Source organism: Pan troglodytes, chromosome 10 (assembly GCF_028858775.2).
Source record: "Pan troglodytes isolate AG18354 chromosome 10, NHGRI_mPanTro3-v2.0_pri, whole genome shotgun sequence".
NCBI lineage: Eukaryota > Metazoa > Chordata > Mammalia > Primates > Hominidae > Pan > Pan troglodytes.
This window is the reverse complement of record NC_072408.2, coordinates 127924169-128029730: the sequence shown is the minus strand read 5'-3', so window position 1 is coordinate 128029730 and position 105562 is coordinate 127924169. Positions and strand designations below refer to the sequence as shown.

The following is a 105562-nucleotide window of genomic DNA, read 5'->3' as shown; positions in this document are numbered from 1 at the left end:
CAAAGTAGGAAATTGAGTGGGAAGTGGGGGACAAAGTACAGTCAATTTCTTTGGGTCAGTGGAGGATAAAAGTTGCTTCTTTCCTGCCCTAAGAAATATCCAGAATGCTTATCTCTTGCCTTTAGTCATTTTACCCTAACCCAATTAGGGTTAGCATTAGGGCTAAGGTTAGGGTTAGCGTTAGGGTCAGCCTTAGCCTTCCATTTGGACAAAATCTGCCATTTGGCCGGGCGCAGTGGCTCATGCCGGTAGTCCCAGCACTTTGGGAGGCTGAGGAGGGCAGATTTCTTGAGGCCAGGAGTTCGAGAACAGACTGGCCAACATGGCGAAACCCCATCTCTACGAAAATACAAAAATTATCTGCGTGTGGTGGTGCACACCTGTAATCCCAGTTACTTGGGAGGCTGAGGCAGGAGAATCACTTGAACCTGGGAGGCGGAGTTTGCAGTGAGCCAAGATCACGCCACTGTACTCCAGTCTGCACGACAGAGTGAGACTACAGCTCAAATAATAATAATAATGATAATAATAATAATAATAATAAAAAAATAGTGTGAACCCGGGAGGTGGAGCTTGCAGTCAGCCAAGATCGCGCCACTGCACTCCAGCCTGGGCAACAGAGCGAGACTCCGTCTCAAAAATAAATCAATAAAATAAAAATAAAAATAATAATAATATAAATATAAAAAATAAAGTTCTGCTTTAGCTGTGTGCCACCGATTTTGACATATATTACATTCATTATCCAGTTCTATTGAGTCATTTAGCAATATTTCTTACAATATTTCAATCAGCTTCCAAATATTTTAAAAATCTACCTTTTAAAAATTAATTTCTGGCTGGCGTGGTGGCTCACGCTTGTAATTCCAACACTTTGGAAAGCTGAGGCAGGCAGATCACCTAAGGTCAAGAGTTCGAGTCCAGCCTGGCCAACATGGCGAAACCCTGTGTCTACTAAAAATACAAAAATTAGCCGGGCATGGTGGCAGGCGTCTGTAATCCCAGCTACTCGGGAGGCTGAGATAGGGAGAATTGCTTGAACCCGGGAGGTGGAGGTTTCAGCAAGCCGAGATTGCACCACTGCACTCCAGCCCAGGCGACAGAGCGAGACTCTGTCTCAAATGAAAAAAAAAAAAAGAAAAAAAAGAAAATGAATTTCTAATTTCCTTGAAATGTGGTTAGAGAACCTGGTCTGTATCATATTGCTGTTGGGAATGTATTGAGGAAAATACATGATCTAATGCATATCTGTTGTTATAACCCTTCCTTGTGCATCCTAAAAAAGAATGTATGGGCCAGGCACGGTGGCTCATGCCTGTAATCCCAGCACTTTGGGAGGCCAAGGCGGGCAGATCACCTGAGGTCAGGAGTTCGAGACCAGCCTGGCCAACATGGTGAAACCCCGTCTCTACTAAAAATACAAAAATTAGCCGGACACAGTGGCGGGCGCCTGTAATCCCAGCTATTTGGGAGGCTGAGGCAGGAGAATTGCTTAAACCCGGGAGGCAGAGGTTGCAGTAAGCCGAGATCGTGCCACTGCACTCCAGCCTGGGTGAAAGAGTGAGACTCCATCTCAAAAAAAAATGTACCTTCTATATCTGATAGCTTGAGTGAGGCCCTTTCTGAGGAAGTCCATCTGAGCTGAGATCTGGATGTCAGGAAGGAGCCAGCTCTCTGAATACTTTTCCTAGGAGAAAGTATTCTAGGCAAAGGGAATAGCAGGTGCAGAGTCCCTGAGGTAGGAATGAGCTTGATATGTTCCAGGAACAGAAGGAAAGTCAATATGAATGGAGTATAGTGGGCAAGGAGGAGAGTGATGTGAGCTAACCCCTTGAGAGACAGTCAGAGGCCAGATCGAGTAGGGCCTTCGAGGCCAGAGTATGGACTTCAGCCTTAGCTAATGCAGTACATTCACTGACACCTACGGGTGGTTTGCCAAGCACTTGTCAGGTACAAATTGGTCTCATCTTATACAATGGAGAGAGCATTTTGAGATTATTATCATTATTACTTTTTTTTTTTTTTGAGACAGTCTCGCTCTGTCACCTAGGCTGGCGTGATCTTGGTTCACTGCAACCTCAGCCTCCCGGGTTCAGGCAATTCTTCTTGCCTCAGCCTCCAGAGATGCTGGGATTACAGGCGCCCGCCTCCACGCCCGGCTCATTTTTGTATTTTTAGTAGAAATGGGGTTTCACCATGTTGGTCAGGCTGGTCTTTAACTCCTGACTTCGTGATCCGCCCAGCTCGGCCTCCCAAGGTGCTGGGATTACAAGTGTGAGCCACCGTGCCCGTCCCATCCTCACATTTTGAGATTAAAAGTACCTTACAGGCTGGGTGTGGTGGCTCATGCCTGTAATCCCAGCACTTTGGGAGGCCAAGTCAGGAGGATTATTTGAGCCTGGGAGTTTGAGACCAGCCTGTGCAACATGGTGAGACCTCATCTCTACAAAACATAAAAAATTAGCCAGGCATGGTGGCATGTGCCTGTAGTCCCAGCTACTTGGGAGGCTGAGGCAGGAGGATCAGTCGAGCCCAGAAGATTGAGGCTACAGTGAACTGTGTTCATGCCACTGCACTCCAGCCTGGGTGACAGAGTGAGACCTTGTCTCCAAAAAAATCAAATAAATAAAAAAATAAAAAATTTAAAAGTACCTTAGAGAGCATGCTTAGCCTAATCCTTTTCTTTTGCAAATAAGGAAACGAAGAAGAGTTCTAAAGTGTTCTCACAGCCAGGGTCTGCGCATCCCTCTGCCTCTTCCATAGACAAGCTCCTGAAAAGGAAGACTCAGTTCTTACAATTTCATTCAGACGTTCTTGAAGGAATCTTATCTTCTTATGAACTCCTTTGTAAAGAAAAATTACTCTCGCCCCTCCCATTTACTTTTTTTGTAAATGTAGATTTTTATCAATCGGATTTTCTTTCTTTTTTTTTTTGAGATGGAGTCCTGCTGTGTCGCCCAGGCTGGTGTGCAGTGAGTGGCATGATCTCGGCTCACTGCAACCTCTGCCTCCCGACTTCAAGTGATTCTCCTCCCTCAGCCTCCTGAGCAGCTGGGACTACAGGCGCGTACCACCACACCCAGCTGGTTTTTGTATTTTTAGTAGAGACGGGCTTTCACCACATGGCCAGGCTGGTTTCGAACTCCTGACCTCGTGATCCACCCGCCTCGGCCTCCCAAAGTACTGGGATTACAGGCGTGAGCCACCGTGCCTGGCCCATTAACTATCTTGCTATGGCATCATTTAAAATAGCTGCATACCCTTCTGTTATATGACTGTGCCATAATTTACTTAACCAATCTCCTCCTGTTGGACTCAGAGGAATTTTTAAAAATTCATTTAACCAGGCTGGGGGTGGTGGCTCACACCTATAATCCCAGAGCTTTGAGAGGCCCAGGCGGGAGGATTGCTTGAGGCCAGGAGTTTAAGGCCAGCCTGGGCAACATAGGGAGACTGTATCTCTACAGAACAAAAACAAAAACAACAACCACCAAAAAAAAAAAAAACAACAAAACCCCCCATATATATATATGTATTATATATATATGTGTATTATATATATGTATAATATATATGTATATATGTATTATATATATATTATATATATGTATATATATGTATTATATATATATCTTCCTTTTCTTTCTATCACCACCACCAATTCAGTAGCACGGGTGGCTTACTGAGTCACTCCTATATAATCCCAGCTGACTTCTAAATGATGTCACTTCCCCAGGCTTCCCCTCCCATCCCATGTCCTCATGTCGGTCTGAGGGATTTCTTTTTTTTAATTTTTGAGAAGGAGTCTCGCTCTGTCACCCAGGCTGGAGTGCAGTGGAGCGATCTTGGCTCACTGCAACCTCTGCCTCCCAGGTTCAAGCGATTCTCCTGCCTCAGCCTCCCGAGTAGCTGGGACTATAGGTGCATGCCACCACTCCTGGCTAATTTTTTGTATTTTTAGTAGAGACGGGGTTTCACCGTGTAAGCCAGGATGGTCTCCATTTGCTGATCTCATGAACCGCCCGCCTCGGCCTCCCAAAGTGCTGAGATTACAGGCGTGAGCCACTGCACCCGGCTGGGATGTTCTTAAGTCACTGCTTTTCTCATGTCCTCTGTCAGCCCCAAGAACGGCTCCATCTTAACTTTGCAACTGGTTCAAACATCTCAGCCTTTTTTTCTTTTTGAAGGTTTCCCCAAATCAGTCCCATTTAATCTCCCTCCACTATGATAGTCACTTGTTTCTGGGCCTGGCTTGTGCCGCTGGTCCTGTTGGGAATGCCTCCTCTCATCCCGCTGTTTTCAGCCCCTTCCTCCAGTGAGGGCCCGCTTACATCTCACCAGCTTCATAACCCTCCCAAGGCTGTGCTTGCCTGTGTGAATTTCGCCTTTCTTTGAGCGTCTGTTTCAGTGAGATGGAACCACCCAGTTTAGGAGGCAGTAAGAAAACAAGCAAGACTGTGTCTCTCACCGCATAGTTGCACTGGCCATCTGACAGGTCCTGGAGCACACTCATTTCTTTTCTTTTCTTTCTTTTTTTTTCTTTTTGAGATAGATTATTACTATGTTACCCAGGCTGGCCTCAAACTCCTGGGCTTAAGGGATGATCTCTCGTCGCTGGGACTACATGTGTGTGCTCCTGCACCAGGCTCTGGAACACTCTTATTTCTCTCTCACCCCTCAGCTTTATGTTTTCCATCCCTCTTCCTGGAATGCTCTTCTTTCAACTCATTACAGCTGGCTCCTTCTCGATATTCAGATCTAGTGTAAATGTCACTTCCTTGGAGACACTATCCCTGCCCCTTGTCAGAAGTAACTCCCTTGCTCCTATCACAGCATCCTGCTTGTTTCTTTCAAACTCTGTATCCCAAGCTGTCCTCACTGCATTTCTTTTCACCGTGATTGCCTGTCTGCCCCACTGCACCTACCCTCCCAAAGAGCCTGTCTTATTCACCTGTTCATCCCTAGCTCCTGTACAGTGCTGGGGTGCTCAGTAAGTGTTTGCTGAATGAACAGATGAGATTGGACAGAATGGGGAAGGAGAAGGGAGACATCAAGCTATCCTTTGAATTTCTGGCTTGGGAAGTTGAACTGATGGCAGGTGGTGCTACTGGCTGATCTTGGGAGCTCTGGAAGTCACATGTGGGTGGGGTGAACTGAGATCATGATTTGTCTTTTGTAGCTGTTTGAATTGCCTCTAAACCATTTAAGTATAGAATATCTGGAGGTGGTTAAATATATGGGCCTGGAGCTCAAGAGCAATGCTTGGGCACCATCCAAATCATAAGAATAGCTACCATGGCTAGACATGAGGAGCTGCCCAAAGCCATGTATTAGTCTGTTCTCACGCTGCTAATAAAGACATACCAAAGACTGGATAATTTATATAGGAAAGGTTTAATTGACTCACAGTTCCAAAGTGTCGCCTGGGGAGGGCTGGGGAGGCCTCACAATCATGACAAAGGCAAGGAGGAGCAAAGCCACATCTTACATGGTGGCAGGCAAAACAAGAAAGAGCCAAGCAAGAGGAGAAACCCCTTATAAAACCCTCAGATCTCGTGAGACAGATTCACTACCACGAGAACAATATGGGGGAAACCGCCCCCATGATTCAATTCTCTCCCACCAGGTCCCTCCCACAACACATGGGAATTATGGGAGCTAACAATTCAAGATGAGATTTGGGTGGGGACACAGCCAAACCATATCAGGCCACTTGGCCAATAAGTGACCAAGCCAGGATTTGAACCAGGTGGTTTGTTTCCAGTGCCCATCATACCACTGGGCTGAGATAGGTGTGTAAGGGACAAAAACCAAGATGAGTTCCTTGCCTCTGAGGGTCTTATTGTTTTTTGGGGGAAATAAAACGTAAATACTCATAACTTACCAGACTGGAAGGGCTTGCATAAGAGCCCTGTTAGTTTTAGTTGACCCTTATCCAAGCTTAAGTGCGGTGATTGTTTGGTTAAAATGGTAAGTCAGTGTCAGCCACTTCCTCCGATTCCTGAAGCCTTAGGATCATGTGACCATGATAATTCATTAAAGTTAGCTAAGGATGTTGGAAATGCAAAATCCTCTCCATAGATCATCCTTTATTTTGGAAATATGATTCATAGCCCTCAGGAATGGAAAACAGGAAGCTGAAAAGTCACAGTAAAAGTGAAAGAAGATAGGAATTTCTAATCTATTCAAAAAAGAGAAGTTGAGTCAAGGGATCCTCAGGGATTCCTGAATGACGACTGCATGGGATTAGAACATGGGTTGAGAAACATACAAGCAGCAGAGGGTGAAACCCCACTCGGTGCATTCCAGTGGGTAATTTGAATAAATGGGGGTGGTGGTCATGGTTCCTTATTGCCTCTAGTAGGCAGGGCTTTGTGTAGACCATGACTTTTGGTAGAAGCCAAACGAAGATTAATTTTTTAGGGCTGCTGGTTGGCCTGGAATTAGGGTGTTTTTTTTTTTTGAGACGGAGTTTCGCTCTTGTTGCCCAGGCTGGAGTGCAATGGTGTGATCGTGGCTCACTGCAACCTCTGCCTCCCGGGTTCAAGCAATTCTCCTGCTTCAGCCTCCCAAGTAGCTGGGATTACAGGCGCCCGCCACCACGCCCGGCTTATTTTTTGTATTTTTAGTAGAAACAGGGTTTCACCATGTTGGCCAGGCTGGTCTCGAACTCCTGACCTCAGGTGATCCACCCACCTCAGCCTCCCAAAGGGCTGGGATTACAGGCGTGAGTCACCGCACCCAGCTGAATTAGGGATGTTTTAATAACCTCTTTACCTCAGTGGTGAGGGAGGGATTCCCAGTTCCCACCCCAGGGTTATGGCGGTAGCTGAACACATGACACCCAACACTGGGCAAATGAGATTGGCAGCAGTTTTTGGTCACACACACTCACAGCTCGGGGAGGAAGACCCCACATGCCGTGCAGGGCCACACAGAAACAGAGTGAACAACCAGGGCCAGTGCGGGGCAGGCTTTGTAGCACCAAGAGGGTGAGGAGGCCCTGGTTCCCCGGAGGATGTGACTGGCTCATTTGGACAACTCCATGGGTTGGCAGGAGACTCACACCTGCCGCTCAGGGATTAGCAGGAACTGCATCTGGTCTTTTTGATAAGGAAGGCTGTTTCACTGGGCGCCCTTTGCCAAGGGAGGACTGGGAGAGAAACTTGGGGTGAGGCACTCCTGATTTCACCTGATGTCAAGGCAGCACCTCATATTAGAGCTTAATTTTAGGCCTTACACCGCAGGGTGGGTACCCAGTGGGTCCTGCTGACTGCCCTTCGTCTCCTGATTTGGTGCACTCCTTCCTGTGATCTGAAGCTCAACACACAGCCTCATCCCTGCCAGCTTGGGACAGGGGCCATTCCAAAATTCAAGGCCACCACGGCTTTTCGTCCTTTTCTCTTGCTGCTGATTTGTTTTCTTTTTTTCTTTTCTTTTCTTTTTTTTTTTGGTGACTTCCCAAGAGGAAGAGGAGGGGAGAAAAGAGAAACATTCCATTTGGCCGCATATATAGCGCAAATGTTTTATGGAGTAGGGAAAGACTGAAACAAAAACAAAAACTGTATCCACCACCACTCCCAGCTCATTTTCCACACAGCGATCACGGTGATCTTTAAAAATTAATTTGGTGGCTGGGCGCTGTGGCGTACTCCTGTAATCCCAGCACTTTGGGAGGCCGAGGCTGGTGAATCACTTGAGGTCAGGCATTCGGCACCAGTCTGACCAACATGGAGAAACTCCGTCTCTACTAAAAATACAAAAATTAGCCAGGAGTGATGGTGGCACACATGTAATCCTGGCTACTCAGGAGGCTGAGGCAGGAGAATTGATTGAACCCAGGAGGTAGAGGTTGCAGTGAGCTGAGATAGTGGCATTGCACTCCAGCCTAGGCAACAAGAGTGAAACTCTGTCTCAAAATAAATAAAATAAAATAAAATAAATTAATATGGCTAGGTGTGGTGGCTTACACTTGTAATTCCAGCACTGTGGGAGGCTGAGGCCGGTGGATCACTTGAGGTCAGGCATTCCAGACCAGCTTAGCCAACATGGAGAAACCCTGTCTCTACTAAAAATACAAAAATTAGCCGGGTGTGGTGGCAGGCGCCTGTAATCCCAGATACTTGGGAGGCTGAGACAGGAGAATCGCTTGAACCCAGGAGGCAGAGGTTGCAGTGAGCTGAGGTTGAGCCACTGCACTCCAGCCTGGGCAACAAAGCAAGACTCCATCTCAAAAATAAAAATAAAAATAAAAAAATTAAAATTAAATGTGATCTTACCAGTTTCCTGCTTAGAACCCTTATGTGGCTTAGGTCTTAGGATACAGACAAACTCTACTGTGACCCACAGGCTCCAGGCAGCCTAGCCCCTGCCTGCTTGTCCAACTGTGACTCATGCCTTACTTCCCTGTACTGTTTATGGCACAGTCATACAGTTCTCCTTTAAGTTCTATAAACCTGCTGTGCTTTTCCTGCCCCAGGACCTTTGCACATACTGTTCTCTGCCTAGAATGCTCTTTCCTCCCACATTCACTAGTTAAGTAATACTCATCCTTCAGATTTTAGCTAAAATATTCCTTCCTCAGGTAGGCTGATCTCCCCAAATGGCCAAATTTCCCTACTATAAGTTCTCATGCCATCATTTGCCTTTTCACCATTATACTCAGCACAAGTTGCAAGATGCCATTTGCTTGAATTATTTGATTAATTTCCATCTCCTCATATCTCTATGAGACTGGCTACCTTATTTATCCTTGGTCTCTAGAGAGTGCCTCATTGAATAGTTGTTGAATGAATGCGTCAATGAATGAGTTAACTGTGATTTGGGGACCTTCTGAAAAGAAAGGAAATGAAGATTTAAATAAATTATATACCTTTTTTTAATTATCAAAACAGTCACATTAAGGACACTTACATTGCCAGGCTAAAATCAGGAAGGGTTTAAAAAGTTACTCCCCTTTAGAAAGAGAAATGCACGTCTATTACCAATGCTATGTGAAATCAGCCAAAGGAAAGCAGATCCCTTCTCTTCTGACACAGAAAGGAAGCCATGAATACTGGCAATTACCGTAGCAGAAGTCTGTCTTTAAGTATAAGAAAACAGATCCTACAAAATGTGACTCTCATCACCTTTGGCGGTGACATTATTTTCTACAGTAAACTAAAAATAATACAAATATGACGCCTGTTATTGTAGGACGTGTCTGACATATTACACACAGTTGAAGTGACACATCACTCTCTCGCCCAGAGCATCAGTGGGGAAGGTGATGGAAAACAGTAGATGGATCCAGTGATTATTTGTAATTTCACATTCTGACTCCATCTGCGGCCTCATTAAGGTGATAGAAACATACTAGGAATAAGGCACCAAAAACAAAGGTACAAAGGCCCAGAAGCCATCAGAATGGAAACTTGTAACAGTGACATAGAATTCGTGAAGTAAAGAAATGTAAGCTCCAAAGAAATCATATATAGTAATCCACTTTTTAAAATATCTTTGAAAAGGTAGTAAAAATCAAAGTTCGATCTGGCATAATTAACTTGGTTCCTGAGTTTAAAGCCAAATAAAACCCTGTATCAAAAAACAGTTTTATTCATGCTGTTTTACATGAATATAGTAGAAAGCTGCTGGTTTTTAAAAGGTATCAAAATGGTAACTCTTAGAACATGTATAAAAAAATTCACAGATCCTTCATCAGTCACAATATTTAATAGTGGTCTCTAAACTATTCGTTAAAATAGCTATTGTTTAGAAACAGATAAATAGCCAACTCTAGTGACCAAACCAGGAAAAGGAAATCCTGAAGCAGGATCCTAAAACCTGTCACTGTGCATTTTCATATTCTCAGCAGTTGATGTATGGAAATGGTAAAAGTGTGGTGTGGGTTGCTTTTGAAGCAGCTAGCACCCAGACTGCGTCAGTTCTGATTGGCTGCAAAGTACAGAGTGTTAATGGCATAAAGCCAGCTTTTTAGTCACTTTCAGTCATATAATTGTTTTGTTGTTGTTGTTGTTGTTTTTTGAGACAGAGTCTTGCTCTGTTATCTAGGCTGGAGTGCAGTGGCACTATCTCGGCTTATTGCAACCTCCACCTTCCAGGTTCAAGAGATTCTCCTGCCTCAGCCTCCCAAGTAGCTGGGATTACAGGCGCCCACCACCACACCCACCTAATTTTTGTATTCTTAGTAGAGACAGGGTCTCACCATGTTGGCCAGGCTGGTCTCGAACTCCTGACCTCGGGTGATCCACCCGCCTCAGCCTCCCAAAGTGCTGGGATTACAGGCGTGAGCCACCGCGCCCGGCCTTCAGTCAAAGAATTGTGATGAGGATTGGAATGCATTGGGTAGCTCAGCAGTTAGATTCGATAGATTCCAAGGCTGGTCTGGTGAGTTACCTGATTTGGTCTATAGCCCTTCTAGAACTGTCCAGTGGAAACCTAAGTTCCTGAGGCTCCCAGGGTTGGTCCGGGCTCCCTGAGAACATTAGAACCAGGGAAGGTATGGGCTGAGTCTGTGTGCCCATTCGTCAGGCTTGCCCTCTGTTCCGGTTACCTGTTGCTGTGGAACAAATAAGCCCAAAACTTAGGGACTTAAGATAGCAATGTGGTTTTCTGGATTTATGGGGCAGTTCTCACTTGGGATGTATCATGCGGTATCAGTCATATGTTAGTGGAGTCCAGAATCACCTGAAGGCTTCTTCTCTCTCATGTTTGGTGACTGGGCTTGGATGGCTTGAAAGCTGGGGCTGGTCAGGCACTGTCCACGTGACTGCTTGGGCTTCCTCACAGCAGGGCAGTCTCAGGATAGGCAGACATTTTTTTTTCCTTTTTTTTTTTTCAGATGGAGTCTCGCTCTGTCACCCAGCCTGGAGTGCAGTGGCACGATCTCAGCTCAATGCAACCTCCACTTTCCAGCTTCAAGTGTTTCTCCTGTCTCAGCCTCTTGATAGCTAGGACTACAGGTGCCCGCACCATGCCCAGCTAATTTTTGTATTTTTATTAGAGATACGGTTTCACCATGTTGGCGAGTCTGGTCTTGGACTCCTGACTTTAAGTGATCCGCCCGCCTTGGTCTCCCAAAGTGCTGGGATTACAGGTGTGAGCCACCACACCTGGCCAGGATAGGCAGACTTTTAAATGGCGTCTGGCTTCCCCGATAGCAAGAGTTCCAAGGGACAGCAAGTAGAAGCTGTCAGCCTCTTAAGATCAGGATCTGAAACTGACACAATGTCACTTCCACTTTTGGATAAAGCAATCAGAGCCACCCATATTCAAGGGGAGGAGATAAAACCCTTAGGTCTTGGGGGACTTGAGTGTCAAAGAATTTGTGGCCACCTTTAGTTCTCCACATTCTCCAGCCAGGATGAAAAGGGTTTGTTTTTAGTTGGACATTATCCTAGTCTGACCTCATAATGAAATGTTTTGCATTCATGTAGATCTTTACACATTAAAAGACAGTTCATGTGCACTGTCTCAATTTGTCCTCACAATATCTCTGAGATAGTAGTTGGGCAATGAGGAGACAGAGGCACAGAGGTGAGAGGCCTAGGGTCACACAACTTCCTGGGGACAGAGTTGAGACTTACATCTCAATTTCTTTGCTCTCAGTCCATGCAGAGGGATTCTGGTTTGTTTAACCAGGTCACTTTGCTCTCAGACACAGAGAGCTATAGAAGATGAAAGCATATGTCCCTTTGGCTGAAAATGTGGCCACAGAGTTTTGCAGGTGAAGTTCAAGTTGCTGGTAAATGTCATGTTAACATGGCTACTGCGGCCCCTGCTATCGGTAAGGACTTTTTTTTTTTTTTTTTTTGAGACAGTTTGCTGTGCCTCCCAGGCTGGAGTGCGGTGGCACAATCTGGGCTCACTACAACCTCCGCCTCCCGGGTTCAAGTGATTCTTGTGCCTCAACCTCCCGAGTAGCTGGGATTGCAGGTGCATGCCACCATGTCTGGCTGATTTTTGTATTTTTAGTACAGACAGGATTTCGCCTTGTTAGCCAGGCGGGTCTCCAACTCCCGACCTCAGGTGATCTGCCTGCCTCGGCCTCCCAAAGCGCTGGGATTACAGACGTGAGCCACGGTGCCTGGCTTCAGTAAGGACTCTTGAAGCCACTGTACTGCCCTTCACTCTTGGGAAACTCTTTCCGGATCCTCCAGCGGCAGCAGCTGGGCAGGATGGCAAAGTCAGCCATGTCCTGGGAGCCGAAGCGCCAGGTGGCGTAGCACCTGTAGGCACAGTGCCGCAGCCGGCTGTTGGTGGAATCCACATCCAGCGCCAGCAAGGGCTCCTGGTAGAGCAGGAGGAACTGCAGGACGTGTCTGGACAGGACCAGCTTCCTGAACAGCTCTGAGGTGGTGATGCAGGCCCCCGGCTTTTTCCGGCAGCACAGCTCCTCCAGGCACCTGTGGCTCTCAGGGAGTTGGGATGGGAGGCAGCTTCCACATTGGCACCAGACGGGGCTATCCCTGGATCTAGGAGTCGCCTCCTTTCTAAGCAGCTGTATCTCCTCTGGTTGTCCAGGAATCGGGGGTGTGTCATGGAGGGCCAGGGGCAGCCTGGACAAATCTGTGAAGTCCATCGCAGGTCTCTGAAAAAGCAAGTTTCCAAACCTATTAGCCATGACAAGCCCTCAGGTTCTAGGTTCTTTAATTTTATTAACTCATAAAGTTACATTTAATATTACATGATTTATAGTAGCCGTCATTTATTAGGTGTAGATATCAGGACCATGCATGTGTTCTGTAAGCATTGCCTCATTCAGGCCTTTGAAGACGCTTGTGAGATAATGTATCCTTGTCTTTATTTTACAGATTTTTTTTTTTTTTTTTTTTTTTTTTAGAGAGGGTCTCACTCTGTCGCATAGGCTGGAGCACAGTGGTGTGATCTCGGCTCACTGCAACTTCCACCTCCCAGGTTCAGACAATTTTCATGCCTTAGCCTCCTAAGTAGCTGGGATTACAGGTGCACGCCACCATGCCCAGCTAATTCTTTCGTATTTCTAGTAGAAACAGGATTTCAACATGTTGGCCAGGCTGGTTTGGAACTCCTGACCTCAGGTGATCCACCTGCCTCAGCCTCTCAAAGTGCTGGGATTACAGGCATGAGCCACTGCACCTGGCCTATTTTACAGATTTTGGAAAATGAAATTCAGAAAAGCCAGGCCTCTGTTGAGATGTCACCTCTTGTCCTGACCACCCTATCTAGCAGCTTTTCTCCCACATGATTCCCTTATCACACTATGGTATTCCACATTCTTCACAGGACTTAGCACTATCGGAAATGGTTTTTGTGTGTGTGTGTGTACTTTTTGTTGTTTTTTTTCTTGAGATGGAGTCTTGCTCTGTCTCCCAGGCTGGAGTGCAGTGGCATGATCTTGGCTTACTGCAACCTCCGCCTCCTGGGTTCAAGCGATTCTTCTGCCTCAGCCTCCTGAGTAGCTGGGACTACAGGCGCGCACCACCACGCCCGGCTAATTTTTATATTTTTAGTAGAGACAGAGTTTCACCATATTGGCCAGGCTGGTGTTGAACTCCTGACCTCGAGTGATCCACCCACCTCAGCCTCCCAAAGTACTAAGATTACAAGCGTGAGCCACTGCACCCGGCCATGACTTAGTTTTTAACAAAAATATTTAAAAAGTAAAAATAAAAATAAAAAATGTTAAAAATAGAAAAAAGTATATAGAATAAGGATATAGAGAAAGAATTTTTTTTTTTTTTGAGATGGAGTCTTGCTCTGTCACCCAGGCTGGAGTGCAGTGGTGTGATCTTGGCTCACTGCAAGCTCTGCCTCCTGGGTTCACGCAATTCTCCTGCCTCAGCCTCCCGAGTAGCTGGGACTACAGGCGCTTGCCACCATGCCTGGCTATTTTTTTGTATTTTTAGTAGAGACGGGGTTTCATGTTGGCCAGGATGGTCTCAATCTCCTGACCTTGTGATCCGCCTGCCTCGGCCTCCCAAAGTGACGGGATTACAGGCATGAGCCACCAATCCCGGTGAGAAAGAAAATATTTTTATACCACTGTACAGAGTTTAAAAAATTTAAAAATTTATAAAGTAAAACAGTCACAGTAAGCTAAGATTAATTTATTATTGAAGAAAGATAAATATTTTGAAGTAAATTTAGTGTAGCCTAAGTGTACAGTGTTTATGAAGTCTACTGTAGTGCACGCTAACAACCTAGGCTTTCACATTCACTCACCACTCACTCACTGACTCACCCAGAGCAACTTTCAGTCCTACAAGCTCCATTCATGGTAAGTGCCCTATGCAGATGTACCATTTTTAAGCTTTTATATCATATTTTCACTGTACCTTTTCTATATTTAGATATATAAATCTTACCATTCTGTTACAGTTGCTTACAGTATTCAATACAGTAACATGCTGTACAGGTTTGCAGCCTAGGAGCAATAGACTACACCATATAACCTAGGTATAATAGGCTATTCTATTTAGGTTTGTGTAAATAGAGTCTATGATATTCAGACAACCACAGAATCAGCTACTGATGCGTTTTTCAGAACATATCCCCATCATTAAGTGACACATGACTGTAGTTCACTTCATACACAAATCCAGCAAGAACATTACAAGAATGGAAACACTTTGGTCAGTCTTTCTCAAGAAGAGATGTAAAAATCCTAAATATTAGTGAATGGAATTCAGCAATAAATACAAAGAATAGTACAACACATTCAAATTGAGTTTACTTCAGGAATGCAAGGTTGGCTTAATATTTGAAAATCAATCAGTACAATTCACCTAACAGAAAAAAAGAAGAAAACTCATTGATATTTCAAAAGGAGCAGAAAAAACTTTTTTTTTTTTTTTAGATGGAGCTTGTTCTGTTGCCCAGGCTAGAGTGCAGAGGCGTGATCTCAGCTAACCGCAGCCTCTGCCTCCCAGGTTCAAGCAATTCTCCCACCTCAGCGTCCCAAGTAGCTGGGATTACAGGTGTGCACCATCACGCCTGGCTAATTTTTGTATTTTTAATAGAGACAGGGTTTCACCATGTTGGCCAGGCTGTTCCTGAACTCCTGACCTCAGGTGATCCACCCACCTTGGCCTCTCAAAATGGTGCAATCTTGGCTCACTGCAAGCTCTGCCTCCCAGGTTCATGCCATTCTCCTGCCTCAGCCTTCTGAGTGGCTGGGACTACAGGTGCCCGCCACCACGCCTGGCTATTTTTTTGTATTTTTAGTAGAGATGGGGTTTCTCCATGTTGGTCAGGCTGGTCTCAAACTCCTGACCTCAGGTGATCCGCCTGCCTCAGCCTCCCAAAGTGCTGAGATTACAGGCATGAGCCACCATGCCTGGCCATTTCTGTCGTTTTAAGTCACTTAGTTTGTGGTAATTCAGCCCTAGGAAATTGAAGATGCCCAGCAACCAGAACTGCTGGGGAGAGTGAGAATGTGAACAACCATTTTTCAGCACTGTTTGTTAGTATCTCCTAAAACCGAACATATGTCTGCCTTATGACTCAGCAATTCCACTCTTAGGTAACTGCCCAGTAGAGTGCCATATGTTGAGCATAGCAGCGTTATTGGCATTAGCCCCAAACTGGACACTACCCAAATGTCCATCAACAGTAGGATGGCTGAATAAGTTAGATATTTATAAAACAGAATTATACAATGAGAATGAACTATACATGGCGTCATGAACAACTCTCACAAAAATAATGTTGAGTAAAGGAAGCCAGACACTCAACCGAGTATATACCGCTTACATACTACATGATTCAGTTTTTAGAAAATTCTAGCCGAAGTAAAATTAATCTTTGGAAACAGGATAATGACTACTTTTAAGAGAGGGCAGTTGGTGGGCTTGGTACAGCTGAGGTGAGAGGACTGCTTGAGATCAGCCTGGATAACATAGTGAGACCTCGTTTGTAATTTAAAAATATACATTTTTTTTCTTTTTTTTTTTTTGAGACGGAGTCTTGCTCTGTCACCCAGGCTGGAGTGCAATGGCACAATCTCGGCTCACTGCAACCTCCACCTCCTGGGTTCAAGCAATTCTCCTGCCTCAGCCTTCTGAGTAGCTGGGATTACATGTGTGCCACCAAACCACCCGGCTAATTTTTGTATTTTTAGTAGAGACGGGGTTTCACCATGTTGGCCAGGTTGGTCTCGAACTCCTGACCTCAAGTGATCCACCCACCTTGGCCTCCCAAAGTGCTGGGATTGCAGGTGTGAGCCACCGTGCCCAGCCAAATTTTAAAAATTAAAAAAGGAGAAAGAGAGGGTAGTGATTGGAGGGGGACATAAAAGGGACTCCTGCTAGTAATTTTCAATTGTTTAATCTGAGTGCCGGTTACATGAGTATGTTTACTTTGTTAAAATCCATCAGTTTTAATTTGTACAAGTTTCTAGATGTGTTTATATTTAATAGTAAATTTTCTTAAAAAAAAAAAAAAGACAAAATGATTTAACTTACTGGGACTTCTTGGCCCTTGACATCTTGCAGACTTCTCCCTAGTAGCTGCTGGTTCACCATCCTAATGTGGGATTCATCCACAAAGGACACATACTTTAATGTCTAGGAAAAGATGGTTTAAAAGTTTACCCATTTTTGTACAGAATTATCAAGAATTGCCTATCTAAAGGCAACTGTAATTCCTATTTGCCAAATGATAGACTATTGAACAAGCTGGCTTGAAACTCTCATTAACCAAGAATTAATGATTTCTGAGTCTAAAGGTAAATCAGAAATGGAACCCCATGCTTTTTTTTTTTTTTTTTTTGAGTTGAAGTTCACTCTTGTTGCCAGGCTGGAGTGCAATGGCATGATCTTGGCTCACTGCAACCTCCGCCTCCCAGGTTCAAATGATTCTCCTGCCTCAGCCTCCTGAGTAGCTGGGATTACAGGCATGCACCATCATGCCCAGCTAATTTTGTATTTTTAGTAGAGACGGGGTTTCTCCATGTTGGTCAGGCTGGTCTTGAACTCCTGACCTCAGTTGATCCGCCCGCCTTGGCCTACCAAAGTGCTGGGATTACAGGAGTGAGCCACCATGCCAGGTGGAACCCCATGCATCTTAACTTGTAAATTCAACACAGCCACAGCTTACTGCTTAATGTTTTTACACTGGACCCCCCAATTGCTGCATAAAATTTCTTTGTTGTATTCTGTCAATTTCAGTAACTCTAGATTCAGTATCTCCAGAAATTTGTACTATTGCAACTTAAATTATTTACATGTTTGTTAAATTTCATCTCATCTTGGGCCATGAAGTGGTGATACTTTTAGCTGCAAAGATGAACTTTTATTTCAAATTGTGAATGCATATACAATAGACAGTGAATTGTGCATCAGCTGCTGGAACAGGACAATCATGTTCTTGGATGAGGGAAAGACAAAGAAATCGTCTTTGTTTTTTTTTTTTTTTTTTGAGACGGAGTTTCGCTCTTGTTGCCCAGGCTGGAGTGCAATGGCGCAATCCTGGCTCACCGCAACCTCCACCTCCTGGGTTCAAGCAATTCTCCTGCCTCAGCCTCTAGAGAAGCTGGGATTACAGGCATGCGCCACCATGCCTGGCTAATTTTTTGTATTTTTAGTAGAGACGGGGTTTCTCCATGTTGGCCAGGCTGGTTTTGAACTCGTGACCTCAGGTGATCCACCCTCCTTGGCCTCCCAAAGTGCTGGGACTACAGGCGTGAGCCACCACGTCTAGCCAATCGTCTTTGTTTTTAGGTACCAGAGATTTATCTTTGGGGAAAATCATGGAGTTGAATGCAGAGGACCTGCTTGATAAAGTCTGAATTAATCAAATCAAAACAATACAGATGACGCTAAAATCTCTTTGACTACTCCTACTCCCCAACCCTAAGCTCCTTTCCAGAAGCAGCCACTGGTACAATTTTGTGTACATATATACACCCACACATATGTATATGTATGTGTGTGTGTGTACACTTTTGTATATATAGAATATACATGCAGAAAATATATAGATTAGCTTCTGTGTCTAGTGATTTTTTTTTAACCTATATATCATATAACATATATTGTTCTACAGTTTGCTTTTTTTCTTTTAACAAAATGTCTTGGAGATCTGCTCTTGTCAAGTCCTATAATTTTTTTTTTTTTTGAGACAGAGTTTCCCTCTGTCACTCAGGCTGGAGTGCAATGGCATGATCTCAGCTCACTGCAACCTCTGCCTACCAGGTTCAAGCAATTCTCCTGCCTCAGCCTCCCAAGTAGCTGGGACTTCAGGCGTGCACCACCACACCTGGCTAATTTTTGTATTTTTAGTAGAGATGGGGTTTCACCATGTTGGCCAGGCTGGTCTCGAACTCTTGACCTCAAGTGATCTGCCTGCCTCAGCCTCCCAAAGTGTTGGGATTATAGGCGTGAGCCGCTGTGCCCAGCCTTGGGCCAATTATTTAACCTTTCTGTGGCTCAATTTCCTCATATATAGAAAGAGATAATAGTAGCATCTGTCTACATCAGGTTGTTGTGAAGATTGAGTGAGTTAATAGATGAAGCATTTAGAAGTGCTGTGTAAATGTTTGCCATTATTATTATCTATCTCATTTTTTTAAGCTGGTGCCTGGTATTCCTTTCTATGGATTTACCATAGTTTCACCATTCACCTGTTGGATATTTGGTTAGATGCTATTTCTTCACTGTTAATAATCATATATTACTGATAATTTAATAAACAATCCTGCTTTGAACATCTTGTACTCATGTACTGCGGGTACTCATGTGAGTGTTTCTCCAGGGCAGTTATGGAGAACTGAAAATGCCAGGCTGTAAAGTATGTCCCATTTAAACATTAGTCACTGCCAAATTGTTCTCCAAAGTTGTTATTTTTCTTTTCTTTTTTCTTTTTTGGCTATACCAATTTAATAAATGACAAAACAGGCTGGGCTCAGTGGCTCACACTTATAATCCCAGCACTGTGGGAGGCCGAGTGGGTGGATCATTTGAAGTCAGGAGTTTGAGACCAGCCTGGCCAACATAGCTAAACACCATCTCTACTAAAAATACAAAAATTATCCAGGTGTGGTGGTGTGCCCCTGTAGTCCCAGCTACTTGGGAGGTTGAGGCAGGAGAATCACTTAAACCTGGGAGGCAGGGGCTGCAGTGAGCTGAGATCATGCCACTGCACTCCAGCCTGGGTGATAGAGCAAGATTCCATCTGAAAATAAATAAATAAATAAATAAATAAATAAATAAATGACAAAATTGGCAAGTCCTAGACATAAAAATTTGCCTTCCCTCTATCTTGCCCCTCCATTTTTGTTTCTATTCTTCTCTAAGACCAAAAAATTTATCTGAGAGTTGGTTGATCGGGGTAGAGCCCAGCGACATATCCACTACAGGATGAAGCCTGTGATTTGGGCCTAATTTTTGTGCATTTCTGAGTGATTTCATGGAATTTCTCCGTGTCTTGGTGTCCTGTGAACACAGCGGCCTCACCGGCTTTGGCTCCACAATGGACTCGCACTTCTTCCTGTAGTAGTATTCGTTGACCACACAGGGCTGACAGCACTTGCACCAGGGATAAATATGGGAGCGACAGCAGTTACTGGAGTAAGTGTCGATGAGGAAGTCGATGAACACAGTGGCCTGGGGAAAATGCAGACAAGCGCTGCGTTAGTCACTTCCTTCTCCAAACCATTTTCCTAAAGCATGGAAAAGAGAATCTCTTACCAGACCGAAGTAGGAGAGGGTTGAGCCGATGTACACAACCAGCTGGATAATGTCAAATTTTCCTCCCTAAAAACAGAGTGGGAGAGTTTACTCAGGTGAAATTCAGAGCAACGCTCTTTTGCTTCAACGTGCAATTGTTGGTTCTATCAGGGAGCGGAGCCTCATGCTGTGACTTGGATAGATGCGTTCAAGTGCTGGCTGAGGCAGAGACTACGCAGACTGAAACTGACTCTCAGGCATCCTGCTTCAGCCGTGCAGGGTGTGCTTGGACCCATAAAGGTTTTACATGAGCAAGCACTGGGGCCCACACATTAAGGGGAGACCCACTGAAGGGCTATCATTTCTCCATACAAGGTGAGGGTTTCAGACAAGCTTCTCCTCCAAAAGGTTTGACATTACTTCAGAAGCAGAGGGAAGGAATGTCTGGGTGGCCTTGTGGGTTTTTTTTTTTTTTTTTTTTTGAGACAGAGTCTCGCACTCTTGCCCAGGCTGGAGTGCAGTGGCGCAATCTCGGCTCACTGCAAGCTCCGCCTCCTGGGTTCAAGAGATACTCCTGCCTCAGCCTCCCAAGTAGCTGGGATTACAAGTACCCACCGCCACGCCCAGCTAATTTTTTGCATTTTTAGTAGAGACAGGGTTTCACCATGTTGGCCAGGCTGGTCTCGAGCTCCTGACCTCGTGATCCACCCGCCTCAGCCTCCCAAAGAGCTGGGATTACAGGCATGAGCCACCGTGCCCGGCCCAGCCTTGTGGTTTTTATTCCCAGTGGTCTTTGCATTCTCTCAGCTATATCTTATTGCTTCTAGTCCTGCTTATCACCGTCTTACATAGATAACATGCTCTTGGACAGGATGTCGTGGGATATGTTGATTTTTGCATAGCTGGCATCTTTTCCTCCCATCTTCAGAAGGCAACACTCCAATTTTCTTTTCAGTCCATGTAGTGTGTGTGTGTGTGTGTGTGTGTGTGTGTTGAAGGGGCTGGGGTGTTGGCCTCTCTGCTGGCCCCTGGGCTAGGTTAGGGCTGGTTCGACACTAACCACTGGGAGTATGGCATGACCCTGGTCACAGTGATTAGTTCAGCAGTGGGCATGTCATCCATAGTGGGCCAATCAGAGCCAATGACATTTGTCTGAGACCTTTGCTGCACCTTCTGGCAAAGAGGTGTTTTCTTTTCACTGAGGTTGCTAAACTGGTCAGATCGAAGGTGCTGCCTGATACCTTCATAGAGAGATGGCTGCCAAGACCAAGGAGGACTTATATAAGACATGGAGGGTGGCAAGTTCTTGATGATGATGTTGTTGTTTGAACACCTGGATCCAACCATGCTTGTAGCTTAAAAATAACCCCTGGATTTTTTCAGTTACGTGAACCCAAAAAAGCCCACTCAAAACTTTTTTTTTCCCCTTAAGCCAATTTGAATTGGATTCTGTTACTTACAAACTATTTTGCAGAGAGATTTCTTTCTCTCTCTTGTTAAGTATCAGAGTATTTTTAAAGCCGAATGTTAGAATTGCTTTCCAGGCCCACTCCTGTACTCGTCAGATGACTCATTCAGGGACAGCAGCCCGAGAACATCTTCCTCTTTTATCCCATGTGCGAAATGCCCAGTGCTAGCTGAAGGCTGAGACCAAAACCCTTCCCTCCATGGAGGCCCCACAGCAGTAATTAGGACACAGTCATAGGATGCCGGTGCCCGGAGCTGGGAAAGGAGACTTACGGTGCCAAAAACCAGGATGTCAAAACGGATCCCGAAGACTTTTATCAGAGTCCGTTTCTCAACATTGTTTTCCTTGTAGTACTTGGCGTATCTGTAGGAAGAAAAGGATCTGTGTTTATAAGATCTCTTTGAAAGTGCTGGGTTTTTGGGTTTTGTTTTTTTATTTTTTGAGACAGGGTCTCACTCTGTCACCCAGGCTGGAGTGCAGTAGCAGGATTACCACTCACTGCAGCCTTGACTTCCTAGGCTCAGGTGATTCTCCCACCTCAGTCTCCCAGGTAGCTGGGACTACAGGCATGCACCACCGTGCTCGGCTAATTTTTTGTATTTTTTGTAGAGACGGGCTTTTGCCATGTTGCCCAGGCTGGTCTCGAACTCCTGAGCTCAAGTGATTTGCCTGCCTCAGGCTCCCAAAGTTCTGGGGTTACAGGCATGAGCCACTGCATCTGGCAAAAAATGCTGGTATTTTATGGAAGGAAAAGCCAAAACAGTGGCCCGTCTAGTCCTCCTGGTCTGTCCCCTGGCTCTGTGACAGGTGGCAAGGGAAGGAACACAATCCAAAGCCCTGGGTCTCTCTCCAACCACCTGGAACCAAAGAGCAGTCCCCCCTCCCCGTGTCACCACCTGTACCTGCATCATCTCAGAGTGACGGAAAATCAGCTTGTCGCTTAAGATTAAAATGCACATTTTAAACCAACACAGGATTAACAACAAGCAGAGAAATTAAAAAAAAAAAACTTCAAGCAATATGACTATTCCTTAAGGGGGAAGAAGAGGTTTGGCATCTAGAACAAAGTGGGAGTGGGCGGTGGTAAATCTTACATACTAATTACCGGACTGGAGACAGGCACACCTCAGCAAACTGTATTTTCTTAGATTCTGTGTATGTCTATTTGGCAATCTTTAATCACAGGGCCAAACTAAAGGCTGAAGTTGTGTTTTTTGTTTTGTTTTGTTTTGAGGTGGGGTCTTGTTCTGTCACCCAGGTTGGAGAGCACTGGCATGATCAGAGCTCACTGCAGCCTCCACCTCCTGGGCCCAAGTGATACTCCCACCTCAGCCTCCCGAGTAGCTGGGTGGGACTACAAGCGTGTACCACCGCAGGTGGCTAATTTTTATTTTTAAATTTTTTGGCCGGGCACCGTGGCTCACACCTGTAATCCCAGCACTTTGGGAGGCCGAGGCGGGTGGATCACTTGAGGTCAGGAGTTCAAGACCAGCCCGGACAACATGGTGAAACCCCATCTCTACTAAAAATACAAAAATTAGCTGTGCATGGTGGCAGGCACCTGTAATCCCAGCTACTCAGGACGCTGAGGCACGAGAATCACTTGAACCCAGGAGATGGAGGTCGCAGTGAGCCGAGATCGTATCACTGCACTCCAGCCTGGGTGACAGAACAAGATTGTCTCAAAAAAAAAAAAAAAGAAAAGAAAAAATAAAAAAGTTTTTTTCAAAAATGTTTTGTAGAATCAGGATCTCATTCCTTCAACCAGGCTGGAGTGCAGTGGTGTAATCATAGCTTGCTGCAGCCTTGAACTCCTGGCTTCAAGCCATCCTTTCATCTTGGCCTCCCAAGGCTGAAGTTGTTTACATCTCCTCTGCAATCCAGCTTTTGTGAGGGTGTGAAAATCATATTACAGACCCTCCAACCAATCCCTCAACCACCTCCTTTTCTAACTCTCCAGTATTTCTCCTTAGGGACAGGTAGGGTGAAGGCCAGACATTTAGAGACCATTCCTGTAACTCAGAACCTACTGGAATTATTCAAAGTAGTTAACCCTAAGCTGTTTCCCTAATCCTGCCTTGCCCTTCCACTGGGTAACACAATAAAGCTCTGGACCATTCTTTACCCTTTATTCTGCCTCTTGAGCGGATCTGGTACTTCCTCCTGTGGCCCTGTCTAGCGTGGCATGGCCTGGTGTGGCCTGGCATGGTGTGGCGTGGCCCCATCTCTTGGGAAAAGTATGTAATAAATTCTTCTTGGCCAGGCGCAATGGCTCACGCCTGTAATCCCAGCACTTTGGGAGGCCAAGGTAGGCAGATCACCTCAGGTCAGGAGTTTGAGACCAGCCTGGCCAACATGATGAAACCCCATCTCTACTAAAAATACAAAAATTAGCTGGATGTGGTGGCAGACGCCTGTAATCCCAGCTACTCAGGAAGCTGAGGCAGGAGAATCACTTGAACCCAGGAGGCAGAGGTTGCAGTGAGCCGAGATCACACCACTGCACTCCGGCCTGAGTGAGAGAGTAAGACTGCCTCTCAGACAAACAAACAAACAAAATATTCTTTGAGTGGCATTGACCTCTCTCTGTCATCACTCAGTACTAACTTTAAAAATTAAGCGCCAGGCACAAATCATCACAGTCACCTGTGATATGCAACCCTCACCAGTGCTGCAGTCAGGAAAAGTGGTGTGTTTTGTTTTTCAAGAATAATTAAGGAGGCTTAAAATGAACGCTTCATAAAACTTTTAAATCTGCCCCTTCTTCTCACCACACTTTGATGATTCTTTTCAGATAAGGTTACATATACATGTTTATTTTTTCTGAGTTATTAATTCACCATCTAGTTACAAGATGTAGGGAGAGAAGAAAGCAGATGGCAGATGTTCTGCCAAAAAATAGTAAGAAACATCTGAAACTGTTTTTAAAAAACCTCTCAAAACCTGACATTGAAATCGATCAGATATTCTCAGGCACTTTAGTGGCTCTTTCTGACTGGAGGGAATTCAATTTCTTTGCATGTGAGTATTTCAAGAGATCTTTTTCTCCTGCTGCTGTATTGAGTGATTTATCTTTGTTGTTGTTGTTTGTTTTTTTGAGACAGGATCTGGCTCTGTCACCCAGGCTGGAGTGCAGTGGCTTGAACACAGCTCACTGCAGCCTCCGCCTCCCGGGCTCAAGTCATCCTCCCACCTCAGCCTCCCGGCAGCTGGGACTACAGGTGCAAACCATTACACCCGACTAATTTTTAAAATTTTTTTATAGAGATGATGGTCTCACTGTGTTGCCCAGGCTGGCTTGAACTCCTGAGCTCAAGTGATGCACCCACCTCAGCCTCCCAAATTGTTGGGATTATAGGCATGAGCCAACGTGCCCAGCCAGTGATTTGTTTTTTAATACGCAAGCAAGCATGCATCGCCACTGCCTGCCCTGGGATTGGCATTATCTCCCTATGTGAGTTGGTTTGCCTGGGAAGGTTAACATTGTGTAGTAAGCATGTGAATTTCTGCTTCCAGAGTCTTGTTACGGTGGCTCTTAAACTGAAGGCAAGAATCACTTGGGGTGATGGCCGGGCGCGGTGGCTCACGCCTGTAATCCCAGCACTTTGGGAGGCCGAGGCAGGCAGATCACGAGGTCAGGAGATCGAGACCATCCTGGCTAACATGGTGAAACCCCGTCTGTACTAAAAATGCAAAAAATTAGCCGGGTGTGGTGGCAGGCACCTGTAGTCCCAGCTACTCGGGAGGCTGAGGCAGGAGAATGGTGTGAACCCGGGAGGCGGAGCTTGCAGTGAGCCGAGATAACGCCACTGCACTCCAGCTTGGGGCACAGAGCAAGACTCCATCTCAAAAAAAAAAAAAAAAGAAAGAATCACTTGGGGTGAGTGTGTTCAGAGGCAGACTCCTGAGCCCCTCACCCAAAGAGTGGTTGCAGAAGCTCTGAGATGTTTCTAGGAGTCTGTATTTCCAGTACAGGTACCAAGTGATTATTCTGATGCAGGTAGTCAGTGGGCCATGCCCTGAGAAACATCGGGCCTTGAACACGAGTGTTTTTCGTACACTGGAATGGGTTGAGCCCCCAAATAAGATATGTTCAAGTATCTAATCCCTAGTGGCTGTGATATGACCTTATTTGGAAATACAGTGTTTGCAGATATAATTAAGTTAAACATCTCAAGATGAGATTATCCTGGATTTAGGGTAAGCCCCAAATCCAATGACTAGTATCTTTATAAGATAAAGGAGAGATCAAATCGCTTGAGCCCGGGAGGCAGAGTTTGCAGTGAGCCGAAATTATGCCATTGCACTTCAGTCTAGGAGACTGGAGTGAAACCCTGCCTCAAAAAAAAAAAAAAAAAAAAAGAGATTGAAGACATAGAGACACAGTGGAGAAGGCCATGTGAGGATGGAGGCAGAGATTTGTGTGATGCTGCTATAAAGTTATGGAATGCCTGGAGCCACCAGACGCTGGAAGAGGCAAGAGAGGACCCTCCCGTAGAGCATCAGAGCGAGTGTGGCCCTGCTGACATCTTGATTCCAAACTTCTGGCTTCCAGAACTATAAGAAGATTAATTTCTGTTGTTTTAAGCCACCACATTTGTGGAAATTAGTCATAACAGCCACAGGAAATTAACACAGACACATACTCCTGCTGGGCCTGAGAAGCGCGTCGTGGATTCTGGGTGGCCTGATCCACTTCACACAGGTCGTGCATAAGCGGAATCACCTATTCACTGAATAAGGACATTTCGCCACAGGTCATTTTCTAAACGACAGAATTCTGTAATGTGATCAACTTCTTCAACTTCCTATGTTTTAGAAAGTTATATTTTCTGAAATACCTCCTATAACCTGTAATTTCCATCTCTTTTGTGTGTCTGCTGGAAAATAACTTGTCCACTTACTCATCAGACCTCAACAATTTATTTATTTATTTAAGTTTTTTTTTGAGACAGAGCTTTGCTCTGTCGCCCAGGCTGGAGCGAAGTGGCATGACCCCGGCTCACTGCAGCCTCCACCTTCCGGGTTCAAGCAATTCTCCCTGCCTCAGCCTCCCAGTAGCTGTATTACAGGCACCTGTCACCACGTCCAGCTAATTTTTGTATTTTTAGGAGAGACAGGGTTTCACCATGTTGGCCAGGGTGGTCTCGAACTCCTGACCTCAGGTGATCCTCCTGCTTCGGCCTCCCAAAGTGTTGGGATTACAGGCATAAGCCACTGCTCCCGGCCCTCAACAATTTATTTTTGGCCAAAGATTTCTTCTGGTGCTCATTCCAGACAACAAATGCTCTACCACTTTGTTCTAAAAGAATATTAACATCATAACTGGCTGAGGCCTTCAGAGGGCTCAGGTCTCTCCAGGAGCTGATCTTCTTGTGCTCAACTCAGTCACTGGAAGGACATTTGCTGACACCTGATTGGTACACTGCCCCGCATGCTTCTGCTGACAGCTCAAAAAACACCCTGGAAGGGCAGTCAGTCAGGGGACCATTCATCCTGTCCTCTCTTCTTAATGGCCATAAGCCTATTCAGCACAGCGGCAGGGGATGATCAAAAAGTTATCACAATTAGGAGCTGGTTCCATTGCCTTGGATGAAATTCCATTGATCCAGAGGAAGCAAAAAGCATCAGCCCGCCTTTGAGTCAAGGGTTTCAAACTCAAATGTCTACAGGGGCTAGGCAGATGACAGAAATGAGTGATGCGGGCCAGGTATAAGCACTAAGGAGTGGCGGGGACAGTGTTGAACCAGAAAGCCCAGCCCCTTTCTAAATAGGACCACTGATACTCAGCTCCAGCCAGTGGCCACCATGTAAGGGTCTCACTCTGTCACCCAGGCTGGAGTGCAGTGGCACAACCACAGTTCACTGCAGCCTCAACCTCCCAGGTTCAAGCAATCCTCCTGCCTCAGCCTCCTGAGTAGCTGGGACTAGAGGTGCATGCCCCCACACCTGGCTGATGTTTTAAAAATTATTATTTGTAGAGATGGGGTCTCCCTATGTTGCCCAGGCTAGCCTCAAACCCCCGGATTCAAGTGATCCTCCCACCTTGGCCTCCCAAAGTGCTGGGATTACAGGCATGAGCCACCGCACCTGGCCTGTCTCAAGTTTTAAAACATCATGCAGGCCAAAAAACAAAAAAACAGAAACAGAAACACATTTAAGGGGCTGCCTGCCAGTTTATGAAGCTGCTTTGAGTAATATATAAGGAATACTCCATAACACACAGCACATGCAGAACTTTGCATAAGAGCTTTTCTACTGAAGACAGTATTTCAAAGCCCACGAGGAGAACTCCCACCCAAGTTACTTCAGATAATAGGTCGGTATGAAAGGAATGATACAGTAGAATGGACAGAAGGAGTAGGATCCTTAAGGTAAGAATGGGACTCACTGGAACAATAATAGATGACTTTGAAAAAGCACCAAATAAAAATCCTAGAAACGAAAATTATAGGCCAGGTGCAGTGGCTCACACCTGCAATCCTAACGCTTTAGGACGCCAAGGCAGGCGGATTGCTTGAGCCAGGAGTTTGAGACCAGCCTGGGCAATATAGTGAGACCCTGACTCTACAAAAAAATTTTAAAAATTAGCTGGGCATGGTGGCGTGCACCTGTAGTCCTAGCTACTCAGGAAGCTGAGGTGGGAGGATCACTTGGGCCTGGGAGGCAGAGGTTGCAGTGAGCTATAATTGCACCCGGTCCACTCCAACCTGGGTGACAGAGTGAGACTCTGTCTCAGAAAAAAAAATGAAACATTATAACCATAGATATTTTTAAAAATAAAAAGCATATGATAAAATGTTCACAACCTTTGATTCAGTAAGTCTAGAAATTTATCCTAAGGAAGTAACCTGGAATTCAAAGAGAAGTTTATGTGCAAAGATGCACACTGTGGTTACTTGTAATAGAAAAACTGGAAGCAACTCAAATATTCAATCATGGAGGCGTGGGTGAGAAAATCATGAGATGGGAAGGAAGGGATGGAGTGTGAGTGTGGGGTCAGAGTGACGTGGGTTAGAATTATGCAACATGTACTATCAGCTGTGGGTCTTGGGCAAATCATCTTCCAGAAACAATATCTTCCTTCCAGGGTTGTTGGGAGATTTAGGGATGGCGACGGGGAGTGCTTGGTATATGGAAAACCCTCCTTGGGCCAGGCACAGTGGCTCATGCCTGTAATCCTAGCACTTTGGGAAGCCAAGGCGGGAAGATCACTTGAGGTCAAGAGTTCGAGACCAGACTGGCCAACACAGTGAAACCCCATCTCTACTGAATATACAAAAATTAGCTGGGTGTGGTGGCACATGCCTGTGGTCCCAGAAACTTGGGAGGTGGGAGGATCGCTTGGACCTAGGAGGCAGAGGTTGCAGTGAGCTGAGATCGTGCCACTGCACTCCAGCCTGGGCAAGCAGAGTGTGACTCCATCTAAAGAAAAGAAAAGAAAAGAAAAGAAAAGAAAAGAAAAGAAAAGAAAAGAAAACACTCCCTGAATTGTAGCAGTTGTTATTTGTTCACCTACAAAATGGGATGTTATGATCATTAATGTGATGGTTACAAAGAATTCTGAGTGACTGTGGTATGAAAAACCCCGCAGAATACCACAAGATATATATATATATATATGCTATGATCTCATAGGAGCTGTATGAAATAATTGGTACAGATGAGGAAAATTCCCCCGAGGGTTGTTATTGATTATTTCAGGGTAGGGGAATTATGGGTGATTTTGATCCCCCTCTATGCTTTTCTGTTTCCCAATAGTTTTGTTTTATAAACAGTGTGCATCCGCCTGTAATCTCAGCTACTTGGGAGGCTGAGGCAGGAGAGTCGCTTGAACCTGGGAGGCGGAAGTTTGCAGTGACTGAGATGGCGCCACTGCACTTCAGCCTGGGTGACAGAGCGAGACTCCATTTCAAAAAAAAAAATAAGTAAAAAATAAAGAGTGTGCATCTTATTTTGAGATTTTTAAAAAATTATGGAAAAAATTCAGTTATCACCTAGTTCTTAGAGAAAGTCTTTTTTCATTCAGCTTGTCGCCTTGGAAACCAAAATTAGTCTCACCAGTTCCTGGGAATGCGATTCAGCCACTGGGTGAGTTTGACCTGGGCCTTGGAGTTACCTGAAGTTGTAGCCAGGGTACAAGGACACGTTGGTGGTCTTGTCGTCAAGGCGACGGAAACTGTATTTGGGACGGCAGTGATGGAACCAACGGTCTAGGTTGCAGTCCCAGTAGATCTCAATGCCCATTATTCCGCCCTGAAGGATCAACAAGGGACAGTCTCTATGGCTGCTGGGTGTGAGTTACGCAACCGCCAGACATCTCCCTGCATAGCCACGATTGCTTAAGGTTTTTAGAAGAAAAATGCTGATTGAAGAACCATATGTACAGCCCCACCTAACTCGCACAAGTGTTATTGTGGCAGCCACAATCGCATCTCCTCAGTCTCCCTACCCCCGTCTGGGACACATCACCGTTAAACTCATTGTCCTAAAATACAACTTTCAACAGACCACTCCTGTACCCAAACACCTTTAATGCCCCCCACGCCCCCATTAAGGATCAAGTCCAAACTTATTAGACTGGAATTCAGGGCACTCTATCAAATATCTTTTCTGCTTTACCTCCTAGTACTCCCCTAGGGAAAGCTCTTTGCAGATGCGAATACATGAAGGATTTTTTTTTTTTTTTTTTGAGATGGATTTTCGCTCTTGTCACCTAGGCTGGAGTGCAGTGGTGCGATCTCGGCTCACTGCAACCTCTGCCTCCCAGGTTCAAGCGATTCTCCTGTCTCAGCCTCCCGAGTAGCTGGGATTACAGGAGCCTGCAATCATGCCCGGCTATTTCTTTTTTTTTTTTTTTTTGTATTTTTAGTAAAGATGGGCTTTCACCATGTTGGCCAGGCTGGTGTTGAACTCCTGACCTCAGGTGATCCACCCACCTCAGCCTCCCAAAGTGCTGGGATTACAGGCATGAGCCACTGTGCCCAGCCTAAATGAAGGATCTTGAGATGGGAGATTATCCTGGATTATCCAGTTGGTCCTTAAATGCCCCTCTTGTAAATGCTCTCTCTCTTTGTAAGACAGAGGCAAAGGGAGATTGGACACAGGATAGGGAGTGAAAGTGGCCACTGAGGCAAGATATTATGCTGCTGGCTTTGAAGAAATGCAAGGAATGCAGCTCCAGAAGGTGGAAAAGCTGAGGAACTGGATTCTCCCTTAAAATCCCAGAGGGAGCACCGCCCTGGCTCAGGGAAAATCATCTCCAACTTCTGATCTCTGGCAACATAAGCAAATATGTGTTGTTTGAAGCCACTAAGCTTTGGTAACTTGCTACGGCAGCCACAGGAAAGGAATACACCAAGTAGCTCTCACTCATAAGGATTGTTTTGGGATTTGACGAGGTAGCGTAGGTAAAGTCCTTAGCACAGCGGGTGGATTTACTAAATGCTCAGTAAATGTGAGCCACATTATGAAGACCCAGTGGCCCGGCCTCTTGGCTGTTTGACATCCTCCATCCCTAGACACACAGCCCCACATCCCAGTGTACAAAGCACCACCAACCTGAATTGCCACATCTGAAAAATTATCGCCTGTTTCTCGGAAGATGTCTCCTAGTCGGAAAATGGGACACTGTGGATTCTGAGTCTTGTGGAAGGTACAAGTGATGTTTAAACCTGGCAGGATGTTTCTCCTGTGCATAATTAAAAGCAAACAAACAAACATCTCGATTGAAAACAGATCTGTCTCTTTCCCAGGAGTGAGCCAGTGTGGTAGAGAGGTTCCATGAAAGCCCCAAATGATCCCTGCCTCCTGGGACCCCTGGGCAGTGGCCTCTCACACTGGACCAGGGTTGATCTGTGTGACCAATGGCATATGGCAGAAGTGTTGGGGTCTCCCCCCAAAGACTGTGGCTTCCATCTTGGTTGTACTCTTGGTTGCTTGCTCTGTCTCTCTTGGGTCACTTGCTCTGGGAGAAGCCAGCCACCATATACCAAGGATACTCAAGTGGTCTAGGGCGAGGTTCACGTGGTGAGGAACTGAGCTCTCCCACGAGCAACTGTGTGAGAGCTTGGAAAAGGGTTCTCTAGCCCCAGTCAAGCCTAGAAATGACTGCAGCCCTGGTTGACAGCTTGGCTACAACCTGACAGACTTTGAGCCAGAACCACGCAGCAAAGTCATTCCCAGATTCCTGACCCACAGAAACCGTGGGAGACAATAGGCGTTTGTTGTTTCAGGCTTCTGAGGTTTGGGATAATTTATTACTCAGCAGTAGATAACTAAGACAGCCAGGCAGCCTGGGCACTTACGTGGTGTAGTTGTGGCCGGGGAAGTCGATATTGTTCTTGATGAGCACAGTGAAGTTTTCGGCACTGTTCAAGAGAGCAGGCCTGGGAGAGAGACATGCAAAATGGCCATTAGTGACGGTGGGGACCGAGGGAGCCCGTGGGCCAGTGGGACCAGAGGCTTCTGGTTTCTTGGCTTGGTCTTTGGGATGCATGAAGAGAAATGGATACAGCAAACCTAGTGGGCAAAGCATTCTGAAACTCTCCACAAAGCCCCTCCAGCTCCTCCAAGAAGAATTTCTCCCTTCTTGAGATCTGATATGGTTTGGCTCTGTGTCCCCACCCAAATCTCATCTTGAATTGTAATCCCCATGTGCCAGAGGAGGGGCCTGGTGGGAGGTGACTGAATCATGGGGGCGGACTTCCTCCTTGCTGTTCTCGTGATGTGAGTGAATTCTCACGAGATCTGATCATTTAAAAGTGTGCGGCACATCCCCCGAAACCCGCCTCCTGCTCCATCATGGTAAGATGTGTTTGCTTCCCCTTCGCCTTCTGCCATGATTGTAAGTCTCCTGAGGCTTCCTGTTAAGCCTGTGGAGCTGTGAGTCAATTAAACCTCTTTTTTTCCATAAAGTATTTGGTCTCAGGTAGTTCTTTATTTTATTTTATTTTTTTTTCTGAGATGGAGTCTCACTCTGTCACCCAGGCTGGAGTGCAGTGGTGCGATCTCGGGTCACTGCAACCTCCACCTCCCGGGTTCAAGCGACTCTCCTGCCTCAGCCTCCCGAGTAGCCGGGATTACAGGCGTGTGCCACCACACCTGGCTAATTTATGCATTTTTTAGTAGAGATGGGGTTTCACCATGTTTGCCAGGCTGGTATCGAACTCCTGACCTCAAGTGATCCGCCTGCCTCAGCCTGCCAAAGTGTTGGGATTACAGGCGTGAGCCACCGCACCTGGCTAGGTAGTTCTTTGTGTGAGAATGGACTAACACAAGACCCAGTGGCATTTACTGTGGCACCTCTCACACTGATGTAATTACACATTCAGGTATGTACAGTGGTTGAGACTTGCTCCGTATCTGGGACTTGTATTTTACCTAAAACTTAGCAAAGTCTCTTATGCGTAGTTACGTATGAAATAAATATCTAACACCTACTACGTGGTGATGGATGTGTTGAATGAATGATTAAACGAACCATCTTAGCTAATTCATATAATATATGAGAAACTGAAGTTCAGGGAGTTGCTTGCCCAGGTCACGTCAAAATCCAGCCCAGAGGCAGGCACACTGGAGATGCAGTTTATTTAATGAGTGAGTTGATGGCAGAGCTGGAACTGAAACTGCAGTCAGTCAAGGGCCGCTTGTCTTGAACAAGGACTACCTGAGTGGAGGCTGCTGTATCTCCCAGAGCTGGGTGATTCCTTCTGTGACAAAGAAATGCCCCTGACCGAGAAATGAACCTGAGTGGAGCTATTAGCGATTGAGAATCATAAGGGGTGATGCTGCTGAGTGCACCCCCCATCCCGGCATTGGGAAACCTTCGCCTGAGCCTTCTACAGGCCAGCTTGGGGCAGTTTTCTCTTTGCCCCACGATGCTGAGGGAATGATCCTGAATCACATCGGTCTAGAACTGCGCTGTCCAATATGGTAGCCACTAGACATGTGTGGCTATTTAAATTTAAATTAAATTAAAAATTCAGGCTGGGAGCGATGGCTCACACCTGTAATCCCAGCACTTTGGGAGGCCAAGGCAGGAGGATCGCTTGGGCCCAGGAGTTCAAAACCAGCTTGGGCAACATAGCAAGACTCTATCTATCTATCTATCTATCTATCTATCTATCTATCTATCTACCTGTCTATCTATCTATTATCTATCTATCTATCTATCTATCATCTATCATCTCTTTCAAAAATTCAGTAGTCGCATTTCATGTACTCAATAGCCACATGTACCTAGTAGCTGCCCTATTGGACGGCACAGATACAGAAATTTCCATCACTGCATCAAGTTCAATTGGACAGTGCTGGTCTAGAACCACCACACTTCTAGGGGTAGATTGTGTGTGTGTGTGTGTGTGTGTGTAAGCCAGGCATGCATGGGGCTTACCTTACAATAACTGTACAAGTATCATCTCATTTAATCCTTACAACAGCCCTATGAAGTTGGTGAAATTATTATTCTGCTTTTACAGGTGAGGACACTGAAACTCAGAGAGGTTAAGCCATTTTCCCAAGGACACACAGCAAAATGGTGTTAGAGCTAGGAATTGAATCCAGGTCTTTCTAACTATTCTCTGCTGAAATACATCAGCCCTTGTGGCTTCTGAGATTTAACATTGTGACTTTGTGTATTGAAGCGAAGCATCAATACAAGGGACCACCAAATCTGTATGTCATTGTAAGCATTTAATTTGAGAAAACTTCCTTTCCCTCCCCTCTTTTACCCTCACCCCTTTTCCTTTTTCCTCCCCTTCCCCTTCTCTTTCCTTGCTTCGTCCTTCCCTTCCATCTCCCTCCTTCCTTCCTATCCTTAATCACTCAGTATGGACACTGACAAGTCAGAAGGGATCCTGCTGTGGCACTACAGGAGGGGGTCTGGGGGTACCCTGGAAGATCTGGGGGAAGGAAGGGGGCCAGGGACACCCAAGGATGCTCAGGGTAGTAGCTATTTACCAGTTGGTACAGGATTGTTACAACAGTTTACCAACCACCATGGCCCTCCCAGAGATACTAGTTTGTGCCAAGCAGTGCATCCAGAGCGCAGGGGTCCCCAAGCCGGTAGGACCCAGGACTTTGCAGGGCTGTGCTGAGAGGGGAAGGCCCAAGCAGCCTCGGCAAGGCCTCATCTGGTCGCCGCTGAGGGCCACTGTGTCTGTCTCCCCATGCGACTCACCGGGGGGCCTCTTCCACTGCCTCGATGGGGCACCAGGCAGAGACTTCACAGGTCTTCTGGTTCCCTTCATACACTACACACCTTCCGGTCTGAATTCCTATAGGGGTCAAAGCATCGTAGAACCACAGATGTGAAAGAACTGCGGAGAGGACGCTCTCCAGGAGGGACATCATGAACTCAACCCGGGCGAGAGACTAGGCTGCGACCAGGCTTTCCAACCCACGCAGCTTCCGCTTCCATCAAGCCCATCCTAACCACAACGAACACAAGGCAAGGCAAACAAGCAAGACATAATAAAGATCAGAGAGAACACAGAAAGACTGTGGATTCTGCTGGCTCTTTTGTTTCTTTATAAGAAAAGGTGCCCATGAGGGGAGCGGAACAGGTGTATGCTCTCACTTAGTATAAATGGACTAGAACATGGCATCTCAAAGGGGCACAAGTCCCTCAAGGGGTACACAGCCTGCCCAGGATGTGCAAAGCCATGAAATCAGCATGGCACATCTTCCTGGAGTGCCAGGATGATTAATCAGTTTCCAAGGGAGAATTAATTAAATAGTGAGCAATGTTAAAATAACTTTTATACCAACTCAAATACACATACAGTATGGATTAGAATGCAGTAAGGGGCATATGCCTTTTTGTGTGTGTTTGCATTATAACCACTGATTTTTTTTTTTTTTTTTACTATTTGCAGTATTTTTAAAATTGCCCTGTGCCTTTTTTTTTTTTTTTTTTTAAAGGGGTCTCGCTCTGTCACCCATGCTGGAGTGCAGTGGCATGATCTTGGCTCACTGCAACCTCTGCCTTCCAGGTTCAAGTGATTCTCACGTCTCAGCCTCCTAAGTAGCTGGGATTATAAGCGTGTGCCACCATGTCTGGCTGATTTTTGTATTTTTAGTAGAGACGGGGTTTCACCATGTTTTACAGGCTGTTCTCGAACCCCTGACCTCAAGCATCCATCTGCCTCACCCTCCCAAAGTGCTGGGATTACAGGCAGGAGCCTCTGCACTTGGTGCCCTGTGCCTTTTTAAGTTAAAATGTGAGATAAAGAAATTCTGCAGGTATCGCAATAGCACTGCTCTTAGATATAAATAAAATCAAAATCAAAATCAAAATAAAACAGTGCAAAAAATGTTTAAAAAATAAAATAAAATAAAAAACAAAAAAAATTCTGCAGGTTAATATGGGTATTGCTGCCAGGTTCCCTGGGGGTAAAAGTTCATGGTCCTCAACCTTTGAGGAAATTCAGGGGGAAAGTTTAGAATACTCAGATGATGCTATAGGCCATGTGAATTTTCTACCGATTAGAATCCTGAACCTGCTAGGTTTTTAGGAGCTTCTTCTCTCGCTGGAAAACTGGAGTCATGTTTACAGTCAGCAGCTGGTCTGCTGGGGACAGAGCCGAAGCATGGGCAGACTCGCCTATGGCTTGGTGATGGTGGAAGAGGGCAGCTGAGAGCAGAGGCTGAAGATCTGACCTGGGCATCACAAATGTCACCAAGATGCCAGACCATCCACCCCTAGGGTCTCGGGAAAAGAAACAGAAGGTACCTTTGCTCTGCGGGTCCATCCATCCCTTTTTACAACCTCGGTCAGAGGAACAGAGCGTCCTGCGGGTGGGATACTGCAGATAGAAGGATGAGAGAGTGGGGAGTAAGTGACGTGTGTTACTAAGACGTGGAGAAGTGATTCGATATCCACCAGAATGTGCACACGAATGCTTATAGCAGCACTACTCAGAATCGCCAAAAAAGTGGAAACCACGCAAGTGGCCACTGACGGATGAATGGACAAATAAAATGTGGTACATTCATACACAGCATCTTATTTAGCCATAAGAAGGATGAAGCAATGACACAGGCTACAACATGGATGGACCTCGAGAACATGATGCTGAGTGAAAGAAGACAGACACAAAAGGCCACACCATATACGATTCTATTTATAGGAAATGTCCAGAATAGGCATCTATAGAGACAGAAAGTAGACTGTGGCCAGGGACAGGGGAAGGGGAGAATGGGGAGTGACTGCTACTGGATTTGGGGTTTCCTTTGTAGGTGATGAAAATGTTCTGGGGGCTGGGCGCTGTGGCTCATCACGCCTGTAATCCCAGCACTTTGGGAGGCCAAGGCGGGCAGATCACCTGAGGTCAGGAGTCTGAGACCAGCCTGCTCAACATGGTGAAACCCCGTCTCTACTAAAAATACAAAAATTATCAGATGTGGTGGTGTGCGCCTGTAATCCCAGCTACTAGGGAGGCTGAGGCAGGAGAATCACTTGAACCTGGGAGGTGGAGGTTGCAGTGAGCTGAGATTGCGTCACTGCACTCCAGCCTGGGTGACAAGAGCAAAACTCCACCTAAAAAAAGAAAGAAAGGAAGGAAGGAAGAAAGAAAGAAAGAAAAAGAAAGAAAGAAAGGAAAAAGAAAGAAAGAAGGAAGAAAATATTCTGGAATTAGATGGTGGTGATGGTTGCACAACTCTGAATATACTAAAAACCACTGAACCGTATGTACACTTTAAAATGGTGGGGTTTATGGTATGTGAATTATATCCCAATACAAATAAATAAAAATGGGAAAAGCAGAGGTCTGGGAAGCTAGGGATCACTTTCAGGGATGCTGGCTGGGATGGAGGACAGGTGGCTTGGTCCAAGTGGCCCTGTGGCTGAAAGGACTGAGCAGGGCAAACAGGTGCGGAGACTCAGCAGGACACATGGAACTGAGAGACATTGGCCAGGACACTCGCCTGGCCCAAGAAAATGAGACCAGCTGGGTCTCAGGGCTGAAGGACAGAACACGGAAGAGAGAAATGAGCTGCCCTGGTTTATGCATATTTCTCTTCCTGTTTTCTAGGGAGCAGGCTTCATGGCCAGTCTTGGGGAAGCCAGAACATGACATAGGTGTGAAAATAGCCTCTGCTCTTTGTCATCTGTGCAATTTGTGGCTTCTACAGTGATTCAGGTCAAGGACCTAGGTCTTGGACCCAGGTATATCTGGTTCAGCAGTAGCTGCACCATTTTCTAGCTGAGAGACCTTGGCCAGCTCACTCACTTCTCTGAGCCTCAGTTTCATCATCTGTTCATCTGTAAAAGCAGGGTGAACAGATTTGTCTTTTTTTTTTTTTTTTTTTTTTTTTTTTGGAGACAGAGTCTTGCTCTGTCGACCAGGCTAGAGTGCAATGGTGTGATCTTGGCTCACTGTAACCTCCACCTCCTGAGTTCAGGCAATTCTCCTGCCTCAGCCTCCTGAGTAGCTGGGATTACAGGCACGCACCACCACGCCTGGCTAATTTTTGTATTTTTAGTAGAGACGGTGCTTCCCTATCTTGGCCAGGCTGGTCTTGAACTCCTGACCTCATGATCTGCCTGCCTCGACCTCCCAAAGTGCTGGGATTATAGGCGTGAGCCATCATGCCTAGCCAACAAATTGTCTTGCCTGGTTGTTGTGAAGATTAAATGAGTTATGAAAAGAAAGGGTTTAGCACATAGTACATGCTCAATGAATGTTTCTTGTAGTTTTCAAACTCTCTCATGATCTCTTTATTTCCCAGGCTGCCTTGTCACATGGCATGCCGTTGGTCTCCTCCCCTTGTGACTCCCCAGATTAGATTATGAACCCTTTGAATACAGAGCCAAGGTCATATCTTTGCAGCCCAAGTGCCTGGCAAATAGTAGGTCTTGATAGTCATGGAAGGAATGAATGTGTGATCATTCACTGTGGCTCATGGAAAGTTACATTTTCATTATCAACTGGAGATGAATCTCAGGAAAGAAGAGAAATCGGTTTTATTTTGCTCTCCAAAAGGAATTCTAATTTTTTTTTTTAAAAAAACGGCATTAGTTTTGTTTTAATCTCTTTTGTGATTGTTGCATGGATTACAGATGGCCACAAATTCTTGGTCACTTTCTCCATTGAGAGGTGGGGTGTTTCCCCTACTTTCTGAAGCTGAGCCTGTGCTGTGACTGCAAAACCAATAGAAGCAGCAGAAGGAATGCTGTTGCCAGTTCCAGGCCTAAGCCTTAAGAAGGCCTGGAAGCTTCTATTTTTTTGTTTTGTTTTGAGGAACCTGAGCCACTATTAGAAAGTTTGACTACCCTGCTGGAGAGACAATGCGGACAGACCTTGAAGAGAGGGTAACTCTTAGGGGTTTCCAGAGAGGAAGAGATGTCTAGCTATCCCTGGGTGCCAATTGAGGCTCCAAGGGATGCCAACCCCAGCTGCCATCTGACTGCAGCTCCTTGAGAGATCCCTAGTGAGACCAGCAGAAGAACCACCCAGCTGAACTCAGTCAACCACTGAACTGTGAGAGTTAATAAAATGCTTGTGTTAAGCCCACCATGATCAGGGTAGTTTGTTTTGCAGCCACAGATAACTGGAGCAAATATCTATTCATGTTGGTGTGTAACTGGAACTTGGTCATATTTACCGAGACAACCCGAGATAGAGGGGTGTTGATGGGCAGAGAGGAGGCAAATGCCCAATTAGACCAGCCCAAACCAGCCTGGAGCATAAGTTAAAATCCCAAAGAGTCACATATGCTCTCTGGGCTGGAAGTGCTTCCATGGAACCTGTTGGGTTCCAGTCACTCTGAGTGACATCCTATCTGAGGAGTAACATGTCATTTGAATCATAACAACTGACATTCATTGAGTGCTTGTAATGTACCATGCCTTGTTTTAAGTGTGTCACAGGTATTCACTCATTTGTTTCAATGATCCGAACAGCTAGGTTTTGTTCTCAGCCCCATTTTACAGATGCACACAACTTGGCACAGAGAGGTGAAGAGTCACCTGCCTGAGGTCACAGAGTTAAGAAGTTTAAGTTTTGAACCTTTAGCGGTCTAGCTTCTGAGCCCAGGCTCTTAATCTCTGGGCTATTCTAACTCTTTTTCTTCCAAGTCTCAATAAGTCCAAAAGTGTCTTTATGTGTACATGGAGGTAGAGTGTGGTGTAGAGATGACCAAAGGATGGGACAAAAGGGAAACAGGCCCCCAAACTGGATTGGAGACGGAACACTGCTGGGAAGGGAGACAGAAGGGAGGGCTTGGCTGGCCTGGCTGTCAGAGATTTCATCTGAGCAGCAGGGACAGTTAAGAGGTGATGAGGACAAAACAAATGTAGAAAGCTCTCCTTTTAGAGGGAGTATTATCAAGGTAGACACCAAGGGAATGTTATCTTGGTTCTGAATTTGGGTACAAATGATGGCAAAGACTGTACTTAAAGACAGCACTTTTGCCCAGAGGTCCTGGACACTCAGGAAGCTAGACCTTGTTGCCAGAGTGGGCCCATGAGCAAAACTCCACCGGCAGGGCTGGTCCTGCTCATCAGTGGAGGATGTGGCTGGGTATCACCAGCGCTGCTGCAACGGTCAGTGTTGGAAATGGTCCCTGGTACAGCACAGTTATGTTACCTGAGAGGGGAGGCTGGGAGGTTGGGAGTTACAGGTAATGCCTAGCAGTAACACGCTGGTATAGATAAACTTAGAAGAAAAGCTGGTTTAAGAGCAGAGAGCGGGATGGTGAGGTAAAGAATAGGACAAATACAGTTTTTGTTTTGTTTTGTTTTTAGAGACGAGGTCTCACTATGTTGTCCAGGCTGGTCTTGAACTCCTGGGCTCCAGTGATCCTCCTGCCTTGGCCTCCCAAAGTGCTGAGATTATAGGTGTGAGCCACCGTGCCTAGCCCAGAATAAAACAAATATGATTTGATAGGGAAGAAGCTCTTCCAGAAAGAGGCGGCTCTTTGGAGAGGGCAAAGCCAAGTTGGGAAAGATTGTCTGGGGTGGTGGCAGGGAGTCATGGGGGCACATGCACGTGATGGAGAGGCTGAGACTCTAAGAAGTGGATGAATGAGCAAGAGAGCTGTGTGCCAGGGTTTTCCAAGACCAGCCCTGCAGACAGTTCACTGTGAACCATGGTAGGAGAAGCTGTGAGTGAGGACACTCAGGTCCTAACCCTGGCTCTGCCTGCAGCAAGCTGTGTGACCCTGGGGGATGTCACAACATCTCTGAATCTGTGTTCTGGTTTGTAAAATGCCATTTTTCTCCTAAAGTCATTGTGAGCCTCAAGTCAAATGTGAAATGTTGTGCAAATGCCAAGAATCACCATTGTCATAAGCTGCGAAGAGAGCCAGAGATAGAAAGAGCAGGGTTGCCGTCTGCACAGGTCCCTAGTGCTAGAACCAGAGACCGAGGCAGGCAGACAAAGATCTGGTGGCCATGGAGAGACACTGCCATGTGTTCTCTCCCTTCCTCCACTCAGCCCAGCCCTACCCCACAAAAGAGGCAGGTGCTCAGTAGATATTTGTGGGCTCAAATACACCCCAGGGTCCTCATTTCTGCTTCTTCCGACTTGCACCTCCCCCAGGAACTCTTACGACCTGACCCACCACTCCAGGTCCCCTCCTTACCTCGGGACACAACCGCTGCTCTTGGCCTTCTGTTTTGAGAAAGTTTGTCATCACGAAGAAAGAGTTCCCCTGTGGAGAAGGAGAGGCTAAGAAAATGCAAGGCCTTTGAAAAGAGAACTACTTAATTATAATAATCCAGCTTGCTGGGCGACCCTCTCCACTTTTCTAAGCTTCTAGAAATCAGGATCTGTGGGCAACTTGGAATATGCCAAGGGCTTAATATCAAAGCTGGATGAGCAGCCCTGCTGAGCTGAGGGAGAGTGAAGGAGCATTTGAATGGGTTGAAGAGTCATTTACCAATGCAGTCTCAAAAGCAGCCTTTTCATGTTTTTGTTTTTGTTTTACACAGTAAAATCTCATTAAATTGAAACTCAGGAGACCTGGGGAGGCAAGGGTAGGGGAGCAGCCTTCATCACAACACTGTTCAGATTTTCCCGGACTTTAATGAAAGGGCACTAGGGCATCCCACCACCTGAGCAATCACAGGATTTTAATGACCCACTGTTAGAAACAAACAGCAGCTTGGGCTTCATGGGTCTTTGCAAAGCATTTTAGCTCCCCAAGCCGCAAACGTGCCCCTTTGTCCCTCTCGCCCCCTTATCTGTTTTTTGGACTCCTCAACCCTACTTTAATTTCTCTTTTTTGGCAATTCTGCTTTCATTTTCCCTGCTTGCAAATCTAGAAGTCACACGCCTTCTCTCAGTGACCGATGCCTTTCTTCTTTTTGTCATTTACATCCTTTCTTTGTGGAAAAATGTACCCAAGAATGGTCTCCTGGAGTCGTTTTTGTTGATGAAATGCTACACAATCTAGAAGGGCTGGTACTCTTTGGTAGAAAGTTCTCTGTCCTTCTGAATCTCGGCAGACCTTGCTGGCTTGGTGGCTGTGCGTCTAAAAAGAATGCGGGTAAATCAAGCGCGAGTGAATCAAATCCTGTTTTCAATGCACCAGGACACGAGGCTATTTTGAGAAACCCTGTAGGACTTGATAAAGCAAAGAATCATCTCCTGGATCTCACCCAGTTTTGCAATTTTTAGGTTTTCTCAGTTGGGATGTTCACAGAGCTTTTAAAATAGGACCAGCGTTTTTTCTGGAGTGAGGCTGTAGATCCTAGGGGAAGGGAGCTAGGCCCTGGCGACAGTGACCAGCGACAAGCCTGGGAGAATGCTACGAGGTGCTCACCTGCAAAGGGAAGGTGTAGTCTGCGGTGTCAAAGACACTGTGCACCAACTTCTTCACTCCGTTCTCCACGATCTCCTCTTTCACCTCTGCTATCCCCTTCACCTTGGTGTGCACAGAACTGATGACAGGCTCTTTCCGCTGGTACAGCTTGTCACTCACCAGAGCAAAGCTAAATGGCAGACATGGGAAAGCATCAACGGGAGGCATAGCACAGCGGGTTGGGATGCAGGCATTGGAGGATGCAGGCACTTCTGTTCCAATCCTAGCTCTGCTGCGTGACTTGCTTCCGTGTGACTTGTTTTCCCTCTCTGGATAATGGGAAGAATAGTCATACCTGCCTCATGGATTGTGAGGATGAAATGAGAGATGTCTGCAGACTCCTTTGCCCAGTATCTGGCACATAGCTAGCACTTGCTACAGGAAAGCTACTGCCCCCAATCCTATTCTTTAATATTCCCTAACATGGACCCTCATAGATAGGACAGCTTCTCAAGTCATAAAGTCTCGCCCCGGTGGGTTCACCAGCTTTGTCTGGAGGCTCAGTAACACATCAGCACCTTCCAGTCTAAGGCTGTATCTGGTGCATTTTCAGAAACACCCACCTGCTTTATCAATAACATTGAAAATGGCAGCTACTCTCTCTCTCTCTTTTTTTTTTTTTTGAAACAGAGTTTTGCTCTTGTTGCCCAGACTGGAGTGCAATGGTGCGATCTTGGCTCACTGCAACTTCCACCTCCCAGGTTCAAGTGATTCTCCTGCCTCAGCCTCCCAAGTAGCTGGGATTACAGGTGTGAGCCACTGCGCCCAGCCTCTCTTTTTTTTTTATTCCAGAGAAAGGGCCTTGCTCTGTTGCCCAGGCTGGAGGGCAGTGGCGTGATCGTAGCTCACTGCAGCCTCCAACTCCTGAGCTCAAGTTGATCCTCCCACCTCAGCCTCCTGAGTAGCTGGAACTACAGGCATGTATCACCATGCTCAGCTAGTTTTTATTATTTTTTATAGAGACGGGGGTCTCTTTATGTTGCCCAGGCTGGTCTCAAGCCCTTGGCCTCAAGCAATCCTCCTGCCAACATGTTGAGCCTCCCAACATATTGTGGTTACAGGTGTGGGCCACCACACCAGGCTGCAGGAGTTACTCTTTATTGAGCACTTCATATGTGCCAAGTACTCTGCATGCACCATCTCCTTTAATCGTCACAACAGCAGGAGATAGTTACCAGGATTATCGGCATGCGCCACCGCACCCAGCTGAAAGAGTTTGTTTTATTATGTTTTTTTGAGATGGAGTCTTGCTCTTTAGCCCGGGCTGGAGTGCAGTGACTCCATCTCAGCTCACTGCAACTTCTGCCTGCCGGGTTCAAGTGATTCTCCTGTCTCAGCCTTCCGAGTAGCTGGGATTACAGGTGCGTACCACCACACTTTGCTAATTTTTGTATTTTTAGTAGAGACAAGGTTTCGCCATGTTGGTCAGGCTGGTCTTGAATGCCCAACCTCAAGGGATCCACCCACCTTGGCCTCCCAAAGTGCTGGGATTACAGGTGTGAGCCACCACACCCAGCCCTAAAGGGTTTGTTTTAAATGCTTTATTTACTCATTCAGACTTTATTTATTTAGTCCCGTCTATCTGCTCAGCTGCTGAGTGATATTAGCAAGTCTAAGATGATGGCTGCCCTCTATGAGCTGACCTTGGGAAGCTGAGACAGAGTGGGCCAAGACTCAGTCCCAGCTGTTCTCCACCTTGGCTGTGTAATCACCCAGGGAGCTTTCAAGTCCCCAGTCCCATCCCTGGAGACTAGGATTCCACGGGTCGGGGGAGTTATCCAGATACCCACATATTTTTTTAAAGTTCCCAAGTGATTCTAATGCATAGCCAGGGCTGAGAACCAGTAGTAGGCTCCTGAAAAGATAGCTCAGATTTGACAATAGCAAGTACATTTGAAGAAGAGCATTCCCCATGGCCCAGCAATAAAACTCTTACATTTGTGCCCTAGAGAAGCTCTTGTACATGTGCCGGAGTTGCTATGGACAAGAATGTTTCTGCAGCATTGCTTGTAAGAGGGAAAGCAGGAAATAACCTACATGTACTCAAACAACGAATGGATAAATAAATTGTTGGATTCATACAATGAGATGCTTTGAGCCAGGCACAGTGGCTCACGCCTGTAATCCCAGAACTTTGGGAGGCCAAGGCGGATGGATCACCTGAGGTCAGGAGTTTGAGGCCATCCTGGCCAATATGGTGAAACCTCATCTCTACTAAAAATAAAAATTAACTGGGTATGGTGGCGTGAGCCTGTAATCCCACCTACTCGGGAGGCTGAGGCAGGAGAATCGCTTGAACCTGGGAGACGGAGGTTGTGGTGAGCTGAGATCGCTCCACTGCACTCCAGCCTGGGCAACAAGAGCAAAGCTCCATCTCAAAAAACAAAACAAAACAAAACAAAAAACAAAGAACAAAAATTAGCTGTGTGTGGTGGCACTTGCCTGTAGTCCCAGCTACTCTGGAGGCCACAGTGGGAGGATTGCTTGGGCCCAGGAGGTCAAGGCTATAGTAAGCTGTGATTGCACCCCTGTACTCCAGCCTGGGCAACAGAGTGAGACCCTGTCTCAAAAAAATAATAATAAAATAATTTTTTTAAATGAGATGCTTTGCAGCAGTGAAAATGAATTGACTAGGCCTGATATAGTGTCTCACACCTGTAATCTCAGCATTTTGGGAAGCCAAGGCGGGTGGATCACTTGAGGTTAGGAGTTCAGGACCAGCATGACCAACATGGTGAAACCCTCTCTCTACTAAAAATACAAAAAATTAGCCGGGTGTGGTGGTGTGCGCCTGTAATCCCAACTACTCGGGAGGGTGAGGCAGGAGAATCCTTTGAACCGAGGAGGTGGAGGTTGCAGGGGACCAAGGAGTGCACATTACTGCACTCCAGCCTGGGCGAGTAACATTGATGAACCTTGAAAACAATATAATTTATGGCTGGAGTTCAAGTGATTCTCCTGCCTCAGCCTCCCAAGTAGGTGGGTAGCTCGTGCCACCACACCCAGCTAAGTCAAAGAGACCAGTCACAAAAGGCCACATATTGTATGATTCCATTTATATGAAATATCCAGAATAGGTGAATCCACAGAGACAGAGAGTAGATTGGTCGTTGCAGGGGACAGAGTGGGAAGAAATGGGGAGTGACTCCTGGGGGGCATGGGGTGTCCTTTTGGGGTGATGAAAATGTTCTGGAGCTAGATAGAGGTGGTGGTTGCACAGTACTGTGAATGTCCTAAATGCCACTGAATTGTTCATGTTTACAGTGGTTAATTTTATGTTATGTGAATTTCACCCCAATAAAAAATTATATTTTTTACATATGTAGACATATATGTGCTGTAGAAATATTAAAACAAACAAGGGAATTAAAAATGTCAAATTCAGGATTTCTTTTAGGCTGGGCATGGTGGCTCATGCCTGTAATCTTTGGGAGGCCGAGGCAGGTGGATCATCTGAGGTCCTGGGTTTGAAACCAACCTGGCCAAACCCCGTCTCTACTAAAAATACAAAAATTAGCCAGTTGTGGTGGCGTGTGCCTGTAGTCCCAGCTACTCCGGAGGCTGAGGCAGGAACCCTGGAGACGGAGGTTGCAGTGAGCCGAGATGGCGCCACTGCACTCCAGCCTGGGTGATAGAGTGAGACTCTGTCTCAAAAAGAAAAAAAAAAAAAGGATTTCATTTAGAGATGGAGTCTTGCTATGTTGCCCATGCTGGAACACAGTGGCTATTTCACAGGTGCAATCAGCACACGACAGCCACAAACTCCTGGGCTCAAGTGATCCTCCCATCTCAGCCTCCCGAGTAGCTCAGGCTGCAGGATGTTTATAAAGCGAAAGGAAAGAGAATGGGATGAAGGATGAGTTTGCAGGGAGCAAAACTGGATTAGTAATGCTTTATTTCTTAAGTTGGATGGTGGTACGTGAGTGTTATATTATGCACAATACATTTTAGTATTTCTATAACATTTATTTATTACTTATTTGAGACGGAGTCTCACTCTGTTGCCAAGGCTGGAGTGCAATGGTGCGATCTCAGCTTACTGCAACCTCTGCCTCCCAGGTTCAAGTGATTCTCCTGCCTCAGCCTCCCAAGTAGCTGGGATTACAGGCATCCACCATCAGGCCCAGCTAATTTTTGTATTTTTAGTAGAGATGGGGTTTCTCCATGTTGGTCAGGCTGGTCTTGAACTCCTGACCTCAGGTGATCCACCCGCTTTGGCCTCCCAAAGTGTTGGGATTACAGGCATAAGCCAGTGCACACGGCCAACATTTATTTAAAAAGAAGGATTTTCAAGAAAGATGTTGGGGTAAGATACCCAGATTTGAGACCCAATCAGCACATACGAGACATAGCTATTAAATAGAATTCCATAGACAAATATGATAACACTTGCTCATTAATACATTTCAGCCCAGCATCCCAACACATACACGGTGCATGCAGCGCTTTCTCATGCTGGATGTTGCAACGTTCTCCTGGAACAACACTGGGTCATGTGACCCACCATTTGGGAAGCTCAATTCTGATCTCTCATATTTATCCCAGGATGTGCAACATATGATCGATCAGCCTTAATGGAATCAGGCCCTCTCCTAAACAGAAAACCTGTCTCTGTGTCATCATGAACATGTAAATTTTAAGAATTAAAATGCTTCAGAGCTGCGTCAAAGACAAAAAGGGAATGAAAGCGAGTTTGCACACTTTACCTGTCGGGGGGATCCTGTGATCATGAAAGTGAGTTTGTAGTATCCTCCCTTTGGAAAGAAAGTGCTAATGACCATCCCAGAAATACTCTCCCAACCTTGCTTGGTGACTAAGGTGAGCCATGTCACCCCTCCAGGTGGTAGGTTTAATCCCTGAATGAAGAGAGAACTCCCAGCCTCCCCCATCCCCATGACCTTTTTGCTCTAAGAGGCTATAATGTTATGCATTCTGTAGAAGGCAAAGCCGCTGGTACCTGGAGCTAACGAGAGTGTGAAGGACCTAGGGATTTCACTGGGCCGGGGAGGATGGGTAAGTTGTGGGGGTGTGGTGGTGTGCACCTATATTCATAGCTACTTGTTAGACCGAGGTAGGAGGATCCCTTGAGCCCAGGAGTTCAAGACAAGCCTGGGCAACACAGTGAGACTCCAGTCTCTAAAAAAGAACAAAGCTGGAAAGATTTTGGGAAGTAGAACAGAGCTAATGGGAGAGAAGCCAGGGCCACTGATATGGTTTGGCTGTGTCCCCATCCAAATTTCATCTTGAATTATAGCTCCCATAATTTCCATGTGTTGTGGGAGGGACTTGGTGGGAGATAATTGAATCATGGGGGCAGTTTCCCCCATACTGTTCTCGTGGTAGTGAATAAGTCTCATAGGATCTGATGGTTTTATAAGAGGTTTCTTCTTTTGCTTGGTTGTCATTCACTTTTTGCCTGCCACCATGTAAGACATGCCTTTCGCCCTCTGCCATGATTGTGAGGCCTTCCCAGCCATGTGGAACTGTGGGCCCATTAAACCTCTTTCCTTTATAAATTACCCGGTCTTGGGTATGTCTTTATTAGCAGCATGAGAACAGACTAATACAGCCATCAAGGGGCACTCACAGGCAAGTCTGGCTGAGGAGGAGCCCTGGAGTGGCAGGGAAATAAGGATGGAGGGTGAGGTTGGGCCCATGGGACCCTGAGGCTGCTTGCTCTGGACCTGCCAGATGGAGATGAAGGTGCCCACCATAAAGTCGTTGTTCAGAGTCTCAATCCACATGCTCTGAATATGAGTGACTGTCACAGACTTACACTGGCATCGCAGGTGGGATGGGCCCCATGCCAGCATGGTTAGATTGCTCTTCAAGCTCTGCAGGGAGGACCTCCCTTTCAGCAAAGTTCCTCTCCGTCTTACAGCCCCTGGGCTTCCAGCGCAAAGATAACATCAAAGGCTGAGCCCCCAAAGTGTATCCCTTGCATCTCTTAGCTCACACCTAAGCCAGGCCAACAAACATCTTCAGGGACCCCTAAAGAACAGTAGCGCCAGGACTGTGCCTGCAGTGCGGCACAGAGAAGCTTGGCGTGCAGCCTGTGCATCTCTTATTTAAAATCCCAAGAGGAGAATCTGATCAGGTCCATCGCTGGTCCACCCGGCCATGGTGGGGGCTCAGCAAGGGGCGAGGACCCAAGAGATGCTCTGAGAAGAAAGTGGGGGAGAGCCAGCACCCCCAGGGCAAGTTAAATCCCAATTGTATTAGTTTCTGGTTGTTGCTCTAACAAATTACCACAAACTTAGTGGCTTTCAACAACACTAATTTACTCTTTTGCAGTTTTGGGGGTCAGACTCCTAAAGTCAGTCAAACAGGGTAAAAATCAAGGGTTAAAAAGAAAAAATATAAATTAAGATCACAGCTGGGTGCGGTGACCCATGCCTGTAATTCCAGCACTTTGGGAGGCTGAGGCAGGTGGATAATTTGAGATCAAGAGTTTGAGACCAGCCTGGGCAACATGGCGAAACCCCATTTCTACTAAAAGGGCAAAAATTAGCTAGGTGCGGTGGTGGGTGCCTATAATTCCAGCTACTTGGGAGGCTGAGGTGGGAGAATCATTTGAACCTGGGAGGCGGAGGTTGCAGTGAGCCGAGATTATGCCATTGTGCTCCAGCCTGGGTGACAGAGCGAGACTCTGTCTCAAAATAAATAAATAAATAAATAAATAAATAAATAAATAAATAAATAAAAAAGATCCCAGCCCAAGTCATTCCCATAGGCAATGGGAGTGTCTTCTAGATATCTCTTTATGTCCACACCTAGACACAAAAATAGATATACTGATGTTACAAACGTGGCTGCAAGCTGTTTTGTAACTTGTTATTTTTGTTCAATAATATGTTATTAGTTCTTTCTATGACATTAAAGATATATCTGTGATAAAGATAGATCTATGATACACAGTCATTTTCAGTGGCTAAAGAGTATCTTAGTGTTTAGATTGAACATATGAAACGGCCCATTTTGGCTGGGCTCGGTGGCTCACGCATGTAATCCCAGAACTCTGGGAGGCCGAGGCAGGCAGCTTAATTGAGGCCAGGAGTTCAAGACCCGCCTGGCCAACATGGTGGAAACCCTATCTCTACTAAAAATACAAAAATTAGCTGGGCGTGGTGGTGCACACCTGTAATCCCAGCTACTTGGGAGGCTGAGGCAGGAGAATCGCTTGAACCCGGGAGGCAGAGGTTGCAGTGAGCCAAGATCGTGCCACTGCACTTCAGCCTGGTGACAGACTGAGACTGTCTCAAGACAAACAAACAAACAAACAACAACAAAAAAAAACCTGCCCATTTTGCATTTCGTAGGCCATAGCTATAGAATATAGGCAGTTCCATATGGTTCAAGCTAAAAGGTACATTGTGATAATTTGTCAACCAGCCTCTGGGATGGATATTTACTGGAACCTTTGTTCAATTTTCCTAATTATAAACATTTTTTGGTAACCCTAATATAGTCCTTACCATGTGCCAACCACTCTTCTAAGTCCATTTTGCTAACATATATTAACTCTTGCAATCCTTACTCTCCCCCACCAAAAACAAAAACAAAAACAAAAAACCAACTCTATAAGGAAGGTACTATTATTACCCCCACCTAATAGCTGAATAAACGGTGTCATGAATGAAGTGAGAAGCTTGTCCAAGGTCACATGGTAAATAGCAGCACCAGCTCCAAACACAGCCATGTAGCTTCACAGCCTCAGCTTTCTTAAATGCTACAGTGAATGGAATACTTTTTCGAATTTCCTTTTCAGATGTTCATTGCTGGTGTAAAAAAAACCCACACAACTAATTTTTGTGTGTTGATCTTGTTCCTTGCAACTTGACTGAATTAGTTTATTTGCTCTAACAGTTTTCTTGTGAATTCTTTGGGATTCTCCCTATATGGGATTGTGCCACCTGTGACTAAAGATAGTTTTACTTCATCCTTTACAATCTGGATGCCTTTTATTGCTTTTTCTTGCCTAATTGCTCTGGCTAGAACTTCCAGTACAATGTCGAACAGCAGCGGTGAAAGCGGGCATCCTTGTCCTGCTCCTGATCTCAGGGAGATGCACTCAGGCTGTGCTCCTCAACACTGTGCTCACTGTCTGTCCACCCCACATTCATGTTGCCAGGAATCCCTGCACAAGCTTCTTCTCACACCTAAGACATTAAGTCCATAGGACAACTTCTGGGTCAAACGGTGTGCACATTTTATAGCTGAGTTCATTATCCCAAATCACAAAAACTTGAACCATTTCATGCTTCTATCAGCAAAGCAAGAGTGTGCACATTGCCTCTTCAGAGGGGCTTGGCCCGGCTCAGTGGCTCACGCCTGTAATCCCAGCACTTTGGGAAGCTGAGGTGGGTGGATCACTGGAGGTCAGGAGTTCAAGACCAGCCTGGCCAACATGGTGAAACCCCGTCTCTACTAAAAATACAAAAATTAACCAGGCATGGCGATGTATGCCTGTAATCCCAGCATTCAGGAGGCTGAGGCAGGAGAATCACTTGAAACCAGGAGGCAGAGGTTGTGGTGAGTGGAGATCACACCATCGCACTCCAGCCTGGGCGACAGAGGAAGACTGCATCTCAAAAAAAAAAAAAAAAGAAAGAAAGAAGAAAGAAAGGGTGAGTCATCACATCCACTTCCACATCTCGATTCACTCACTCCTCTACCTACTCTAGTCTGGCTCCCATCCCCATCCCTTCTCTAAAGCCTCTCTTGCCAAGTAAACAACAACGTCGTTGTCACTAAATCCAATAGATACACCACGGACCTGACCTTCCTGGAACTCTCAGCAGCAGTTGACACTGACTGTGACCATGCCCCACTTCCCTCGCCTCCTTCCCTTAGCTTGCAGGGATCCACTTGTGCCTGACTTTCACTGGATCGCCGTGGCTACTTCTCAGAATCTTTTGGGGACTTCCGTGCTCCCACCCCTTAAAGGTTAGCACTCACTGGGGGCGTGTTCTAGGCCCTTTTGCTTTCTCATCTACATCTTCTCTTGCTGGTCGGTTGCAGCTTCTTCCAGGGTTCTGGTTGCCGTCTATATGCTGGTGATATAGAAACCTACATCTCAGCTGCAGATTCATATATCCAACCATCCATTCAACATCTCCATTTGTACATTCCATAGACACCTCAAACTCAATGCCTTCAGTCCTGACCTCATCTTCCACCCCAAATTGGCTGTTTCTCCTGCATTTCCTATCCCAGCAAGTTATTCCAGTACCCATCAGTTGCCCAAGCCAGAAGCATGGTGCACTCTTTGACTCATCCTCTCCTTCTTGTCCACTCACCCGTTCAGTTGCCAAATCCTACTGTTTCACTTCCTAATATGCTCAAATTCATCTACTTCTCTCCTCTGCCTCTATCACCTCCCCAGTCCAGGTCACCAACAGCTCTCAGATCTGGACATCCCAATAGTCTTCTAAATGCCCTCCCTTCCTCCAGTCTCACCCTGTCCCCTCTACTCTCTACACTGCAATACTTTAGTGAGAGCATAGACTTTGGAGTGAGGTTCAGTCTCAGCTCTATTGCTTACTGACTACACGACCTTGGGTAAGTGACTTAATCTTTCTGAGTCATTGTTTCTTCTTTTGTAATAAGAGGATATTAGGGCTGGGTGCAGTGGCTCATGCCTGTAATCCCAGAACTTTGGGAGGCCAAGGCGGGTGGCTCATTTGAAGTCAGGAGTTCAAGACCAGCTTGGCCAACATGGTGAGACCCCATCTCTACTAAAAGTACAAAAATTAGCCAGGTGTGTTGGTGCACGTCTGTAATCCCAGATACTCAGGAAGCTGAGGTAGGAGAATCGCTTGAATCCGGAAGGTAGAGGTCGAAGTGAGGCAAGATCGTACCACTGCACTCCAGCCTGGGCGACAGAGCGAGACTCTAACTCCCTTGCAAAACAAGAGGATATTAGTATTCTATTGGGCAGGGTTTCTAGTTCTAAACAACAGAACTCACTCTGCTGAGTTTAAGAAGAAAGATTGTCCAGAAAAGACAAATCTCCAGAGGCAGAGAATAGATTCATGGTTACCTGGGTTGAGCAACCACCAGGAGGAAGTGGGAGTAGGGAGTGACTGTTAATGGGTGTGAGGGCTCTTACTGGGCTGATGAAATGTTCTGAAACTGGATTGTGATGATGGTTGCACAACTTGGGAAATTTACTAAAAGTCATTGAAATGTATATTTAAAACCGGTGATTTTCTGATATGTAAGTTATACCTCAAAAAAGTTGTAAAAAGAGACTTTCTTTTTTTTGAGACAGAGTCTCACTCTGCCACCAGGCTGGAGTGCAATGCCATGACCTCGGCTCACTGCAACCTCTGCCTCCTGAGTTCAAGCGATTCTCCTGCCTCAGCCTCCCGAGTAGCTGGGTTTATATAGGTGCCTGCCACCATGCCCAGCTAATTTTTGTATTTTTAGTAGAGACGGGGTTTCACCCTGTTGGTCAGGCTGGTCTTGAACTCCTGACCTCAGGTGATCCACCCACCTCAGTCTCCCAGAGTTCTGGGATTACAGATGTGAGCCACCCCGCCTGGCCGATTTTTTTTTTTTTTTTTTTGAGATAGGGTCTCACTCTGTCGCCCAGGCTGGAGTGCAGTGGCACAAACACAGCTCACTGCAGCCTCAACCTCCCAGGATCAAGCAATCCTCCCACCTCAGCCTTCCCAGTAGCTGGGACTACAGGCACGCAGCACCATGCCTGGTTAATTTGTTTTTCTGAGATGGAGTTTAGCTCTGTCGTCCAGGCTGGAGTGCAGCAGAGTGATCTCAGCTCACTGCACCCTCTGCCTCCCAGGTTTAAGTGATTCTCCTGCCTCGGCCTGCCAAGTAGCTGGGATTACAGGCACCTGCCACCACATCTGGGTAATTTTTGTATTTTTTTTTTTTTTTTTTTTTTTAGTAGAGAGAGACTTTCACCATGTTGGCCAGGCTGGTCTCGAATGAACTCCTGAACCCAGGTGATCTGCCCACCTGGGCCTCCCAAATGCTGGGATTACAGATGTGAGCCACCGTGCCCAGTCATCTTTTTTTTTTTTTTTTTGAGATGAAGTCTCACTCTGTCCCCCAGGCTGGAGTGCAGTGGCATAATCTTTGCTCACTGTAGTCTCTGCCTCCCAGGTTCTAGCGATTCTTTTGCCTCAGTCTCCTGAGTAGCTGGGACTACAGGTGCGCGCCCAGCTAACTTGTATTTTTAGTAGAGACAGGGTTTCACCATGCTGGCCAGGCTGGTCTTGAACTCCTGACCTCAAGTGATCCACCTGTCTCAGCCTCCCAAAGTGCTGAGATTACAGGCATGAGCCACTGCACCTGGCCAAAGTTAACGATTTTGAGATGGCGAGATGACCCTGTGTCATCCAGGTGGGCCCTGAGTGCTATTACACGCGTCCTTATAAGAGAGGCAGAAGGAGATTTGACACACACACAAAGAGGAGAAGACCATGTGAAAACAGGGCAGAGAGGTCTGAAGATGCTGGCCTTGGCTGGGCACAGCAGTTCCCGCCTGTAATCCCAGCACTTTGGGAGGCCAACGCAGGAGGATCACTTGAGCCCAGGTGTTCAAGACTCACCTGGGCAAGACGGTGAGACTCCATGATATGATAGAGTTGACCTGACCCAATCACACGAGCCCCTTAAAAGAAGAGAGTATTCTTCTTCTGGTCCCGGGAGAGAAGTCAGAGATTTGAAGCATGAGAACAATGCGTTGTGTCATAGCAGGCTTGGAGATGGAGAGGACCACGTGGCAGGGAATGTGGGAGGACTTCAGAATCTGAGAGTGGCCCCAGGCTGACAGCCAGTGAGGAGCAGAGCCCAGTCCTGCAGCCTCAAGGGACTGAATTTTGCCAACAACAAAAATGAGTTTGGAAGTGAATTTTCCCCAGAGTCTCCAGGCAGGAACTCAGCCTGCTGACGCCTTGATTTAGGCCTGTGGGACTGTGTTAGTTTCCACTGCTGTGTAACAAATAGAAACTAATACAGCCTCAGACACCCCTCATTCCATAGGGCAGCTCACAGTCTGCAGAGGGACAGAGTGGGGCCCTCTAAGCCATGGGGTCCAAGGAAGGGGATCCCCTATTGTATGGGTCAAAGGGCAGTACTTCCCTCCATTCCTGAATTTGAATTCTGTGCACACCTGGCATCCAGTGTTATTCCTTGTGTATCAAAGTGTTGCCTGGGGCATATGTTTGGAAAGCTTGGGTCTCCTGTTGTGTCCTAGCTGCAAGGGAAGCTGGGACATTCAGCTGTGACATGGATTGTGTGGTGGAACTCATAACACAGAACGTTCCCTAAACATGGTTAGGCTGTTCAGGTCGTGATCACCCACTCCCACAACCAATCTTCCAGGATTATGTAGGAGAATCAAATAGGCCAATACATGTCACATGCTAAGAACAGAACGTGGCACATGCTAAGTCCTCAGCAGTACTCAGTAGGTGTTATATTTCAAGCAGAATGATCTCTCTAAAATGAAAATATGTGCATAAAACCCTTCATGTTTTCTGTTATGTTTCAATATTTTCTAATAAGATGCTGGGGGCTGGGGGACAGCTCTCCATGCTTTCTCAGTACCTGTGGGATGCAGCTCAAGGCACTCCATGATCAGGCCCCTGCTGGCTTCCCCAGCCCCACCTCGGCCTCACCTTCTCTGCCACTGTACCGGCCAGCTGTGGGCCTGTGAAAAAGCCAGACAAACTGCTCCTTCCTCTTCCTAACACTGTGCTACCCATGCAGTGGGGCTTGGAGGCTCCAGCCCAGGGTGGGAGGCTGGACTGGGGCAGCATCCCCAGAGGCCTGCGGGTGCAGGAGAGAAACCTCCATCATTACCCCTTGAAACAAGAAAATCAGACGCGGAGGCAGCTTTTCATAAGTCCACAGCCATTCATTTGAAAGAATCATGCTTATCTTTTGACATGATGTGTTTCCAGCTATTTTGGTGTTTTGGTGTTAGACATGAAAAAAAGGATGCGGATAGATGGTAGTAGGCAGGTGTTTTAATTGCTTGCCTGATATCCTTTATTTATGTATTTATTTATTTATTTGTTTATTTATTTATGGGGTCTCACTCTGTTGCCCAGGCTGGAGTGCAGTGGTGTGATTTAGGCTCACTGCAACCTCTGCCTCCCAGGTTCAAGTGATTCTCCTGCCTCAGCCTCCCAAGTAGCTGGGATTACAGGCATGTGCCACCATGTCTGGCTAATTTTTGTATTTTTAGTAGAGATGGGATTTCGCCATGTTGCCCAGGCTGGTCTTGAAATTCTGACCTCAGGTGATCCACCTGCTTCAGCCTCCCAGTGTTGGGATTACAGGTGTTGAGCCACCACGCCTGGCCCTTTATTTATTATTTTTTATTACATATATATTTTAAGACAGGGTCTCAGTCTGTCACCCAGGCGAGGGTGCAGTGGCGTGATCACAGCTCACGGCAGTCTCCACCTTTGCCTGGCCTCCTTCACAGTTCCGTGTTAGTCCTCAAGCCTCTCCTTGGTCTTCTTCAGGTTGGTAAAAGGCATCATCGTTCCTCAGGAATCTAGAGCCATCTTTCACCTCCTAGCAAATCTATCATTTCTGCCTCCAAAACACATCTCAGCTTTGTCCACCTCTCTCCAGCTCCGCCAGCCCATTCTAGCCCCAGCCTCTATCTCCTCGCATCTGGTGACTCCAGGAACCTTCTCACTGGTTCCTCACCGTCATTCTTGTCCCACCACACTCTATGCTCTCCACAGTGGCCCATAAGGCTTCTAGAAACATGAGTGAGATGGTTTTACTTCTCTGCATAAAACTTTTCAGTGGCTTCCCATGGCACTGAAAATCAAATAGCAACTCTTCCCCTGACCTGCCCTCAGCTCCGGCTGCTCCCTCCTCTCTCCCCAGGTTCTGGGACATGCTGTCCTTGCTGTTCCTCTTGTGTTTCCAGGTCTTTGCATTTACTGTTCTCTTCGTACCGTGTGTCACGTGGCTGGATTCTTCTCCTCCTACGGGGTCACTTCCCGAACTGGGTTACCTCTGACCTTCCCCTCAAGCTCTAGCACATCACCCAGCTGTCAAGGGTGGGATGAGAATATGGCAGACCTCCTGCTTCTACTTTTCTGAAGACAGTCGGGGGCAGGCTGGGTGCAGTGGCTCACACCTGTAATCTCAGCATTTTGGGAAGCCAAGACGGACGGATCGCTTGAGGCCAGGAGTTCGAGACCAGCCTAGCCAACATAGCAGAACGCCATCTCTACTAAAATACAGAATTATCTCCCTATCTACTAGGGAGGCTGAGGCAGGAGAATCGCATGAACCCAGGAGGTGGGGGTTGCAATGAGCCAAGATCGTGCCACTGCACTCCAGTCTGGGTGACAGAGGGAGACTCTGTCTCAAAAAAAAAAAAAAAAAAAAAGATGGTCAGGGTCAGAGGGGCCATGCTTGGGTTGGATTTGGATTTGCTCCTCCTGGCATCTGGGGCCTCCCCGGCCTCTGTGCTGGGCTCACTTCTACTCAGCTGGAGGAGGCCCAGACTCACAGGTTTGTGGCCACCCACTGGGAAACAGGTGTCCAGCCAGGAGCTCCATTTTAACAGCCACAAACTAGCACAGCAGCACCATCTCCACAGCGACAGCCAGCCTGGGCCCAGGAATGACAGCATAGGCTCATGTTGGCGCCAGTGGAGGCTGACTGGGCAGTGGCGAAGCAGCAGCTCTGAGTGGAATTGTTTCCTGTGCCTCTCTCAATCTTCCTTAGTCTTCTGTGGCCATTGGAAAAGCTTCTGTGAGGACTGGTCTCCAGGGAAGAGGGAAATCCTCCAAAGAGAATGCAACCAACTTTTATTCCTTTGCTTACAATCTTCCCATGGCTTCTCAACCCACTTGGAATAAAATCTAAAGAATTATCCAGCCGGGTGCGGTGGCTCACGTCTGTAATTTCAGCACTTTGAGAGGCCGAGGCGGGCAGATCACCTGAGGTCAGGAGTTCGAGACCAGCCTGGCCAACATGGCAAAACCCCGTCTCTACTAAAAATACAAAAATTAGCTGGGTGTAGTGGCGTGCACCAATAGTCCCAGCTACTGGGGAGGCTGAAGTGGGAAAATCACCTGAACCCGGGAGGTCGAGGCTGCAGTGAGCCAAGATCATACCACTGCACTCCAGTCTCGGTAACCAGAGTGAGAACCTATCTCAAAAAATAAAAAAAGAATTCTCCAAAGTGGTGCCACCATAGGCGGCTTGGTTTAAGCAACAGCTCGGTGGTCACAGAAACCAAATAGTAGTAAAGTACCAAGGTGAGCTGGCAACCTCCATGGGCCAAGAAGCACGTCCCAGATGAGGAGCAGGGCTCCTGGTGGGACTCAGGACGGGGCCGAGGTAAGAATAGGAGGTCAGCAATTGCTGATGGAGTCTCCACAGCCCAGCTGCAGGGCTGAGACAAGCCAGGACTAGAGAGGTAGACTTAGAAATCCCTAATTTCTGGCTTTTGGAAAGACCTTGTAACAGATCACTGATTTTTGTCTGCCTACCCTCCCCACTTCCTTTTCCCATTTTGTCTGGTCACAGAATCTTCCTTCCTAAGGAAAATCCACTGGATGTGGTTCACGTAGGGCTCACACGGCTCCCTTGTCTTCTCCCTACTTCCTGCCACGGGAGCCAGCATATGACCCAGGCTGGCCAATGGGATGACACCTTGACCCTGGCCACAGTGATTGGTTCAGGGATGGATCTGTAACTCACATCTGATCAATCAGAGTCTTTCCTGGGACTTTCTTAGCAGAGCTATCAAGAAAGACTTGTTTGCTTCTCTGAGGTTGTTAAAAGAAGAGAATGTGAGGATATCTTGTACATACAGAGTTGTTCAAGAAGGAAGCCAAATAGAAGCAAATGGAGCCAGGATGTAGGGAGAGGGATCCGTCCTGATGACATAGTTTGAACTCTTATCTTCATCCACGTCCGAGGACAGCACCATCTCTTCAACTGGCCAGTTACATGATCCAATAAATTCCCCTTTGAGGCTTTGTGGTTAACGTAAGTTGGGTTTCTGTCACTTACTGCCCAAACGATCCTGGCTGACACAGACCTGCTTAGCATCCTATCTACACAGACCTCCAACACAAACTCCTCTTGTAGCTGCATCCCTGCCTTTGAATCCAGATCTGAATTGGTTGTGAGAATACAAGAAGCTGAACAGCCTCTTGGTTAATTTCCGCCATAACCAGTCCCTGCTTTGTATCCCATTTTCAATAACCGAGGCCCTGTCTCCTTATCCTGGCTCTTAGTCCTTCCAGCCCCAGTAGGGACAGCTGGCCAGAACCTGTCACTTGCTGCTGTATCCTGAACATTGCTCGAGCCTGTCTGGATTTCCACCTGTGGTCCACACCAGTCCTACTTGATGCAAAATACATTCCCCAATTCCTATGCCCCATGGGTCTACCCATTTCACAGATGGCTAAGTCATGGTTACACAAACTTAAGGCTTCACAGAGCAACTTAAGGCAGCATTTCCCAAACTGTGTACTGTGAGACTCCATTTGGCCATTTAGTGAGATGTTAATAGATAGTCCATTAACCAAGAGGAAAAAAGAAAAGCTGGTGATAGTTTTTTCTTCCATTTTATATTTTAAAATACAAACTGTAGAGAAACTTTTATATGAAGGTTATCTTCTAAAGTTGGCACTTAAGATGAAAATCATGGCTCATCAAAATTGCCTTTTAAGCCCTTAAATTGTCCACAAAGCATAGCAAACACCTCCCACTTTCCAGTGGGTCTGCTGGAGCCAATTTTGCCTCCAGATCTAGAACAAGTTGCTGTTTTTACAGTTTTGCTCCAGGTGAAGGTGAAGGAGTTGACTTATTTTAGGGGTCATGTGGCTGAAAAATATGTACCTAGATTAATAAGTAGAGCAGCAAGATGCTCGCTAAAAAGCACGTGGGAACAGAGATTGACAGAGGGAACACCAGATGCCAGTATCCCATCTCACACCTACTCCAGCGAACCCGGTTGCTGAATCATTGCATTATTTATATTGTTCTCTCTCTCTCCATGTCCCCATGGAACATGTATAACTGAATTTGAGGGAGTTAAATACATGTAAGTTATGATTTCACCATGTGAAAGAAAAATATTTATCATTACAAGGTGTTCTCATAGTAATCTGTTTTTAGAAATTTTATTATTATACAATAATCTGAAGAAATTGAAGGCTGGGCATGGTGACCCACACCTGTAATCCCAGCACTTTGGGAGGCCAAAGCGGGTGGATTGCTTGAGCTCAGGAGTTCAAGACCAGTCTGGACAACTATGGTGAAACCCTGTCTCTACCAAAAATACAAAAAATTAGCTGGGCGTGGTGGTGTACACCTGTGGTCCCAGCTACTCGGGAGGTTGAGGTGGGAGGATTGCTTGGGCCTGGGAGGTATAGGTTGCAGTGAGCTGAGATCACACCACTGCACTACAGCCTAGGTGACAGAGTGAGACCTCATCTCAAAAAAAAAAAAAGAAAGAAAGAAAGAAAAGGAATTGTAGGCCAGACACAGTGGCTCATGCCTATAATCCCAGCACTTTGGGAGGCCAAAGCAGGAGGATCACTTGAGTCCAGGAGTTTGAGACTAGCCTGAGCAACATAGGGAGACCCCCATCTCCACAAAAAAAAAAAAAAAAAAATTAGTCAGACATCATGGCATGTGCCTATGGTCCCAGCTACTTGGGAGGATGAGGCGGGAGGATCACTTGAGCCTGAGAAGTTGAGGCTGTGGCGAGCTGTGATCATGACACTGCACTCCAGCCTAGGGCAACACAATGAGACCCTGTCTCTAAAAAAGAAATAAAAAGATTGTATGCTGGGCCCAAGAATGTCAGGAAGTCCCATCACCTGCTACATGAAATTGTGACATACAATCTACGTATTAATGCAGAAGGGGACATTTACTAATTATGCTCTTTACCATTGGTCCTATGATAGCTGGTTTAAGTGATATGTCTTATTTTAGATTTCAGCACATATATATAAATATATAAAATACATATAAATATATAAATATATAAAAAATATAAATATATAAAAATATATGAGATGGCAAAACCCCATCTCTACTAAAAATACTATATATATATATATATATATATATTTTTTTTTTTTTTTTTTTTTTTTTTGAGACAGAGTCTTGCTCTGTGGCTCAGGCTGGAGTGCAGTGGTGCAATCTTGGCTCACTGCAACCTCCACCTCCTGGGTTCAAGTGATTCTCCTGTCTCAGCCTCCCGAGTAGCTGGGATTACAGGCACCCACCACCATGCCCGGCTAATTTTTGTATTTTTAGCACAGATGGAGTTTCCACCACGTTGGCCAGGCTGGTCTCAAACTCTTGACCTCAAGTGACCTGCCCGCCTTGGCCTCCCAAAGTGCTGGAATTACAGGCATGGGCCACCGTGCCGGACCCAGCATATATGTTTATCATTCAATATTTGTTGAACAGTAAACATATGAATCGAATAATAATAATCCTAATAATAGCGTTATTAATAATAAGAACTAACACTTAATCAGGGATTACTATATGCCATATATTTCTCAAACAGCTTTGCATTTATTAGTTCATTTAATATTCCTATCAACAATTCTCCCCATTTTACAGATGATGAAACCAAGGCTCAAAGAGGTGAAGGATTTTTGAATCCACGTTTCCAGATTTCAAATCCTGAACTTGGACGTGGTTACTTTGAGGGTCAGAGCAGAGGATATAGATAAAAATACATACATGTATTTTATATACATATATACTATTATATAATCAAAAAGATTATTACTATTATTTTGAGATGGAGTCTTGCTTTGTCACCCAGGCTGGAGTGCAGTGGCTTGATCTCGGCTCACTGCAACCTCCGCCTCCGGGTTCAAGCAATTCTCCTGCCTCAGCCTCCCTGGTAGCTGGGATTACAGGCGTGCACCACCACGCCCCACTAATTTTTGTATTTTTAGTAGAGATGGGGTTTCACCATATTGGCCAGGCTGGTCTCAAACTCCTGACTTCGTGATCCACCCGCCTCGGCCTCCCAAAGTGTTGGGATTACAGGTGTGAGCCACCGCTCCCAGACTTAAAAAGATTATTTTTAAAAATAGATACTAGTTACGGAGCTCTTATCCTATGTCAGTCATCATGATAAGGGCTGTTCATGCCTTTTTTTTGGTTAATTGCCACAACCCTATGAACAGATGCAGAAACTGAGGCTCAGAGAAGTTAATGACTTGGCCCAGAAGACACAGCCAGTATTATGAAATAAGTTACCCTAACTCTTAGTAAACTACACTGCCACTCTATAGATACAAATTGCCTTCATCATCATTATCAATCAGCACAGAGAATAAGAGGCACTCACCATCAGGGAAATTCAAATCACAACTACAATGAACTACCACTTCACACTCACTAGTATGGCTATAATAAAAAAGACAGACAATCAGCCGGGCGTGGCAGCTCATGCCTGTAATCCCAGCACTTTGGGAGGCCAAGGTGGGCAGATGACTTGAGGTCAGGAGTTTGAGACCAGCCTGGCCTACATGGCGAAACCTCATCTCTACTAAAAATACAAAAATTAGTGAGGAGTGGTGACGCACACCTGTAATCCCAGCTACTCGGGAGGCTGAGGCAGGAGAATCACTTGAACCGGGGAGGTGGAGGTTGCAGTGAGCCAAGATTGCGCCACTGCACTCCAGCCTGGGCAACAGAGCAAGACTTCATCTCAAAGACAAAAACAAAATGACAACAACAAAACCCAAAAAGACAGATGATAACAAGCATTGGTGAGGATGTGGAGAAATTGGATCCCTCATACTCTGCTGATAGGAATGTAAAAAACTGCAGCTGCTGTGAAATTCAGCTCCACATTCCCCCCAAAGGTGAAACATAGTTAACATATGACCTAGCAATTTTACTCTTAGGTACATATTCGAGAGAAAGGAGAATATATATCCACATAAAACCTTGTACACAAATGTTCACGTGGCATTATTCATGATAGCCAAAAAAGAGAAACAACCCCAATGTCCATCAATGGATGAATGGATAGAAAAAAGTGGTCTATCCATGCAATGGAGTACTACTCAGCCGTAAAAAGGAATGAAGTATCAGCCGGGTGCAATGGCTCACGCCTGTAATCCTGACACTTTGGGAGGCCGAGGCAGGCAGATCACTTGAGTCCAGGAGTTTGAGACCAGCCTGGACAAAATAGTGAGACCCCGTCTCTTTAAAAAAAAAAATTGAATGAAGTATCAACACATGCTACAACATGGATGAGCATTGAAAACACGCTAAGTGCCACAAAGGACCACATATTATGTGATTCCATTTATATGAAATGTCCAGAATCGGCAAATCCATAGAGGCAGAAAGGAAATTGATGGGTGGGAAGGAGGAGGAACAGTGTTGGAAATGATGGTGAAGGAGTGTGGGATTCCTTTTGAGTCGATTAAAATATTCTAAAATTGATTGTGGGGATGGTTGCACAACTCTGGGAATAATCTGAAAATCATTAAATGGTACCCTTTAAATGGGTCAATTGTATGGTGTATAAATTATATCTCAGTAAGTTTCTTTTAGAAGAAACAAAAACCAAAAAGCAGGGCCTTCCTGACGTTGGTGAGGACCTAAAGTTATAATACATTTTCAAGCCTGGTCCTATTCCTCCCAAGCATGGTGACTCAGATGCCAGCATGATCACCAGGTGTGCCCTGAGATCCTCGCCTCCTCCCTGGGGATCCAGGGTGTTGCCCTGCGCTTTCCTACCTTCCCCAGGCACGCCCTGCCCTGCACGCCCTGGCGGGCCTGAAGTAGAGCAGAAAGGAATCCCGCTTGTCCTGTGGCTTCTCTCTGCTGCAGCCTGGCACCGTTTCCTCTTGCCTGCTGCTGCTTCCTCCCTCCCGCCCAGCTGGCTGTGAGAGCACGTCTCAGATTCGAAAACCATGTGAGATTCAGAATGTGCACCTGAAGCTGCCCGCTGGGGCTTTCTGTGCTGTCGGCCACTGCAGAGATCTGGGTCCTCCCCAGATCCCACTTACCAAACGTAGGAAAAGATGATCACGTGGAAGAACCACTTAATGGTGCCATAATTCATGCTCTGGATCCGAGTGACTTTGTTCGTCTCATACTGGAAAACATCACTGCAGCTGCAGCAGGCCGGCATGGTGACAGCCTCCCTCCCTGCGCGGAGCTGGACCAGAGCTCTACTCTTCCTGACAGGGCCACAGCAAGCCCCCTCCCAGTAACTGCAAAATGAAACGTACTGGTTTTTAGCAGGAGTCTTTAACTTCAAGCTCCTCCAATGACTGAAGAGTTGGGGCGGGCCCTGGCAGTGGCCCCACATGTGGCTGTGATAAACAAGAAGCGCCAAGTCCTACGGGCCTGGCTGGCAGATGACCTCACCCCAGCTGGCCTCCCCCAGATGCCTACACAAAGATGGTGTTCAGAGGATGGGCATTTTTAGAATTCTCCCTTTTCCCCCCTTTCCTTTCACTTTTTTGGTCTCATGTCTGTTGGGAGAAAGGGGCAGCCTTGCAAATGTCACAAGACTGGGAGCTTCCATTATGCCTCAGAAAAGGACTGAGATCTTTCCATTGCCTGAAGCCCCACTCAGAGATTGATTCATTCATTTCTACAACCCTTTATTCAGCCCCTGATGTATAGGAGCTCTGGGTAAATGAAGATCTCCCCCTCTTCTTCCACCGCCCCTTATAATACTCTGGTCTGCAGTTGGTGGGGGAAATCAGATTTGCAGGGGAAGGGGTGGTGGGGGTGGAGGGGCTTTATTTTTCTGCCAGATCTTTCATGCTTGACCCTCTGAGTTACTCTCCACCCTCCTCTGCACCCCGGAAGGTCGATCTATGACCTAGACCAATCAGCCAAAGATCACCAGGGACACAGTGGCAGTCCAACAAAGTTAGGTTTATTGACCTATTCAGTGAGAGACACCACCCACCAGAAGAGCTACTGCACATCACCAAACAAAGGAAGACAGCAATTTATTATAGGATTCCGAGGAAAGTGGAGTTGAGATAAAATCTAAATGAAGTCACGTTTTGATGGACTCAAAGCAAAACAGGTTTGTACAAAGCAGTCAACTTCAGTCTGGATTGCAAAGAGGACCCAGGGCCCTGTTTCTTAGGAAGCAACATAGCTAAGATAAATGTCAAATGTGTCCAGAAAATCTTTATCTGAAGCTCTGCTCCTGAGTTGTAAATTGAGGCTGCTTCTCTGTGTCAAGATGACTTAAATCTTCCAGGCAAAATTGGAATATTTCAGTCTTAGTCATGTAATTTCAAACAGCAAAGTTTCTGAAGGTCTCTGATTTTAAAGGACAATGTTTCAGCAGTCACTCAAAGATGCAGGGTTGTATTATCACTTTACAGCTACAGAGAATTATTGTTCCCTGTTATCTTTACAGCTGGCTTGATCCATTTCTGTTATTCCAGCCTGCTAAGTGGCCGGGTAGATTTTCAGTTTTTCAGTCTAAACTAATTGTACTTTCCCACACATACAAACTGCATCAGGGTTCCCCTCACCTTCTGGCTTCCAGTTCAGGAGACTGGAGAGCAGTGACGACGGACGTGACTCCCTGGCCCTGCCCTTCTCAGTTGCATATAGGCAGGGCTTCTGGGCACCACTCCCTCCTTTAGTCCTGGGAGTGGTAAGGGCTCCCCACTCTTACCAGCCCCAGGAAGCTCACTATCTCCTATTGCTTTTTCTTAACTCTGTCCACACCTTTGTAAATGGTTCCATCATTAGTTACCCCACTTGAGTATGCCATTGCTTTCCTGCCGGGAATCTGAGTGATACGGTCATCTTCATCTGTAAAAAGAGGAGATTCACAGGTAAAGCCTGATGCTTAGAACATAGGCTCTAGGGGACTAATGGCCTGGCTTCTGATCCTGGCTTCACATCTTACCAGCTCTGTGACCTTGGACAGCTCTGTTTATGCTATTCATTCACTCATTCCCAAGAGCACCAGGAATAGTAGATATGGCAGTGAACAGGCAGACAAGTCAAATGTCCATCAACTGATGGATGGATACACAAAAGGACAAAAGTCCATTCAAGGGAATATTATTCAGCCATAAAAAGGAATGAAACGCTGACCCATGCTCCAACATGGATGAACCTTGAAAACACTACGCTTAAGTGAAAGAGGCCAGACACAAAAGGATACATCTTTTACGACTCCATTTATAGGAAATGTCCAGAATAGGCAAATCACTTCAGTGTTCCTCTTGCTACCACTCAAAGACATCTATTTTCTTGTCTTTCTTTCTTTCCTTCTTTCTTTCTCTCTCTTTCTTTCTTTCTTTGTCTTTTCTTTCTTTCTTTTTTTTTTTTTTTTTTTGTTTTTTTGAGATGGAGTCTCCCCCTGTTGCCCAGGCTGTAGTGCAGTGGCAAGATTTTGGGTCACTGCAACCCCTGCCTCCTGGGTTCAAGCGATTCTTGTGCCTCAGCCTCATGAGTATCTGCAATTACAGCCATGCGCCACCATGCTCAGCTGATTTTTGTGGTTTTAGTAGAGATGGGGTTTCACCATGTTGGCTAGGTTGGTCTCGAACTCCTGGTCACAAGCGATCTGCCCGCCTTAGCCTACCAAAGTGTTGGGATTACAGGCATGAGCCACTACACCCGGCCTGTTTGTTGTCTTTCTGCTGCACTCTTGCACTGGTCCCTCATGCTCTCCCCTCTCCACTCCTTCAGCCCTTGTCCGCTATTTCATCACTTCTACCTCCTCCACTCCATGGATTCTATTCTCAATGAGGTTACCAAAGACTTCTCAGTTGCCAGACTGGGTGGATATATTTTATTCCTTATGTTACTTGATCTCTTGGATGCATTCAACATCACTGGCTACTTTCTGCATCTTGGACCAGTATTTTCCCTTGGTTTCCGTGAATTTCCTGGGTCCCATGTTCTCCTGGTTTCTCATTTGTACTTCTATGACTCTTTATCTTATCTTTATTTTTAAAAAATTAATTTAATTAATTTACTTTAGAGACTGGGTCTTGCTCTGTCGTCCAGGCTGGAGTGCAGTGGCGCAATCATAGCTCACTGCAGCTTCAAACTTCTGGGTTCCAGTGATCCCCTTACCACAGCCTCCTGAGTAGCTGGGACCACAGGCACATGCCACCAAGCCTCGTTAATTTTTTTTTTTAATTTTGTACAGATAGGGTCTTGCTATGCTGCCCAGGCTGGTCTTGAACTCCTGGCTTCAAGTGATCCTCCTGCATCAGCCTTCCAAAGTGCTGGGGTTACAGGCATAAACCATTGCATCCAATCTTTGTCTTATCTTTCTCTGGCTCTCTTCTCCCTGTAAATATCAGTTCCAGCAAATTGTCTCTCAGCACTTCTTATGATTCTATCAGGATAGGACAGGTTATGCTGCAATAACAAAGCACTCTCAGTGTCTCATGGCTTATAGCGGTGATGAATTAATTCTCACTCACACTATATGTCCATCATGGGTCTCCCAGAAGGCTCAGCTCTCTGTAATCACTCAGAGATCGAGGCTAACGGAACAGCCATCGTCTTGAACTCTTTAATGAGAACTCTGGAGAGTCTCACAGCAGCAATGAAATGTTCTGACCTCGTGATGGAAGGAATATAAAGTTACCACAAAAAAAAAATTGGGGATTGAATGGTGGATTTCTTAGTCTTGTGAGTGTGTGGGTGTGTTTACAATTTACAGAAAATCAAGTGACATTCTTCAACAGAAAAGGGAGTTTTTTTTTGAGGAAACACTTATCTCGCAGACTGCAAGTGCAGGAAATGTGCCCAACCTCATGAGAACCTATTAATAGAATCAGAAACCAAACTGTCCTGTGCCGAGATTGCTCTTTCAGTTTGTCTGAAGCCCGCCTCTGTTTGTCTCTGTGTGCCCATTGCGAGTCTCTCTAAACACTGGCTTCCTCTGTTTCGCCCAGGGCACGTGGTTCAGCAATGCTCTCCAAGTTAGGTTCCACAGTTCAAATGCAAGCCCAGATCCCCTGCCCAGTTCCAGAACTCAAGGGGAATGAATCTGATTGGCCTAATTCTTTATCCCTGGTCCAATCAGCTATGGCTGTGGGCGGGGCCATAATCACACATGGCGTCAAGGGCCAACCTCCGTTGGGGGAGAAGGGAGGGAGGAAAGAAAGGAAGATGGGGAGAGAGAGAGAGAGAGGAGGGGGGTGGGAAGAGAGAGAGAGAGAGGGAGAGAGAGAATGAGAATGTGACTCTCAGAGAATAGAGGCTCCAAGGCTGAGGGACTGCTGGTTAAATACCCGTTCCTCCCCCAGGTGGGACAACTCTGAGACAAGTCTAGGCAGTCTCCAGAGGGCCTGAGGGGGTCTGAGCCCAGATGACCACAGCCGTGACCTGCTCTTTAATTAATTAATTAGTTTTATTTATTTCCAGTGTCTTGCTCTGTCGCCCAGGCTGGAGTGCAGTGGCACGATCCCGGCTCACTGCAACCTCCGCCTCCTGGGTTCAAGCGATTCTCCTGCTTCAGCCTCCCTAGTAGCTAAGACTACAGGCGCGTGCCACCACTCCCGGCTAATTTTTGTATTCTTAGTAGAGTTGGAGTTTCACTATGTTGCCCTGGCTGGTCTAGAACTGCCGACCTCAAGTGATCCGCCCACCTCAGCCTCCCAAAGGGCTGGGATTAGAGGTGTGAGCCACTGCGTCCGGCCTCCTGACCTACTCTTTAATGCTTCCTGTGTTGACTGCCTTCCCTTCCCTGTCTCACTTCCCCACTCCTCTTCCTGGGTCACCTCCCAAACAAACTACTTGGACCTGAATCTCGTCCAGCCTTATGTTCTGGTGTTAAAGAGTCTGTCTGGAATTTACCCTGAGAACAATAGGTGGGTTTATAAACGGGTGTGCATGGTCTCATTTGCAGCTCAGTCAGAGCACTCTAGCTGCACCATGGAAAATGGGCAGAAGGGGCAAGAGTGGAGCCACGGGTCTGCCCAGGGAGAGGGTAGAGTGACATGGAGAGGGACCGAAGACAGATCCCTGAAGGACACCAACACCAAGGAGACTAAGCTGAGGCAGAGTAGGGAGGAGAGGAAAGCCGGGAGACAGTGAGTCCCCAGAGGCCATGGGATGAACACTTCACAAATAAACTGGTGGCCACGGAGATATTAAGAGCGATGGTAAATCTGTGTAATTAAAGCAGCTCTAGTAAGGGAACTGACAGATACATTATTGGAACAGAGTGGAGTCACGTATTAAACACAAAGATAGGTGCAGGCCGGGTGCGGTGGCTCATACCTGTAGTCTCAGCATTTTGAGAGGCCAAAGCAGGAGGATTGCTTGAGCCCAGAAGTTTAGGACCAGCCTGGGCAACATGGCAAAACCCTGTCTCTACAAAAAATAAAAAAATTAGCCAGTTGTGGGAGTGCACACCTGTAGTTCCAGCTTCTCGAAAGGCTGAAATGGGAGGATCCTTTGACCCTGGAAGGTCAAGGCTGCAGTGAGCCAAGATTATGTCACTGTACTCCAGCCTGGGCCACAGAGTGAGACTCTGTCTGCAATAATGAAAAAAAAAAAAAAAAAAAAAAAGAGTAGGAACTTAGTGTGCAATAAAAGCATTTAAATCAGGGGAGAAAGAAATTTCTCCAAATAGGATCTTTAAACAATTGGCTGCTCATTCAGGGGAGGTCAGAGGCGACAGGAAAATGTACTCAAACTTTACAGATTCGCAAAGGTGTGTAACTATTTAAAATGTGATAGAACTGCCATGGGTAAACTGAGTCCTTTCCCTACTTTGTGTCAGTTGCAAAGGAAGAACACACAGATTGGGGGGTTGTGGGGAGGAAGGCAAGCAGGATTTATTCTTTGGCCAGAGAAGGAGAAGGAATGACCTCTTGCTCCAGAGACACCTCCTACTCCCCAAGTTGTGGGTAGCTGGGGAATTTTAAGGAGTTAGATATGGGGCGGGGAGGTTTGTATGTTTGTGCAGGGAGGAACTTTAGATGTGCAGGTGCAAATCATAAACATGTCTCTTCACAGGATGCATGTTTAGAAAATGGCAATTTTCTACAAAGATTAGCCAGGTGTGGCGGCGCACACCTGTAATCCCAGCTACTCGGGAGGCTGAGACAGGAGAATGACTTGAACCCAGGAGGTGGAGGTTGCAGTGAGTCAAGATTGCACCACTGCACTCCAGCCTGGGCGACAGAGCAAGACTCTTTCTCAAAAAAAGAAAAACGAAAAAAAGAAAAAAGAAAATAGCAATTTTCTTCTCTGGGTGGGAATTTTAGTATTATAATGATATATTAATGGTCTAAAGATAACAAGGAGTCCCTGATTCTGCGTTGCTCTGGTTTCCATCAGGCTTTACCTTCCTCTGATAATTGGCAAAAGGTTCTGAAGCTCCCAGGCCATCTGGAGTCCTTGTAAACTAGCATACCTACAGGTAAAGAGACTGAAAGAAACTGTTTAAGAAACGAAATGGAGCTTTTGCAGCTATCTACTGCTTAAGAAAATAATGAGTGTTCAGCTGGTTTGCTCTCTCAGCTATTTCTCCAGGACTGCCCCAGCAGCAGAGTCTCCAAAAGTGAGCAAAATCAGCTACACAAAATGGGACATGCAAGTTACCCATCTGTTTGTGTTGCACACATTTTGCATGAAAGGTAGAAAATGCAAACAAAGATAACTGGACACTCCTTGAAGTTACTCAACTGATGACGACACCTCACTCTCTTCTCTACGTGGCTGGTGTTCCATTTTTCCTCCCACAGATGCTGTGAGCATGTCAGTACCAGTGGGGCTTTGCAGCCATGATACAAGGCTTTTCTTCTCTGTCATGTGTACAGAGCCATGTACCACCATGGAACCAATGTTCCAGCCGTGGTTCACTGTGTGGTTTCCTTCTTCATAACTGCCACGACTAAAACAACATGTCAAAGCAATATTTTTTTCCTCTTTATTTCTCCGGGGCAATTTCTCAGTGAATGTGCCTTTTTTATTTCTTTTTCCTTTTTTTTTGAGACGGAATCTCACTCTGTTGCCCGGACTGGAGTGTAATGGTGTGATCTCTCCTCACTGCAACCTCCGCCTCCCGGGTTCAAGCGATTCTCCTGCCTCAGCCTCCCGAGTAGCTGGGACTACAGGTGTGCACCACCACACCCAGCTAATTTTTTTTGTATTTTTAGTAGGGATGAGGTTTCACCATGTTGGCCAGGCTGATCTTGAACTCCTGGCTTCGTGATTTGCCCGCCTCGGCCTCCCAAAGTGCTGGGATTACAGACGTGAGCCACTGCACCGTGCCGAATGTACTTTTTTTTTTTTTAACTCTCTCTTACTTCCTTCTCATCACCTAATTCAGAATTCCTGTAATAGTTGGTCGAGAGTCTATTGCCTAGTGATGTCAGAGGGTTCGCAGAAACCCCAGTGCCTTGGTATCCACAAATGCTTTTCTTTTAGTTATGCTGAACTGGTGCTGCCTAATAGGGCAGCCACTCACACATACTTCAATTTAAATTAATTAAAATGACGTAAAATTTAAAATTCTTGTTTTCAGCTGTACAAGCCATATTTTGATAGCCACCTGTAGCTAATGGCTACCATATTGAACAGCAAAGATATACAGAACTTGCCCAGCAGTATAGAAAGCTCAACTGGACAGTGCTACAACAGTTGCAGGTAAGCAAGGAAGGTAAGGATAGTCCCAATCAGATAGATGGCATCTATTTTGTGTGAAGCCTTGTGTGGTGGCTCACACCTGTAGTCCCAGCTACTTGGGAAGCTGAGGTGGGAGGATCACTTGAGGTCAGGAGTTTGAGACCAGCCTGGGCAACATAATGAAACGAAAATAAAAAATTTTTTTTTTCTGTGTGAAATAGGAGGCACAGTAGTCCCAGCTACTTGGGAGGCTAAGGAGGGAGGATCACCTGAGCCCAGGAGGTCAAGGCTGCAGTGAGCCATGATTGCACCACTGCACCTCAGTCTGGGCAACAGAGCAAGACTCTGAAAAAAAAAAAAGAAAGAAATAGAGAAAGAGAGAAAGGAAAGAAAGAGAGAGAAAAAGAAATAGGAAGAAGAGTTGCTTAAGAGTGAGAGGGAAGGCAGGTGGGTGGGATGGTGGGATGAGTATAGAGAAGATTCGAAGGAAGGAAGGAGGGAGGGAGGAAGGAAAGAAAGAGAGAGAGAAAGGAGAAAGAAAGAAAGAAAAAGAAAGAAAAGAAAGAAAGAAAGAAAGAGAAAGAGAGAAGGAGGGAGGGAGGAAGGAAGCAAGGAAGGCAGGGGAGGCAGAGGTGCCTGAGAGTGAGAGGGAACGCAGGCAGGTGGGAGGTGGGATGAGTGTAGAGAAGATTCAAAATAGTTGCTGTGGTGAATGGGAGGAGAGAGCCAACAGGGAAAACAGGAATTCCAGAGTAGTGGTAAGAATTAGAGACCATGGATTTGTTATTGCCAACAGTCTAGGTGACTGAGATTATGGTAGAGGCCTGGGCCTTCGCACCAACAGGAACCGCCTCCCACCTCCACACTCAGTAACCACCAGGACTTGCCAACTGGTTCACATAGTTTTAAGATGTGTCATCATTGGTATCTACTATGTTTGTTATGGTGTCGACATGTGTTACTGGGACAGTAACTAGTCAGGTCCAAGATACAGGAGCAAAAGGCTGATTCAGTTGCTCTGCCCATAGGTCACCCTACCCTGGGGCTTGCACCCCTGCCAGGCCACAACACGGGGCAGGAAGCTTCTCTTTGTCCCCTAACTCAACTCAGCCACTGGGAATGACTTCGTTCATTCAACTTAATCTGAGTATAACTACCCTACCTCCTTATGAATGCTGGATTTCTTTTAACCTCAAGATCTCCCCTCTGTTCCCCTCTACCCAAGCCAAATACCCATGCTATCCTTGGGAACTTTAAAAAATATCTATTTCCTAGTCAAGACAGCTGGCCACTTCACATAACAACGCAGGTCTTCTGCAACCCTAAACAAAGGCTGGAGATGGATGGGGAAACGCTCTCCTAATGGTGGATGGGTAGAGAGACGTCTGAGGTTTCTGGAGGACTGAGGACCTATTGTTTTCTCCACCAGTCTAAGCAGAACAGGTATAAAAACAGAATGGAAGGAAATTTACATTGATCCAGGACTGGGCTTTTGCTGCAAGTTGCAAATTAAGTTATTTAGGGTGCTTTTGTCTGAAAGTAGCAGAATGCCTGACTCAAGCTGGCTTAAATATGAAATAAATTATTATTTCATGTATTAGGATATCCTGCGGGAAGATACTTCAGATGGGGTTGATTTAGTGGTTTGACAACATCATCAAAGATCTGGGTTCTTCCTGTCTCTATGCACTGCCACCCTTGTTGCTGGGTTCATCCTCAGAAGGAAAGATCATCAGTTCTTTTGTCTCTTTCATGGGAAAATCTTTCCCAGAGTCCTCTTTACCCCACCTCACTCTACCCTCTAGAACTAGAAGTGAGTCACATGACTGTTTCTCTCCTGATAAGAGACAGGGAATGACCATGACCAACTTGGACCAACCGTCTGGGTTGGAATGGATGTTGGGGAGTCGTTCACAACATCCATGACTGGGTATAGCAAAGATCATGGAATCTAGGCTGGATGGGAAAGGAATTGGAGGAAGGAGGGTCCTGAGAGGGAGAAAGTGGAAGGGCCAAGGGATTCTGGAGTTCAAAGAACTGCTAAGCTGGAATGATCAAAAGAACAGAAGGTACAAGTCTGTGATCAGAGAAATGTGAGACTTTAGAGGAAGATTCGTTCCAGGAGAAACTGAGGGCCAGTACATGGTCCAGGGAGATGGTGGCTAAAGTAGAGTGGAGGTGAAGGTCATTGGAATAAGAAGGAACAGGAGCTGAGGGGCCAGGAGTTCGGCCAGGTCCTGGGTCATTAAAGTCACCAATTTGGCGGTAGGAACTGGGGCGAGAAGGATAAGCCAGTTGCCAAAGCCCTCTGAGGATAACAAAGGTTGATTGATCGATTGATGAGTAGGCATCATCAATGAGAAGGCACAGAAGGTGGTAGAGCCAGATGTCAGGAGCCTCAGTGCTTACTCAAGATGGAGGACCATGGATCTGGAAATAGAGGTGTGGAGCATAGAGGACACCATGGGGGTGGGAGACGGACCACCATCCCCTGGGAAGGGCTTTGAGGACTGTCAGGGAAGAGCCAGGTCTTACTCAGGGCAGGAAGTAGAGCGAACTTTGTATGCAGAGGTCAGGACCTTAAAAATAAAGAGCACACTCCACTCTTCCCTTTCTCCATCTCGCAGGCTGGAATGAGAATCTGTAGGTGAGCCACCATTTACCCAGAGTGTGGGTCATATCCCTACCTGGTAATTGGTAATAGAAGCGTGCTTGAAACAGTCCTTCCCACGTGTCCGTTAATCCTTAGAGCTCGTCCGTATCAGGTGTGTAGCAGACACTCCTAGTTGCCCATTCAAAATCCATTTTAGGTAGGGCACAGTGGCTAATGCCTGTAATCCCAGCACTTTGGGAGGCTGAGGCAGGAGGATCCCTTGGGCCCAGGAGTTCGAGACCAGCCTGGGCCACATAGCGAGACCCCTTTTCTCTACAAAAAAATAGAAAAAATAACCAGGTGTGGTGGGCATGCGCCTACAGTCCCAGCTACTCTGGAAGCTGGGTGGCAGTTGTGGGGGATCATTTGAGCCCAGGAGGTCGAGGTGAGCCGTGATCACGCCACTGCACTCCAGCCTTGAGTGCTGAGTGAGACTCTGTCTCAATAAATAAATAAATAAAGCATTCTATTTTCCTTATTAACAGAATCCCCAATTTTGTTCAGGTTTGAAACCCTTGAGAAAGACAGCTGCATCCCCAATTCAGGAGTATCACGTTAGTCTCATTCTGCTTGTGGTTGACTCGTGTAGGAATGGATATGAAAATGAGTATATGGCTATGAAACGTGAGAGGAAGCTTGTTGGGGGGCTTCTAAAGAAAGATGTAGGGGCTGGGCACAGTGGCTCACACCTGTAATCTCAGCACTTTGGGAGGCTGAGACGGGAGGATTGCTTCAGATCAGGAGTTCAAGACCAGCCTGGGCAACATAGTGAAGCCCGTCTACAAAAATGTTAAAAATTATTCAGACGTGGGTGGTGCACACGTACAGTCCCAGCTACTTGGGAGGCTGAGGTGGGAGGGTCACTTGAGCACAGGAGTCAAGGTTGCACATCGCTGCACTCCAGCCTGGGTGACAGAGTGAGATCCCATCAAGGAAGGAAGGAGGGAGGGCAGGAGGGAGGGACATAGGAAACCAAGGAAAGTAGGAAAGAAGCCAGGAAGGAAGGAGGGAAGGAAAGAAGGAAGGAGTCATTCCTAAGAAAGAGACACAAGAAGAGATGGCCTTTCTGAAATGACACATTCTGGGTGGTAGAGCAGAATGATGGAAAGAACTTGGTTTGAACCGCTGAGTTAACTAACCCAGGAGCCACCCTACCTTGGGACTTCTCTCTCTCTCTCTGAAATATTGTTTAAGTTGTTTTAACTGGGCTTTCATTTACTCTTAGCCAAAGAATTCTGTGATGATCAGAAGACTGACCACAGCATCCCTGCAGTACAGAGCCAGACAAACATCCAGGCAAACATCTGCCTGCTGGAGGCAGCCTGCCTGGGTGCTGGGATCAGTCTCAAATCTAGCACACAATGGGCCACCCACGCTGGCATCTTTCCTATGATGTCCTTGCCCTGGCATCTCCTGGTCATTGATAGGTCCTGGAATAAGGTACTGGAATGTGGCTCAGCTGTCTACTACCTTATAGAACCAAAGCCTCAATTCCCTTCCATTTTCTCATTCCCCTTGAGAGTTCTGGCAGCTTCTCCTTTAGTCCAACTAACACAGAAGAGATGCTCTCATTCAAATAATGGATGGGTTGACTGCCTCTAACTAGTCCGCCCTTCCTTCCTTCCTTCCTTCCTTCCTTCCATCTCTCGCTCTCTTTCTTTTTGGAGACAAGATCTTGCTTTGTCATCCAGGTTAGAGTGCAGTGGCACCATCATAGCTCACTGCAGCCTCGACCTCCAGGGCTCAAGCAATCCTCCCACCTCAGCCTCCCAGTAGCTGGAACTACAGGCATGCATCACCACACTGGGCTAATTTTTGTATTTTTTGGAGAGATGGGGTTTCGTCATGTTGCTGGGCTCAAGAAATCTGCCGCCTCGACCTCCCAAAGTGCTGGGATTATAGACAGGAGCCACTGCGCCTGGCCCAGAATTTCATTTCTTTTAAAGGCTGAATAATAAGTCTGTTGTACAGATATTCCACATTTTGTTTGTCTATTAATCCGTTGATGAACATTTAGTTTCTTTCCACTTTTTGGCTACTGTGGATAATGCTGGTATAAACATGGTTCTACAAATTCCTGTTCATGTTCCTGCCTTCAATTCTTTGGGGAGATATAGCCAGTAGTAGAATTGCTGGGTCATGTGGTAATTCTGTATTTAAGTTTTTGAGGAAACACGTTTTGTTTTTTCTTTTTTATTCTTTTAACACAAAGAACATTTCTTCTGTGTTTTTATGTAATCTACCAGGATAGCCACGCGTGCCTGATAGCATCTCCTTTTAAACCCAAAAGCTGAATACATCACCCTTGGAAGGGGAAATATCTTCCTTGTATCAGTGAGTCACTGCCTCTCTCGCTAAAGCAGAAATAAAAATTATTAATTTAATTCCAGCTGGGCACATTGGCTCATGCCTGTAATCCCAGCATTTTGGGAGGCCAAGGCAGGCAGATCATCTGAGGTCAGGGGTTCGAGACCACCTTGGCCAACATGGTGAAATCCCGTCTCTACTAAAAATACAAAAATTAACTGGGCATGGTGGTAGGCACCTGTAGTCCCGGCTACTCAGGAGGCTGAGGCAGAGGAATCACTTGAACCTGGGAGGTGGAGGTTGCAGTGAGCCGAGATCACACCACTGCATTCCAGCCTAGGCAATGAGTGAGACTCCGTCTCAAAAAAAATAAAAATAAAAATAAAAATAAAAATGTAATTCCAATAGTGCATTTTGCTACAGAGGATAGAGAGGGGAAGCAGAATAAAGTTATGCTGAATAGTTGGACATTTAGGACATGAGACAAAAAACAGAAGCAGACAGACTGAGAGAAGGAAGAGAGGAGCTGAGTTATGGGGCTGTGGCGTGAAGATCACCAGCCCCAAGACTCCCTCGAGTGATCCTCAATAGAGAGTTCCTCCCTAGTCCTGGACTCCAGGAGGCCTGACTCATTTACAACATGTCTTCTTGTTTTCTATGAGATCTCGTCTTCCATATTTCTCTCTGAGCATCTGCATAAGAAGCCCTAAGTGTGTAACTGTTCAAACAAATGCAGCTAAAACACAATCTCATTCCCTTGGTCCCCACCAAACTGACAGCACCTACATGTCAATGACATTGACTCACTTGGGCCCATTTTGTTGAGCCAGTGACATGGCACTCATCAGAGTAGTCGTCTCAATCCAGCTAAAGAGCTCCAAGCCAAATGGAGAAGCCAGTGGAATGGGTAGGAACTGGGATTGTCACCATGCTGGGGAATGGAGATGGTGACATGGGATAAAGCAGGTACAGCAAGCAGGACGTGAGGGCCAGAGCCGAGGGGTCTGCAGGTCAGGAGGATGAGCTCAGGATCGCTGGCGGCCCCAGGAAGGTGTAGGGAGGGCACCTTGGCTCTGCCCACCTGCAGGAAGAGAAGAGGGGATGGCGATAGAGTCCATGATTGAAGATCTCTGTACTTCTCCCTGCCCATGGCATAGCTCTTACCCAAACTCCCTCTTTTCACTGGCCTTTTTATCCAGTCAAACCAAATTTCCCTTGGCTTTTGCTCTCTCTCTCTTTCTCTTTCTTTTTTTCATACCCACCCCCATTTCTCTTATGCCTAGAACAGTCTCCCACTTAGCATCTGCCTGCCCAGTTCTTTGCCTTCCTTTACAACTCCACCTACCACTTAATTTCTCTAAGTGGCTAATTAACTGAAAGTTGAATAATTATACCTCTTTCCCCAAAACACATCTCTGAAATCCCACATATCCCTGGGGTTGCGATCCATGAAGAAAGGTCTCTGACTACCTAATTTTCATTAAGGGAATTCAATGAGATGACTAATTACAAGCACCATGCCTGATATCTAATACTGTTCAGTGAACTGCAGCTATTAATTAATAATGATATGTTATTAATAATAATAAAATAATAATATGATATAAGCTCTTAGAAGACAAGGACAGTGGCTGCTCTATGCCAAGTTTCAATAATCCAATATTCAATTTTTTTTTTTTTTTGAGACAGAATCTCGCTCTGTCGCTCAGGCTGGAGTGCAATGGCACGATTTCGGCTCACTGCAACCTCCATCTCCTGGGTTCAAGCAATTCTCTGCCTCAGCCTCCCGAGTAGCTGGGATTACAGGTGCCTGCCACCACGCCCAGCTAATTTTTGTATTTTTAGTAGAGACAGGGTTTCACCATCTTGTTCAGGCTGGTCTTGAACTCCTGACCTCGTGATCCACCCACCTCAGCCTCCCAAAGTGCTTGGTTTCTAGGCGTGAACCACCATGTCTGGCCTCAGATATTTAATTGTAGCAGAGATTGATAGATTTTTGTGCCATGCCCAGCTTCCCCCTCTAGCTCAATTTGAGATCACAGACCTTCATATCCATAGCTGTGGCTTATTGGACCAGGGTGAACATCTGCCCAGGAGAGCAAGACTATTGGCTGGTCAGTGGCCAATTGGGACTGCTCTATTGAGAATATGAGCCATGTGTAGCGGCTCATGCCTGTATCCCAGCAATTTGGGAGGCCAAGGCAGGAGGATCACCTGAGGCCAGGAGTTCAAGACCAGCCTGGGCAACATAGTGAGACCCTGTCTCTACAAAAAAAAATTTTTTTTTAATTAGGCATGGTGGTGTGTGCTTGTAGCCTAGCTACTTGGGAGCCTGAGGTGGGAGGATTGCTTTAGCCAAGAGTTTATTTGTAGAGATGAGGTTTCACTATGTTGCCCAGGCTGGTCTCAAACTCCTGGGCTCAAGCAATCCTCCCACCTCGGCCTTCCAGAGTGGTAAGATTACAAGCGTGAGCCACCAGACCCAACCCCAGCTCTGCCATCTCTATGGTGTTACCTTCATCAGCATGATCCAAAATGGTTCCCACCAGAACTGAATTCTAAAAAGGCTGGAAGCACTTTAGGAGGCTGAGGCAGGTGGATCACCTGAGGTCAGGAGTTCGAGACCAGCCTGGCCAACATGGTGAAACCTCATCTTTACTAAAAATACAAAAAATTAGTGGGGCGTGGTGGCACGTGCCTATAATCCCAGCTACTTGGGAAGCTGAAGCAGGAGAATTGCTTGAACCCAGGAGGCGGAGGTTGCAATGAGCCGAGATTGCATTACTGCACTCCAGCCTGGGTGACAGAGCGAGACTCCGTTTCAAAAAAAAAAAAAAAAAATTAAAAGCCTGGAAGAAAGAGGAAAGGAGAAAGAGAGGGCATGTTCCTCCCTTGAAGGATGTGATCTGTCACTGCCACTTGCAGGTCATTGGCCAGAGTGTAGTCACATGGTCACAACTACCTGCAGTAGAAGGTAGGAAATGCCGTCCTCATTCTGCTGACCATGTTCCCTACCGAAAATCAGGGATCCAGACATTGAAGACAACCAAGAATTCCTGCCACCAGTACCCATGAAACAGTCCTCTGAGCTGGGGCTGAATGAGTCCTACACATGGAAGAAAATCTTTGGGTTTCCAGGGGATCTGGGCAGCTCTGAGGCATATAACATAGCTAAACCAGGAAAAAGCTCCCAAAAGAGAATTTATTTGTCCAGGAATGTACAGGCAAAAAATCAGCATTCTGTGTTTTTCCATGGGGTGGAGGCCCGACCAACCTCATGTGGTTTGTTCCGTCCAGCTTGGCACTGACAGAGGCTGGTGGGGGCTGGGGGAGGGTCTGAAAATCCAGGGTCTCAGGTATGAACTATTGCTCTGATCAACTGCTAGGCTGTGTCCTGTGGGAATGTGCTGGGTTTCTACATGACCCAGAGGTCACTGATTTCACAAGATCTGCAAACAATCCAATATTCAAATATTTAATTATAGCAGAGATTGATAGATTTTTCTGCCATGCCCAATATCCCCCTCTAGCTCAATCTGAAATCAACAGACCTTCATATCCACAGCTGTGGCTTATTGGACCATTCCCTGATCCACCAGCCGAACGAGAGTCATGCTGTCCTCTGAGGCTCCACTATACCTGGAATAGACATCTCTTGGTTGGACCATGCTTCCTGTGTTCTCAGTTGATATGGCTCAGATTGAGCTGTCCCCTTCCGCAAGTCCCAGGGGCAGGTCCAGGACCCAGTCCTAGACAATCAAAGCACAATTTTTCCCTGGCTACTGTGCTTTGTTCAAGAGCAGGCACATGATTCAGGCTGGTCTGAGACAAGTCTTGGAATTTTGGCTAAAATCATTGAAAAAGTGGTGCTCTTTGAGTTGGAGTTGCTAAGCTGGCAGGATATAAGCCTAAAGCTCTTGGTGGCCGTCATGCCAGCAGGGAATTAAGTTGACTCAGAGAAAACCAGAGGCAGAGGGTAATGATGGAGGGATTTCTGATGACATCATTTGAACACCCTGATCAAGCCATACCTGAAAGCTCACTAGATTTAGGAGCCAATAACCTCCCTTTATTGCTTAAGCCAATTGGAGCAGGCATACGTATCACTTTTGACCAAGAGTCTTGGCTAATCTAGCATCTTTGTGTCCCTTCATAACGTGGCTTCTCACTTTGTATCTGATGTGGCAATTATTCCTGAGCACAATTAATGCGTCCTCCTTGGCTACGAGAATTTTTTTTTCTTTTTTTTCTTTTTTTTTTAGATGGAGTCTCTCTCTGTTGTCCAGGCTGGAATGCAGCAGTGCGATCTCAGCTCACTGCAACCTCCACCTGCTGGATGCAAGTGATTCTCCTGCCTCAGCCTCCCGAGTAGCTGGGACTAAAGGTGCATGCCACCACGCCCAGCTAATTTTTATATTTTTAGTAGAGACAGGGTTTCACCATGTTGGCCAGGCAGGTCTCGAACTCCTGACCTCAAGTGATTTGCCCTCCTCAGCCTCCCAAAGTGCTGGGATTACAGGCATGAGCCACCGTGCCCAGCCAGCTATGAGATCTTGAAACCAGAATTCCTCCTAGGTGCCAGACACAACTCAGGTGTTTGGGGAATGCTTGGTGAATGAGTGGCTGGATCGATGAATGGATGGACTGATGGATGGAAATAATTAAGATAATACACGTCCCTCCAGAACATCAAGCTTCCAATTGCAGCCTATGCTTCTCCAGGCCTTTCTCAGAATCCTTGCCCCATTCTTGTGTTCATTCACTGAGGTAATAAATGTTTATTGCTCACTACAATGTGTGAGGCTCTGTGCCAGGGAGTGTGGCACAGTGGATTCCTCAGCCTAGGCACTGTGGACACTTTTGTTTTTTGTTTTTGTTGTTATTGTTTTTGAGACAGGGCTTCACTCTATGGCCCAGCTGGAGTGCGGTGGCACAATCACAGCTCACTGCAGCCTCAACCTCCTGGGCTGAAGCAATCCTCCCGCCTCAGCCTCTCAGTTAGCTGTGACTACAGGTGTATGCCACCATGCCTGGCTAATTTTTTTTGTATTTTTTTGTAGAGATAGGGTCTTCCTATATTGCTTAACCTGGTCTCTTAATCTTAATCTTAATCTGGTGGCACCTGGGCTCTGGAGTCATATGGACCTGGATTTGAACCCCAGCTCTGCCCCTTCATCTTGGTGTGACCCTGGACAACTTGCTTAGCATCTCTGGACCTTGATTTCTTCATCTGTAAAATGAACATTGGTGGCGTTTTGCCCATATAGTTGTTGCGAGAATAACCAAGATAAAATGACCCCTTACTATGTGCTGTTTACAAATGTTAGCTGTAATTATGCTTTTGCTTTCCAATTTAACTAGCCAGGTAGGTAGGTAAGCAGGGGGAGAGAGAGAGGGAGAGAAGGAGGAAACAGCAAAAATAAAAGCATTTTTTTCTCTGATAATTTGAGGAAAATATACTTGTCTAGACCAGTGGTTCTCAACTAGGGATGACTGTGTGCCCCAGGGACGTTTGGCAATGCCTGGAGACATCTTAGTTGTCATGACTGAGGGAGTGCTACTGGCATCTGCAGCCAGGGATGCTGCTAATATATAAGACAACCCCTGTGACAAAGAAATATCTGGTTCCAGTGTGCACAGTAGCCAGGCACGGTGGCTCACACCTGTAATCCCAGCACTTTAGGAGGCTGAGACAGGAGGATAGCTTGAGCTCAGGAGTTCAAGACAAGCTTAAGCAATACAGGGAGACCCTATCTCTACAAAAAATACAAAAAAATTAGCCGGGCATGGTGGCGTGTGCCTGTAATCGCAGCTACTTGAGAGGCTGAGGTGGGAGGATTGCTTCAGCCCAGGAGGTTGAGGCTGCAGTGAGCTGTGATTGTGCCACTGCACTCCAGCCTGGGCCATAGAGTGAAACCCTGTCTCAAAAACAGCAACAACAAAAACAAAAAACAAAAGTGTCCCCAGTGCCCAGGCTGAGGAATCCTGATCTATAATACATTGACATCTCTGATATTAAGGGCCACAGTGCAAGGTACAGTGTCTGGCACATAGTCGGTGCTCAATGAATGTTTGACAACCACATGAATGAATGAATCAATCAATCACAGAATGAATGAATCATCGAATGAATGAATGATTATATAGTTCATTTGTCATTTGGCTGAGTGCCTGGGACAGGGCTGCATCCGAGCAGCTGTTCATTAAATAGGTATGGACAGGTTCCTGTAAATGTCCCCTTCTGAAGCAGCTGGGGAGTGAGGTCCTGGCGGGGGAACACCCGGCCTCACAGCTGTGGTTCCAGGTCATGATAAATTGCTGTGGGAAGCCACAGAGCAGACAGCTCATTACACATTGTAATGGATTCATTGTCTTCTCTCGTGGCCCCCTTTATCTCAAACTGTCAGCAGACAAGGGTTAAAAGGGGCTGAGCTGAGTGAGGGCCTGTGGATGCTGCTCTTCAGGAAAAGGAGGGAAAATGAGGCCAGACAGGATCATCGTTAACTGTCTCCAAGGTCAAGAGCTGGGTTAGAACGTTAGAATTAGAGATGGGGGCAGGGATGGCGGCGGGACTCTCTTCATCACCACACCCTATCTAATTCATTTATTCAACAAATATTTATTGAGTACCAGAGACTCTTTGGGCATATGTGAGTTAACAAAACAGATGAAATCCTTACCCTGTTGGAATTTATATTTTAAAGAAGCAGGATGAACAATGGACACATAGGCCGGACATACCATATGTGAGGGGCCCTGTGCATTAGGAGAAAAATCAGGTAGGGAGGGAAGATAAGGCATGTTTGGGGCTGAGTTTTTCCATTGAGGTGAAATTCAAATAACATGAAATTAATCATTTAAAAGTGAACAATTGGCCAGCACGGTGGCTCAGGCCTGTGATCCCAGCACTTTGGGAGGCTGAGGCGGGAGGATTGCTTGATCCCAGGAGTTAGAGACCAACCTAGGCAACACGACAAGACTCCATCTCTGTTTTTTTTTAAGTGAACAATTGAGTGGCATTTAGTTCATTCACAGTGTTATGTAACCACTATTTCTGTCTAGTTCCAGAACATTCTCATCACCCCAAAAGGAAACCCCATACCCATTTGGCCATTCCTCCTCCTCCAGCCCCTGGTAACCGTTGCTTTTCTTTCTCTGTATGGGTTTGTCTGTTTTTGGATATTTCACATAAATGGCATCATACACTATGTGGCCTTTCGTGACAAGAATCTCACCTTGTTTTCAAGGTTCATTCATGTGGTAACATGTGCCTTTCATTCTTTTTTATGGCTGAGTAAAATTGAATTACATGGATAGACCACATTTTGTTAATCCATTCGTCTGTTTAGGGACATCTGGGTTGTCTCCATCTTTGGCTACTGTGAATAGTGCTGCTGTGAACATTTAGGTTACAAGTATCTGTTTGAGGCCAGGCATGGTGGCTCACGCCAGCAGTCCTAGCACTTTGGGAGGCCGAGGCGGGTGGATCACTCGAGATCAGGAGTTCGAGACCAGCCTGGCCAACACGGTGAAACCCCATCTCTACTAAAAATAAAAAATAAAAATAAAAATGGTATCTGCTTGAGTCCCCATTTTCAATTCTTTGGGGTAAAAACCTAAAAGTGGAACTGCTGGGTATATGGTAATTCTATGTTTAACTTTTTTAGGAATAGCCAGTTTCCCACAGCAGCAGCACCATTTTACACTCCTATCAGTAATATACAAAGCTTCCAATTTCTTCATCTCCTCACCAATACTTGTTATTTTCCATTTTTAAAATAACAGTCATCCTAGTGATAGGAAGTCGTGTGTCCTGTGGTTTTGATCTGTGTTTCCCTAATACATATCATTACGTGGTGAGCATCTTTTCATGTGCCCATTGGCCGTGTATATATATCTTCTTAGATAGTCCTTTGCTCACTTTTGACGTTGGTCATTTGTCTTTTTGTTACTGAGTTAAAAGCATGGAGCTAACTTATTTTTATTTATTTATTTATTTTTGAGACAGAGTCTCATTCTGTCGCCCAGGCTGGAGTGCAGTGGCGCAATCTCGGCTCACTGCAACCTCCGCCTCCCAGGTTCAAGTGATTCTCCTGCCTCAGCCTCTCAAAGTGCTAGGATTACAGGTGTGAGCCATGACGCCCAGCCTGAACTTTTAAATAGGGTGATCAGAAAAGACCTCCCTAAGATGATGACTTTTTTTTTTTTTTTTTTAAGATGGAGTCTCACACTGTTGCCCAGGCTGGAGTGCAGTGGCGTGATCTCGGCTCACTGCAAGCTCCGCCTTCCGGGTTCACGCCATTCTCCTGCCTCAGCTTCCTGAGTAGCTGGGACTACAGGTGCCTGCCACCATGCCCAGCTAATTTTTTGTATTTTTAGTAGAAACTGGGTTTCACCATGTTAGCCAGGATGGTCTACGATCTCCCGACCTCGTGATCCACCCACCTTGGCCTACCCAAAGTGCTGAGATTACAGGGTGAGCCACCGCGCCCGGCCAGATGATGACTTTTAAGTGAAGACCTTAAGAAGGTGATGGGGGATGCCAAGGTGATATCTGAGAAGAGCATTCCAGGCAGAGAGGATGGCACATGCAAAGGCCCTGAGGTAAGTCACTTTCATTTGTCTGTAACTCGGTTTTCCTGTCTGCAAATGGGGAGGAATAAAACCATGAAGCATCACATCAAATGCTGGCAAATTATCAACACCTGGGTTCCCCACAACTCTTGCTCTTAAGCAAGATACTTAATGTCTCAGAGCTTCCATTTGCTCACCTGTAAAATGGTGATAATAATTGTACCGACCTCACAGTGTTATCAAATTAAAAGAAATATGATTTGCCAGGGCTTGGCACACAGTAGTGTTCAGAAATGCAGGGTTTGAACCCAGACCAGGAGGACTTCCAGTCCTGAGGGGCGATCACAGCTCACTGCAGCCTTGACCTCCCAGGCTCAGGTGATCCTCCCACCTCAGCCTCTCAAGTAGCTGGGACTACAGGCATGTGCCACCATGCCCAGCTAATTTTTGTATGTTTTGTAGAGATGGGTTTCACCATTTTGCCTAGGCTGGTCTCAAACTCTTAGGCTCAAGTGATGTGCCTGCCTTGGCCTCCCAAAGTGCTAGGATTACAGGTGTGAGCCACTGTGCCTGGCTCCCCTCCCTCCCTCCCTCCCTCCCTTCCTTCCTTCCCTTCTTTTTTTTGAGTTAGAGTCTCACTCTGTCCCCCAGGCTGGAGTGCAGTGGCACAATCATGGCTTACTACAGCCTTGAACTCCTGGGTTCAAGCCATCCTCCTGCCTCAGTCTCCCAAGTTGGGATTACGGGCACGAGCCACTGCACCTGGCTCAGTTCCCCTCATTTCTATGGGAGAGTCTGAAGGGTTTCATAGTGTGGGGGCCTGTGGTCCATCCTGACTGCTACCCTGTACACACGCATGTGTCTGCCCAACAAATACCATTCGGGGAAATAACAGAACACAAGATCTATCTTTTTCAACACAAGTTACCATGGTGTTTTGCTTTGTCTTGTTTTTTGGTGGCAAATAGATTGTGGGCCTTGGGGTCTCAAGTGAGTGCTCAGATCCCAGCTTCTGTGCTTTACTGGTTGTTGGACCTCCGGCAAGTGTCATAACCTCTCTGAGTTTTAGTTTCCTGGCCTAACTTACAAAGCAGTTGTAAAGATCTAAGATAATTTTTGTAAAGCACCCAGTACCCAAGAGGACTTTGGGCCTTATGGGGCCACACAGATGGTTATCCTGGTATGAAGAAAAGGACAAGAAACCCGAGCAGTTTGGGTGGCAAGGGAAGAACAGGAGAGAGAAATTCCAATCAGCCTATTTAAAATGCCGTGCAGAGCCTAGTGAGAGTGAAACCACAATCCACTAGTTTCCAGCCCTTATTTTTCTCCCTCTAGAAAGAACTAGGAATTAGGAATCTCAGATTCGAGCCATCACTTTGTCCAAAGCTAACTCTGTGCCCTTGAGCAAATCCCTTCCACTCTCTGCCTCAGTTTCCCAGGAATCCCTTTGTAAAGACCTTTTCCTCTCTGTAACCATGGTGGTGCTGCTACTGACCAGCAGAGGGCAGTGTTGCACCAACATTCTCTATGGCTCTGCATTGCTTTTGCCTGACCTTGGGACGGGAACATTGAAATCATTAATTAGTGGTCAGTGTCATCATCTTTTTCAAAAGGCCTTATTTTATCCTCAGTGCATAGTCAGAACAAGGTCTTGCCACAGTGTACAGATGAGGAAGCAGAGCCTCAGAAACATAAGAAACTTAATTACTGGTAATTTTGGTCACACCACGTCCTAAATTTAGACTCTCAGAATGGTATGAACCCATTGCTGTGTGTCTGAGCAGCAAAGCATTGATAATCCATTACCTGCTTTATGCATCATGAAGCACTTTCTGATCCTCAATATCAGACAATTCTCATCTTATTCTCCTCCAGTTTGTAAATGAGCAAACTGTGGCTTCTAGAGGCTATATCATTTGACTTACAGCTTTTTTTTTTTTTTCTAGAGAGGCCCAGGCTGGCCTCGAACTCCTGGCTTCAGGTGATCCTCCCACCTCAGCCTCCCAAGTAGCTGGGATTACAGGTGTGAGCCATTGCACCTGGCACCAGCATATTCACAATCAGTTCCATCTTGGAGGCTGTTTGGTGGACTCCCAAAAATATTAGTTTAAAAATGACAGAGCCTGGCGTTTTGCAGTTTTTATGTGATGAAATGTACTGAGTTCTCATATAAATATTGCTCCTTGTTTTGCAAAAGGAATTAGGCCCCTTTCCCTGTCTCAGCAGCTGCACCAGTTATTAGCAATCCCCTAGGGAACTGGAATAGCTTTAGATCAACAGTGGTTCTCAAAAGGGACTATCAAATGACACACCTGTCCCCAGCTCCAGATTCCGATATCCACACCCCAAACATCCAATCACTGTTTTTCATAGTCTTTTGATGTTTTTTGTTTTTGTTGTTTTTGGTTTTTGGTATTTTTTTGAGACAAAGTCTCGCTCCGTCGCCTGGGCTGGAGTACAGTGGTGCCATCTCAGCTTACTGCAACCTCCACCTCCCAGGTTCAAGCTATCCTCCTGCCTCAACCTCCCACCATGCCTAGATAACTTTTGTAATTTTAATAGAGATGGGGTTTCACCATGTAGGCCAGTCTGGTCTCAAAGTCTTTTTTTTTGGCAGAGTCTCGCTTTGTTTACTGAGCCAGAGTGCAGTGGTATGATCTCGGCTCACTGCAACCTCCACCTACCAGGTTCAAGCGATTCTCTGGCCTCAGCCTCCTGAGTAGCTGGGATAACAGGTGCACACCACCTTGCCTGGCTAATTTTTGTATTTTTAATATAGATGGGGTTTTACCATGTTGGCTAGGCTGGTCTCGAACTCCTGACCTCAAGCGATCCACCCACCTCGCCCTCCCAAAGTGCTGGGATTACAGGCGTGAGCCACCAGGCCCAGCCTAATTTTTTGTATTTTTAGTAGAGACAGGGTTTTGCCATGTTGGCCAGGCTGGTCTCAGACTCTTATCCTCAAGTGATCCAGCTGCCTCAGCCTCCCAAAGTGTGGGGATTATAGGTGTGAGCCACCGCACCCGGCCTTCTGCTTGATCAATTCTGCTATTAAGACTCTGATGCATTCTTCAGTATGTCAATTTCACTTTCAACTCTAGAATTTCCTCTTGATTCTTTTTAATTATTTCTATCTCCTTGTTACATTCATCTGATAGGAAATCTGAATTCCTTCTCTGTGTCATCTTGAATTGCTTTGAGTTTCCTCAATACAGCTCTTTCAAATTGTCTGCCTGAAAGGTTGCCTATTTTTGTTTCTCCGTGATTGGTCCCTGGTGCCTTATTCAGTTTGGTGAGGTCATGTTTTCCTGCATGGTGTTGATGCTTATAGATATTCATCAGTGTCTGAGCAGTGAAGAGTTAGGCATTTATTGTAGTCTTCACAGTCTGGGCTTATTTGTGCCTGTGATTCTTGGGAAGGCTTTTCAGGTATTCAAAGGGACTTGAACCCCGAACCCAATAAAACTGTAGTTCTGCGGACTCGTAAAGGTACCACCTTAGTGGTCTTGGAGAAGATCCAGAAGAATTCTCTGCATTACCAGGCAGAGATTCTTGTTCTTTTCCCTTGCTTTCTTCCAAACAAATGGAGTCTCTCTCTCTCTCTCTCCAAGCTAGGCCTCTTGGAACTGGGGGTGGAAGGACACAAGAACCCCTGTGGCCATCACCACTGGGACTGCACTGGTTCAGACCTGAAGCAGCCCAGCACTGGGTCTCACCTAAGGTCTGCTAGAACTGCTACCTGGCCATCACCTGAATTCACTCAAGGGCCTGGGACTCTACAATCAGCAGATGGCAAAACCAGCCAGGGTGTTGTCCCTCCCTTCAGGGCAGTGAGTTCCCTGGGAAGGTCCAGAGATGCTGTCTGGGAGCCAGGGATTGATAAACCTTAGAATTCTATTCTAAGATAGAATAGAATTCTATAGATGTACCATTCCACTGCAGGTAAGCTGGCACTCAAACCACAAGACAAAGTCCTTCCCACTCTTCACTCCCCTTTCCTCAGTCAGAGGAACCTCTCCTTGTGGCCACCACTTCCACCAGCCTGCAAGGAGTTCTGCCAGGCCACTGCTGATGTTCACAAAAACCCCGAGGGCTCTTCAGGCAGCCTGCAATGAATGCTATCAGGCCTGTGACTCATCCTTCAGGCAGTGGGCTCCCCTTGGCCCAGGGCAGCTCCGCAAATGCTGACCAACAGCCTAGGCCTATACTCAGGGACCCCAAGAGCCTGCTTGGTGCCCTACCCCACTGTGGCTGAGCTGGTACCTAAGGGGCAAGACAAAGTCCCCTTTACTCTTCCTCCTGCTTTTCTCAAACAGAAGGCATCTTTCACTGTAGCCACCACAGCTGGGAATGTGCTGGATCACACCTGAAGCCAGCATGTCTCAGAGCCCAGTGCCCAAAGGTGGACAGGAAGTAGGATTTAGTGGTGAGTATTAAGAAGGGGCAGCACAGCGGAAGCCCTCACGAGTGCAGGGCCCACTACTTGTCCAGAGGGCCACGATGAGGATGTACTTGACCCCACACCCGTCTCAGATGAGCCACTTCTCAGCCACCGTGTCTTCAAATTCATCTTCATTGAACTTGGTGAAGCCCCACTTCTGTGAGATGTGGATCTTCTGGCAGCCAGGAAACTTGAACTTGGCCCTGAGCAGGGCCTTAATCACATGCTCCTTGTTCTCTGGGTTCAAGGCGGATGGACATGATAATTGGCCAATGTGAACCCCGGCCACGGTGCCCCGGGGCTTTCCAAAAGCACCTCGCATACCTTTTTGGAGCCTACATTGGGGTAGTGCAAGGTCAGAGACATGAACATCCATCTGAAGGGCCTGTCTCCAAGGTCCCTTAGAGCAGCCATACAAGAAACAGGCTGCATACACCACCAAGGAAGCTGCTGTTTGCAGCCATTGCACACGGCCCCCATGAGGCGAGGAACTCAGCCAGCTGAGTTGGCTGTAGATGCCCGCAGCATATTACCTGGCTATGGCTGTTGGTTATACAGGGCCCAGGGGCTCCTTAGTCAGCAGATGATGAATGCTGCCAGGTCTCTGCTGTGATGGGACAGCACTGAGTTCAATGTAAAGTCCCCAAGTTGCTAGCTCTCCCTCTCCCAAATGCACAGATCTGTCTGTGCCACATGGCCACTGCCAGGGGTGGGAGTGGGGGGTGGCCCAAAGAACTCCCTTAGCTGCCCCGGCTAATGTCTCAGGAGGTTGTGTGCCCCTGACTCCACAGTCCACTGGTTGTGAGCCCAGCTCGGCACTCGGGTTTGCCTGTGAATTGCAGTCCTGATGGCCTAAACTGCCCCTCAAGTCTGCTAAGGGCCCCAGAGCACTCCAGCTCGCAGTGGCAAGGCTTGCCAGAACTCAAGCTCCAACTGCTAAGATGGGCAATTCCGGTGAGTGCCAGTCCAAGTGCTCCTTGTGTGAGCCAGTGTCAGCGAAGTACACCTCGGTTCTGCTTTCTGCTGTGACAATGCAGCACCGAGTTCAATGCGAAGTCTCACAATTGCTATGCTCTCCCTCTCCAAAGCACACCGATTCTCCGTGCCACGGGGCTGCTGCTGGGGGGTGGGGGATGGGTGGCATCGGCAACTCAAGACTGTCTTTCCTGCCCTCTTCAGCATCTCTTTCAGCGATATAAGGTTAAAACCGGGTACTCTGATTGTTCACCTGATTTTTGGTTCTTGCGATGGTGCTTTTTGTGTGTAGTTAGCTGTTAAAATTTGGTGGTCCTGTGAGGGGTCAAATGATGTAGGTTTCTTTTTTTGTTTGTTTTGGGACAGATCTCGCTCTGTCGCCCAGGCTGGAGTACAGTGGCGCGATCTCGGCTCACTGCAAGCTCTGCCTCCCGGGTTCACACCATTCTCCTGCCTCAGCCTCCCAAGTAGCTGGGACTACAGGTGCCCGCCACCATACCCAGCTAATTTTTGTATTTTTAGTAGAGATGGGGTTTCACCATGTTAGCCAGGATGGCCTTGATCTCCTGACCTCATGATCCGCCCGCCTCGGCCTCCCAAAGTGCTGGGATTACAGGCATGAGCCACCGCGCCTGGCCAAATGGTGTTGGTTTCTATTCAGCCATCCTGCTCCACCCTCTGTGATTTTTTTTTTTTTTTAATTGAAAAGCACAGGCAAAGTTTGGTTGTGGTGGTGGTAGAGAGAATAGTGATTATTAGCAGAAAAAGAAAAGAGCTCCAGGATGCTGTCCATATTTAATGTGCAGGCCTCCTGGCTGGATCATATTGATGGTTCAAGTAGAGGGACAGGGTCGCCACTATCCCCCGACTACTCCATGTCATCAGACCTCTGGCTCCTCACAGGGCCCAGGTACATGGGACTCTGTTTTTTCTTTTCTTTCTTTCTTTCTTTTTATTTTTTTTTTGAGACAGAGTCTCACTCTGTCACCCAGGCTGGAGTGCAGTGGTGCCATCTTGGCTCACTGCAATCTGCACCTCTGGGTTCAAGTGATTCTCCTGCCTCAGCCTCCCAGGTAGCTGGGATTATAGGCATCTGCCATCATGCCTGGCTAATTTTTGTATTTTTGTAGAGGTGGGGTTTCACCATGTTGGCCAGGCTGTTCTCGAACTCCTGACCTCAGGTGATCCACCTGCCTCAGTCTATCAAAATGCTGGGATTATAGACGTGAGCCACCGTGCCCAGCCAGGACTCTGTCTTTTCATTGTGCAGTCCTACAGACCTTCTTTTTCATCTGTACCTGTTTCACTAGCCAGGGCACCAGTCTCCTGAGGACTGCCTAGGTAAATGCCCGGATTAATTTGCTCCTGCAAGACATTTATAGACACTCTCTGTGGACAGATCATACACTCAGCAAAGAGCAGCAAACAGGTCTTAGCACCCTGTGAACCTGATCTTGGGAGGGGCCCCACACCCTCTCATATCACCCTCATTTAGTCTTATTTATACAAGTAGCAAATTTAGGACTCAAGATCTGCCCTGTGTCAATGTCTTTCTAGGCATTTTGTTGTCTGAAGTTTGTTATTTCTCTGGAAGAGATCATGGGAATAATAGCACCTGAGGTCTTTTGTCACAGCATGGCACGTCAGGGTCTTCTCTACCCGAATGTGAGTTTTGCTGGATATAACATTCATGGCTTACAGTTTCTTTTCTTAAATATGTACTCCATTTTCCTCAGGTACAAAGTATTGCTCTCAAAAAGGTAGATTCTAATTTCTTTCCCTTATTATGTCACTTGCGCTTTTTTGTCTAGAAGCCCAGAAATTTTTATTTTTTAAAGCCCGGTATTGTACTAGAATATGACTAATAACTTGCATTAGTCATTCTGAATCAAAATTCCATGCACTCTCTTTTTTTAAAATTTATTTTTGAGACCGAGTCTCATTCTGTCACCCAGGCTGGAGTGCAGTGGCATGATCTTCACTCATTGCAGCCTCTGCCTCCTGGGTTCAAGTGATTTTCCTGCCTCAGCCTCCCGAGTAGCTGGGATTAAAGGTACCCGCCAAGACACACAGGTAATTTTTGTATTTTTAGTAGAAATGGGGTTTCACCATGTTGGCCAGGCTGGTCTCGAACTCCTGACCTCAATTGATCCACATGCCTTGGCCTCCCAAAGTGATGGGATTACAGGCGTGAGCCACCATGCCCGGCCCATGCACTCTTTCGATAAGCAGAATCTTCCAGTAAGGGTATACTGAATTCATGGATAACATACTCTGATGTACCCAATAATCACTGGGGCAAGAATTGGCTTTTATTTTATTTTAGTTGCCAACTCTGTTCCATGTGACTGTCAGCAGATTCTTCTCTTTGCTGGATCTAAACAGACCTCATTGGTAAAACTCTCCATTGAAAACACTTTATAGATGGATGAAAGTGAAGCCAGTGCTCTGTCAAGCCTTTGCTTTTTATATTGTAGGAAGAGGGACTTGATTTCCCAGAGAAAGCCAAATCAGGGTCAGAATGACAAATTCTTGGCTTTTTCTGTGTGTGGAGAAGGAGAAAATATAAGCAAATAGATCTGAACAAGGTATTATATAAATGAGCCCAAAAAATGGGTCTGTATTGAATATCCAGTGCAATGAAACTGGAGATGAATAGCAGAAGGAAAACGGGAAAATTCAAAAATGTGGAAATTAGCAACACTCTTTTTATTGAGGTAAAATATACACATATAATTTGTCATCTTTACTTTTATTTATTTTTCTTCTTTTATTTTTTATTTTTGAGACGGAGTCTTGGTCTGTCACACAGGTTGGAGTGCAGTGGCGCGATCTTGGCTCATGCAATCTCCACCTCCCGGGTTCAAGTGATTCTCCTGCCTCAGCCTCCTGAGTAGCTGGGATTACAGGTGCCTGACATCACACCTGGCTAACTTTTGTATTTTTAGTAGAGATGGGATTTCACCATGTTGGCCAGGCTGGTCTCAAACTCCTGACCTCAGGTGATCTGCCCACCTCAGCCTCCCAAAGTGCTAGGATTACAGGCGTGAGCCACTGTGCCTGGCTTTACTTTTTTTTTTTTTTTTTTTTTTTGAGAGAGGATTTCGCTCTGTCACCCAGGCTGGGGTGCAGTGGCTTGATCATAGGCCACTGTAACCTTGCACTCCTGGGCTCTAGCAATCCTCCCACCTTGGCCTCCCAGAATGCTGGGATTATAGGTGTGAGCCACTGCGCCTGGCCATCTTTACCATTTTTAAGTGAAAATTGATGGTAATAAATAAAGTTATATATATTCTTTTTCCCCCTTGTATCTCCCTTTCCCTCTTCTCTTTGCTGCTTCTGTTAACCATCAATCTGCTCTCCATCTTCATGAGATCTGCTTATTTAGCTTCCACAGATGAGTAAGGACATGTGATATTTGTCTTTCTGTGCTTGGCTTGTTTCTCTTAACGTAATAGTCTCCAGGTCCATCCACGTTGCTGCAAATGACAAGATGTCATTCTTTTGTACGGCTGAATGTTTACATGCCACATCTTCTTTATCCTGGGATAAAGCAAGTCTCCTGCTTCACCCTCCTGAGTAGCTGGGACTACAGGCACATGCCACCATGCCCAGATAATTTTTTATTTTTTGTAGAAACAGAATTACATCGTGTTGCCCAAGCTTGTCGTAACTACTGGCCTCAAGTAATTCTCCCACCTTGGCCTCCCAGTGTGCTGGGATTACAGGCATGAGCCACTGACACCCAGCCACGTTGGCCATTTTAATGTCTGCTTTTGAGAAATATCTGTTCAGATCATTTGCCCATTTTTAAATTGGATTATTTGTTTTTTTGCTATTGAGTTGTTTGAGCTCCTTATATATTCTGGTTATTAATCCCTTGTGAGATGGTTTGCAAATATTTTCTCCTATCTGATGGGTTGTCTTGAAGTAGGAGGTGGGACTTGATGCCAGTGGCAGGGCTCAGACATCAGACCAGATTGAGGACTAGCTAAAACAGGGAAGAGGCAAAAGCATCTCTCCATAAGACTTGGCCACCATTGTGCCATGTTAGTTTACCATTGCCATGGCAACACTTGGAAGTTACTGCCCCCTTCCATGGCAACAACTCAACGACCTGAAAGTTACTACCCTTTTTCTAGAAATTTCTGCATAATTCACCACTTAATTTGCATATAATTAAAAGTAGGTATAAATAGGACTGCAGAACTGCCCCTGAGCTGCTGCTCTGGGCACACTGCCTATGGGGTGACCCTGCTCAACAGGGAGCAGTACCTCTGTTACTCTGTACACGGCTGCTTCAATAAAAGTTGCTGCCTAACACCACCAGCTCGCCCTTGAATTATTTCCTGGGCAAAGCCAAGAACCCTCCTGGGCTAATTTTGGGGTTCACCTGCCCTGCATCAATCTCTTCACTTCATTGTTTCCCTTATTTTTTAGCTTGATGTAATTCCAACTGTCTATTTTTGCTTTGGTTGCCTCTGCTTTCGAGGTCCTACACAAAAAGTCTTTGCCTAGAGCAATGTCCTGGAACATTTTCCCAATGTTTTCTTCTAGTAGTTTCATAGTTTCAGATCTTAGATTTAAGTCTTGCTGGGCATGGTGGCACAGGTCTGTAATCCCAGAACTTTGGGAGGCCAAGGCGGAGGACTGCTTGAGTTCAGGAGTTTGAGACTAGCCTAGGCAACATGGCAAAACCCTATCTCTACAAAAAATACAAAAATTAGCTGGGCATGGTGGCGTGTGTCTGTACAGTCCCAGCCACTTGGGAGGCTGAGGCAGGAAGGTCACTGGAGCCCGGGAAGTTCAAGGCTTCAATGAGCCAGGATAATGCCCCTGTACTCCAGCCTGAGTGACAGAGCGAGATCCTGCCTCCAAAAAGTTTTAAGCCTTTATTCCATTTTGATTTGATTGTTGTGTGTGGTAAGAGACAAAAATAGTTTAGTTTCATTCTGTGTATACTTATCCAGTTTCCCCAGCACCATTTATTGAAAAGACTGACCTTTTCCCCATGTATGTTCTTGGCACCTTTGTCAAAGATGAGATAGTTGTAAGGCCAGGCGCAGCGGCTCATGCCTGTAATCCCAGCATTTTGGGAGGCTGAGGTGGGTGTATCACCTGAGGTCAGGAGTTCGAGACCAGCCTGGCCAACATGGCAAAACCCTGTCTCTACTAAAAATATAAAAATTAGCCGGGCACAATGGTGAATGCCTGTAGTCCCAGCTACTTGGTAGGCTGAGGCAGGAGGTGAACTTGGGAGGTGGAGGTTTCAGTGAGCTGAGATCATGCCACTACACTCCAGCCTGGGTGACAGAGCAAGAAGACTCCATCTCCAAAAAAAAAAAAAAAAATTTGTTGTAAATTCATATGCATGGATTTATATCAGGATTCCCTATTCTGTACTATTTGTCTGTGTGGTCTGTTTTTATGCCAGTACCATGCTGTTTTGGTTACTATAGCTGTGTAGTATATTTTGAAGTCTGATAGTGTGATGCCGCCAGCTTTGTTCTTTTTGCTCAGAATTGCTTTGGCTAGTTGAGGTCTTCTGTGATTCCACATAAATTTTATATATTTTTTCTTTTTCTGTGAAGAATGTAATTGGTTTTGATAGGGATTGCATTTAATCTGTAAATTGCTTTGGGTAGTATTATAATTTTAACAATAAAATCCTTGCCATCCATGAACATGTAATATCTTTCCATTTTTTGTGTCCTCATTAATTTCTTTCATTAGTGTTTTATAGTTTTCCTTGTAGAGCTGTTTCACTTCTTGGTAAATTTATTCCTGTGTGTTATATTTTTATTTTGGTGCTATTGTAAATGAGCTTCCTTTCTTGATTTCTTTTTCAGAATGTTCTTTGTTGGTGTATAGAACTGGTACTAGCCTGGGCAATGTGGTGAGACCCCATCTTATCTCTACAACATTTAAAAAAAAATCTAGCCAGGTATGCACCTGTGGTCCCAGCTACTTGGGAGGCTGAAGTGAGAGGATCGCTTAGGTCCAAGAGATCAAGGCTGCAGTGAGCCATGTTGGTGCCACTGCACTCCACCCTGGGCAACCCAGTGAGACTGTCTAAAAAAAAATTAGAAATGCTACTGATTTTTGTATGTTGATTTTGTATTCTGCAACTTTACTAATTTGTTTATCAGTTCTAACAGTTTTTTCGTAGAGTTTTTAGATTTTTCCAGGTATATGTCATCTGTGAACAAGGCTTATTTGACTTCTTCCTTTCAAATTTGGATGCCCTTTATTTCTTGTTCTTACCTAATTGCTCTGTCCAGGACTTCTAGTATTATGTTGAATAATAGTGGTGAAAGTGAGCATCCTTGTCTTATTCTAGTCCTTAGAGGAAAGGCCTTCCATTTTTCCTCATTCAGTACAATGTTAGCTATGGGTTTGTCATACATGGCTTTCATTTTTTTTGAGCTATGTTATTTCTATAACCATTTTGATGAGGGTCTTTAATATGCTAAACTTTACAAAATTATTTTCCAGCATTTATTGAAATAATCATATGGTTTTTGTTTTTGCTTCTGTTTATGTTATGTATCATGTTTATTGATCTGCATGTGTTGAACCATCCTTGCATTCCTGGGATGAATCCCACTTGATCATGAAGCAGGATAGGTAGTCAAAGAAGTAACCATGTTCTCAGGATGCAGTAACTGTGGTGACTATACAGTCAACACAATAAGCCTCAGTATTTGCATTGTAATTGAGCTCATTCAAGCAAAGCTATCTTCAGTAGGGACTTTCCCTTCTGGAGAGCATGAACAGTTTGATTTTACCTGTCCTCAAACTGACCCTTTGCTCATTATAATAGTAAAAAAAACCACCCCTGGGTGGAGATTTAAGATGCGAATGAGACATGCAATGTATGAACAAGCATGTACAGCTACTGTGCATGGGCAAGAGGACCACCCAGAAGATGCTTACTACCAACACCTCTTCCAACCCTTTATGAATAATCGTGTAAGACTTCCATAAAGAGAGTCTTCCTAGTGCCAGTTTTTGCTGTCTCGCCCTTATGAGCAACAAAATTCTCTCTTCCAAGGTATATTATCTATTTTGCACCAAACTTTCAAAATATTATTATTATTTGAGATGTAGTTTCACTCTTGTTGCCCAGGCTGGAGTGCAATGGCACGATCTTGGCTCACCGCAACCTCTGCCTCCTGGGTTCAAGTGATTCTCCTGCCTCAGCCTCCTGAGTGCCACCATGCCCAGCTAATTTTGTATTTTTAGTAGAGATGGGGTTTCTCCATGTTGGTCAGGCTGGTCTCAAACTCCCAACCTCAGGTGATCTGCCTACCTCGGCCTCCCAAAGTGCTGGGATTACAGGCGTGAGCCACTGCACCTAGCCCAAAATAGTCTTTTTCTTTTGCAATAAATTACTCTATGTTGCATCTCCTTTGCTGTGTGTCTGTTTAAATTTTCTTAAACTAAGAAGACAAGAACTGAGGTCTTGCATCAGCCATCAACAATCATGGTGAATGGTCTTTTTGATGTGCTGTTAGATTCAGTTTGCTAGTATCTTGTTGAGGATTTTGGCTCTATGTTCATCGGGAATATTGGCCTGTGGTTTTCTTTTTTTTGTTGTTGTGTTCTTGTCTGGTTTGGGTATCAGGGTAATGGTGGCCTTGTAAAGTGAGTTTGGAAGTGTTCCCTCCTCTTTAGTTTTTTGGAAGAGTTTGAGTAGGATTGGTAATGGTTCTTCTTTAAATGTGTAGTAGAGTTCAGTAGTAAGCAAAACAGCATGTGCCTTCGGCTCCTGGAGCAGAGGATCCCTGTCTCTCAGTGCACGCACCATGCCTGGCATGGAACTGGCCTCGGACTCCACTTGCAGCCTTAATAACTCCATTCTTTGGATTTTGCTCTCTTATATTTGCCTTTCGTAGAAGGCTGAGAAGTAAAAAAGAAAAATACCACTGGACCCACCTTCATGAACTAGTTTCAAAAACTTTCTGCTCACAGAGTAAAAACACTTCATATTTAGATCAAGGAAATGAATTAAACCTAATCAGTTTAAAATCACCCTCACTAGACCACACTTTTTTCTTTTTTTTTTTTTCTTTTGAGATGGAGTCTCGCTCTGTCGCCCAAGCTGGAGTGCAGTGGCGCGATCACTGCAACCTTCACCTCCCAGGCTCAAGCTATTCTCCCGTCTCAGCCTCCAGAGTAGTTGGGACTACAGGCGTACACCACCACAATCTATTTTTGTATTTTTAATAGAGATGGAGTTTCACCATGTTGGCCATGCCGGTCTCAAACTCCTGACCTCAGGTGATCCACCCACCTCAGCCTCCCAAAGTGTTGGGATTACAGGCCTGAACCACTGCACCCGGCCCACAACAACTGCTTTGAAAGGGCTTTTTCTCTATGATTAGGAAGATCCATGTTTAGAAGCTTGGTAAATAAATCCAAAACCTCTTCCCAGACAATGAATTGACCCTTCGATGTCCTATGTTTTTTTTTTTACCTTTGCTAGTCACTGTATCAAAAGTAAAAAATATTTTTATAATGTTACTATTTTTCTTATATCACAACTTACATAAATGAGATGCACTTCTTTTTAAAAATTTTTCAAAAGCATTTTGTTGTGGTTTTAGATGATTTATAGGTGATCAGTTTGAAGAGTGAGAATGAAAAAACCAGCACATGTGGGGGAAGGCTGGGGAAGGGATTTGATTATATATTTAAGTGATTGAATTCAGTTCTCTCTCATTTCCTGGACAATAGTTCTGTTTTTTTCAGATTATTCTGATCATTTCAAATTAAAGCGAAGACACATGATCAGTTCTCAAGTCCTATGTTCTCATTAGGAAAAATAGAAAAACATGCAACTCTAGCTGAACATGGTGGAAAATATTTTGTTAGAGGTCCTTTCATAGGGCCTTTGTCCAGATGTTTGGACCGAGGCCCCCGAGGGCATGGAGAGCCAGCCTGAAGGACAGCGTAGGGTGTGCCTGCAGGGAAGGTCCTAGCTCACCAGTGACAGAAGAGGCAGACTCCCCTTCTTCCAGGCCTTGGTCTTCTACATCCTAGCTCAGTGGTCATTTATTTGTCAGGCCCTTCATTTTACTGATTTAATAACGTGTTTAAGGCAGGGTGCGGTGGCTCACGCCTGTAATCCCAGCACTTTGGGAGGCTGAGGTGGGTGGATCATCTGAGGTCGGGAGTTCGAGACCAGCCTGACCAACATGGAGAAACCCATCTCTACTAAAAAAAAAAAAAAAAAAAAATAGCCCGATGTGGTGGCACATGCCTGTAATCCCAGCTACTTGGGAGCTGAGGCAAGAGAATAACTTGAACCCATGAGGTGGAGGTTGCAGTGAGCTGAGATCATGCCATTGCACTCCAGCCTGGGCAACAAGAGCAAAATTCCGACTCAATAATAATAATAATAATAATAATAATAATAATAACAATAATAATGTGTTTAAATAATTTATCTCATATCTCTGCACCTTCACTCCATTTCTTTTCAAAGAAACAGAGAAAAACAAAAACAAAATGTCATAGTTCTGGGCCGGGCACGGTGGCTCACACCTGTAATCCCAGCACTTTGGAAGGCTGAGGTGGGTGGGTCATTTGAGGTCAGGAGTTTGAGACCAGCCTGGCCAGCATGGTGAAACTCCACCTCTACTAAAAATGCAAAAATTAGCCGTGCGTGGTGGCGGGCACTTGTAGTTCCAGCTGCTTGGGAGGCTGAGGCAGGAGAATCGCTGAGGGAGCCCGGGAGGTGGAGGTTGCAGTGAGCTGAGATTGTGCCACTGCACTCCAGCCTGGGCAACAGAGTGAGAGTCTGTCTTAAAAAAAAAAAAAAAAAAAAAAAATTCTACTTGACCCAGCAGCAGGCTTTAAAACCAGAGGCTTTAATTCTCCCAATTTCCTCATTTGTCAAAATGCAGAAGCCAATCTAAGTAAATCACCTAGAACGGCAGCAAGCTACATAAGTTCGGGGCTGAAATGTGATATTTCTTCTGAATCTCTCTTTTCTTACAACATCAGAGAAATGGGTAATAAATAGCACCAAACCCAGGGGCTCCACATTTATTCCTCTTTCCGGAGGAAATAAATTCTAGCCACCATATTTCTCAATAGGAACCGATATGTAAGGAGAATGAATTTATTCATTCATGAGTCATGTATTCAATCCTGATAAAAATACTTTATTCTGGTCTTCAATAGCAAATATGACCGGAGAGCCAGAGGGTCAGTGGTCCTGCTCTGAGCTGTGCAGGTGGGGCTGTCTCTGGGTAGTGGGAGGGTCGGGTGGGTGTTTCTGACCTGGGCGTCTTTGCCCAGAGGAGCAGAAGTGAACACACGCCCTCCCACTGGGCTCTTCTGCTGACGTGGGTTGGTAGGACGGTTATGGCTCCGCTTAGGGTCCGCAGCTGGGCAATGAGGGGACTCGAGGGGCCTTTCTCAGGTAGTGGCGTCTGGTAATCAGCAGATGGCGCCCGAGGTCGCTGGGCCCGCCCCGCGTGCGGGTCTTTCTGGTTGACTCCACAGGCTCTTGCGTGGGAACTCACCCTTGAGCACTGAACGCAGTTCCTCAGTCCGGGACCTCCTCACTCTCGCAGGACGCACAGTTGCACACACAAGTCCCTCACCTGTCACGACCCACGCTCTTACATACTCTCCCACTCCCACCCACACCCCCTCTCTCAGATGTGTGATCCAGGATTTCCTCTCCACCCACAGCCGCAGACGCCCCCACGGTTCGTGCAAATGTGCACACTCGGTGCAGCAGATCCCCGCCTCCTGCACACGTGCGCGTTTTTCCAGCCTTGCACTTTACCTCACACGTTTTCTCACCCAGAGACCCCATTTCAGACACACACACCCTCTCAGCCTTTTCTCTTGCCTCCCAACCCCTTAAAACGGAAATCCTTTATTTCCTCCGGAATTTGCTCACTTCGTGGAATGCCCGTCTGTCTTCTGGCGGATCCTATAGGGCAGCCCTTTCCTGCCCCTTGGTTCCAACAGCCCCTTTCATGCCAGTTTTTGTCACGTGCCTCTTACCATGCTGAAGTGAAATCGACCCAGCCATCACAGAATGCCCTAACTCAGGGGTCTGCAAACAATGGCCCCAGAAAGTTGTTTGTTTTCCCCCAGCTTTATCTGAATATGCTTGAAAAGTAAACATTGTATATATTTAAAGTGGGCAACCGGATATTTAATACACATTGTGAAATGATCACCGCAAATATATTTAAAGTGGGCAACCGGATATTTAATACACATTGTGAAATGATCACCGCAAACTAAAACACCCACCATCTTACATTGTTACCACTTTCTTTCTTTTTTGGAGGTGGGGTGGTTAAGGATCTTAAGATCTACTCTCTTAAGAAATTTCAGGTATACAATAGAGTGTTGTTACACGCTGTACGCTACATCTCCAGAACTTACTCATCTTGTATAACTGAAACTTTATACCCATTAAACAACACCCCATTTTCTCCAACCCTCAGTCCCTGGCAACCACTATTCTACTCTACTCTCTGCTTCTATGAGTTTGGTTATTTTAGATTCCACATATAAGTGAGATCATGCAGTATTTATTTATTTATTTATTTTTATTGATGTAGAGTCTCGCTCTGTCGCCCAGGCTGGAGTGCAGTGGTGCCATCTTGGCTCACTGCAACCTCTGCCTCCTGGGTTCAAGCGATTCTGCCTCAGCCTCCCGAGTAGCTGGGACTACAGGTGTGCACCACCACAATCTATTTTTGTATTTTTAATAGAGATGGAGTTTCACCATGTTGGCCATGCTGGTCTCAAACTCCTGACCTCAGGTGATCCACCTGCCTCAGCCTCCTGAAGTGTTGGGATTACAGGCGTGAGCCACTGTACCAGGCTGAGATCATGCAGTATTAGTCTTTCTTTGCTTACTTATCTCACTTAGCATAGCAGGTTCATCCAGGCTGTTGGAAATGGCAGGATTTCCTTCTTTTTTGGAGCTGAATAATATTCCATTGCGTAGACACATTTCCCTCATCCATTCATCTGTGGATGGATGTTATTTTCCATAATGGCTGTACAAATTTACATTTTTACTAACAGTGTACAGTGTTCCCTTTCCCCCACATCCTCAATAACAGTTGTTATCTTTCCTCTTTTGGATAATAGCCATTCTAACAGGTGTGAGGTGATGTCTCATTGAGGTTTTGATTTGCATTTCCCTGATGATTAGTTCTGTTGAGCACTTTTTCATACACCCGTTGGGCATTTATATGTCTTCTTTTGATAAATATCTGTTCAGGTCCTTTGCCCATTTTCAATCAGGTGATTTGTTTTTTGCTACTGTGTTGCATGAGTTCCGTATATATTCTTGATATTGCCTCCTTATGAGATGTACGGTTTGCAACGTCAGGAAGCTTTTCTCCTGTGTTTTCTTCTCGTAGTTTTATGATTTCAGGTCTTACATTGAAGTCTCTAATCCATTTTGAGTTGATTTAGAATATGCAAAGGAAGCACTTGAAAAAGCCAGCACTAGGTTGGGCAGATCCCTCCTGTGGGAAACTGACTTGGGATAAGAGCAGGACTGCCTGGCCCCCCAGTGAGAGGTGACAGCGTGCTGGCAGCCCTCAGCAGCCCTCACTCGCTCTCAGCACCTCCTCTGCCTGGGTTCCCACTTTGGCGGCACTTGAGGAGCCCTTCAGCCCGCCGCTGCACTGTGGGAGCCCCTTTCTGGTCTGGCCAAGACTGGAGCCGGCTCCCTCCGCTTGTGGAGAGGTGTGGAGGGAGATGCGCGAGCAGGAACCAGGGCTGCGTGCAGCGCTTGCGGGCCAGTGCGAGTTCCAGGTGGGCGTGGGCTCAGCAGGCCCTGCACTCGGAGCAGCCGGCCGGCACCGCCGCCCCGGGCAGTGAGGGGCTTAGCACCTGGGCCAGCAGCTGCTGTGCTAGACTTCTCACCGGGCGTTAGCTGCATCCCCGCGGGGCAGGGCTCGGGACCTGCAGCCCCCCATGCCTGAGCCTGAGTCTCCCCAACCTCCACCCCGCCCCCGTGAGCTCCTGCGCTGCCTGAGTCTCCCCTACAAGCGCTGCCCCCTGCCCCACGGCGCCCAGTCCCATCGACTGCCCAAGGGCTGAGGAGCGCGGGCACACATTGCGGGACTGGCAGGCAGCTCCACCTGCGGCCGTCGTGCGGAATCCACTGGCTGAAGCCAGCTGGGCTCCTGAGTCTGATGGGGACTTGGAGAACCTTTATGTCTAGCTAAGGGATTGTAAATACACCAATCGGCACTCTATATATAGCTCAAGGTTTGTAAACACACCAATCAGCACCCTGTGTCTAGCTCAGGGTTTGTGAATGCACCAATGGACACTCTGTATCTAGCTACTCTGGTGGGGACTTGGAGAACTTTTGTGTCTAGCTCAGGGATTGTAAATGCACCAATCAGCACCCTGTCAAAACGGACCAATCAGCTCTCTGTAAAATGGACCAATTGGCTCTCTGTAAAATGGACCAATCAGCAGGATGTGGGTGGGGCCAGATAAGAATAAAAGCAGGCTGCCAGAGGCAGTAGCGGCAACCCCGCTCCGGCCCGTTTTCATAGTGTGGAAGCTTTGTTCTTTTGCTGTTTGCAATAAATCTTGCTACTGCTCATTCTTTCGGTCCACGCTGCTTTTATGAGCTGTAACACTCACTGTAAAAGCCTGCAGCTTCACTCCGGAACCAGCGAGACCACAAACCCACCGGAAGGAAGAAACTGCAAACACATCCGAGCATCAGAAGTAACAGACTCCAGACACGGGGCCTTTAAGAACTGTAACACTGGCCACGAGAGTCCGCGGCTTCATTCTTGAAGTCAGTGAGACCAAGAACCCACCAATTCCGGACACAGTACTTGCTGCCTCTCTGTATCATCTCCTCTGAAGGCAGGTATTTGCCTACACAGTCTGCTGAGTACTAAGTGCAACACACACTGCAGGGGCTTCCCAGAGCCCCACTCGGATTCAGGTGGATTCCTATGCAGATGGTGAAAAAGGAGGTCAAAAGTTTGAACTGTGAATCAATTGCTGTAAGTTTATGATATTCTCCCAGCAAGATGTCTTCCTTGTAATAACTTGGGAGAACGTTGACTCCAGGGTAGGAGAGTGTTCCTGAGGAGTCGGCACACTTTATGGCCGGCCCCAGGCCGTGGGTCAGAAAAATCCACAGCTGGCCACACCATTCTGTGCAGCGGGAAAAACCATCAGTTGAAGGTACTGTGGAAAATCAGTTAAGCTCATTCAATCATCCCGGTTCCTGGTGGGTTCGGTGTCCCATATTTAAGACAAAACTCTGACACTGTTATGCTGTGGTCTTCTTTGAGTTCATCTGTGAAAAGTCTAAATTGTTAAGTCAATCGCTAGTCTTACAACTAGAAAAGAAACACTATGTAAACTTGTGACACTTCACAGAAAGCAACGTCTCAATCTAATGCTATTACACATTCAGGTGAGTGTTAAACATCATCTGAGATGAGCTCTTCTCTGGGCTCAGCCACATCTGTCAAGATCCCAAGAGAATCAAAAAGTTGATGTGTGAATCAATTCGTATGAATTTTTCATAAATCTTGCCAACAAGATGTCAACAGCTGTCTTTATCCTCATATATTTGGGAGGATGTTGCCTCCAGGATCTGACAGTGTTTACAGAGGAGTGGGCACCATCTATTGCTGGCCCCACACAGTTCGTCAGAAAAACCAACTGGCCAGATAATTTGAGTTCATCCCAGAAAACCATCCATTGAAGGTGCTGTGGAAAGTCAGTGAAGTTCATTCAATCATCAAGATTCTAGGGGGTTCTGTGTCCCGTACTGAAGTCAGAATTCTCACACTGTTACGCCTTAGTCGTCTTGCAGTTCATCTACACACATTTAAAATGAAGTCATTGCTGTTTCTGCAACTGTAGAAGTAAAGATGTATTTACAATTTAAAGGATGGTACCCTTTTACTGGAAAGCAACGTCTCAATCTTATGTTGACACATTCAGCTGAGTGTTAAACATCCACTCAAAAGAGTGTTGCCAACCTTGACTAAAATAGTCATTGTGTAGAACAGTTTGAAATTAACATGAAAATGGAACAGACAGAACAGAAAGGTCTCAGATCCTTTGTCCACCCTTTTCTTTTCTTAACCCCATTTTCAGTGGTGTGGTCCATGTGTGTAACAATGACTAAACCAATATGGATACATTTTTACGATCTGAAGTCAGGAGTTTGCATGGAGGTTCACCGTGTTGTGCCCTCTATGGGTTGTGACAAACTCCGAATGCCATTCACCACCCATACGAAGTAGCTGCATGCCTTAAACACTCCCTGTGTTTCCCCTGTGCATCCCTCTCCCCTTTGCCAGAAGACCTGGCAACAAGAATCCTTTTCACTGTGTCTAGAGTTTTCTCTCCCAGAATTGTATAGGCTTGGAATCATGGAGTAGGCAGCTTTTTCAGACGGCCTTATCCTCCTCAGCAATATTCATTCACTGCCAGCATCTGTCTTTGAGGCCACCCCATGGTCGCCACTCCCCCTTCCCAGCCTTTCCTTGCAAGGTCTCTTGTTGGCTCCAGTGGGAGCTTCTTCCCATCTGCCCAGGCCCTTCCAACGCCCCCCAGTGTCAGCAAGGCCTGGACCAGGGACACCAGCAGCCCCCTGCACTGGAGTCTTGTGGCTCCACCCCAAGTTTGAAATTTCCCAGTAACCCTGCAGCCACTGCCCAGCCAGTTCTGGTAGAAATCAGGGAAAGAAGGATCTTCCATGCACTCAGCGACCTTCTCAACTAAAGTCTAAAGTTTCACTGCAGATAATGTTGCCAAGAATGTGGAAAATCTGCCTCCCATCATCACCTCTGCCAGCCACGGCTTCTGTGTGGTTGGGCCACATGCACTATGTAAAATGACAAAGGGGCTTCATCAATGGCTGAGCATCAGGGCAGGCACATGGCTCTGTTCCTAGGAGGAGTACATGTTAGGTTGTGCATTGCAGGGTGGGGAAAGATCAAGTCAGTGTAATGACAAAGAAATCCCCACCCGATTCCCTGCCGAACCTCCTGGGTGAAATAGGTGTCTGCTGGCTTCTGAGGGCCTTT

General features: G+C 46.2%; 1 protein-coding gene and 1 non-coding gene across 3 annotated transcripts; both read right to left on the bottom strand.

Moving 5' to 3' along the window:
- Positions 1–8860: 8860 nt before the first annotated feature.
- P2RX7 (purinergic receptor P2X 7) lies at positions 8861–63201 on the bottom strand. 2 transcript variants are annotated; one of them, XM_063785117.1, is made up of 14 exons: positions 62955–63172; positions 41887–42055; positions 41465–41595; positions 40705–40773; positions 35849–35921; positions 34295–34391; positions 31422–31502; positions 30676–30805; positions 29234–29370; positions 21387–21477; positions 19668–19733; positions 19434–19583; positions 16443–16544; positions 10815–12589 (listed from the first exon to the last, which is right to left on the bottom strand). In XM_063785117.1, the coding sequence occupies exons 4-14, from the start codon at positions 40753–40755 to the stop codon at positions 12092–12094; spliced, it is 1476 nt and encodes a 491-aa protein (XP_063641187.1). In that variant the 5' UTR covers positions 40756–40773; positions 41465–41595; positions 41887–42055; positions 62955–63172; the 3' UTR covers positions 10815–12091. The 2 variants fall into 2 exon arrangements, with proteins under 2 accessions (XP_509436.2, XP_063641187.1); XM_509436.8 differs by lacking the exon at positions 41465–41595 and having other exon boundaries at positions 8861–12589; positions 62955–63201.
- A 25693-nt stretch (positions 63202–88894) lies between these two features.
- On the bottom strand, positions 88895–89026 carry LOC112205133 (small nucleolar RNA SNORA70). Its single transcript, XR_002938987.1, has one exon. It is a non-coding gene; the product is annotated as a small nucleolar RNA SNORA70 (small nucleolar RNA).
- Positions 89027–105562: the final 16536 nt, after the last annotated feature.

What these genes read in the sequence shown, in the direction of transcription:
- P2RX7 (XM_509436.8), bottom strand. Translation starts at nt 63,079, where the DNA reads ATGCCGGCCTGCTGCAGCTGCAGTGATGTTTTCCAGTATGAGACGAAC. An exon ending in ACATCCTGGTTTTTGGCACC is followed by an intron (nt 19,734 to 21,386) that starts GTAAGTCTCCTT and finishes CTCTGTTTTTAG; the next exon opens with GGAGGAAAATTTGACATTAT. An exon ending in TCAAGGGCCAAGAAGTCCCA is followed by an intron (nt 12,590 to 16,442) that starts GTAAGTTAAATC and finishes TTGCTTTTTCAG; the next exon opens with AGACCTGCGATGGACTTCAC.